This window comes from Myodes glareolus, chromosome 3 (genome assembly GCF_982192425.1).
Source record: "Myodes glareolus chromosome 3, mMyoGla1.1, whole genome shotgun sequence".
In the NCBI taxonomy this organism is placed as follows: Eukaryota; Metazoa; Chordata; class Mammalia; order Rodentia; family Cricetidae; genus Myodes; species Myodes glareolus.
Window position 1 is genome coordinate 60,329,224 of NC_142028.1, and position 122,929 is coordinate 60,452,152.

General features: G+C 48.8%; 1 protein-coding gene and 1 long non-coding RNA gene across 2 annotated transcripts; one reads left to right on the forward strand and one right to left on the reverse strand.

Moving 5' to 3' along the window:
• The first annotated feature begins 2,351 nt into the window (after positions 1–2,351).
• Positions 2,352–93,910, forward strand: Nup210 (nucleoporin 210). Its single transcript, XM_087904496.1, is given in 41 exon segments — positions 2,352–2,549; positions 13,862–13,998; positions 16,569–16,700; positions 20,941–21,037; positions 22,834–22,984; positions 24,634–24,766; positions 33,145–33,303; positions 33,902–33,970; positions 35,467–35,579; positions 36,467–36,607; positions 37,416–37,553; positions 39,429–39,584; positions 40,030–40,228; positions 44,234–44,379; positions 46,636–46,857; positions 48,724–48,897; positions 54,209–54,234; positions 54,236–54,399; positions 54,886–54,992; positions 55,696–55,800; positions 55,896–55,997; positions 64,362–64,490; positions 65,639–65,766; positions 65,880–66,015; positions 67,365–67,427; positions 67,546–67,725; positions 70,309–70,389; positions 71,528–71,659; positions 73,357–73,515; positions 76,213–76,304; positions 78,383–78,557; positions 79,847–80,022; positions 81,737–81,957; positions 83,283–83,419; positions 85,915–86,038; positions 87,140–87,286; positions 88,371–88,621; positions 89,776–89,992; positions 91,056–91,151; positions 91,230–91,313; positions 92,487–93,910. Coding segments are annotated over 41 exon segments (5,664 nt in total). The 5' UTR covers positions 2,352–2,382; the 3' UTR covers positions 92,585–93,910.
• Positions 93,911–95,166: 1,256 nt separating this feature from the next.
• Positions 95,167–109,495, reverse strand: LOC148122667 (uncharacterized). Its single transcript, XR_015737482.1, has 2 exons — positions 109,139–109,495; positions 95,167–98,372 (listed from the first exon to the last, which is right to left on the reverse strand). It is a non-coding gene; the product is annotated as an uncharacterized LOC148122667 (long non-coding RNA).
• Between the last annotated feature and the right edge of the window lie 13,434 nt (positions 109,496–122,929).

The window sequence follows — 122,929 nt, forward strand, 5'->3', positions numbered from 1 at the left end:
AAACAGCTCACACAAAGGTGATCCCAGCACTTGGGATCACATGACTTTAATCCTAGCACTAGTGAGATGGAGACAGGAGCAATATGGCTGGGCAGAGAGAGGAATATAAAGGGTAAGAGACGGGAACTTGGTGTGGAGTTTGAGGATTCACAGAGACAGGATCTTGTCCACTAGGTCTGAATATTTGGTAGAGATGGGGTTCAGGTTGAACTCTGGTATCTGTCTTAGGTTTTTATTATTTGTGCTACACCACGGCAACTCTTATAAGGAAAACATTTAACTGGGGTGACTTATAGTTTCAGAGGTTCAGTCCATTATCATCATGGTGAGGAACACTTGCGCAGTCATGGTGCCGGAATAGTAGCTGAGAGCCATACATCTTGTAGACAACAGGAAGTTGACTGAGACACTTGGTGGTATCCTGAGCATAAAGCCCGCCCCCACAGTGACACACTTCCTCCAACCAGGCCACCATAACCACTTCAACAAAGCCACACCTCCTAATAGTGCTACTTCCTATGAGATTATGGGGGCCAATTACATTCTATCTATCTATCTATCTATCTATCTATCTATCTATCTACCTACCTACCTACCTACCTCTGATGTACCTGTTACTGACTTCTTTAATTAGTTAATTTATTTTCGAGACAGGGTTGCTCTGTAGCTTTGGACCCTGTCCTGGAACTAGCTCTTATAAACCAGGCTTGTCTTGAACTCACTGAGATCTGCCTGCCTCTGCCTCCCTAGTGCTGGGATTAAAGGCATGCGCCACCACTGCCCGGCTGTTACTGACTTCCTGATAACCAGATAGCTGGAGCCAGAATGCCCTGTGACCCTAATGGTCCAAAGACTAAATAAGGCTCCTTTGTGCTCCACCAGGTTCCTTTTTATGTATTTTGTTTACCTGTCTGGCATAGGGTCCAGACACTCTCAAATTTACTAATGTATTCTGTGTAAAAGATACTGGCTGTCCACAGTGGGGACTGGATGATGGATTGGATCTTTTACCATGAATTCCTTTGGACTTCTTTAATTTCAGCCACCTGAAGCTATGTGTGTGATCTCCAGCACTGGAAATTAAAAATAACAAAGCAAAATCAAGAACACCCAGGAGGACTTTGCACAGACACCCTGGGGCCAACTTCTCCACACTTTTGTTTCCTTTAAGATGGAATTTCTCCTCCCATAGCAACTGGTACCCAGCCTGGAAGACACACCCTCTTCCAGGAAGCTTCTCAAGCACACATTTCTGTTCCAGGGTCCTCAGGCCCTGAGGGTGCCCTCCGCATGCTCCTTCTCCCAACCAAAATTTCCATGGGCAAGTAGAGCACAGCCAAAAGCAACTTGGGAAGGAAAGGGTTTATTTGGCTTATCTATCCGAACTACAGTCCATCATAGAGGGAAGCAGAAACAGGCACTCAAGCATGTCATGGAGAAATGCAATTTCAAGGATTTGCTGCTTTTTGCTTGCTCAGCCTGCTTCCTTATATACTTCAGAACCCCCTTTTCAGATGTGGCACCGTCCACAATGAGCTGGGCCCTCCCACACCAATCATTAATCATGAAAATGCCCAACTAACATGTCCACTGGCCTATCTTTTGGGTCATTTTGTCAATTGAGGTGTGTCAATTTGACAATAGTTTGTGTCAAGTTGACAAACAAACAAAACTAACTAGCACAAACCAGGGATGGTAGCCTCTGAAAAACCCAGTGAGACGCTATGGTCCATTCCAGAGGCTTCCTTCTCAGAAGGCTTTCCCCAGCCAGCCTGAAATTCAGCCTCAAGTTCTCGTGGCATCAGCCTGTGGTCACTTTTCCTTCAGGTCCCGCTGCTCTATCGAGTTCCCGATGAACGCAGGCTCACCTTGCCGCTGAATTCAGGGTGCTGTGCCCTAAATGACCTTTGGGGTAACTCCCTTGGAAAGTCCCCAGTGTTGCCCTGGTAATGGATTATTGATCGCTGGGAACCCTGAGACTTTCTGGAGCCCGTTGGTGCTTCAGCGGGTGGCTTCCCGCTGAAGTGTGCCCTGGGATGAGGGCACTCCACGTGGGAACCCACAACGTTCTGGGTCGCAGGTCTTAGTGCGATGTCCTTGTCCACCGCCAGAGGCTCCAGACAAGGCGGTATGAACGAGAACGAGCCGGCTGGAAGGCTGCCCCCGGCAACCAGAGACGCGCGCACGGCGGCGGCCCGGGGGCTGAAAACGTGCGCAGGACTCCGCGCGCTCTAGGGGTGCAGCGCGAGCGTGCGAACTCGGCTTCCCCGAGTGCCCCGCCCCCACCGCGCTTGCCCCGCCCCCCGCGGCCACCTGCTGCCCAGCGCTCGAGCCAGTGGAGGGCGCGGGAGCGCGCGCCGGGGCGCTAGCGAGGCCGGGAGGATGGCGCGGGCCTCGCGGGTGCAGCCGGTGCTCTGGGCGCTGCTGTTGCTACAGGCAATGGGCCCCGCCGTGGCGGCCAAGCTCAACATTCCCAAAGTGCTGCTGCCCTTCACGCGGGCCACGCGCATGAACTTCACTCTGGAAGCTTCTGAGGGCTGCTACCGCTGGTGAGGCGCGCGGGCCCCGGCGGGAGGCGGCAGGTGCGCGGGAGGGGGGCCTGGCCGCAGGTGCGGGCGTGCTCGCTCCAGCCGGTCCCGCGTGACCCCGCGGCGCGCGCGCTCGCCGCCTGCGCATGGCGTCCGGGCCACTCGTGTCTGGGCTGCGCGGGAGGAGGAGGCTCGGATCGCGGGCTGCAGAGGGTAGCGCCGCATGTGGCCTCGGTCACCTGCTGTCAGGGCCCTGAGGAGCTCCAGTATGAGCAGCCAGGGCTCTGGAGTCTATGGGAGACGGGGAGACTCACCCCTGGCGCCTGACTGGTGTGGGAAGCGGGTCTGTGAAGACCTGGGCAAGGCGTGTGTGGGAGACCCACCATACCCGTTGGCCCACTTTGGGAAGATCATAAACCTTGGATGAAAGAACCTGGAGGTATATTTTTCAGCTCTGAAGTGTGAGGCGAGGGTCTGAGGTGCTGGTGGAGTGGGGTCTGCTTGATTTCCTGGCCAGGATCTGACCCACCAGGGTGATGCGATCCAGCCTTTGACTAGGGAAATGAGGAAGGGAGAGCTTCTGGTTGCTGGGTGCAAGCTGAGTAGGGTGTGGGTCACACCCTTGACACACACCCTAACTCACTAGTGATAATTTGGTAGTGCCCCCCCCCCACATCCCTTAGGTTGCACTTAGCTTCCACCCTCCTTTCTGCCTCAAGAATTTGTCTAGGTCATGGTTCTCAACCTGTGGGTCGTGACCCCTTTGGATCACATATTCGATATTCTCCGTATCAGATGTTTACCTTAGGATTCATAACTTAGTAACAGAATTACAGTTGTGACGTAGCAACAAAGTAATTTTATGGTGGGGTCACAGCAACATGAAAGTATTAAAGGATCACAGCATGCGGAACAAACACTGGTCTAGGCTAAGGCTTAACTAGCTTGTGTGTGTGTGTGTGTGTGTGTATTTATGTTCTGTATGATGCCCAGAGCTCAGACCCATATTCTGTTACATGTACTTCTCAAACCTATTTGTTTTAAAAGTCTGCCTCATAAGGGTGGCATTGCACCCCTGTAGTCGCTGCGCTGAGGAGGCTGAGGCAGGAGGACCGCCAGTTTGAGGTCAGTCTGGGTTATGAGACTGTCTTTAAGTTGGCCTCTGAAGTATGAAGAGGCAGAGTCATTCCATTGCATTTTGCAGTGAGTGCTTTACTCCGAGGAAGCGCGCTTTATCCCTCCCTGGGGCCTTGTTTTGAGCAGGAAGATCAGCTACTTGGGAGGGCTACACGCTCTTTCTCTTGCTGACGTTGTCTGCTTGATGGGCAAGAAAGAGGAAGCTGGCTATTTATAATAGCTGGCTCCAAGTGAATCCCCTCACATGTATTTGTGTACTGCTTTCTGTGAAGTTCTGTAGTTATACCTTTGTTTCTAAAATAACAACCTTTTTCTTAATTTTCCCACAAAGTGCTTTCTTGAGAGTTGCTGGTGGATCTTGGCAGATTTTTATTTACTCAGGAAGACTGGGAAAACGCATTCAAAATCTCAGATGTGTCAGAAGTGCGCTGAGTCCCTTCTGGGTTGTTTAGTGTCTGGTTACTTTGATCCAAAGGCGTGGTTGACTGCTCAGACTAAGTGTCTTCTTTGAAGGTGTTTGGTTGCAGTTTCCCCTTTACTTCACAGGAAGATGGTCTGTCAATCAAGCACAATTCAGAAATGTTATTCAGAATACCCGCACTTACTGCTTTAGTTCTGAGGAGGTTCAGGGAATTGGCAAGCAGCTAAGATTCAATACCTGCAGTTACCTCCACTTGAGCAGATGTGGCCTCTTTATCCAAGAGTACTTCAGGTCTTTGAGATGAAAAGCAGAGAAAAGTTAACCCATGCCATGCCCCGGGGGTGTTGCTCAGTTTGGGATTCCCTGCTGAGCTCCAAGTTCTCTGAAGTTGCTGCAAGTTTTAGCCTGTAGCTTCAAGGTTACCTATCCTATTTCCTGATTTGCATCTCTTAACTGGGAGGTCATCTGGTCCTTATTGCTGTCTTTGAGGGACTGAGGGCAGGAAGGATTGCACCTCACCCACACAGAATAGTGACAATGGCTTGGAAGCTGAAGCAGAAGGCCTTCCAGCCCACCGAATGGGACCTGCACAAGCAGCCTTGGCTAATTTACCAGGCCCCTTTGTCTTTCCCATTGAACCTAGTCAGCCTTGCTACACAACAAGTATGATTAAATTAGTTATCTTACAATGAAAGTGATCCGCACTTTATTGGTTCCTTTAAAAGGTATCATTTACAAATGATACCCACAAAGAAAAAAAAACTTTGGAGAATTTAGACGAATTGGTTTATTAAGAAGGTGCTCTGCATGGAAGTGGGAGAGGTAAAGCAGGGGAGTGGAGTGAGGGTGAGGTAAAGTCTGGGCACTCTCTGGAACTGGATTGTACTTAAGGCAAGGGGAGAGGGAGACAAAGTCTGTGCATGTGTGTGCAAATCTCACTAAAATAGGACACCCACACATGATTTTTTTTTAAGTTTATTTATTTTATGTGTGTGTGCCTGGTGCCTGAGGAGGCCACTATAGGGCATTGCGTCCCCCGGAACTGGAGTTATGGATGATTGTAAGTGACAACCTGCCCCATGGGTGCTGGGAACCAAACCCAGGCCCTCTGCAAGTGTAACACGTGTTCTTAATTGCTGAGCTATTTCTCTAGCTCCTATATATATGATTATTGTAAAGACAAAGGATGGTGACTGTCCCCTGATGAACTGGAACACGCGTTAGGGTCTGTCTTATTTGTGACAACCATAAATTGAGTATGTTTTGTTTTTCTCTGAACACTTCTCTCTTAACCTTTGTACTCAAGCCTATTATAAAATATCTGGGGGATGAAGAGGTGGCTCTTCCAGAGGACCTGGATTTGACTTCTAACATTTGTATGGAGGCTCACCACTGTGTGTATCTCCAGTTCAAAGGGATCAAATGCCTTCTTCTGGCTATTGAGGTCACTGTACACACACACTATGTGCATGCATAATACAGGCAAAACACCCATTCCCATAAAATAAATTAGAAAAGATAATTTTTAAAGATTGAAAAATTGTAATAAACCCTGTGCTGGCTAGTTTTTATGTCAACTTGACATAATCTAGAGTCATTTTGGAAGAGAGAACCTCAAGAAAGAAAATAACCCCCCCCCACTGATCTATGGATAAGCCTGTGGTACATTTTCTTAATTGATGTTTGGTGTGGGAGGGTCTGGCTCACTGTCAGTGATGGCACCCATGAGCTGGTGGTCTCAGGTGCTATAAGAAAGCAGGCTGAGCAAGACATGAGAGCAAGCCAGTAAGCAGCAAGCACGCCTCCATGGCTTCTGCATCAGTTTCTGCTGTGAGTTTCTGACCTGACTTCCCCCAGTGATGGAGTGTGACCTTAGAATTGTAAGCTAAAACACACGCTTTCCTCCCCAAGTTATCACAGCAGTAGAAACCCCAACTACGATAAACCCCAACTCCCCTTCATAGACAGGCTGGTTCTGAAATTCTTTCATGTTGGAGCCATGACTCTCTATTTTTGCTAAGTCAGGTCCCTAGGAGTTCAGGGAAAGTCCTCGGGCTGCTGAGAGTGACAGCAGGGAGTTGTGCCTCCTGCCTTCCCCACCCTGCTAGTAGCAAGGATGCTCAGACCAGTCAGAGCTATCTGGGTTAGGCAGTCACTTAACACATAGTGGACAAATAGCAGTGATGTCACTCTACGCTGGACTCTGTGTAAGGAGTGACAGTGAAGAAGTGGGTGATGCCCTGATTTCCTGGAATTCAAGGTTGGACTGTGGGAGCATTTGAACATGGCCTGTGGAAGAAGTGGACGGCAGTCTGAGACATGTATTCTGGGTAATGCTTCCCTGGAGTCCAGCTGGGCCTTGTAGAGGTTCTTACTAGAGAGAACAGCAAGTGCAAGGGCCCGGCCTGGGATTGAGTGGCTTGGAAGGGAAGCATTTGGTGAGGTTAGGGTGATGGGAAAACACATGAACGAAGTGAAAGTAATTCAGCAAGGCGATTTCTTCTTTGCAAAAAGCATATGCAAGAACCCAAATGAAGCTAGTTAGCACATTCACCAAATTAGCTTATCTTATTTCTGACGTAGGTGCTGCCTGTTGTCTCATGTTGTTGGTGGGAACTGACTTTACAGTCTGATTGGCTAACTGGCAAAAGGGGAAGGGAAGCTGTTCAGGAATATGGACCCTTGCTGTCTGAGCACCTTTGATTAAAAAAAAAAAAAAAAACAAAACTGGTTCTCACAAGGGTATCAGAAGGTGAGGTTGGAGAGGTTGGCAGGCCCAGGTCACGTGAGACCTTGTGGGCTTTGGTTAGGGGACAGGAAAGGGTTACCAGGTCAGGCATTGAGCCTGAGTCTCTGGGGCCTTGCTCTTCTGAGAACCATGCATGCATGGCCCCGAGAGCTGCCTGCAGCCGAGGTTCCTGAGGGGCTGCACTCTAAGAGGTGGCCCTGTGTGCTCAACTTAGCAGACCAGTGGGAGTGAGGCTCTGGAAAGTGCCTGTGGACTTGAGCTGACCTGGAGCCCGGGCGGTTTTCTTCCACTTCCCTTGTGGGGTTCCCCTATTTTGCCTGACCCTGAGGTGGCTTCTACTCTGCAGACTCATGAGAGTGATCTTTGCAGATGTGTGGAGAGTGTGTTGGCTGCATTGGCCACCAGTTCCACCTTCTTCCCATCCCTCTTTTTTGCCTCTCTCACCATCCCCCTTATTTTTTTTCCATTATTCTTCTCTGGCCTGACCTCCCTGAGTCTCTGGGTTCTTCTGACCCCTGCCCAGGTCCTGCCCTGTGTTCTAAAAAGGGGAGAGCTCCCTTAAAGGCAGTGGCACCCAGAGAGTTGGGACTTCTTCTGTGCTGGTGGGTCTCATGCAGCCGTGGAGATGACAGTGTCACCCTTTTAAAGCTCACTCTCCCTCATTATTTTTTTAGTACTGGACTAGACCCCAGGACCACACACATTCTAGGGAAACACTGTGCCACCAAACCACACCCCAGCCACTCATACCCACTCTTGATCCTTAGACTTCCGTAAAGTAAAGGCTTTCTTGAGTCAGTATGTTGAGAAGTTTCTTAAGATTTGTTTTCTTATATGTGCATGAGTGTTTACCTGCGTGTATGTATGTGCACCCCCATGCATGTCTGGTGTCCGTGGAAGCCAGAAGAGAGTGATGGATCTCCGGGAACTAAAGCTAAAGGCAGCTGTGAGTCACCAGGTGGGTACTCAGAACTGAACCTGGGTCCTCTGCAAGAGCAGTAAGTGCTCTTAACTGCTGAACTGTCTCTCCGGCCCCTCTTTTGTTTTAAAACAAAAAATATACAACTCACAATTAGCCTCCTAACCATTTGCTCAGCTCAGTGCATGGGGGCACTCTGACCTCCATCCAGAACTCTGTCTTGTAAAACTGAAACTCCTTAGCCGTTAAATACTAGCTCCCCACTTCCTCCTGCACCAGCCCCTGCCAACCGCCCTCCCACTTGCTTTTCTTTCTTTCTTTTAAACACATTAACCAAAAGTTTTATTTCCTAAGTTACTGTCCCCTTCATAGCCTCTTCTTTTTAGCACTCTTAAGTGCTTGCCTGCTTCTGAGCGCTTCTTTGGAAGCACTGGCCCCCAGGAAAAAAACATTTTCTGGAAAGCATAACAGTGACTATTTACCCTGTTGTATAGGGTTTCCCTTTACATTACCTTTTCAATAAAAGAGAATTAATTTAAAAAGAAAAAATTAAAAGGGAATGGGAGACGGCTCAGCAGGTAAGAGGGCTTGGTTTCAATTCTAAGCACCATGGAGGCTCACAGTTCTGGGGGATCTCATGCTCTTTTCTGGCACGCATGGTGTACAGACATGCAAGCAGCCAAGATACTCGTACACATAAAATAAATAACAAAAAGACACAAGTGGTGCTTGAATATTTATGATTGTGCCGAGTCTGGTGATGGGGAAGGTCCCATGATAGGTGTGTCAGGCCTCCATTACTATGAGAAAATGATGAAGATCAGCAACTTAAAGGGGAGAAACTTTGTTTTAGTGCACATTTCAGAGAGATCAGTCTAAATGGTTTGGGCCTGTGGTGAGGCAGGAGATCATGGTGGGAGTGGGTCGTGGACCAAGGTCAGATGCTTTCCTTGTGGTGGTCAGGAAGTAAAAAGGGGGATGAGAGGAAGGCATTAGGGTCCCAATATCTCCTCCATTAATTTGCCTCCAATGTCCTGACTTTCATAGGACTAGGGATGACTTCTTTAGGGTTCTTCTTTCTCTCAGTGACTACGTATCCAGGACAAGACTTTTTGGGGACATTTAAGAGCTAAACCATAGTGGCAGAGAAGGTTCATGAGAAGATGCTGGTGTCCAGGCAGCTGCTCTTGTTGGCTAAAAACTGCAGGAACAGAAAGAGATTCCCAGTGTTATAGTGTTCCTACAGTATGCCCAGCAGGAGCCAGGATGTTCATTTGTCTTCTAACCCTTTAAATATTCCTCATTCAATCCTACAGCTATTTTTTTAAAGCCCCTAAACCTGCTCTGCAGGAGTGATGCCCACTGCTGCTGAGGTGCCTGAGACCTGGAGCCTCCCATCAGTGGGTGGCAGGGCTGTGAAGTTGTCTAGGGCTCCTCAGATAGTGCCTGGCTTGCTAGGCCTCCTTCTTCAACTTTGAAAAAGCATCAGTTAACTTTAAAAAACAAAGTTGAGGGTGCATTTAGGGGTGGGGCCAATCAGGTGGTGACTGATGCCATCTTTGCAGGGTCTGGGAGCCCAACCCTCTTTGTAGGTGGTACCAGGTAGGACAGGAAATTCTCAACTCTGTGTTTGGATGCTGTACCCAGTGCGAAGGAGCAGGACTGTATCATACCTTCCTGACTGAGCTGTGTTGAAACCATTGTTTACTAGGGATATGGTGACATTGTGTGGAGGTTTCCTCATATGTCACCTTGGATTCTAATAGGACTGTTGGGGACACAGCTGTGCATATCACACTTTACTGTTTGACACAGAACAGAATAATTGTGTAACAATGAACATTACCATGGTGGTGTTTACTAGGGTATTTTGTCTGGAGGAATCATTGCCGCAAACCTTGAAGAGCTCAACCTGGAGACTCCACCTCCCCAGCCTTATGATGCTGCATGGAACAGGAAATGCAAACCAAAATGGTTGCAGTGCAACAGAGGGGTGTAATTTTGGTTCCTGAAGGAGTCTCTTAAGCAGGATTTGTTTCAGGTTTCTGTGTTGGGGTTGGGAATGAATGCATGGTCACCAGGATATGCTCCTTGGTCCTTAGGTCTTGGCTGTGATATCCTTTGGCCCTCTCAGGGTATCAAGATGCCCTTGCAGCCCACTGCCCTCCCACATTCCAGTCTGTATGGGCATAAGCCACAGCACCTGTTCCGATTGGACCCACCCTAGGCATGCGTGACAGTCAAAACTCCTCTTTGTGGCCAGGGTGCACAAGGTTTTTGTTGGCCAGGTCCCCATAGTGTGTCTGTTGTTATCCACAGGCCAGAGTGCTCTGGGATCCTCCTGAACTGAGGGAGGAAGAGGTCTCTGTCTCTTCTGACTTCTGTTACAAACCCATAGACAGAAGATTGGCTTGAAATAATGAGAATGTATTTCCCTTAGTGCTGGAAGTCACAGATGGTGCCTAAGTGACTGTTATGAAGCCATTTCCCAGTTGCAAACTGCCAGCTTCTTGTTGTATTCTTGGGTGGAAGGAGGGAACCAGGCAACTCTGAGAGGCCTCTTTAAATGGCACTGAGCCCTCTCTGGAGACTCTGTTCCCACAGCCTAATCACTCCCCAGTTCTGTCATCTTGGGAGCTATGATTTCAGTGTGAGAACTTGAGGGACCCATTGACATCAGTAGGCAGGTCTACACAGAAGAGTTAGGTGCTGTTACAGGAAAGGGTAAATGGAGGTCAAGGGCATCCCCTGCATGAGTGACACTCAGGTGTGACTGTCTTTCTTGCCCCTGTGTACTATTGGCAGCGAGAGGGTACCTTCAGACCTGGTCTTGCAGGGCAGCTCTTGTCATCTGGGGACTTTGGAGAGAACAAGGCAGGAGACTGTGAGGAGGTGGCGTGGCTGCATGACAGTCACTGAGCTCAGTTTCTGCATCTGTGAGCCTGTCACCTGACCAGCTTGCAGGGTGCAACTTTTGGGCCAGTTCTGAACACACTTGGAAAGCCGTGCAGCCCCCAAGACTTTCTGGTCCACTCCACACAGTTACTAAAATTTACTTTGTACTTAAAAACTTGGGTGTAAACAAAGCTCCTCCCTTGAGCCTCCTGTGAACCCATGAGGCAGACCTTAGTGCTTCTTCCTCAGACAGGGAAGCGCAGCAGCAGACAGTCCCTAACTCGGTTCAGGAGTCCCACACAACTGCCCACAGACAGAAACAGTCTAGGAAAAGGAAAATCACAGACCCCAACACAGAACCCCTCACCACAGTGTGAGAGTTAAATCCAGAGAAATGACAGGGATAGCTCAGCATGAGCAAGAGGGTGAATGCCAGGAGCGTGATGGCTTGATGCTGAAACAAAAGTAAACCCAGTATAATGTTAACAGAAAAAGGAAGGAAATCCACGGGGCTGCCTCAGTTGGTAACACTGATTGGCACTGATGACGACCTGCCTTTCTTCCAAGAGCATGAAATCCCTCAGCCACACTTCATCCTACTGGAAGTTAGAGGCTTCCCCTCCCTGGTTCATGCTCACCAAAGCCCTGAGTCCTCCTTCCTAAGACCCCATTTCTCTCTCTATTCTGTTTTTTCTGTTTGCCTCTCTCTGAAGCATGAGCTCCACCAGGGCAGAGACTCATGTCTGTGCTAAACTCTTCTCAGATTTCACAGATAATCCAGCAGATACTCACATGATGTTGTCTTTAATGTCCCTCTGAGGCCTGTGGGCTTCAGGCGTGGAAGTCAGCAGAACCTTGAGAAAGTGGGGCTTAGAGAAAGGAAGTTACCATTAGGAATGTGCCCCTGCAAGGTTACTGAGACTTCAGACAGCCTTTCCTTGTGAGCTTCCTTGGTCTCCACACACCCAAACCAAAAGAACCAACTGACCGTGGACCAGAACTTCTGAAACCTCAGGCCTAAGCAAGCATCACCTGAGATGCTGAATTTTTTGAAAGGTATTTTGTCATTGTTTTGGAAAGCTGACTACTCCACATGGATTCAGTGAATGACTGATTACATTAGAGACTTCAGAAGGACCAGAGGCAGGGGAAGGAGAAGAGGATCTCCAAGGAGGAATTTCCTCTGCCTCAGCCTCAAAGGTGGGCAAGATAAGCTGGTAACAAGGGTATGTGATGTGCCAGGACAGCATTCGCCAAGGGACAGAGATGGGAAAGTTAGGGGAGAGAGAAAGGCTTCTAAGCTGAGGCCAGACTTCAGATGGTTCGGACTTCTGCTAGTCATGTGGCCTGGGGCAGTAACCCCTGCTTGGGCCCAAACCTCCTTCCTGTAGGTCTGAGGATGTCTGCGCATTTGGGGGAGGCCTGAAGGAGGCGGAACACTGGGGCCAAGGTTGAGGGAAACACACTGACCTGCAATTCCTTCTTTCTCTTGTGGCTAAAGGTTTTTTAAACATCATAGTGAGGTAATCTTTACTGTCTGTGTCCTGTTTCCAGCTCCCAGCCAGCTTCTTGTCTCATCCCCTTCCAAGAATCAATGGGCAGATAGCTAGAGTGCAAACCAGAGGACTTGATCATCAGTTCAGAATCAGTAGCCTTCAACATGGTAAAACAACGTAAATTCTAGTACCACACAGGATTTGAAAGAAACAGGTGTTGTCTTAGTATTCTGTTGCTGTTGTGTGTCGCTTAGGTTGCCTCCGAACTTGTTCTGTAACTGAAGACCTTGAATTACAGATGATCTTGAGTTGTTGGGATTACAGACAAGTGCCATCATGACCGACTTCTAGTTGTGACAGACTCTAGCATACCTGTGCTGTGTTGGAGACTGAGCTGGGCAAAACTGAGGAATGACTGTTGGCACTCTGTTCCGTGTCTGTCCTGCCCTGGGACCTTGGTCACTTTGTACAGATTACTGTCAGAGTGCAGCATGCCTGTCTGCTTTCCCGCTCAGGAACATGTGGGCTGCTCTCCCTGCCATCACCCTGCCATCTCTGTGACGTTCATTCCAAGGATTCCCTGGGACCCGCAGTAACAGTGAATACCCACTTAGCATTCCCAGTGCCACATCTGGTAGACTCTGACATTTGTCCTCAGTTTACTGTGACGTGGGGCTGTTGCTGTCCTGTATTAAGAAGCTGGGGCAGTGACACCTGAAGGCTTCCCCACCATGTTGCAGGCTGTCCTGACTTACCTGCTGATGTGCTTGCTCATCTGCCTCTTTCCCCCCATGTGATTATGATGCCAACTCCAAGTGCATAGGGATCTTGCGATTGTTGTCATTATACTTAGTGGTCTCCAGGCCCTGAAGAAGCCATATTGTAACAAAGGATAATATCTGGGTGGGTGCTCTGAGTCCAGCCTGGATCAGCTGAGAAACCAATATTTTTCCTCAAGCGTAAGCACCTTTCCTGCTGATGGGGAATTACGTGAATAACTCACAGGCTGAAAATATTACATGGAAAATTCCAGAAGTAAACCACTCAACTGATAAGTTTTAGATAGCTTTCATAGCCAGGTATGGTGGTACACGCCTTTAATTCCAGCACTTGGGAGGCAGAGGCAAGTGGTTCTCTGTTGAGTTTGAAGCCAGCCTGATCTACAAAGTGAGTTGCAGGACAGCTAGGGCTATACAGAGAAACCCTGTCTTGAAACAACAACAACAACAAAATAACTTTCATTACAGTCTTATTATAACTTGTATTATTATGTTACCACTCTTTCTCTCTTTCTGGGCCTCTAATGTATAAACTAAAAGTCACTATAAGTGTGTGTGTGTGTGTGTGTGTGTGTGTGTGTGTGTGTGTGTATGGAGGGTCGGAGCTGCAGTACTAACTGTGGTTTCACTGGGGTCTTGGGCCTTTCCCCTGAGGCCTCATACCACTCTGTGTATCTCAGTTAGTGACTGTTGGATACCAAGGCTGTGTCCAGGTGCCCAGTGTCTGGTTTGATTTTCCCAGTGGGGGCTATGTGCAATGACTCATGCTCAGGCTGGGAAGGTCTGACAGTAGAAGGTCTTGGCTTGGCTACTTTCATTCTCCGTTTTCCTTTTAGGTTGATATATGAGGTTCCTTGCCTCTACTGCTCTGGCTTCTGTGCCTAGCTGTGTCTTGTAGTATGGCTCCAGAAGGTGATCTTTCCTGTTTTCATTGTAGGTCATCCACACGGCCAGAGGTAGCCAGCATAGAGCCATTGGGTCCCAATGAACAGCAGTGCTCCCAGAAGGCAGTGGTGCAGGCCCGCTTGACCCAGCCAGCCCGCCTGACCAGCATCATCTTCGCAGAGGACATCAGTAAGGGTTTCATGTGCCATGGGAGATCCTTGATGGGGATGTCAAACAGGGAAACACCTCCTTGAGACTTCTACCTGGAGCCTAGGAAATACCGTTCTGGTCCTTCCTCCCTGAATTTGCAGCATTTTACCTTGTGGAGATTGACTTTTAAAACCCATAAATTACTATTTATTATCCCAGGTGCTATTAACTGGTGTCAAATCAAAATGAAGAAAATTGACCTAGTCGGAAACCATGACTTTTCTTTCCCCGTGTTTGATTTATCATCAAGGAGTGCAGCTCTCCTCAGTATCTGTGGTGGATTGGTTCTAGGATCCCCTGGGATGCTGTACTCCTGGGACCAGTGTAAAAGGAGCAGTGGGCCACTTCCTGCCACCCGCCCGGCTAGCTTTACCTGAAATAATTACACGGAAACTGTATTCTTTTAAACACTGCTTGGCCCATTAGTTCTCACCTCTTATTGGCTAACTCTCACATCTTGATCTAATCCATTTCTAATAATCTGTGTTGCACCATGAGGTGGTGACTTACCGGGAAAGGTCCTAACCTGCGTCTGTCTTGGAGAGGAGAGTCATGGTGTCTACCTCACTGCCTTCTTCCTCCCAGCATTCTGTTCTGTCTACTCCACCCACCTATGTTCTGACCTATCAGGTTAAGCAGTTTCTTTATTAATTAACCAATGAAAGCAACAGAAATACAGAAGACTCTCCTACATCAGACCAGTCCCTCTTGTGTTCTGGTGCAGTGCTGGTTTAGAACCGTCTCCTGTGTTCTGAAACCGAGTTCACACTAGGAACCAAGCATTAACCTAACACAGTTAACCTAACCATCCATACAGGAAAACTCTGACTTTCTCATTGTCACCTTGTGAACCCACATTTAAAGCTGTGTGAGGAAAAAATCCTCCAGGAAAATGAAGTTGTGTTCAGGCTGAAACCACGAAGGGAAGTGGCAATCATATTGCCTGACTCTGTACTCTGCCAGTTCACCAAGATCAGGACTCACACTGGTGCTTGCCCCTTATAGTTGTTCCTTTTGTGTGCATGTGGCACAGCACACTTTGACATAGGGGACAACTTTATGGAGTCAGTTCTTTCCTTTTTCCTTCACATGAGTTCTGGGGGTTGAACTCGTCTCTAGGTTTGTGTAGCCATTTCACTGGTCTCCTTGTTTTCCTACATCAGCATTCCATAAGTCTGTCTACTATATTACAAGGTGGATACAGCACAGATTTTTTTTTTAACTTTCTCATAAGACCGATAACAACATTATCTGGAGAACTCTCTAATGTGAGGACAACCGTGTACAAAACTAGTTATTCTGACCATTCTCCAGGCACCAGATAGAAACACTTGCTCATCTGTATTAGCCCATGTATCAAGAACCTTAAAAATTCTTATATTTTACTGCTGAGGCAGGAGGATTCCTTGGGTGTAGTAGTTCAAAGCCAGACTGGACCAAACTCAAAACAAAACTATGAGTTGGCTAGAGGTCAGAGCCATTTGTACCACATCCTGTTTTTCCAGAGGCCACTTCCCAGCACACATGTCAGATGGCCCCCAATCACCTGGAACTCCAGCTCCAGAGGGATCTGAAGCCCCTGGTGCTCATGCACACCACAGGTACATACTCATACACAATTACACACCCTATACATAATTAAAATACAATTTAAAAAACAATAAATTTGATATGCTGTTACCCAACAAATCTGAGAATCCATGCTAGGTAGGAAATAAGCTAAATAGCCCAAGTTGTTCTGTACATAAAACTAGTGTTCCTGGCCGGGCTGTGGTGGTGCACACCTTTAATCTCAGCACTTGGAAGGCAGAGGCAAGCAGATCTCTGTGAGTTCAAGGCCAGCCTGGTCTACAGAGCAAGTTCCAGGACAGCTAGGGCTGTTAAACAGAGAAACCCAGTCTTGAAAAACCAAACTAGTGTTCCTTATGCTGAACTGAGTCTGAACACTAAATGTTTAGCACAATGAAATGTCTATGAGATAGCAGGCTGGGCACAAGCCTTTGATCCCAGCACTTGGGAAGCAGAGAGGGGTGAATCTCTGTGAGTTCAAAGCCAACCTGGTCTACTGACCTACGTAGGGAGTTCCAGGACATCCAGAGCTACAGTAAGACCTTGTTTCAAAAACGAAAACAAAAAGCTTGGGTGGGAGGAGGGGATAGTATTCAACATTTAAAATGTAGGGTTGGAGAGATGACTCCGCAGTTAAGATCATGATTTGTCCTTGCAGAGAACCTAAGTTCAGTTCCCAGCGCCCACTTCCATGTCTCACAACTGCTTGTAATGCCAGCTCCAAGAACCCAATACCCTCTTCTGGCCTCCGTTGTCAACTGCACTTATGTGCCATTTACACAGAACATATCCATACACACAAATCAAATAAAAGTAATGATTCCGTAGTGGGGGCTGAACATGTAGCTCAGTGATCCAGCATTTCCTTAGCACTTCCTTAGTGGTATTGACTTGTTGGTTACTGTAGTCGCCACCATGGAGGTGGCCCTGGAGGTGAGACAGTGTCTGGGCACCATTCTCAGTTCTCTCTGTCCCTGTAGCCACAGGCCAGGTGCTGCGCTGTGACGCCATCGTTGCTCTCATCCATGGCATTCAGATCGTCTCTACTACCCGTGAGCTCTATCTTGAAGACTCTCCACTGGAACTGAAGATCCAGGCTCTGGACTCAGAAGGTGACTGCACCGGCTGCCCTTGGCAGGCTCCTGCCTTGGCCACAGCCTCCGTTACTGTGTCCTCTCATGACTAGCTACTGCTCCAGCCAGGAACGGGGAGCCACTGCCAAGGGAGAAGTAGAGCGGGTAGAAGCTATCTCTTAGGTAGCTTACACCCCGCTCCTCGTGTTCAGAAGCCTGGCCTGTGTGTGTGCAGGTGTTAGCTGACTCTGGGAGCAGGCTTGGTGCCCATGCAGAGATAGGTACCTCTGTCTCAGGAGCTGTCTTCTGGGTGGAAGTGGGAAAGCTATCCACAGAGGTGATGGCTACGCTGGACAGGCAGTAGAAACCCTTTTTTTCCTTCCCAGTTTCCATGCTGTTTTTGATTTCCTAAGCACTCCAGACCTCCAAACACATGTATAGATGAGGGTAGCTGTGGGCTGCTGGCTCAGTGTATCTAGTTGCTTCTCAACTAGCATGGATAGTGACTAGTTCTGGGGTGGGATTCTAGTGTGTGGCCTTGCCTGGTGGTAGCAGACTGTCTGGGTTAGAGGTTGACCTCTTGGAAGGAGAACAAGAAAAGTGTGCCATTCAGCTTGTCATAATTGGACATACTTGGACAAAGTACCTGGGACAAACAAGAACAGGACAGTTTTGATGCATGTTTTAAGTGGTTCCCGTCCATGTGTTTTGGCCCATGGCAGGGCAAGACACTTTAATCATGGGAGATCATGTACTTTATGGCAGCCAGAAAGCAAAGAGAAGGAAGAAAGTGTGGGGTCCTGATAATCCCCTTCAAGCCCGTGCCCCAGGTGACCTAACTTCTCCCCACTTGGCCCCAGTTGTTTAGAACTTCTCCCAGGGCTGGAGAGATGGCTCAGTGGTTAAGAACACTGGCTGCTCTTCCAGAGGTCCTGAGTTCAGTTTCCAGCAACCACATGGTGCCTCTAGAATAGAATCTGATGCCCTTTTCTGGCAAGCAGTGTATATGCAGATAGAGTACCATATACATAAAATAAATACATCTTTAAACATTATTTTAAAAAGAAAAGTTTTATCACCTCTGACTAGTGAAGCTAACAGTGACCATGGCTGATACCTAGCCTTTAGTGCATGGGTCTCTGCCCTCAGAACTTCGGGCAGTGTGGATACTCCCTGTAAATAATAAGCAAGGTATATGCATGTGGAAAAATCTGAGATCTAAAACGTCTTTGGTCTTAAGCTTCTTGAAGTACTTGGAAGAGTCAATGCAAATATCCCTAGATCTGAAAACTAAAGAATCAGAATTGCTTCCAGTCCCAAGCATTTGCAGGTTACTAGGAGATAGTAGAATTGGGGCGGAGACCCTGGGGACAGCTGAGGTGGGTGTGCAGGGTGCAGGTTAAAATTTTCGAGGAAAACTTTCAAGGTGAGTAGTGAGGATTGTGGTTTTACCAGACATGGGTGTATATTGGGGTGAGGGTGGGGTAGATGTGCCTTGTAGCTGAGTCAGAATATGAGCTGTGACCTGACTCCAGGGGTCCTGCTTTGGGTCAGAAGTTGGCCATCTTATTCTGTGATGGGCAGCATAACAAATGGGACCACGCTTTTCTGGGCCTATGCCTCTGTCACATCTTTTCACCTGGGACCTTGTTTCTCCAGAGTAGCCAAAGGTATGCAGCAGTGAGTGGATGGGTCCTGATAAAACTTTATTTTATAAAAGTAGGCAGGGAGCTGGATGGTGGTAGGGCTAGCCTTAATTCCAGTACTAATGAGGCAGGGGCAGATGAATCTTTGTGAGTTCAAGGATAACCAGGGGCTACACCAGAGGAACCGTGTCTCAAAAAGCAAGCAAGCCAGCAAGCAAACAGGGGCCACATTTGTTCCATGGGATTTAGTTTGCTATCCACTGCTGTTTCTACCTTAAGTTATAAGATTATTCCTACAAGATTTTTATGTATTAAATGGCCTTGTTCTAATTTCTTTTAAAGATTCGCTTATTTTATGTTTATGAGTGTTTGCACATGTGTGTGTGCATCACATACCTGAAGTACCCACAGAGTCCAGAGAGGACTTCTGATCACCTGGAACTGGAGGTACAGTTGTGAGCCTCCATGTGGGTACTGGGAACCAAACTCTGTCCTCTGCAAGAACAGTAAGTGCTCTTAACCAAGGAGCCATCTCTTCAAACTGATTTCACATTTTAAAAAAGCAGGTTCTGGTTTAATTCACAAAATTGTACCATCATCACCATATCACTGTTTAATTTTAGAACTTTTAATCAGTGTAGAAAGAAACCCAAAACCTGTAAACACTTAACTGCCAGCTGCCCAGCCCCTGGCACAGTCCTCCCTCCCTTGTCAGGTTTCTGTCTGCATTGCTTGCTCTGGACTTTTCCTGGAAGTGCAGTCACATGGCACAGCCCCACAGTTTTCTAACCTATCTTCTCTCACCCTCACTGGTTCCTTCAATCCATGGTTTAATACCAGGTGACAGAAGTCTGTTCTTTTTACTGTCAAACAGCGTTCCACTTTGTGGACAAACTTGTTTCTCTAGCTATCAGCTGATGGAATTTTGGATTTCCACTTTGCCACTGTGAACTTCTGTATAAACACATGTTTTAGGTTCTCTTGAATAAACCACGATGAGTAGGACTGGAGAGATAGCTCAGTAGTTAGAGTTCCAGCACCCACATAGTGGCTCACAATTATCTGTAACTTCAGTTCCAGAGGATCTGACGCCACTTTCTAGCCTCCTATTGATACAAGACCTGCATTTATACATATAAATAAACCTTTAAGAAGCAGCTGAGTGATATGCTTTCTGATTGACTTTCCTCAACCAGACATGCTTTGACCTTTGTCGTCTGTTTTGGTCTAGATCTCTTCTATGTGTGGGCTTACCGTGGGGGGAAAACCAAAAGAGGTTCCTGTGGTCCCAGCTGTGTCCCAGAAAGGGACTAGGCTATGAGGTGGTGTGCACCTTGTCTCCGGGGTGTGGTAGAAAGGGCTCAGACCCCATGCAATGAAAGCAACTGGGTTGATGGGAGCACCTCTGATGTCCTTGCCATGCATGTTCAAGGTGTGGATTTCAGTATCTGCCTCGTAGTATTAGGGAAACAAGCTTCTTTGGTCCAAGGGTCTCCTTAGCGTTTTAGAACCATAGCTTTTTGTCTGTTCAACACTTCTCTGTACCCTCACCCTTTCTGGATGAGGCTTACTTGTCCAGATGTGGAAAGATGCCCAAGTAACTTTAAGAAGAGGGCCCCCTTCCTCTAGCCCCTGGAAGTAAAGGTAAAGACCATCTTTGTCTGGCCTTTTTGCTAAGTGTGGTTTGATTTGGGCTTTAAAAACAAAGACTTTTTAGTTTAGTCTGTATTTATGTGTATGTGTGTGCTATGTTTACATGCTACACCACCTGCATTCAGGTGCCCACACAGTCTAGAGGGCGTCAGATTCCCTGGAACTGGAGTGACAGGCGGTTATGAGCCACGTGATGTGGATTCTGGGACCCAAACGTGAGTCTCCTGGGAGAGCAGTCAGCACTCTTAACCCCTGAGTCAGCCCTCTAGCCTCTGATTTGGTCTTTGAGATCTTGGGTGGAGATCAGGGTGATCTGACTAAGTAAAGATCCTATTTTATGATTTGGGTCTGAACTGTCTCTCATGGGCTCTTGTTGACTTGGACACAGGTGCAGGAGTGTTCCGAGAATGGTCATGAAGGATCTGACCTTGTCAGTTGATGGCTTCGTGAGCTTTCGACAGGGTGCAAACTCAGGAGATGGTACCAGGCTGAACAGCCATTGAGATCATGCCCTTAGGTTCTGTATCTTGTCTCCATTTCTTTCCTCTGTCCTTAATTCTTGACTCCAGTAAGGTGAGAAGCTTTGCCTTGCTCTCCCTTTGTGGCCCCTGCTGGTGAGATGCATTCCCGTGCTCTTGTACCTTGAAGGGAGGCATTCTTTCTTCAGGAGATGACAAGGAGGAGAATTAATAGCTTAGGTGTCAGTGGCCTCCTAAGGTATCTATACCTACAGAGGGTTCAAGGTTAAGTGGGGAGGGACAGGCCTGAGTTCAAATCTTGGCTAAGCCTTTTATGGTAAGAAGCAAGTACTACCATTCCTTTGAGCCTCAGTTTCCCCTTTCTGAAAAGAGGTCATGGTGTGTACCTTGCAGGGGTGTGGTGCTGAGCACTGTGTCTGCATGTAGTCAAAATTGTCATCTCCCTGTGTCTGGACCCTAGGGAGCAAACTCATGCGTTTCTGCCTCTAAATTCTTTTACAGGGAATACCTTCAGCACCTTGGCAGGGCTGGTCTTTGATTGGACAGTTGTGAAGGATACAGAGGCCAGCGGGTTCTCAGACTCCCACGATGCGCTACGGTAAGAGGCTCTGCGACAAGGCCTGGCTATCTTTGAGTGGCTGCAGAAATTGGAGGTCCTTAGGCTTTCTCCTGTCAGTGAAGAGGCTAGGGTACCTCCCAGGATGCTTGGTGCTTACAGTGACTGATTGGGAAGAGTTTAGTGCTTCCCAAGCATGCAAGCAGCCTCTGTGGTGCATTGTGATCTATTCTATGGGAACTTGTCAGAGAGATTGGGACATCTAGCTGAACAAGGAAGACACAGAACTCTGGAATTGGGGTACAAGGGACTTGTGGGTGACCCTAGAGGGAAGTGCTTCCCTGGTGAGAAAGTTAAAGGGAGGCAAGTTCTGGCTAAAAGGAAAGGCCAGCAACAAAAGCAGTTTTTAGGACAGGCTGGGTCTCCAACATAGAGTACAGACAGACTCATAAAGAGAGGGTGTCAGTGCATCTGGACCCCTCCCCCAGCATCTGTCTGGCCCATGCTATCTCTGATCTTTCTACTTTCCAGCCAGGGAAACTGAGGTTTGGAGAAAGTGGGCCTGTTGGTAAGTGGCTCAGTTGACACTTTTACTCAGACCTCTGTAGATCTCTTTTATCCAGCATGGAAGCTCCTGAGCCTGTGATGAGTCAAATGTATGTTTGACAGAATGAAAAGTTCTTTCTGAGTCAGCAAGATGACTTGGCAGGCAAAGGGTCTTATTACCAAGATAATGTAAGTCCCCAGGTCATGCCACATGGAAGAAGGAGAATTGACCCCTGCAAATTGTCCTCTGACCTTCTTACTTGAGACACACACACACACACGCACGCACGCACGCACGTGCACCCGCGCAGGTTGGGGTGGTAATAAATGTAAAAGAAATTTTTTCTTTTTAAGTTTCTTTCCTAAGACATACTTCTTATATTTAAAGGTTTTGTCTGTTGGCTGGAGTGGTAGTGGAGCGATTCAATTTAAAACCTACAGAAAATGCCAATGTAGAGCAGAAAACTTTTCCCTAAATTACCTGAGGGCCTGTTGCCTGGGAGATGTCTTATCACCTTTGCTCATTTTACTGTGTTTCCAATACCATTAGGATATTTTTTTGAGTATCTACAATACAGTTATCAAGACCAGGAATTGGGGCTGGAGAGATGGCCCAGCAGTTAAAAACATTGGCTGCTCTTGCAGAGGACTCAGGTTTGATTCCCAGCACCCTTGTAGCTCATAGCTGTCTGTAGCTTTGGTTCCAGGGACTCCAACACCTTCTTCTGACCTTCACAAGCATAGTAGGTTGCACTCTGTCACTGAGCTATTGGATGATTAACTGCAGCTTAGCACAGCGCAGGATTGATCCTGGGGAGACAGTAAGCTTGTCCTGCAAGCTGTTCCTTTTTGGCAGAGCAGGGGGCTTGTTGTGAATTGCTGGATGAAAGAAAGACAAGGTAGGGACACATAAGCCAGGAGGGTTCACTCCGTGACCTTTTTGCTGAGCTGATCAGCATTACTGACTCTCTTTAAGTTGGGGCCTTGGGTTTGCCTTTTAATGTGAGTTTTCCTTGTGGACTCAGCTGATTGTCTCAAATTCCAGTGTGCGTCATCACGTATGGGTGTTGATAGAGTGTCCATTCCCAAGACCAGGTGTATTCCACAGACACATTGCTGCTCTGACTCAGGCAGTAGCAAAGATGTGTTTCTAATGTTTTCAGGCAGTATGATTTGTGACATCAGCACCCCTTATTCAGGGGTCTATCAGGAGGAGACCCTGATGATGATGAATGCCACACTGGGTTCTAAGAAATTCTATGCTCAGGTCTCATGATGCATTCTCCTTTCAGAATCCTCACCTTCTTGGAATCTACGTATATCCCGCCTTCCTACATCTCAGAGATGGAGAAGGCAGCCAAGCAGGGCGATACCATCCTAGTGTCTGGGATGAAGACTGGAAGCTCCAGGCTCAAGGCTCGCATTCAGGAGGCTGTCTACAAGGTGGGCCTAAGTTCACTGTGCTGTCCCCACCGTGGGGTAAGGTTGACACTGTACTACAGAACGAACTCGAGGGAGTTATGACTTCTGTGTCTTTCCAGTTGTTTGATGTGTGAGCCATGGCATAGGGAAAGAAGGCCGAAGCTCCAGGAGTCAGTGTCACAAATGTCACAGCATCTGCTCCCCAGTTTTGAAGGAGATACCTCATTTCCAGGAAGTGCTTCCCATCCTGACGCAGGGGCACACCATCTGAGACTGGCTCGGTGGCGATTTGTGGGTGGTTGCTTCTCCCCACCTTTCCCCAGTTAGTAAAAGGCTTTTCCTGCTGGCCTTGCTAGGCAGCACCTGCCCTGTGTCCAGACCTGTGTAGGCCTTTGGGGTGCTGAAGCAAATCTATGGAGATGGAAAATGGCCATAAATCCACCCAGAAAATTCTAGGTCTACTGCCATTTCTGTCAACAAGCATCATTTCTGCCATTAGTTTTCATTAGTTTTCTCCGACAATGAAAGCCACAGCTCCTGGGGAATCTGGCACCCAGGGTCCACTGGACAGGAGACCATCATCCTTCTGCTCAGTCTCTCAGGTTGCTTCCTGAGGTCTAGACTGGACCTGAGGGGTGAGCTGGGGAAGAGACCAGGGAGTAGGAACTGAGTACACACAGTCCTCCCCCTTTCCGGTCATCCTGGACCTCTGAGCATTTGTAGAGTGAGAGCCTGAGCACTGGTAGCCACAGCATCTGTAGACATTGCTATTTTCCCCTCTGGTTCCTTTCTGTGTAGTTACTGTCACTTTAAATCAAGATAGGACTTGGGAAAGGTACAGTGAGTAGTCATATGTTTTTGGCAGTGACAGTTTTGAATGCATCCTGGCACCATACCCATGGGATTCTCTTGGGGTCTAGGCTGTAGGGTTACAAGTGATAGCCTATTTCTTCATGCCTCGGTAAGGACATACTCAGAAGTCAAAAAAATTAAACAGTTCTGGGGTTTTAGCTGTACCTGAGCTGTGTACCTAGTATGGGCCAGTCCTCGTATCAGTCCCCAGCTCTGCATAAAAGTATAACAAATTGGGCTGTAGAGATGGCTTAGTAGTTAATTGTGCTTGCTGATCTTACAAAGAGCTCAAATTCATTTCCCAATAACTAAATCAGGTGGCTCAGATTCTAGATATAGGGTATCCCCTGGCCTCCGTAGGCACACTCTCACACATGTAACATATACACACAGAGACACACATATATACACATAAGAGAATATAAATGTTAAAAAAAATCTAAACAACAACAAAAAACAATTGTGGGTTGAAGAGATGATTCAGCAGTTAAAAGCACTTGCTACTTTTCCAAAGACCTGGGTTTGGTTCCATTACTCACACGGTAGCTCATAACCATCTATAACTCCAGTTCCAGAGGATCCAACACCCTCTTCTGGCCTTAGTGGGAATGAGGGAGACAGTACATGCAGTCTAAACACCACATCCATACTCATTAAAACACAAACACACACACACACACACACACACACACACACACACACACACTATATCACCATCACCCCAAAAAGAAAAATGCCTTAAACCTTTCTTACCCACAATTCCTCTGCTCCCGTTATTCACCCCACCTCACTCTCTTTCTCCTTTTCTCTGTGCTAAGAATGTTCGCCCTGCAGAAGTCAGGCTGCTGATCTTGGAGAATATCCTTCTGAATCCAGCCTATGATGTCTACCTACTGGTGGGGACGTCCATTCGCTACAAGGTTCAGAAGATCAGGCAAGGGAAAATTACAGGTATATTCGTGACTGAGAAGTCATGTTAGATGTTTCCCTCTTTCTTTTAAAAAATATTTTATTTATTTTTTATGTATATGATATCTTGCCTGAATATGGGGGGACCTCTGTGTACACAGTACCTAAGGAAGCCAGAAGAGGGCAGTGGATCCCCTGAAACTGGAGTTAGCCACTATGGTAGTGAGCTACTCCTTGGGTACTGCGAACTGACCCTGGGTTCTCTGTGAAAGAATCTGGTGATTTTAACCACTGAATTCTCTCTTCAGCCACTTCCCTTTTTATTACTGTGATAAAATACACGGCACAGGAAGTTCACCGCCGTAAAGCATTTGTGTGTATAGATCAGCGGCATTGCATTCCCTCATAGCACTGTCACCCCCATCCATCTCCAGAACTTTTTCAAGGTCCTCATTAAACACACCCCAACCCTCTCCTTCACACCCAACACCCACTAACCACTGTCTAATAAAGTTGACTGCTCTGGAGACCTCAGTTACATGCAATCCTGTGTACTCGTTCTGCAATTGGGCTTCTGTTGACTGTGCCCTCAAGATCCATTGCCATCTAGAATGCATCAGACCACATTTTATTCATCTGTCAGTCCTTTGACAGTTGGCATGGCTCCATCTTTTGTTTGTCATGAAGAGTGTTATGAACATGTGTGTGCTTATAGCTGAGTCTCTGCTTTTAATTCTTCTGGCAGCTTCATTTAGAGCAACTCCAGAGCTCTTGGCTCACGTTGGACCAGGTTGTGCCTGTGGCCTGCCTCTGACTGATGAGCAAAGTTGAGCTTTGTCTTGGGCGGACCATTTCTGCTCAAGATGTGAAAAAAACATGATTGACAAGAGTGGAGCTATTCTGGAAATTGTATGGTACTGGGTACTGTATTTTAGAAGGTGAGTGTAGATGAGCTGGTCCTCCTCGGAATCTTGACTGTCTAGTTCATAGATGCAGGAATATGGTGTCAGAACACGGTGCTCAGAGGACCTCAAGGCAAGTGTGCTACATTCAGGGTTGTTCATTTAAGGGCTTCAGCACATGTCTCTCTAGGTGACCACCAGAATGGCAGGTGACATTTAAGAGGCCGGTAGATGCTGGTACCTACAAGAGACTTAAGGCCTATAGTTTCCTATATTAAATTCTAGGTTCCATGGCAGTTCATGGATGGGAACCTGAGAGGTACCATGTCTATTAGCCACCAGCAGTGTCTGGTTAGTCATCCTGGAGTAAGTATTGCTTGGTCCATTTGAAGGACTCTACCTCCTGCTTCTGTACCCAGTTCTCTGAGAACAAAGATGGAGGGAAGCAAGGTTGTGTTTTGTGAGTGTCTGCTGCATGCTGAGCAGGTGGATCAGCCTTCTGCGTGGTGTCCAGTCAGGATAAGGATACTGTACAAGAGGATGTGCAGAGAGCCCAGCCCAAGGGTCCTGACAAAGTTTGATGTCAGCTTTGACTGGGGAAAGAAGTTATGGAAGGGCAAGGATGGTTCTAAGACTGTGGCAAGGTTTTCTGGGACCTTGGTGAAGCAATTTTAAGTGGAGTTCTCTGGTCACCAGTGTGACATCCTAAGAAGGAACATGGCTGGGAGCGTGAAAGGCCAGAAAACACAAGCAGGCTTGTATAAAATTCTGCAAGGATACAGGCCAGGAGTAGCATTGCCTTGAAAGATGAGGACTTGGAAAGGGTAGCATTGTGGTTGTCTTCTGAGCTAAGCCACTGGCATCTTGGGACATTGACGTGTGCTCCTTGCAAAAGATCATCCCAGCTAGGTTCTCCTACAGTTTACATCCTACATAGAGAGGAGGAAAGGCACATGGACTTCTCACCTGACTATCCAGCTGTTCCCTGCCACCTGGCTGCTTTATTTGCATGGGCCTACAGGAAAGTCAACATCTGCTGGATAATGCTTGGGCTGGTTGTGGGAGGAGTACCCACATCCCTGTAAGCAACTTCTCATCTATGCTCTGTAAGGAAGTCCAATAAACTCCTTGGTTCCCCAGAGTGAACTTTGGAGGGATTGTGCCTCGGCTTTTCATTGGGCTCTTTGGAAGAAAGGTGGCTTTTGCTTACATTCCCCCGCAGAAGAAATTTTAGCTACAGGTGGACATTGCCGAAAGTGTTTCACTAGAACTGAGCACCTCTGAAGTTTGGCATAGTTCTGAGAACTCTTCCTTTTAGGACTCAGCAACCCTGGAAATTAAGCTTCTTGAAGACCTCCTGGTGTAGGCAGGGACACAGAAGAAAACCTGAAGGCCACAGAGCTATAGAGTCCAACTGAGTCTTATCTTTTTGCCACTGTCCCTTCAAAAGAAAGTCAGGAAAACATACTAAGGATAGTGTCTGGTCTTTGCATTTCTTCTAGCAATAAGGTGGGGATGGTCTACTACACAGGGTCCATAAGAGATGACACTGCCCAGGTTGGGAGAGGAGGGGGAGCCAACATGGCTGGGAGACACTGGGCTAGTATTTTAAGGAGCTTATAAATCAGCACCCAAGTTCACCCGGCTCTGCTTCCTGACTGTGGATATGTGTGACCAGCCACCTCATACTTCCCCTATTGTGCCTTTCAGTCTGTGAGCCCAAAGCCCTTTTCTTCCTCAAATTTCTATTGTTGGGCCTTTTGGTAAGTAGATAACATAGTGGTTCATGGCACAGAGAATTAGACCTGCCAAAGGTTCAGAAACTTTGGAGATTTGGTGACTCATCTGCCGTAGAAATTGAGGGTCACAGCCCAGGAGAGACATCCCAGAGCCAGAAAGAGGCGAGTCCCCTGCTCTCATCAGTTGGCCACATGCCTATGTGATGGTTGATGACGTTGGCCAGGCTTGGAGAGGCTTCTGGAAGGATGCCCTGGGAAACAGCCTGCCGGCGTTGGTTTACCAAGGGCAGAGCACACAGGTGGAGACTCCGCCATTTTCATCATGTGGTCTTTTTTCCCCATCACTGTCTTTTGAGTGTTTTCAACGTGTTTAGTTGTTGGCATATCTTTTAACTTCCAGAACTGAATTTAACCATTCTGTTTGAAAATTAATATCCAACTTATATTAATTGACATTTTCTTCCATAAATTTATGAAGTCTAGAAATTGGAAATTTCACTGAGACTTTCACATTAAAGAAATCTGTGGCTGGTCATGGTAGTGTCTCTGATCAGGCCCTCAGGAGGATGAAGCAGACAGATCATGAATATAGATGATCCTGGGGTAGAATATGCTATCAAAGGCAACCTGGGCTATGGATCAAGGCCTTGTCTCAAATAGAAAAGTATGAAGATTCGTTGAAAGTGATCAAAGAGGTACCCCTTCCCAGTAACAAATTCTGAATTTACAGCCACTTCTCAAGATGAGTGCTTTGGCTTGAGTATAGATGTTTACAGTTTAGATGACCTGCAGAAACCTTTTAGTTATGTGTATGGATGCTTTGCCTGCGTGTATGTGCTCCATTGTGTTCCTGCAGAGGGCAGAAGAGGACATTGGATCCCTTTGAAATGGCATTATGGATGATTTATGAGCTTTCATATAGGTGCTGGTAATAAATCAAACAAGTGCTCTTAACCATTGAGCCACTTCTCTTGCCCCAGAACCTTCTAATTAAAATATATGTGTGTATGTATATATGTGTATGCATATTTATATTATTAGATATATAATGTGTATGGGTGTTTCTTGCACCACTGTGTATCTGGTGTCTGGAGGCCAGAAGAGGGTGTTAGATAGTTGTGATCTACTATATGTGTGCTGGGAATTGAAACTGGGTCCTTTGGAGTAGTGGTCAGTGCTCTTAATCCCTGAACCATCTCTTCAGCCCCAGCCTGTAAGGACCTTCTAACACAAAACAGGAACACAGGCTTAGCCAGCAGAGCGCCTCTGAGGTACATCTCCAGACCAACTCATTCTTAAAATGCTGCTGCACTCTCCCAACAAGGGCTGTGCTAGTGTATATGTGTATGTGTCACTGGTGGCGGAATGCCTTTTCTGCACTGTGTATTTTTGTATTGCTTCTGTGTGAGCACTTGATGCAGACCCATGTGAGCTATGGCCGTGTGTCTCCCTACATTGTGTCCCATGTTCAACACATTTAGGGGATTTCTGATACCAGAAGAGTTTGAAGTTCTGTTGAAAGTCCTTGACATTCTTTTCTTATGGTTCCATGGCTGCTCCTATCATGTGGCTTATAAGAGAAATTTTGTGCATGTGTGTGTGTGTTGTAGGAGTCTTGCTCTGTTGCTCAGATTGGACTTGATCCTGAGTCCCACTAAACCTAACCAATCTCTTCATTTGATGTGTTGCTCTTAGTGATTACAGCATTCCAAAAATGTCTCTCCTCATCTTCCTCATCTTCCTGGCTGGTCTCTACTGGGCTCCTTCCTTGGGTTCTGGAGTCCTTTGGTGTAGACGGAAGTTTCTGTTCTGCCCAATCCCACAGCCATTCAGTCCCAAGGAAACACACAAAGGCTCATATTAATTATAAACCATTTGACCTTGGTACCTTTTATCAGTGAGGCATTCTCATCTTGCTTCCTCTGCATCTGGCTGGTGACTGCATCTCTGCCTTCCTCTTCCCAGAAGTCTCCTCGTCTGGTCACCCTGCCTATACTTCCTCCCTGGCTATTGGCAAAATTAGTGTTTTATTAAACCGATATGAGTGACAAATCTTTACAGTGTACAAGAGCATTATCCCACAGGATTCTGCTGTACACTATAACCCAAATCCATATGATAGCTTACAAATTCTCTCAAGTTTGTTTGTGGAGCATCCAGGGGACACCAGGCTGCTGCACTTCTACAGCATCGTATCCTGTAAAGGGTCCCCAAATGGTAGCTAGGTCCAGCCACTCCTCAAAGGAAGTCCCCAGCTTTGTCATTGTCCTGGCTAGTGTCTTGTCAACTTGGCAGAAACTACAGTCATCTGGGAAGAGGGACTCTCAATTAAGAAGACATCTTCTTCAGACTGCCCTGTAGGCAAGTCTATAGAGCATTTTCTGGATTAATAGTGGATGTGGGAGGCCCCAGCCTAGTGGAGGCCCAGCCTAGTGGATGGTGCCATTCCTGGGCAGATGTTCCTGGATGGTGTAAGAAAGCAGGCTGAGCGAGCTATGAGAAGAAACTAGAATGCAGCATTTCTCCATGTGCTCAGTTTCGGCTTCCAGGGTCCTGCCCTGACTTTCTTATAACGGACTATACACTATAAGTGTGTGTGTGTGTGTGTGTGTGTGTGTGTGTGTGTGTACACGCAGTGGCTGGAGAGATGGCTCAGAGATTAAGAGCACTGGCTGCTCTCCCAGAGGGCCAGGTTTGATCCCTAGTGCCTGTGTAGTAGCTCACACCCATCTGTAACTCCGTTTCTAGGGGATTTACTCTTTCTTTTGGCCTCCATGGGCACCAGGCATCACACTGGTGCACAGACATACATGTAGACAAAACACCCAGACACATTAAGAATAAAATTAAAGTTATAAGTTGAAATAAAACTTTTCTTCTACTTGCTTTTGATTATGGTGTTTATCACAACAGAAAACAAATTAAAACAGTTTTCTGTAAATGGAGGCAGAGCTTTTCTTTTGTCCTGCTTACCTGGTCCCAGATAAATATATGAAAGCTTATATTAATTATAGAATGTTTGGCCTAGAGCTCAGGCTTTTATTAACTAGCTCTTATAACTTAAATCAATCCGTTTCTATTAATCTACATTTTGCCACGTGACTTTATAGTTTTACCTGTTCTCTAGCATTTTGCCTTCCCAGGGGCTGGCTCATCTCTTCTTTGACTCCACCCTCATTTCTTCCTGTACTTCTGACTTTCCTGCCTAGCCTTATTCTGCCTACCTATAGGCCTATTCAGCTTTATTATTAACCAACAAGAGGATTACATATTGTCAGTGTACGAAAGGATTATACCTCAGAAGTCCTCAAATGACCTTTTCTAGTCCAAAAGACAGGAATGGGGATACAGAAAGCAAGGATGGAACTGAAGCAAGTCCAAGCCCAGCAGGGCCAACACTCAGCCCTGTAGTTCGGTTCCAGCATCCTTTGCATGACGGTGGTATAATTGAGCTCTAGTGGACTTGAGCAGTCCTGCACCTGCTGCCTTCCCATTTATATCCCACATAGCCTGTCTTTAGGGCTGACTCTACTTGTTGCCTGCAACGTTCATGCTCCTAGCATCTTCCAACACTGAGTATCCATGACAACTTGGGCTGCATCCTTACAGCCCCATCCATGCATTATTTTCTTGGGTTTCTATAGCTTTCCACTGAATCTAGGCAGAAGTCTATATGACTCTATAACTCTTACATTCTGCAGGTTTGCTAAACCTGCATCATGGTATGGTACCGTGGTCTGCTACCAGCTCAAGCAGTAACTGGACTGACTTGGCCTCAGCTGTTGTGGCCTTTGAGGGCCTAGGCAGTAGAGGACAGTGAATGAAATCATGGGAAAACATTTTGCTAGGATGCTTCATGGCCATGTAGTAACACACCTGGACGGCTTCTGTGAACATATGTTATTGAGCCCCACCCCTGATGCAGCAGGTTTTCAGACATACCCTCTGCACCTGCATTCCTCATCCACATGAGGTTCCAGGTGATGCTGACAGTCTAGGGATTGTACTCTGAGGACCTATGATTCAGAAGCAAGTCACTGAGCACTTTTTCGAGCACACAAGAGGTACAGAAGGTAGGCAAGTTGCTTCTTTTCCCAAATCCCCTTAGGTTCCTTCACTGGCCATATTCTATTCCAGGTCAAGAAGTGGTACATGGCTACAGCTCTACTGACAGTGAGTGAGTGACTGGTTAGGACACGCCAAGGATGCAGGGGAGAGAATGCTAAAGTGGTTAGACTTGGAGGCAGGGGGTGCTCGTCTGTTCCTGACTAGCTGTAGGACTATGTCCTAGTCGCTATTCTGGTCCTTGATATAACTCACAATCTGGAAATCCAAGAGCACCGGCTTTTGTTCAGCTTTGCCTTTTGTTTGCAGACCCTTGACTGTTTCTCCTCAAGGCAGGTGGATCACGATGGCACCATGTGCCGCATTGGTAAGAGAGGAAGCCAGGCTTGCTCTTCCATAACAGGAGCTAACTAGGGTCCTAGACCTGCCTTCATTCCTTTTAAGGCCATGCCTCTAGTGACCTAGCCACCTTCCCCTAGCTACATGTTTTGTTTTTAATTTCTTTTTTTTTTAAGGTTAAGGTTTTAAAATTAAGTATCTGTGTTTTTGTGAGTGCAGGTACAGGTGCCTATGGTGTTATAGGTATTAGATCCCCTGGAACCAGAGTTATATGCAGTCATGAGTTTCCCAAATGGGTCCTCTGCACTCTTATTCACTGAGTCATCTCTCCAGCCCCCAATCATTGATTTCTCTCCCTTTCTCTCTGGGGGTAGGCTATGTACACATGACGGGTATACCTGCCACTGGTCTGAGAACAACCTCAATGTTGGTCCTAAATGTCCACTTTGGTTAAAACAGGGGTTCTTGTTATTCACTGCTGCTTACACCAGGCTAGCTGACTTGCAAGCTTCTGGGGATTCTTCTGTCTCCCATCTAGCCACAGGAATGCTGGGATTGTAGGCACAAGCTACTGATCTTGCTTTATGTGGGTGCTGAGATTTGAACGCCCATCCTCATCCTTACTGAGCAAGTGCTTTATCAACTGAGCCACATCTCCAGCCCCGGGCCACACCCTTTTAAGTGTTTACCAGGCTGAGGGCCAGTCTTCTAGCATATGAAGTTTGGGTTCTCAACACAGTGGAAGTCATGGCAGACCATGAGCTAGCTTCTGCTCAGCTCTGTCTAAAGTTGGAGTATCAGTAGTCCTTGTTCCTAGGGTTGTTGAGGGATGAGATAAGAGAAATTGGTCAGGAGACATCTAAGCAAGTCCAGGGCGTTTTGACCTTGAAGTCAGCTCTCACTTTCTCTTTCCTGGGAACTGAATTCTTGTCAGCAGTTGTCATTTAGATCAAAAGTGCTTATGTTCTCTGCCCAGATGTTGGTTTTCCCAGAATCTGTGATTTCCTGGGGAATTGTTCTGTGTCCTGGACTATTGTTGGGAAAGGTATTTTTATACAAAATAGATACGGGGATGCACAGAGAGTGGTCAGAACGAGAGTCATTCTTCACGATGGTAAACTGAGCATCTGAAACTCAGTAGGAGACCATCGGCTACAGCTTTTTTGGTAATACCAGTAAGAACCCCACTGGAGCCCGGATATAGAGAAGAGCTTGCTCAGTTCAGGGCATGGTCAGATGCCCACCCCAGTTAGCGCTCTTCAGGCAGCTGTCTTGACGGCAGGTGCCAAGAGTCAGGCCTGGAGAAGTCTGTATTGGTACCCAGCATTTCACATCTTTACCTTCCCGGGTTTTCTTGTCTCTTTTTCACATCCAGAACTCTCAATGCCTTCTGATCAGTATGAGCTGCAGCTTCAGAACAGCATCCCAGATCCTCAAGGAGACCCTAACCGGCCTGTGGCGGTCCTGACACAGGAAACATCAAGGGTCACTGCCATGCAAATGGGACAGAGTAACCTGGTACTGGACCACAGGAATATCCTCTACTCTGGCACTGTGTCCTGGGCCACAGGAATATCCTCTACTCTGGCACTGTGTCCTGCCTACTACTTTGAAGCCAAGTTGTTTTTCTCCTTTAAAGCCAGCCAAGACTAAAAATAGCACTGTTTTCCCCATCTGCCTGAAAATCAGAAAGAACCTAAATAGCAACCCGCTGAGTGGAATTTCTCACCTTTGTGGGTGACTCAGAGAGACTCCCAGAGACGGGAGTCTGTGGCAGAGGCACACATCATTCCAGGCCTCTGGAAGCTTCTCAGGAACCACAGCCCCCACATAGGGGACCTTGCAGGGGCTGTGTGAATACTGGCATATAGCTTGTTGAGAATCCAAGATTGATTGTATGCCATGTGGTCCCGGAGGTTCCTTGCAAAGACCCTGGTTTTTAGGGTAGACAGTACAGCAGGGGTCTTGACTCTCCCACACCTTTGCTCTAATTGGCCTAAACTAGAGGTTCTGAACCCACCTCTCAGTGTACATGGTGTCTGCATGTGCTCAAGCCACGTGAGTCAGGCTGGAACCCAAGCTGCCTTTTTAAATTTTGTCTCTTAAGTTTTGTACCTTAATGAAGAATTCAGGTATCCGCATGCAAGGAGCTTCTAGGCTGCCCAACAGCACCATCTATGTGGTTGAAGCCGGGTACCTAGGTAAGTGTGGCCCCCTGGGGAGACATTGATAGCTTGTGACGTCATCAGTTCAAGAAATCAAAAAGTGCAAACAAGAACTGCAGTTCAGCTTGGCAGTATGTGTCTTAGTTAACATGAACCTGACCACTGTCTGCCAGATTCAGGGGCATCAGTCCTCAGCCCAGCATCATGCAGACCTGACTATTGCTATGTGCCTGACAAAGTTGGCGACCCTGGTGCTCAGCTGAGCTACAGAGCATCCTTAGGTTGGCATAACCGTTGGCAGTGCCTTGGCCAGGAAGAAGAAGGAGGCATTAGAGAGAGGAGGAAACCATCTGTAGCAGTAGAAGACTCTGAGGCCCACTAGGGCCTGAGAGCTTCAGTGATAGCCAGCACCAAGGCCTTTGGGATATATGTGTCATGGGTGTCACCATGGCAACATTTCCTGGGGTCTGAGGCAACTCACCTGTGGAGTACACCGCCAAAGTTCAGTCAGAAGAAGGATGGCCAGATGGGCAGCAAAACCCTTAAGAACCTCTTGTCAGAGAGCTTGTGAGCCTCTTGTGATGCAGAATCCATTTGACAAGTAGCAACCCCAGGGAGGGTGACCATTTGTGTCTCAGCAGCATCCTTTACCTGATTGATCTGTGATGAGACTTAGCTTCACAGCAGAGGCCGTTACAAACAGGTGGCAAGATTGTGGTGGGAATAAACACCAGGGCAGAGGAAAGACTTCTGGAGATTCCGTGTATGACAGGTGCTGTGTCAGACTGAACTTCTGTGGTGGGAAGGGTGAATAGAGTGAGCAGCTTGGCTGGTATTGTGCAGGTGAGAAAGCAAACAGTATCGTGGGAATAGAAGTAGCTAGTATGGCATCCTAGCTCAGTACCCTCAGAGCCCAGACCCAGATACACCTTGTCCAGAGCTCTCAAGTGCTCTAGCCTGGGATACAAAAACCTGTCCTAGCTTCAAGCTAGACCTGCTGTGCCTGAGAGCTTGGACCTTCTGTCACTACAGGTGAGACACAGTATCACCACAGTGTACACATCCTTCAGCCTCAGAGTCTAGACTGCCATGGTCTTGGCCCGACCTGTGTGACCATGGGATAGACTTATATTGGCCAGTGAATAGACTAGCTGAGGATTCAGAGTCTAGATGGGTTGTGGCCTCAGGCTAAATCCACTGGAGCCTCGGACCTTCTTGGAAGTCAGAACCTTGATTGCCACAGCCTCAGAGCTTAAACCTACTGAGGGTCAGGTTCAGGCTGATGAGCCCATTAGTGTTTAGAGTGTGTATATTCAGTGTTGGTCCCAGGGATCAGAAAGATCAACTTTGGTTCTCTAAGTCAGGAGTAATGGTGGCCATCAGGTCCCATACCTCTACATCCCCAGCAGCCATGCCAATTCAACGCTCTGGGGCCTTCTACATGGGTGGGTATATAGTGCTTAGCCTCAGGTTCTTTCTCAGTCCTGCTGCCCTTGTAGCCTGAGGGTTGAACTCCCTACTTCCTGTTCTAGGGTTCACAGTCCACCCTGGTGACAGATGGGTGCTTGAGACTGGGCGTCTGTATGCAATCACCATCGAAGTATTTGATAGGTCCAGCAACAAGGTCTACCCATCTGACATGAGTGCCTACTAGGGTTCTGATGGAGGGATGCTGAGGGATCAAATGTCTAAGGAGCAGTGAATGCCACAGGGTCCCCACATACGCAGATCAGAGCTTCCTGTGGTACTTTTAGGGCTATGGTATCATGGGGTCCCTGTTAGACTATGAGTTGGTATCATCCCCTCGTGCAGGACTGGGGGTAGATAGCTCAGGCAGCAGGGCCTATGTGGATAGTGGTAGTGGTGATAGTTCTGTGTGTTCCTGTTTCTTACATGGGGTCCTGAGGTGACACTTCATTTTGCTTTGGAGATAGTCTGGATATACCTACTGCTTTCCAGAAGCTCTCAAGTATCCAAGGCCACCATGTTTAGCTTCTGGGAATGCATGAAGATGAGTTGGGGAGTGGTGGTCATCCTTCTGTCACCAAGGAGAGCCTCCCAGTGCCCTCACATAGATCACACAGTCTCTAGCTGTGGTGTTTGGGATTTTAGGAGGCCAGTCTCCTTTTTCTTCTGGCAGAGGTCCTTCTGTCCCCTCCTGAACAATGACTAAACAATGGCTATGTTTGAAGCCCCTACTGTCAGGGACTCAGTTCTCTTTTTAAATTCATTGGTTCATTGCAACTCCAGGATCTGGGAGAGTGACAGTAGGCTGTCAGCTCCCTTGAGGATCACACATCCAGCTAGAACTGTGGTGCTGGGTCTTGGGGCCCAATGCTAGGCAGGGAGGGTTGCTGGGAGGACTCAGAACACTGGGGCCTCATTCCTTCCTTCTGCCTGCTTTGTTTAAGAGGTTTGGGGACCACGGAGGCTCTCAGCCTGGCCTGGCTGCTGTTTTGGAGCTCTCCCAGTCTCGTGATGTCACACTCACCTTTCAGAAGCTACCCTTACCCATCCTGCTTGCCTTTCCAGAACATCCGAGTTGAAGCTGTGCTTCCTGCCGAGTTCTTTGAGGTTCTGTCCTCTTCCCAGAATGGGTCTCATCATCACGTCAGGGCGATCCAGAGTGGCCAGACAACCATCAGCGCTACCCTCACCTCTGTGGTTGACCAGGTGAGTTGATGTCCTAGGCCCTGGGCACCCGTAACCCAACTCTGAGGGTAGAAGTGTCAATTGGTACGTACTTTGCAGTGGACAAACCCTGTGCCACTGCTCTGGTTCCTAAGCAGACTTTCCCACTTTGGACTTGAGCTCCAGATGCCCTTGGCTGTCCATAGCTTGATGGGGATCTTCCTGTTGCCATAAGCTTTCTCTTCCTCCACCCTGCACCCATCCTATTAAAGTGGTCTACACCTTCTAAGATCGAATACAGATTTTGTTTGGGGATAGCATGGGCAGTAGGCCCGCTTTCCCCCATTATCCGTTTTGTCCACTTGAGTCCTTCAGCCTTTGTTTTTGTCTTGTACTGAAAAGCCTCATCAACCCTTGGGGGAGCAGTATTTTACCAGTCAGAACTTTGTCAAGGGTATTCCTCTCCCCTGCCTCATACAATCCCTCCAGACTTGAGAAAGGCAGCATGTGGAGAGGTAGGAAGGGTCTGTACCCTAGACAGTGATGCCTCATCACTGCAGCTCTGCGTTTGGGTGAGATGCTCCAGGCCTCAGTTTCTTTATCTGAACTTGGACAGCCACATCCATCCTGTGAGGAATACCTGAGGACTCAAATAAGTAGAATGTACACGAGTGACCACTAAAGATTGACAGCAAGCCTCCCTGCCAAGTCCACTATCTTACACTATATCCTTAGGAACACAGCTACCTTTTATGGACTGGTCCTCAAGGAGGGGCAGGGTCTAGGTGACAGGAAAATAACTAGTGATGATGTGGTTGCCATGGTGACATGCAGCAATCTCATCTTGCAGGATGGAGGGGTCCATGTGCTTCAGGTACCTGTGTGGAACCAGCAGGAAGTGGACATTCATATCCCTATCACACTCTATCCCAGCATCCTGACATTTCCATGGCAACCAAAGACGGGAGCCTATCAGTACACCATAAAGGTGAGTGAGAGACTGCTTTAGGTATTTTCTTTGAGGCGTTTCCTTGGGATGATGACTCTGTTTTCATCTTTTTCTATATTCATTTATTGAGACAAGATCTGAACTATGTAGGTCTCACTAGGTTGGCTTAGAATGAACTGTCTCAGACTGTCTAGTGCTGAGACAGGACTATCTCACATCTGGCTGTCCTTTTGCCTTCAGTTTTATTCTTGAGAGGTAGGAAACAGCTTTAAATGCGACAGGCCTTATGATTTTTTTTTTTTTGATTCCTCAGGTATCCATCGCAGCAATGTAACAAGATAAAACAAAACAAAACAAAAAAACCACAGTAACTGTCCTGGTTGGTTTTGTTAGTTTGCTTGTTGTCAAGTTAAGCTAGAGTCATCTGAGAAGAGGTAACCAGGTTGGCCTCTGTAAGCCTTTGGTGTATTTTCTTGATTGATGATTGAGCTGCTGGACAGGTGGTCCTGAGGTGTATAAGAGAGCAAACTGAGTGGGGCATGGTGATGCACACCTTTAATTCCAACACTCAGGAGGCAAAGGCAGGCACATCTCAGAATTCAAGGCCAGTCTGGTCTATATTGGGAGTTCCAAGACATCCAGGGGCTACACAGAGAGACCCTGACTCAAAATAAATGAACAAACAAACAAAAAACCAAAAAAACAAATAAATACATAGGAAGGAAGGGAAAGAAAGGAAAAAGAAAAGAACAGCAAGATGAGCAAGTCCGTGAGCAGCGTCCTCCGTGGCCTCTGCTTCAGTTCCTGCCTCCAGGTGCCCTGACTTCCCTCAGTGACTGACTGCCTGGAAGTATAAGATGAGTGCTTTTGGTCCTGGTGTTTATCACAGCCACAGAAAGTAAACGAAGACAGAAATTAAAACACAGAAATGGGGTAGAGTCCATTTATATAGTAATATAAATGTAATTTATGTTACGGAAATCTAGTGCAGCTATCACCCTCCCTACCACATGCCCATTGATGCTCCCAGTGCCATGTGGTACTGATTGTCAGGGGTGCTCTCAGCTAGGACTCAAGACCCAGTAGTCAGCTAGGTCCCATCACTCCTGTGGTCCACCCGCAGAAATGATGGCAGCTATCCTGTCTGCTCTGGCCTCTGCACACTAAAGTCTGTCACCTTTCTTTACTTGGGGTTTCAGGTTGATCTCTGACCTAGAAGAAGGCCTGTCATTAACTCCCTGAAGAGGGTTAGGAACAGGCAGAGCTGTGTGCTGGGTGTGCTTGTGAATTCTGCAAGTGGGTCCATGACCAGGGTAGTTTCTACCCAGGTCTGAGCTCTGGGAGGTGACACTGTCATAACTGTGTGTTTGTATGTCTGTTGCCAGATCCTCAGAACAGGAAGACTGGAAATGAGATAGGATGGAGGAAGGGAGGGCCAAAGGGAACATCTGAGGAAATGTTGGCTTGTACCACATTTCTATGGGCAGGCCTTTGGCTGTGTATATAGGTATGATTTTTTTGAATGTGTGAACATGTGTGTACTTGGTATGCTGTGTGTGTGTTTGAGAATGAGCTCATGAGTGTGTGTGCATATGTGCATGTGGTGTTTATTTATGGTATCAACATAAGTGAGTGTGAATGTAGGTATCAGATGTGACTGAGTGTAAGGAGACGTGTGAATGGTGAGTGTGAACAGGTGTGTGAATGTATGGCAGTAGGCATTTGTGAGCAGGTGTGTGTGTGTGTGTGTGTGTGTTTGTGTGTGTGCATGCTCACAGTTCAATCTGAGTATGAATAAATGAGCATGTTTGTGTGATAATGAACAAGAGTGCATACTTGCCCCCACCCTGTATTTTCCCAGGCAGGGAAGGGCAAGGGGCTGATGGATGGATCCCATGTCATTTTCCTCCCTAGGCCCAAGGGGGCAGTGGGAACTTCAGCTGGTCTTCGTCAAGCTACACGGTTGCCACAGTCACTGTCAAGGGCGTCATGACCACGGGCAGTGACCCTGGACTCAGTGTCATCCAGGCTCATGATGTTCAGAACCCTCTCCATTTTGGTGAGATGAAGGTAAGATGATGACGGGACATCAGGTAGAGAGGTTCAAGGTAGAGGCTCCAGTCGCCCCTCAGGCCTCCTTCGGAGCTCTTATTCCTCTGCCTATAGTTGTAGGTGTGTGGGGGATTGATGGACCCATCCCAGCCCTGATCTCAAGCAGTCAGGCCCCATAGAACTGACCGCATGGCTACTCAGAACATGATGGGTGGTTCCCACTAGCTGTGCTCCAGCCACTCAGGTCCCACCTCAGGCTTTGTTGCCAGTCAGGAGAGGGAGACTGGGATAGCCTTCCTTACTGGGAGGAGAGGCCTGGGGAGGAAGGGGCTGGGAGCGAATCCTTGCCACCACCCCCATCCTTTCCAGACATTGGCCCAGCCCTTCACCTTGTCCTCGTAGAAAACACCAGCAGCCCCGCTAGTCTTCCTCCTGATGGGCCTGGGCTCTTCTCTTTCTCTAGGTGTATGTGATTGAGCCCAGCAGCATGGAGTTCGCCCCGTGCCAGGTGGAGGCTCGAGTGGGCCACACCCTGGAGCTGCCCCTGACAATCAGTGGTTTCATGCCTGGAGGGGCCAGTGAGGTGGTTACCTTAAGCGACTGCTCCCACTTTGACCTGGTGGTAGAAGTGGAGAACCAGGGTGTGTTCCAGCCATTGCCAGGTAAGCCAGTAGCAGAGCGGGAGCCAAGATGGTGTGGGTTCTCTATGGGCACCAGAGGGGCCACAACCTAAGAAATGGCTCTTGCCCCTGCTCCTGTCCATTCTGAATCCTGCCTGATGTGTTACCCTTGACAAGCTTGTATGCTCTGTATCTCTTTGATGTCTGAAAGGAGGTTCCTGTCCGTGTTCCTATTTCAGTTCATGAAGTGGAACAGGTGCCCATGCTATGATGTGTACTTGGGGTTTGGATTAGTTCAGTCGTCATGCCTGTGACAGGCCCAGGCCACCCTGGGTACATTCTTCTCAGCCTCTTGTCTTGGGGGTAGTATTGGTGGTGGCTGACAGTGTCAGCCCTGCATCTGTGGGGCAAGCGGTTTACCTGGTTGGCCTCATTGAGGCTGTGTACCTGTAACAGGAGCTGCTGGTGGGCCATGTGTCCAGTGAAGGCACGGGGGCAGTTTGGTTGCTCCAGTAGTCACGCAGGGACGGGACACAGACCTGCAGCTCCAGTTTCTGTGAGCTGTGGCTTTCCAGAGGCATGGATCCAGGCAAGGTGAGGATTAGCTCTGATTTACAGGTTAGGAAATCTGTGGGATACTTGGGTTATGAGTAGAAGCAGGCTATGGGCAGGGTGTTGGCGAGAACCAGGACAGCATTTGGTGAATGAATGTGCCCGTGCCATGCCCCAAAGGTGGGAGCTCTGGCAGGACATAACACATGGTGAGCCTAGAACATCAGGGCCTATTCCATCACAGGGGGCTTGTGCCTACTGAAGGTATTTGAGCAGAAAGGGATGTAAGTCTCAAATGGCACAGATGCTCTCCAGGTGACTATGTGTCCCCTGTAGTTGTGATGACATCTAGAACTGCACAGGGAAAGAGGACATCTCTGAAAAGTGCCCAAGCAAAGTCACAGGCTGGTGGCCTTAGAAAATCTAATGTTTCCACATGTTAGCTATTTTGAATGGAAAAGGTGGCATTATGAGGGAGAGAAACTGCTGGCGGCCAGAGATGGACTGTCCCCTGCACTGCCCTCACGCCCATCCCACAGGGTGTCAGTAGGATGCCACTCAGGCTTCTGGGCCTAGGACACAGGGAGACTCCGGTGCCTGTAATTCAGTAGTTCCAGGGCTGATAAGCCCCTTCACTTAATGGCATTCTGTTCAACTTCTCTGAGTCTCAGTGTCTCCACAGGTCACGGGAAAACAGGTATGAGAGTTACAAGATGTTCCCTCCGGACATCTTGAGGATTTCTCAAGGAGTCTTGATTCAATAGGTAGCAGCCAAAACAAATCCTCTGTGGTCAGAATTTCCCTCAGAAAGTGCTGGACTCTCCCTCAGAGTAGAGGGTGTAGATCTTACCTAGGAAACTTGAACTCTGGGTCAGGGCACAGGGTGCTCATGGAACCGTATGTGTGAGGGCCACCCTAGAGCACACATGACCCGTGGGGCACAAATGGTCCTCAGGATAGGTTCCTCGTGTCTACCCCTACAAGCCAGGGTACATGCCACAGGACTGTCTGAAAAAGGGACTGTATCAGGTTCCCTATTGGGCACAAGCAATATGGAGTGGGGCAAGTATTTGCAGATCATATTTCTGGTAAGAGGTTAAGATCTTTCTATGGAAAGAACTTCTGTGTGTCAACAATAAAACAGATAACTGATTTAATAGCACACAAAGAACTTGAGCATGCATTTCTGTGAATGTTACATGTAGTAATCACTATTGTAGGAAAAGATGCCCACCCTCATCAGTCATCACAGAAATTCAAAGCAAAACCACAAGGACAGGGCTGTAGAGATGGCTCAGTGGTTAAGAGCACATGTTGCTCTTCCAGAGGACCTACGTTTGTTTCCTAGTACCCACATTAGATACCTTATAACTGCCTAACTCCAGTTCCAGGGATCCAGAGTCCTCTATTGGCCTTCATGGGTATTGCATGCATGTATGTGCATTACACATACATAATTAAAAGTAAAATAAATCTCAAAGAAGAAACATAAAGAAAACTTCTCCCATTGAGGCAGCTACTATTACAGCAATAGAAAACATCAAGGTTGTGAGGAAACTGGAATCCGTGCTCTTTGGGAAGATGTTAAAAGGCACCTACTGTGGAAAACATTGGGGTGGATTCTCAGAAGTTTAAGTAGAATTACTGTAAGATCCAGGAAGTTCCATTTCTAGACATAGACCTAAGGTTTTTCAAAGTACAAATGCAAAGACATCTGTATCAACCCAGAGCGGCATTATTCACTCATGCGGGCAGTCAGGTGCCATCAGTAGAGGACTGGGCTCGGGGCAGGTTCCGTCCTAAGAAGGAAGGAAGCTCTGATGTGGCCCAGCCCTGAGAAGCCTTGAGGACCTTTTGCCAAGTGAGTGAAGCCAGTCACAGGACGATAAATGCTTTGTGATTCCACTTAGGTGACAAGAAACAGATAATGGTGGATGCCAGGGTAGAGCAGTTAGTGCTAGACATTTCAGTTTTGCAAGTCAAAGGGTCTAGGTGGCACTGGTGATGGAACCTGCACAATTCTGTGGCAAGTAGCAAGTGGCTATATATAAGAACATTGAGGTGGGATTTTTTTTCTCTTGAGACCAGGTCTCACTATTAATCACTGACCAGCCTAGAAGTCGCTATGTAGAGCAGGCAAACCTTGAACTCATAGAGATCTGCCTGCTGCCTCTACCTCCAGAGTGTGGGGACTAAGGGTCTGCAGCACCATGACTGGTCGTCCCCACCCCCTTTTGTATAAGGTGAGGAGTTCATAGTTGTGTACTTCATCATAATTCAAATTTGTTTTAGTTTGGTTTCTGTGACTGTGGTAAATACCATTGCCAAAAACATCTTGGGGAAGGAAAAGGTTTCTTTGGCTCACAGGTTACAGTCCATTCTTCAGGGAATCCCGAGCAGGAACTGAAGCAGAGGCTGTGGAGGAACACAGCTTGAACTTGCTCAGCCTGCTTTCTTATACAGCCTAGGACCACTTGCCCGGGGATGGTACCACTCACAGTGGCCTGTGCCCTCCCACATCCATAATTAATCGAGAAGATGCCCCCCGGACTTGCTCAGCTTGTCCACAGTCAGCCTGATGGGGGCAGTTCCTTCACTGAATGTCCCTCTTCCCAGAGTTACTCATTTGTGTCATATTGACAAAAACTAACCAGCCTAACATCAATACGATTCTTACAAACTTAATTAAAATTTGATGGAAAGTGATAGCACAGATGAAAAGCAGTTGCCAGCGAGGTAAATTGGGAGAGACACTTAACTGCACACGTGCATGCCTGCCACTGGTCCACCTCCTCTGGACACAGCTAGCAGAAATGCTGGGGTATGCCGTCTAGAGATAGACCCGTATATGTCCACTTTGGTACTGTGTAGCACAACCCAAACTAGAACTGCCTGGAGTGTTCACGGTGGCGTGAGGAAGTCTTGCTGTGCTTCCTCATCCCACAATAGAACGGTGTACAGAAATGTGAGTAAAGGCTATTTGACTGTGAAGACTGAGAACTCTGCAGTGGAAGGCAGACCAGCATCTGCCTGCGATGCTGCTCTACTTTATTTAAGACATAGACACAGCACAGAGAGGCTGTTCTGATGAAAGTTGGGAGGGATTGGAGACCAGAAGAGGCCTCTAGGGGAGGCTAAACTGCTGGTAAGCTCTCTCTTGACATGGATCCTGGACACAGGGTATGTTGAGCATGTAGGGGAAGATGGGAAATCATTGCCAGATGTATGTATACCAGACCTGTATGTAATATACATGGATTGTACTTGAATTTGCTTTTGTTTGTTTGTGCTTTGGGGTGCTGGTAATGAAATCTAGAGCATTTTTTGTGCTAGGTAACTGTGTTACCACTGAGCTAAAGCTCCTACCCTCTAGAAAATTTAAATTATAACCAAATCAAATTGTATATGAAGTCCAGAATGGAAAGGGGCCATGGGCCTGCCGTGCCTTCCCCTTGAAGAACAAGTTCGTGTTTACTTTTGGTTTTCTTTGTGCAGGGAGACTGCCGCCGGGGCCTGAGCACTGCAGTGGGGTGAAGGTGAGAGCTGATGCCCAGGGATCTACTACCCTCCTTGTGAGCTACACACATGGTCACGTACACTTGGCTGTGAAGATCACTCTCGCCGCCTACCTGCCCCTCAAGGTGAGCTGTGCTTGTCCTTTGTCATCTGCCCTGTCCTCCAGTTTTTCTTAAATGTTCTGGAGGTTAGGTGAGGATGGCCTCTCTCCTTAGATCCCGCACTGGTTTTGTTTTGTTTTGTTGCCAACTTGGCAGCTAGCTAGGGTCATGTGGGAAGAAGGAAACTCAAGTGAGAAAAATGCTCCCATCAGAAAGTCAGTGGAGTATTTTCTTGTATATTATTGATGTGGGTAGTCCTGGGTTGTATAAAAAGCAGGGTAAACAAACCAAAAAAAAGTTCTTTCAAGGTCTCTGCTTCAGTTCTTGATTCCAGGTTCTTGCCTTGAGTTCCTATTCTGACTTCTTCATGATGGACTGATTGGGATGAGTAAGCCAAATAAACCCTTTCCTCCCAAGTTGCTTTTGGTCATGGCGTTTACTACAGTAATAGAAAGCAAATCAGAACAGATCCCAACTGCTATCTGTCATTTGTGCCTGTGGGAGGCTGTGAGTTCCTTAGCTCCACAGCCACCCTGTTCCATAAGAACAGTAGGGGGCTTTCTGTCCAAAGCTATGTGAGTTTTTTCTTTGCTTACTGGAGACTTTGAGGACCTCATGGTTTTACTGGCCAATTCACCATTTACTTGAGTGAATGTTGAGAACCTGAAGTGTGTGCTAGGCACTGTTCTTTGCCAAATACAAAACAGACCCAGGAACTGGCCCTGGGTGCCTCTATACACTGATGAGAGAGGTAAAACCATAAAGCAAGTGTGGTGATGCCCACCTGTAAGCCCAGCTCTCAGGTGCCTAAAGCAGGAGGATCGTGAGTTCCAGGCAGCCTGGACCTGGTCTCGGTAATAAGACCCATTTCAAAAAAAGAAAATAAAACAGCCCAAATAAACAGGAAAACAAAAGGAAAGTGGGGAGAGCTCCATGGAGCATGAAGGGCAGCAAGCCGGCCCTGACTCAGCTGGCCAGGAGCCTGTCTGCAGCTGTGCTTCCCGTGAGCGCTATCTTCTGCCCCACACCCTGCCAGGTTCCTCACTGAAGAGCATGCCGGGCAAGCACTCAACCACATCCTCAGACCTTCTTAGTTTTATTTTGGACTGCTTTTGCTATAAAGCCCAGGCTGGACTCAAATTCAAAATCCTCTTTCCCACCTCTACTTCCTAATAGCGGTGATTACAGCCCTATGCCTCCACACTGGCTGGTTTCTGTTTTTTTTTTTTTTTTAAGATTTATTTATTTATTACGTATACAACATTCTGCCTCCATGTATGTCAGCATGCCAGAAGAGGGTGCCAGATCTCTTTACAAGTGATTGTGAGCCACCATGTGGTTGCTGGGAATTGAACTCAGGACCTCTGGCAGTCAGTGCTCTTAACCACTGAGCCATCTCTCCAGCCGGTTTCTGTTTTTTAAAGCACAGTATGGGGTGGGAGTAGAGGGAAGCTGAAGAGAAGGTTCCATGGCTAAAGCAGGAACTGGAGAATTGTCTCAGTGGTTAAAGCTATGGATTCTCTGTTCCTGCAGAAGACCCAGGCTCAATTCCCAGCATCCACATGGTAGCTCACATGTACAGTCCTAGGGTATCAGAGCCCTCCTTGTCCTCTGTAAACACATGTAGTACATAGACATAAATGCAGGTAAAATACTCATAGAATATAATGATAGCAGTGTGGTAGAGGTGAACGTATGTGTTCAGTATTATGCCCTGCATTCAATATTTGGTCATTACTGGGTTAGGACCTATGCAAGGTGCCATCCTGGCTTCCAAGCACCCTCTCTGTGGATATCAGTGTATTTCCGGCTCTTAGCTGTGAGAAAAGATCATTAAGAACATGATTTGTTCTTGAAGTTGTTTCTCTCCCATTTAGTCTGTGTTAGGATAGATCCCAGGTAAGAATTTCTTGGACTTTACCTTTTATTTTGACAAGGTCTCTTTATGTAACCCTTGCTGACTCATGACCAGTCTGGCCTTGAACTCATAGAAACCCACTTGCCTCTTCCTCTGCCTCCTGAATGCTGTATTTAAACTATGTACCATCATGGTAGGCATTCCAGTGTTCTCCCTACTCTAGTGAGGACCCAGTTCTTTCCAAAATTCCTAGTTCATGGCAACCCAGTGCATACTGCCCACATGGAGACTAAATTACAAAGAGGTTACAGGGTTTGCCTGGCATGCCCACCCAAGAAGGGTGAGGACCTGCCTTCTGGATGCTCAGCATTGTCTGGTCACCACCTCCCAAAACAATACTAAGCCTCCCCTTCTTCCTCCAGGCTGTGGATCCCTCTTCTGTTGCTGTGGTATCCCTGGGCTCCTCCAAGGAGATGCTGTTTGAAGGAGGCCCCAGGCCATGGGTACTGGAACCTTCCAAATTCTTTCGGAATGTTACTTCTGAAGACACAGGCAGCATCAGCCTGGCTCTCTTGGGTACTCCAGCCTCCCGAAATTACCAGCAGCACTGGGTCCTTGTGACCTGCCAGGCCTTGGGTGAACAGGTAAGTAAACAGCTGCCCTCAGTCCTATCTTGCCTACAGGAAGCTAGAAAATCTACTCAGTTCTCAGAGAGCCCTGAGAGTGTTGTTTCTGTTGTATCCATTTTACAGACAAGACAGTCCAAAGTGACCTATTGGATTCCACAGCACATACCAGCTTTCTTAAAGCCAGCCTGTAGGTGGCCTCCTCTTTCTCGGGGCTATAAGTAGGAGTAGAGGTTTGAAATCAGGAATCATAAAGCCCCATGTTTTAAGGTTAGGGCACTGTCAAAAGGATTAAGACCCTTGACCTGGGTTCTTTCCAACTTGTTCTTTCTGGATGGGGTGGATGTGGCATTGCCTATGTGTGTGAACTTCTTGTTTTGAGATAGGTTCTCCCTATGCAGCCAAGGCTAGCTTGAATGAAATTCACTCTATAGTTATGTAGCACAGGCTGACCTTGAACTCATCTTGCTTCAACCTTCCAAGTGGTGGAATTATAGGCATAAGTTATTATGCTCAACTATGATGTTGTTAAGGGTTTGTTTTCAGCTTTGTTTTTCGTTCTGAGAACCAAAAAATATTGGAAGGTTAAGCTGAGTGAGCCAAGTGTGCCATATCCTTAGTTACTCTGGGGCCTGCTTGGCTGGGGCAGCACCCTTTTCCAGGCCAGACCAAGGCCTTGTGCTCCTCTGGCTTTTGACAGATGTGTTTCTGGGAGCCCTCAGACAGGAACAGAAGTAGGCAGAACCGTGAACTAAAAAGTGAGAGTCATTCCTGCCTGTCTACAAGTAAAAAGAATATGGATTCAGCTGAAGATGATGCACTTGAACACCCTGACAGGTGTGTAGTACAGAGTCAGCTGAAGATGATGCACTCACACACCAACAAGTGTGTAGTACAGATTCAGCTGAAGATGCACATTCACACCCTGACAGGTGTGTCTGGCTTCCCTAGTCCAAAGCTGGCTGCCATGGTCAAAGGAGTGCATTTTGAGAAAGGCCCCACTAGAGGTGCTAGTAATATAGGACATATTGAGAACAAGACATGCATACTACTAAATAAGTAGTAAGACTAAGGATAGCAGTGAATCATGGCTTAGCTAGGTCGTTGGGCTTCCTGCCTTGACCTGTAGAAGTTGGGCTCTCAGCAAGGCCTGATCTAAGCCTTCCACACTTCCGGATCTCTAGGCACCCTCACTTGTTTCATGGGCAGACAACCTGAAAGTCAGGAGGCCCCTCCCTCCTCCCACCTTATGGTCAGGGAAGATAAGGTGTGCTGGAGCAGACTTTTGTGTCCTCAGCAGTTGTCTGTCTCTGAGGAGGCTGGGGATGCTTCCTCAGGCACAGCTGTTAACTGTGTTGCATGTAAAACCAGGGGCTGAACTTGACTTCAGAGACCCCACTCTAGCAACAAAAAAGGCTTTTCTGTTCATCTGACAGTTACTCCCCATCCTGTCCATGTAGGTAGTGAGTGTGGCCTCTTTTCTCTGACTCGGAGGAGCAAACAGGCATGGAGTGGGATGGTTCTGCCTGTGGCCTCTCCACTGGTGCTGTCCTGCACAGCCTCTTCTCTGACCCGTTCCTCCACAATTAAGGTTCCTTACCCTTCAGTGTGCAGATTCCCATATCTGTGCCTCAATGTTATGGGTTGAAGTCAATGCACTCTTTTTTTGAAATATCTAGGACCTCGTGGATTTGCAGATTCATCTGTGAGGCTTTCCTTGTGTCCTGGGGAACCACAAGGTATCCCTTAACCTGCCTCTTCTCTGAGATGTTTGTAGACCATACTTGGGGCATAGGTATCATTGCACGTTGTATAGAAGTTAAGTCTCCACTCAGAGAGGAAGGGACTGTGCTCAGGTGCCTGCTGTTTCTCCTGCTCCTCTAGGTCATCGCCCTGTCCATGGGGAACCGGCCCAGCCTCTATAACCCCTTCCCTGCCGTGGAACCCACTGTGGTGAAGTCCGTCTGTGCCCCACCTTCCAGGCTCACCCTCATGCCCGTCTATGCCCTTCCGCAGCTGGACCTGTCCTGTCCACTGCTGCAGCAGAACAAGCAGGTGGTGAGTATGGCCCCTCCTGGGGCGGGAGGAAACGTGGGCAAGAGGAATTTGACCCACTTCACCCATGGGCTTGAGAATTCTGATAGCTGGGGCTCCACACAGAGGCACCCGGATCTCAACAGCCAGAGCTGTGCAAGGTGTTTCCATTTGTTCTTTGCATGGGGGAATCCAGAGCCTGCAGAGCTGGGAAACTTCCCAAAGTCCAGCTGCATAGTTTTTCCCCTACTTATAGAGACTTAACTTCTGATTTTCCAGTTTATAGGGGTGGGAAGATGACAAGCACTTGTTATACTTGGAGTTTTGATCTTTTCCTAGTCTAGTAATAAGTAACCCATTTCCCCTTAATGCTGTGCAGAGTAAATCAGTCACAGCACACAGTTGGGTTCACTACCACGCAGAGGGGGGGCTGATGCTCTGTGGAGCCCTGGAGTCCATATATAGCTCATGGAGCACCCCATCCCGTGTTAGAGTGTAGTCTTCGTGTTGGGCCATGTACCCAACTGTTGACTGATGTCAGTTAAGTAGAGTGGCACAATAGGCTGGCTATGAAATGGTTAACTCATGATGGGCTCATTGGGGTGTGGCCTCACCCTAAGTCTGGGAGCTTCTGCAGTGGCCAGATAGGATGCAACCCCTCCCTACCCAACTTTCTGAATCCAGATTTACTGTCGCCCTCTGCTGGGCATATAATGAGCTGTAGAATCCTTTTGTGAAGTGTTCTATGGTTTCAGTTGTTCAGGTGGGGTGTTCTCTTTGTACAGAGTGTGTGTTCAGAGTGGGATTGGGAGCTGTGAGGAGAGGGGGCATCTACAGAATTGTATTGTCATGGGTTAGGACATTCCAAAGTAAAGCGTTGAGAGGGGAAGAAAGTGCATGGGCCTTCAAACAGCAGCTGTGGGGGTAAAACGTACTGGTTGACTTTCCCACAGCTCTGGAACATCATAGCCCAGGGCCCTGAGTGCATTCTGCTCAGGGATTAGGGATAAGCTAACTTCGACCCTCTTTGGAAGAAAGAAGTCCTAGTTTCCTCATCCCTCCAGCACATCCTTGTCTAGCAGGTTCTCCTGGCACCAGACTCTGGAATAAGAGAGTGTTGAGGAGGATGAGGAGCCACTGGGAGACAGGCCACTGTAGAAATGCCACAGAGAGTATAGCTGGGAGGAGCCATTGATGCCAGGGAGGCAGGAGGGTCACAGAGGTGGTTGCAGGGAGAACAGGATAATGAGATGCCAACCTAGTAGAGCAAAAGGAAAGGCCCCAGGGAGGTAAGACAGCAAGAGCAAAGACTCTGAGGTTGGGTCATGGTCTCTAGTATCCCACCTATCCATGTGGTGGCCAGAATAGTTCTGTGTGCTTTAACCATTACCTTTTATCCTCATTTGCCCCAACACCATGGCCATCTTTGAGGTGGGCAGAGTTGAAAATGCAGAACCAACTTTATCCATCTCCAAACATAACAGTTCCTCCTGTGGCCCCTGGGCTCTGTGTTTCCTCCCCGAAGCCATCTCAGAGCAGATACTGCTCACCTCTGGGTGCCCGGCCCTCCTGCACACCTGAATGAACCTAATGATGATGAGGGTGTCCACGGCCTCTCCAGCTGTGGGGCGGGTGCTGTGAGAACTGGGTCCCTGGCAGGTGAAGGACAATTCTGCCTGTGGTCCACACTCCTCTGTTCAAAGCTTCGTTAAGGGAGCTGCACAGCTGTAATGCCTGGGGCTTGAGGACCAGCCTCCATCTTTCCTGTTGGAGTCAAGCAAGGCTGTTTCCCTTGCTGCTCTGGTGTGGATCTGTGATTCTGCCTTCTGGCCCTTGCTCGTCACTGGAGCTAAGAATGAACACACCACAAACCTGCACGTATCTCCTCCACTTGCTTTACCTGGGCCGGAAATGGTGGTTTAGAGTAAGATGTACCGCTTCTATACGCTCTCCTCTGACCCCACAGGGACTCTTGTACCTTGCTCTCTCATCAAGGTGCAGGGTGTTGCAGGCTCAGAATCTGCAGGTGGCTCAGCCCCAGTATCTACTGCAGAGTGAATGATTATCTTTTTCTGAGTGGGGTGCTCAGGAGAAGACTTCTCTGTCTTGACTTGGAGACCATTTGAGAAGAAATCTTGAACTCGTTTCCTGCCTCAAGCCTTTTTAGCTTTTGTTCACTGTGTTATTGCACATTTATGGGGGTACACTGTGATTAATTCCATGCATGCTTGTAATGTGAGCTGTCAAATCAGGATGGGGAGTTCTTCCCCTCAAACATTGATGGTCCCATTGTATTGGGAAGCTTCAGATTGTTCTCTTGTTGTTCTTTATATGTTATTTTGGCATTTAGTTGCCTCTCTGTGCTGCAGAACCCCAGAGCTCACTGCTCTCTGTATTCAATGCCTGCTTCCCATCCTCTTCCTGCTCCTGTTCTCTTCCCAGTCTCCAGTGACTTCTGCTTGCTCTACTGTTTTAGCTATCACACGTATGTGAGAGCCCACATCACCCCCTCCCCCCCCCCCCGCACGCACCTGGTTTGTCTTCAAGTTTTACCTGTAATCACATCTGTTTTGTGCAGTTATCCTTGGTAGAGGGAACAACACTGTGCTAAGTTTGGATCTTCGGGAAACATCTGCCTGTTGCTGGGTTCCCTGCCAGAGGTAAAGAACCAGAGTCAATGCAGAAGTTCTACCATGAACCCAGCACGAGGGAACATCCCTTGATGGTGATAGAGGCCAATAATGGGGTTATATGACTGGATGCGGAGTCCAGAGAGTAGCCATTATAAATTATTCTGTGTTTTCTGTTGAGCCCAGTGAGAAAGCCAAGTCCCTTCAATGGCCTGTGGGACCCTGGGTTCCTAGTCTCTGGCTGCTTTTATCTCTGAGTCTGTGCCTTTTATGGTTGAAGGCCTTGTTATTCCTTGTACCTTCTGTCAGTGTTTGGGGCTTAGCTAGGCTGAGTCCTGGGGCTTGCAGCTTTCTCATCCCTGGCCCCATGCCTCCCTCATTTCTCTATCCAGATTCTCCTTTGTCTTTGACTTCACTTAAAAGTGCACCTGCCTCAGCACACCTGATCCCTCTCCCGCTTCTCCCACTCCCAAGTACCCACAGTGACCTATCACTGTAGAATTTGCTTGCCTACTTTAGTCTCGCCTGTCATCAGAACAGAGCTTGGTTCCTGCCCAGAGCTCAGCAAACACCTTGGGCAAGTGAGCAAACCAAGGAGCGCACTGTCCCTGAATACCTCTAGGAGGCACTCTTGTGCAGACTGAGGGACACTAAGGCCACAGAGCCATGGGGAGTGGGTGCTACCTGGAGATCAAGAGCCTTCAGATTGACAGTGTGTGCTGCTGAGCTGCAGCAGGGCAAAACCAAATCAGATCTAGATATGTTTTCCCCGTCTTTAAGCATTAATGAAGAGCTGAGCATGGTGTTCCTGGTCTGTCTGCAGCTAGATTGGGTGAGCTGCCTCTGGACTGAAAGGTAATGCCGTGACTGCAGAGCTTGACTTAGAATGAACTGTGTGTTGTTGGTGTCAGCAAGAAGTAATGGACCTTGGACACAGAACTGCCATGTGATCCATCAGTCCTAGTGTTCCCGAGCCATGAGCCGGCCATTCAGGCATGGCCCCTGCGATTTATGGTCTCATTAGGGGACCTTGAAGAAGATATATCCCCAAGGTGCATCTGGGTGCAGTATCAATTTAATTTTATAGCTCTCCAAATCCAGAGGCCACCTAGGACGTGTTTGCAGAGTAAATTATTGGCAAGGTGAGCCACCAGAGTGGAGTCAACCAGCAGGAATAACAGACTGCAGGTGTACTTGGTTCTCCAGGCAGGTCAGCCAGTGTTCCTCTCACCAAGCATGGGTGTTACTTGTGTTCCAGGCGAGTAATTAGTCCAGGATTGGGTTAAGCTGGTGTCTAAGGAGAAACCCATATCATAGAAAGTCCTTGGAGAATCCGGCCTGCTGTGCTCTACCCTAAGCCTGGGAGACTGAGCAAGCTCAATCTCTGAGCCACAGCCTTCCAACTTGTGAGGTGGAAAAGTTGGAGTCAGCCTGCAGGCATGCTTGCATAGAGCTGATGTCTTCTGCAGAAAAGCACTGACTTTCTACCAGAGGTTGAATCTGGGAGAAGGGATGACGTGTCTGGGGGCAGGCCTCTGTGGTTCCTGTCCACATTCACAGCTTGTGTCCTGCCTAGTCATTAAAACCTTTGGTGTGCCCAAGTGATGAGCTGAGTTGCTGGCATGAGGGAACACATTTAAAATGCAGAATGTTTGGTCAGGCGTTGTCTAGAACCAGGAGAGCTACAAGAAGTTGGAGAGGGATCCTGAAGGTAGAGGCAGGGAGCTTGGTGGCAACATCGGTCAGGATGGACTTCTCTGTGTCACAGTAACAGCCCCCACCCCCTTAGCTCCACATCTTGAATACATAGTGCAAGTTTAGCTCCTGCCCATGTGCTGCTTGAGCCTTGGCTTGTGCATCACTAGGAGGCATTGTGCTTAGGTCTTAGAGGTTCCTCCAGAATTATCACAAATCACTGTCATATCTCACTCACCAGACTCAATAATAATGTTGCCCTTAGGTGAGAGAGGACAGTTCTTCCTTCTGGACTATGCCTGAATGGATTAGGTCATTGGTAAATAGTAATCTATGCTAAAGGCCACCCCATTTTGCTACGTTAGTGTGAATTACAATGTGAATTTATCTCTCAAATTAACCACACAGGAGGCATATTTGAAAGAAAGTCCCAGGACTGGAGAGATGACTCAATGGTTAAGAGTACTTGCTGCTCTTATACTTGCTAGGTTCAGTTCCTAGCACCCACGTGGTTCACAACCATCCGGAACTCCAGTTCCAAGAAATCTGATGCCCTCTTCTGACCTCTGAGGCATGAGGAGTACATATGTACAAGCAGATAAACTCATACACATAAAATAAATAAATCTAAAAAACTTCTTTTTTAAAAGAAAGTCCCAAAAGATTGGTTTGCTTCCTATCTTGATGGGAGAAACTAAGGTTGGAGGTCTTTGTACCTTCCTGGCAGGAAGAGCTGGAACCAAGAGTTGATCAGGCTTGGGAAGATACTCCTCCTCTTCTTGGCTGCCTCCTTGCTATACACTCTCTGTGCCATTATCCCCCATGGAGAAGCAGGAGCCATTTGGACAAGGCTTTTGGGTACCTTAGTGATATCATTCCTTAGCATTGGATTGCAGTTCACCCCCACCCCTTCATCAGGGCCATCTGAGCCTGTAAGGGAAACAACTGGCTTATGTCATACCCGTGGCAGAGTCTGTGTGGTCACGGCATCTGATCTATGTTTCTTTTAGGTTCCAGTATCCAGTCACCGAAATCCCATTAGACCTGGGTGCCTATGACCAGCAAGGCCGGCGGTTTGATAACTTCAGCTCTCTTAGCATTCAGTGGGAGTCCTCCTGGCCATTGCTGGCGAGCACCGAGCCTGACCAGCCTATGCAGCTGGTATCCCAGGATGATGGGAAAGGCCACAAGAAGCTACATGGTGAGCCAGGTCTTGAGCCAGAGGGCGGTGGAACCCTGGACACACAGGAAGGTCCTGCACTGCTCATGCCTAGAACCTTGGGTGTCTGGGGCTTCCCTTCATTTAGAGCTAAAGCATGGAATGTCGAGAGAGCTCATCTCCCACCCCATCCCTTTCTTGAGTGCTGGGATTGTAGGCCTGCACCAGTACAACCAGCTTCACTGTGTTCCTTTACTTCTGTCTAGGTACATGAGATAGGACCCAGAGCAGAAAGGGCTCCTGTCCCAGGTTCCTTGGCCATGCTGTGACAGTGACAAACTTCCTCAGCAGCCCAGTGTTGAGCCTGTCCTCTCAACTTACCTCAGCAACTCTGTTCTGGGCTGTTAACCCTTACAGGACTAAAAGCCTCAGCCTACTTTTAAACTTGAAACTGAATTGGCAGCAGAATGTGACCCCAAGGGAACCAAGGGGTGGTGACCAGCATTTGTTTCCCCTCTGCACCCTCAGGTTTGCAAGCAGTTTCGGTTCATGAGGCATCAGGAACCACAGCCATCTCTGCCACAGTGACTGGCTACCAGCAGTCCCACCTGAGTGCAGCCAGAGTGAAGCAGCCGGTATGTCCCAGGGGACATGAGTGGGTAGGACCTTGGGCAACACCAGGATGTCTCCTGTTTCTGTGTAGATTCTGTCTGGTGTCAGAGGCCCTGACCTCCCTTGCTAGGGATCAATACCTGCTTGATTCTTCTCTTCCCAGCATCTCTTGCAGGCTTCAGGCAGATATGCCGCTTCAGGGTATGTGTGTGGTAATGAGGGGTACATTTGAGGAATTGGAAGGGTCCCCCAAGAATGGTCCTGTTTGGATGATATCCATTCTCTTAGGCCACCCTGAAAGCTGTTACTGAAATGGTGTGGAGACAGTAGATAGCTGGGGGCCTGCGCCCTAAGGAGCCCAGATGCTGAGACGAGGAAGCGTCCTCTTAGAGAAAGCTGTCTCCATTTGGAAGGAGGTGCAGATGCTCCCTATCCCTACCCCAGATGTCTTCACCTGTTCCAGTCACCTGTTAGCTTCTGAGTGCCTCACTGGGTTCCCACACTGGAGCCTCACACCCCACAGATGCACTTTTAAGACCTTCACATACACTTCTGACCTCTTCAGGGCTCTCTTTACCTCCCAGGCCTCCCCTGGGTACTGACACTGCTTGAAGCTTCTGTTCCTGGAATGAGGCCGCTACCTGGAGCATCTAGCCCTGCTCTTCTCAGAGGTAGCTGATGAGGCCCTTGCCTTCTGGATCTGACAGTGTTGGCCTTATTTTTCAGCACGACCCTATAGCGCCTGTGTCGGCCTCCATCGAGCTTGTTCTCGTAGAGGACGTGAGGGTCAGTCCGGAGAGAGTGACCATCTATAACCATCCTGGTGTCCAGGTACGGCCCTTTGCCCCCACCACCCTATCGAACAAGGCACCCTGCACTCCGTGCTACTCAGCCTGATCTTTTCCCATCCCCACATCTCCCTCCAGGTAGAACTGCACATCACAGAAGGCTCTGGCTACTTCTTCCTCAACACAAGCACCCCAGACATCATCAAGGTGGCCTACCAGGACACTCGGGGCATGGCTCTGGTAAGCTTGTCTAGTCAGGTTGACAGATTATTCCAGAAAGCTGGCACTTAATAACACCCACCATGCAGGGCCTTGTGATTTGAAGTCGCTCGAAGCCCTGTCATTCCCATGCCACCTCTGCACTTTCTTTTCTCTATCTACAATTACTTGCACTGTTAATTACCTAATTCTTTCCTTTCAGTCAATCTTCCGATTCATCTTTTAATTATTCCTTTATTACATAAACGGCTTCATGGTAACCCTAAGAAACTTTCTTTTCAAGCTCCACCGTTAACTCTCTCCTAGCTCTCCATAGTACCCACTTCACCCTCTCCCACTCTTATAGACAAGGACTGATTGGACCTCTGGCATGGAGGAACGGAGCATGCTGCTTTCCTCATGTTCCGAATTGCTTCTCTTCTTGTGGTGTAGCCCGTGGTTATCTTACTTGCACTTTTAGCCCTCGTTTTAGTATACAGGATCTGAGTTTTTTAAACTCCTTTTTTCTTTTCAATGATTTAGTTTTATTTTATGTATATGAGCATTTGCATTCATGCATGTATGTGTACCAAGTACGTGCAGTGCCCTCGGAGGCCACAAGAGGATGCTAGATCACCTGAAACTGAAGTTATAACTGGTTATGAAAGACCATATGGGTATTGGGAATCAAACCCCGACCTTCTGGAAGAGCAGCCAGCTAATGTTCTTAACCGCTGAGCCATCTCTCCAGCCTCTAACCTTCGTTTCTTAATAGAGCCAAAGAGTGAAAACAAAGAACTGTCCTGAATGTCTCACATGTCTGATGGGACTTGTGTAGTCATTAAATGGAAAGTTCCTCCTGGAAGGAAGTCCAAAATGACACCCACCCACACAGTGTCAGCACTTGTCAGCTAGAGTATTGCCACCAGGTAGCTCTGAGCCCAACTCTGCTTCCTCTGGTGAAAGTGTACCTGCCTCATTCCCAAAGAGTCAAGGCTCCCCTAGACTCCATGGAGACCTGAGCTGACATGGTGCTGCAGTGGAGGGGGTGTGGCTTCAACTCAGGAAGTCTGGTTGGCTGTTTCCTGGGCTCTTTATTTTGGCCTTGCCTTGTTTCTGCACCTGAGCCCTTGCAGACCAGTCACAGCCTAGGGGGGCACCAGTGTTCCAGGGAGGGCCGTGACCTAGTCAATAACCTAGGCCTAGCCTCTGTTTTCAGAAACACTGGCACGTTACCCATTACTACTCAGGGGTTGGTGGCATGGCTCCAATCAGGTGCTGGTGTTTGTGGATTTAGCTCTCCACATTTCTGTTTCTCCTCATTTTTGCCTCCACCAAGCTATCTTAGTTTAGAGATCACAAAGTCAATGGCCCTAAGCTAGACAGGTATAAAGTGAAAGGAAGCAATTGAATGTGAGGAATGTGCTTGTAAGTGTTGTACTCAAGCGTTAACTGTGGTGCTGGACATCAGGAGATAATGGGGGAGGTAACCAAAGGTAACCAGAGGGCATAGGCCTCATGGGGTGGGGGAGGGGTGGCAGTGTGTCCTCCTTTGATTTGATTGATTCCTTTGATGCTGGGTGGGCCTAAAGGGTAATTCCCCTACATCTCAACTTCATGTACTGTGCAGAGGTTCTTAGTAGGTTCACAGATGTGAGCAGCCATCACCACCGTCATGCTAAGAGTGTTTGCATGCTTGGAACGGAAAGCCTATACCTGCCTGTCTCCTTTGAGTTCTTTCAAACTCACGCCCTGTCCCAGTTTTTGGTAACTACTAATTTATTTCCTAACCCTATAGATTTTCCCATTCTGCAGAGTTCAAGTAAATGGAATCAGACAGCATGCGGCCCTTTCCTAGCATGTGTTTCCATATTGTAGAATGTTCTAGAAGCTCGTTCCTTTTGATGAACTGAGTATGGCTATGCCACCTTTTGTTTGTTCATTCATCCATTAGTGGATATTTGGAAGCATCTGTCCTCTTTTCCCCCCTTCAAACTTCATATAGCCCAGACTGGCCTGGAACTCAATCTGAAGCTAAGGATGTACTTTAGCAAAGGATAATTGACCTTCAGATGCTCTTACCTCACCACTCCTGGGATTGCAGGTGTACACCACCACACCTGTTTCTGTACGGTGCTGGGAATCCAACCCAGTGCTTCCTGTGTGCCAAGTGGACACTCCACTACCTGAGCTACATTCCCAGCTTACTGTCTGTCTTACTATTGAGAATAATACTGCTGTGAACATTTGTACATAGGAGAATTTTTGAAAGATTTTTTTATATGTGCCAGTGTTTATCTGCATGTATGTAACGCACAACATGTACATGCATGGAGGGCCAGAAGAAGGTGTCAATCCCCTGGAACTTGGGTTACAGATGGTTATGAGCTGCCATGTGGGTTCTAGAGTCTGAAACCAGCTCTTCTGGATGAGTACCCAGTGCTCTTAACTGCTGAACCATCTCTCCAGCCCTGTGTATGTTTTTGTGTGGATAGATATTTCATCTCTGTTTACATGCCCAGGAATGGGAACTCTGCATGTTTTGAGCAACCACTGTTTCCCATGTCCCATCCCACCAACACTGGATGAACGTCATCCTTGTCAACATTTTTAATTATCAGACCTTGATATTCCAGCCACTCCAGTAGGTGCGGGTGACTTCTCCTTGTGAGACAGATTTGTATTCCCTGATGAGTAAAGCCATTCAGTTTCTTTGTGTTTCATTCTTGTATCTTCTTGTACAAATGTCCGTTTAGATTCTTTGCTTGTTATTCTTTATTAAGTTATAGAATATCATATTATATTATAGATATAAGTCATTCATGAGATGTGATGTACACATATTTTTCATTCAAACTTGCCTTTTTACTTTCTTGGTGGCATGCTTTCAAGCTTATATTTTTAATTTTAGTTAAAATAAAAATAATAAATAGAATTTTAAATTTTTTATTAAGTACAATATCTCTTTCAGCTTTTTAAACTTACATTTATGTTTATGTTTATTTTGTTGGGTGTGGGAGGAACATGAATGCCACAGCATGCTTGTGAAGGACAGAGGGCAGCTTGCAGGAATTGGTTCTCTGTTTCCACCATGTAGGCTCTGGGGATTAAACTCAGGTTATGAGCCTTGGCAGTGAGCCATCTTCCTGCTCTTTCTGCATTTCTGTCACCCTGAGAGTCTATGGCAACTGGGGCTCCTGAAGATTTGCCCTGTTGTCGTCTGTGTTTTGTCTAACCTGAGTTAACGGTGGTCCTGTGGTGGGAACCCAGGACCTTCCTGGTGTGTGTGGCTTCACAGCTGTCCCAGCAGCCATTGTTCTCTTTTTTCTGCATTGGATGATTTTGGCATCGATATCAAAAGCCATCAGAGACATGAGCTTAGTTCTGAGGCCCCCTTGCTTCGGCTCTGTATTGACTTGCTTGTCTTTCCTTGTGTTGACTACAAGTGTAGATTACCATTGCTTCATAGCAAGTCTGAACATCCGTAGTGTGAATCTTCTGGCTCTTCCAAGTCTACTTTGACTTATTTTGGGTCCCTTACAATTCCATATAAATACCAGAGTAAACATGTCAATGTATTTGTGAAGTCAGCTAGGGTTATGCCAGGACTTTGGTTGGCCCCTTAACCATATGCACAGCCTCTGTCCATGAGTGTGAGGTGTTACCCTGTTACCTATACCTCCTTTGATGTAGTGTTTCCATTTGGGAGTGTTACATTTTATACTAGTTTTAGTCAATTTATTTCTAAGTATTCTTATTCAGGGTGATAATTATAAATGGAGTTCTTTTATTAAATTTTATTTTTCTAGCATTTTCTTTTTTCAGCGTGTTGGTCTCATATTGTGTAACCTTGCTAACCTCTTGGGGTTTTAAGCAAATCCCCTAGGTTTTTTGTTTTTGTTTTTGTTTTTTTGTGTGTGTGTATGTGTGTGTAATCATGTCATATGTGAATTCAGGTCTTGCCTTTTTGTTCTGGCTGCAGTCTCTAGTGCAGTGTTGAATAGAAGTGATGAAAACATCCACCATTGTCTTACTGTAGATTATGGGGAGAAAGTTTGCATCCTTCCACCACCAAGCATGATGTGGGCATTTTATGGATGCCCCAGATGGGGTACTGTCCCAGGGGCTTCTAGGCTAGACTGAAAGTGTTTTTAAGTGCGTTTGTGAGGAAAAGAACAACTAACATTCCTCACCCCCACCCTCATCCTGCCCTGTCCTGCCCCTGCTCAGGACTTCTCCCTTCACCTGTGAGAGAAGGGTGCAGGGTGCTAGACAATGGCACTGTTCCCTTGACCATGTCATAAACCTCTGCTTCCACCATACAGGCCATCTTGACTGACTTACTTATAATACTGGTGGGATTAGTGGTCAGCAAACACTCTGTCCACCTGCAGGGAACCATCAAATGCAGCTAATTTAGGGGTCATGGAAATCGGTCAGAGTAGCTATGAGAGGGACACATATACATGCTGCTGGAAGATTCCAAGGCACCTAGGATGTTCTTTTTCCCAAGCTCTGATGTGACTGTCTGCATTGTAAGAGGCACTGACTCTGTTCATGGATTGGGATCATTTATTTTTTTGTTCCTCCTTTGCTATCCTCTTATGCTTTAGTCTGTATTTTCTAATCTGTTTTAATTTCCTTTTTAAAAGTTTTTTTTTAATTTTAGTGTATGAGTATTTTGCCTGCATGTATGTGTGTACCACATGTATGCAGTGCCTGTGGAAGCCAGAGTAGTGGGAATAGAACCCCTGTCCTCTGGAAGAGCAGCCAGGGCTCTTAACCACTGAGCCATCTCTCTAGTCTTTTTATTTTTTATTTTTTTATTTTAAGACCCTGGGGTCTCCCTCATTTCCTGGCTGACCTTGAGCTTCTCAGCTCAAGTGTTCCTCCTACCTCAGCCTTCTGAGTAGCTGGAACTGTAGGTGTGATGCTCATACTTTCCCAAGCATTTCCATTGTTTCCTTATAAAAGAGGGACTAATTGCACAGTCTTGTGTGTGAGTGTGTCTTGTCAAAGCTTGACACTAGTAGGAAAAGCTTCAATAGAAATTCATCCACACATCTGGAAACATACCTTATCTAGAGATTAAAAATAGCTTCCCGCTATCAAGAAAAGGGGTATTTGAAATCAGAAGAGGTATGTCTGTTGCCACGGCAACCAACTACAGTTCATCTTAGTCAGGTTGCCTTTCCTAAGTAAGCTGAGGGTGAACTTATGGCCAGAAGAAAGACTTTTCATCCAGGAGTGAGTGCTCTTCAGAGTCAATTTTGAGCTTGGCTCTGTGTGTAGGTAGTGAGTACACCATATCTGGAGGTATTCAACTAGAACCTTTCTTTGAAAGACTCGAGGATTCCAGCACTACAGCTTCCCGTGGAAGACATCTGAGCTCCTTCAGATACTGCCATTTTGGGGTTACCACTGTATGGGAATCAGTGCCCCCATCTTCACAGAGTCACAGTGGGCTGCAGCCATGGCAAGTCTGGCACCCTGGGGAACAGCACCTTGGAGGCACACCTTGAGTGTGGTTTCTGTCTCAGCAGTTTTCTTGGAACACTGACCTTGGGTCTCCGCTTTCTCCTCCAACTGCTTCAAGGGGAAATCGGGTCCTATTTCCTTCTCCCTCTTCCGAACCTGCAGTATCTTTCAGAGTGTTGTTGGGCTGTGACGGGTGCTCCCAGCTTCCTTCAGAGGGCTGTCTCTGAAGGACACATTTGCACATTTCTTTGGCATTTTGCAGCTGCTAGTTAGCAGCATTCTCATTTCTCTTCTTCACAGACAAGAAAGCGCACAGCCGTTCTCACGGAGCTCCTAGACAATGCTTCGTTCTTCCTTATTGATAGGAGTTGAGGCTTCACAATGGCTCCTGTATGTACGTAGTTGACTTCTCAGTGTCTTTGGAAGAGAAGTGAGTGCATGATGCACACAGCAGGCTGTGGTGGAAGTTTTCATGCCCACACAATGAACCCCAGGCTGAGCAAGGCTAATTAGTTTTGCTCACACAGCTCCCAGAACCCTCTGCAAGGGGCCTTTATTTTATTTTTGGCTGGATTGAACAAAAGAGTGTTTACCTGATTTAAACTCAGGATTTCTTCCTTCTCAAACCATTCCTCATATTTCCTGAGTCCTCTGAGCTTAGCCTGTCACTGAGAGCTTGATGTGTCCTGAGCACTTGACACTTCCTTCTGCTGTGTTCATTCGACAGAGCTCTAGCAGAGTATGGTGGTAACAAGGAAGAAGGCTTGCAAGCTCTGTTCTGATGAGCCATAGTAGTGCCTTTACCACTCAGTACTGCAGAGTGTGGCCAGCCATGATGCCCTGGGATGAAGCAGAAGCACACCAGGGATGAGTTGATAGGAGATGAAGGTTGTAGGACTTGAACTCAGGTGTGTGCTGCTTCTGTGAGACTGGTTGTGGATGGTGTGGTGTCTAGCCCCTACTCTCGCTCTTGGGGAACTGGCAGAGCTGACCACTGTATAAAGTTTTATCCAGGCTGAGATTCCTGGATACCTGTGGTTCTCATGTGAACTCTGGTCATCTCGACTGAAGACATAGGTCTCAGTCCTCCTGCACGGTAACTTGACTTACTTCCTGGCATTGATGAGCTCCTCAGAAGAAAGCGAAGCCAGAAGTCTGAAGTGTGAACGGGGGCCCAGAAAGGCGGGGCTGGTGAGCTCATGGGCCATAGAGTTTCTTAATGAGGAGTAATGCATTCATCATCTCCAAACTGATGACAGGACTTTCCCTTGGGCTCAGTACTTGATGACATTCTCAGGTGGCACTGTCGACACTTAGAAATGAGAACTCATTCCAGACACCCCCACTGCCTTTTCTCAGTGTTCTTGAATGTCCATCAAGAAACATGTGGTGACAGACTCTTTGGAAGTATGAGCCACCTATACTGTCTAGTGAGGAGTGGTCCGGGGTCTCCATGTGGCTACTAGCTAGTGGTCAGCTCTCTACTTCCCTCCATGCTGTTTCTTTGTCTCCTAAAAGACCTCACACACTGGACTCAACACTTTGTTACAGAATAAAGCAAGCTGAAGTGAGTCCAGGAGTGGAGCAGGCCAGACTTTCGCTGCTTCCCGACATGCGACCTGGTGCTGTCCTCCCCTTCTGTCATCTGGAAGGTGGTTGAATGTCCATCTTCTGGGAAGCCAAGTGAAAGAGGAATTGATTTCCCCGTTGCCATTTTATGCTTTTATTTAAAATGTGCAAAGTGATTTTTTTTTTTGAAGGACGGAGGGGAAAACAGAAAAAGCCCACCCACGCCTGCTTGCCCATTGGGTCTGTCAGCAGCGGGTACATTGTGTAATTTCCTCGGGTTATAAAGGACTTGCCAGCTCCTGACAGCAGCAGCTCCTGCATGCGCGTCAGACCGGAGGCTCGGGTCCTGTTCTCAGAAGTGCTCATTCCTCCATGCAATTTTGCACGAGTTTTCTTTAGGGGAAATGTAATAGCCATCCACAGCAAAGCCTGATGTCTGGTGGCTTCTCCACCCATAGTCAATGCCAGGCTGGCTAGCGGCAACAGCTCAGATCCCACAGCCATCATTCTGGAATGTAAGTGTGATTCCCACCCTGGGATCTTTGTTAATCTACTTTAAGCCATCGTATTAAATAAGCCAGGCACACCTTATCTGCTTGGATGTGCCCTGGAGCTCAGTTACACCTGCATGAAGCACATGCCTAAAGGACATGTGACAAGTTTGATAAACAGATGTCCCCTGCAAGGAGTTACTGCAGCTGAGCCAGTACTTGGAGCTGTGGTTGCTTAGGGAGCTCTCTAGGGCTGCATGGTTAAGGAAGGATAAAGGGGTGCTATGGGAGCCAGAAGAGTGGGAAATTCAAGCTTATGTTTATTTATTCACCTAAAACCTCTTAGTTGGTCATAACTTCAAGCAAAGCTGGGTTGCAGAGATGGATAGGCCCACAGGAACCCAGGTATGGGTGACCTGGGTGGTGTGTCATCCGGTCTATTGTGTTGTGGATTCAGACAAGAACTCTTTTGGAAGCTGCTGCTGTCTGTCCTTAGTTCTATCAGCTCCTAACTTGCAGCTTCATATGAGACTCCAAGGGGTGTGGTGCTATTATCTTGGTTTGAATCTTGGGTTTGAATCTTCTGCCTCCAGGTTATTGTGTATGTTCTCATCCATCACACTTTGATCAACTTTTATCCCCCTTGTTTTAAAATGCATAAAATTGAAATGAATGCTTCTTTAGATCCCTCTGGCACTGTAACACCCCATCTTCAGTTCATGCCCTGGCTGCTGGGGTGAAAGAGGATTTCCTGTGTCCACTTCTAGCCAGGTAGTTCCTGAGTGCTGCTGGCACTCAGCAATGACTCCACCCCTTGAGCAGAAATGGGCCCTGTGGCCTTATGACCCTGTTCTCCTCTGCTTTGCAGGTGCACCCTCTGCTCCCAGGCTCATCAACTGTCATGGTCCATGACTTATGCCTGGCCTTCCCAGCCCCAGCTAAAGCTGTCATTCATGTCTCAGACATCCAGGAACTCTACGTCCAAGTGGTGGACAAGGTTAGTAGACACTTCTCCACACAGCCACCTCTCTGCTGATGCACGTAAAGCAGGGACAGTATGTCCTAGGAAGTGTTTCCTTATGTCCTTTGCTTTTCCTCCTGGATCATGCCCACTTCTGTACCCTCCAGAGTGGCCGGACTTTCATTGCCATCTCTGACTTCTGTGCTTCTCATGGACAATGCAGGCTGATGTCTCTGCTATATTTCTTTATCGCAGTTGTCATCGGTAAAGCTTGGCAGTAAATCCTGCCTGTTGGATTGACTGAATTAGCCTTGACTTGGGAATGCATGTCCTCTGGCTCACATAGGTTATTCACCAGCCTGGCACATGCCCTGCTGAGCATAGAGTTTTGACCCAGAATGTAGGATGAGGATTCTTGTGAATTTCAGGGACAACTGAATAAAACTCAATACTGCCAAGTGTCCTGTGACGTGAATAAACAACAGACCTAGATTTTCCTTTTGTGTGAGTGGGAAACTGATTCAGGACTAAAGTGGCTGAAACTGGCTTCCAGAGGGCTTGTTGCCCAGTCCCTGCTACCTGTGCTGGTGAAAAGGTTAGTCATTGAAAGAGGGATGGTCAGGCATCTTAGATTTCATAGCTTAAAGCTAAGATTCTATTGCCCTGACTCAAATTCTCTCCTGAGTATTTTGTTATGGAGACAGATTGGCTGTACATCTCAAGCTGACCTGCAACTCACTATCCTCCTGCCTCAGCCTCCTGAGTGCCACCACAGCCAGCTTCCCTCCGGCTTGCTCACCAGACCCCTCTTCAGTAGGCCCTCCAGGCCCTCCTTTCCTACTGTGCCTGCTGATACACTGCATAGATTTGAGCTGTTCAGACACTAAGCTCCCCTGGGCCCCTGTTCTAAGCTGTGTCCTGTCTCTCTAATCTGATTGGTAGCCCACTAGTAGAGCGTGGAGTCCATGCCTCGTGCTATGGCCAAGCCTCCCTAGTCCCCGTATATTATAAACTTATCATTTTTCACTTATTGATTGGCCACGCCCAGACGTTATTCTGGGTGGCTTGTCCCTAGTTCCCAAACTCTGAGCTGGAGGCTGGTGGTGCTGTCTCTGAAAGCCTTGGGTGCTACATGTTGGGGAATGTTCACTGAGAGACCACTCCTGAACCTGTCTGTGCCTTAGGTGGAGATCGGGAAGGCAGTCAAGGCCTACGTCCGCGTGTTGGACTTCTACAAGAAGCCTTTCTTGGCCAAGTACTTCACCTTCATGGACCTGAAGCTGCGAGCTGCCTCCCAGATAATCACACTGGTGTGAGTCTTCATAGGAGTTGGGAAGGGCGTCCTGGAGATGGGACTGATTCCCTTTGTAGCTTCTCAAGCAGCTCTTCCTCGGAGGAGAAATCTAGTGCTTCTTTCTGTCTCAGGACTCTCGACGAAGCTCTGGACAACTACACGGCCACATTCCTTGTGCATGGCGTGGCCATTGGCCAGACCAGCCTGTCTGCAAGTGTGATGGACAAATCTGGGCAGAGAGTCAGCTCCACCCCACAACAAATTGAGGTAGTTCTGCTCCTTTTGCTCTGCACGGGCTCCATCTTGGTTGGGCGTGTCTTTATAGTGACAGGCTAGGATTTCAGCTATAAGGAGAAGCCCTGTTAAAGTCTGTATCGTACCATGTCGTCTGAGCAGAAGCATAGTCACCAGTCCCAGGTATATGGGTGACAAAAATTAGATGCAGAACCAAAGGGAGCTTGAGATATTGACTTCTTTCTGTGGCACAAGAGTTCAGGCAGTTCAGAGAAATCCTGTGCTTTGTCCCATGGCAAAGGATAGGCAGAGATTCTTTCCAAAAAGCAGTGGCCAGGGGAAAGCCATAGGCCGATTTTATCTTGTATAGAACTAACTCTTCCAGTCTGTTCTGAGCCTTAGCCCAGGCCCAGGAGGGCCATGAGCACCTGCCAGAGGAGTCCTGGGACAGGTTGTTCAGGATCAGTTGAGCTCTGAAGCCCCTAAACCCTCTAAGTGTGGTATAGGCTATCCTGCATCTAGTTTTTCATAGGTATCCCACTGTAGGCAGAGGTCAGGGCAGCCAGGGTCAGGCCACCTTGCCCAAGAATCCCCAGATACCCACTAGCAACAGGAATAGCACCATCTTCTGCGGGCCTCGGCCACGCGGGTAGCAGGCTTCATTGATCTGCCGTCAGAAGCAGGTGGAGGCGGTTTGTGCCTCCAGATGGAAGTGTGCCTTCCTCCTACTGGTGGTGAGGAATTTGTTTCTGCCTATAAATAGCACAGCCCAACCAAGACTAATTCTTAGCCCAGAGCAGTCTCCACGCTCTCCTTGGAGCACTTCTTACATGGTTGACAAGTAGGAACTGGTGGGGGCTGTGGGGCCAGGTTGCTGCAGAGACGGGCTGTCCACATCGCCTTTGACTGCTCCTGAGCCTTTTCTTCCGCAGAAAAATGGTGCAAGTGTTGAAGCAGAGCCCTTTTCCAGGACAGTTTGCTTTCAGTAGTGCTAGAGGCAGCTCTCTAAAGACGAGTCAGGGTTCTGGAGACCCCAGTCACAACTTCAGCAGACACCCTCAATTACCATAGGACTTGTCAGGCCTCAAATCACTGGGACCTGCCTCAGGCTTCGTAGGTCTCAGGTAGATTAGACCAGAGGATTCCTGATGGGTCCACAGAATGCCATCAGGAAGTACTAGTGCTGCTAGTGGGGCCACATGTTGAAACCTGCACTGAGAGATCAAAGGTCATTATTTCTGTCATCATAGGGATCCCCAGCACTGCCAGTTACCCTCAGCTAAGGGATGTCCATACCCCATGTGCAGTGCACATCATGTGTAGCCAATGCCAGTATCAGCTTGCAGGTACCAGTTCCTTCTCTCTTCTCCCACCACATCTAGGTCTTCCCTCCATTCAGGCTGATACCCAGGAAGGTGACACTGATCATTGGAGCCATGATGCAGGTAGGAGCCACTGCAGGTCCGCACAGGCCTTCATGGTTGGCATCCTTACGCTCATGGGATGATGAGGGCTCCCCCGCGTGGTAGGTCCTGACAAGACCCACTGTTTCTCACTTCTTAGATCACCTCCGAGGGTGGCCCCCAGCCTCAATCCAACATCCTCTTCTCCATCAACAATGAAAGTGTGGCGGCAGTGAGCAGTGCTGGGCTGGTGCGTGGACTCATGGTTGGCAATGGCTCTGTTCTGGGGGTCGTGCAGGCGTTGGATACTGAGACTGGCAAGGTCATCATCGTCTCGCAGGTATCACATACGCCACTGGCGACTGGTTCTTGGGAGTGGTGGTTTTGCCCCTGGATTTCTGCCAGGTTTGATATCTGCTTCTTGAGGATACCCAGACCTGAGATGGCTCTTCTCCAGACTGAGCCTCCTAGGTTCTTCCCGCTGCTCTCTGGGATAAGATCTCTAGTATCCCCAGCCCTTACAGGTTCTGTGGTATATAATGAGGGTGCTTGTGTTGGGAACACTGACCTTAGTACTTTGGATTCCTCGGTATATGTTTTGCTGTGTTTCCCCTTTGCAGATGAATTGTGTGACAACCCTGCTAGTAGCCCATGGCTGTTGTGGTGATTCTGAGCCTTGACCCAGGACTGCCTGAGGTCAGAGCTCTGGGACCTTTTGTGCACTGTCTGTAGTGGGTCCTGATCATGTGGTGATGGGATGGTAGGGGTCAGTCCTGATGAGCTGCTCTGTGTGTAATCGTGTGTGCCTAGATCCACGGACGGGTGGTGGGAGCATGGCGTATGGCAGCCAGTAATTTCAGACTAGATTTGTAGTTCAGTCGTCTCCTCTTTAACCGTGGGCCCACTGGCTCTTTGGTGGGCTTATTTTCCAGTTGCTTTTTTTTTTGTCCAGCAGTGAAGCTGAAGTAGTCATCTCCCTCTGGAGGTGTTCCCTGACCCACACCAGTGGGGTTGCTGACAACAGGTGAAAGTCAATTTTCAAAGACTGACAGCTTCACGTTCTGGAAGGCAGTGGAGGATCATTTCTACTCCCAAGAGGGCCTTATGATAAAACTAGAAGGGCATCTGGATCTCTCTCTCTCTCCCTCTCTCCAACACACATAGACACACACACCCTCCTTTTCCACACTGGCTCACACAGGCATCTTGGAATGTTCCTGTGGTTGTGCTCACAGGAGGGCTTATGTGTATGCAGTGACAAGTAGTTTATTCAAGCCTCACTCTCCCCATCCCTCTAGGAGGTCCCTTGTGTGCAGCCTGTGCAACCCTCTATACTGGGAGCATCTAAGCACATGCCTGGGGGCCTGGCGAGTGGCCACCCCCCTTGGGCCTGATAGTCCTGGCTCCCTGAGGCTGACTTTGATCTGACATTGAGTTCATTGATTGGCTCCTTTATCTAGCAGTTTCAGTATCTGCCTCCAAGAATCCAAGTTAAACCACAAAGTCTTTTTGAATGGCAGAGGCAGCTGTCCCAATTCTGTGTATCGATTTTGTGGAGATAGCAAGGAGCATATAAAACTATCCCGGCGGTGCCCAGGGTTCACACAGGCATCCCAGAGAGTGAAATGAAAGACCCCAGGATTCCCTGCTCTGTTCCCTCGGTAGAAAGAACTGTGGCTTCAGAAATAGGCTCGTTTTCCCCCTCCCATCATCTGGAAGGCACAGCCCTGGCCATCCCCATGACCTCTCTACTCTTGCCCTGGCCCTCTCCTTCACCTGTGTCCCATCATGGTCCTTGGCAGGGTGAGGAGGTTTTGTTAGAAGCTATTCTGAGAGTCTCAACTTGTAGCTTCCACATCCACACTGGGCATATGATTCTGACAAATGCTGCTGGTTCCATCTGTCCAGTCCTGAACACACCAGCATCCGAGGCCAAGGGGTGGTCCAGAAACAGCTAGAACTGAGAACTGAGAAAGATAAGGGGAAGGCAGGACTTCCTGAGCCCCTCTTAGGAAAACAAGCACTTGCCTAAATAATAGGATGCTAGGTGGATGTCTTAGTTACTTCTTCTATTGCCATAACAAAACACCATGACCAAGGCATCTTTTAAAAGAAGATACTTAATTGGGGGCTTGCTTAGTTTCAGGGTGTGAGTTCATCTCCATCAGGGCAGGGGCGTGGCAGAGTCAGGCAGGTATGGTGCTGGAACAGTGGCTGAGACTCAAATCTTAGCTGCAACCATGAGGCCAAGAATGAAGAATGGGGATAGCATGGGCCTTTGGAATCTCAAAGCACACTCCCAATGACATACTACCTCCAAAAAGACCATAGCTCTTAGTCCTTCCCAAACAGTTCCACCAAATGGGGACCAAGCCCTCAAATTAATGAGTCTCTGGAAGCCATTCTCCTTCAAACCACCACAGCAGAGACAGACTCCACATGGGCAGTGCCTAAAGAACTGAAAAGCTTATTAGCCCAACTCCCCTATTAGTTAGCAACATCTGAAGAAGCCAGTACAGTCAGTGGTCAGATTAGTTGATTTGTAGAGCTAAGGATAAAGAAAGATGTAAGACCTGCTGCCTTCAGACGTGAGCTGGTTCCTCTACTCCCTGTATCCTGGTAAGTTAGAGAGGCAGATAGGCTAAGTGTGGGAGTGTCCGAGGCCCACACAGCCTAGAGAAGAGCAAATCATGGTCCTGGTTTCCTGTCCACTGTTTTGACCTGTAGCAGCTGGATCAGATAGGGTAGGGCTACAGTACTATGTTGGGAAAGAAAAGGCTGATCTTATGGAGTGAGCCATCCTCAAAGCAAGGCCTCCTCAAGCTAATGAGTACACTGATAGTGTTTCATAGCTGGACAGATGCCTTCTTCCCCTAGAGGTTTCTCAGCATCCCATGTAGCCTGAGCCCCAACTCTCTTCTAGGACCATGTGGAGGTAGAAGTGCTGCAGCTCCAGGCAGTGAGGATTCGTGCCCCAATCACGCGAATGAGGACCGGAACCCAGGTGAGGTGGGAACCTGATGGGTCAGGAGGCCTTAGGCTCTGGGCCCAGACTCTTAACAGCTCATTGCTGGCTCACCATGCCTTGTGAGGGCACCACCTTTACCTGTCATCTGTGGAGCATGTTGATCTGTGGAGCTCAGATTACTTGTGTCATGGGTGTCAACACTCATCCCCAAACTCCATGTTGGAAACCTTCCTTACTTGCACTTGTTCCTAAGGCTGCTGCCATTCAGCCGCTAGGCTGGTACCTGGCTTGCACAGTAGATCATGGGTCTGTGGTACTTGCTCTACAGTGTATGCTCCATACACTTGTTCCCTTGGGTGATCATAATAGTACTTGAGGTGGGGTTAGATTGTATCACAGATGAGCAGAAAGGTGGCATTCTGCCCAAGGTCACCCAGTTGAATGTAGTTCTTCTGTATCAGAGGACATGCAAGTTTCCTACGTATAATAGAATAATATTCTCTTCCATCTCCTCTGTGTGCTTTCAGTTGTGCCTGGGTGACTTACAGCATCTAATATGCTGTAAGTGCTTCTGTGTGGCTGTCAGACCTTTTGCATAGGGAATAAAGATGAGGAAAAGTCCATGAGTGTCCCTGATGGGCCCATTCATTTCTGCACTGTTTTGGTACATAACTGAGGAACCTCGGGCTGGAGAGGTCTAGGAATTGTCCAGGCAACATATTTGTTTGTTTGGTTGGTTGGTTGGTTTTTTTCACCATCAGTCACATGACTTTCACCAGCACACTGAACAAGCAGGTTGAAGTATTCACCCCATTATGTCCTTCCCCAAGAACAGAGGCTCCCTGCTGGAGCAGGAAAGAGCCTGAGGGCCTGGGGCAGTTGTGAAGTATTATGAGGTATCCTAGAGCTCCAGGACTTAGTCCAGAAAGGGACTTTACATGCACAGCCCCACTGTGACAGTGACAGGGCAGGGATTTAATCTTGCATATGTGTTATTTGTATGGTGTCAAACTCTCAGATCTTCTGCCTTGCCCTTGTCAGATTAGGAAAGACCAGGGCACAGTTCCCACTGCATAAGGGAAGCAGGGAAACTTTGGGGCCAGCAAGGATGGGATGTGGGAGAAAGGGTACCCAGTGCTGGAACCAGCAGTTACAAAGCCTGGCTTTCCCCCAGATGCCTGTCTACGTCACTGGAATCACCAGCAACCAGAGCCCTTTCTCCTTTGGCATTGCTGTGCCAGGCCTGACCTTCCACTGGTCTGTCACCAAGCGGGATGTCCTGGACCTTCGAGGGCGGCACCATGAGGTAATCACCCAGAAATTCCAACTCCCTGCCTGAGCCATCATCCTTACTAGTTGAGGGTCCCACCACATTGTCTCACAGGAGTCTACCTATTGCTATTTAGGGTACATCTGCCCCTGTTCTGTTTCTATATAAAAATATCAGAGGCCGGACACTCTATGTAGAAAAGGAGGTTATTTAGTTCTCAGGGTGGGGAGTTTCACAGCATGGCACTAGTATTCGCACTGCCTAGTGAGGACTGTGCTGGTCACGTCACAGCATGGCAATTGGCACCGTGGTATGAGATGTGTAAAGGGAAATGGCATGAAACAGGAAGCCAGGGCTTGGAGAGAGAAGTGTTCACCACCCGCCTCGTGTGTGTGTGCGTGTGTGTGTGTGTCTCTACATACATCTCAACACGCTCTCTTAGGAATTAACAGAAATCTGTCAAAGTCTATGATAATCCCTTCTGAGGACAGTGCCCTTTCCAGCAGTTACCTTGCTAGGACCCATTCCTCATGGGCTCCATCACATCACCTCTTGTGCCCAGTTTTTTTTTTTCTTTTTTTGTTGTATTTTTTGTTTGGTTTGGTTTGGTTTTGGTTTTGGGTTTTTTTTGGTTTTGGTTTTTGGTTTTTTTTTTTTTTTTTGAGGTAAGGTTTCTTTGTGTAGCTTTGGAACCTGTCCTGGAACTTGCTCTATAGACCAGGCTGGCCTCGAACTCACAGAGATCTACCTGCCTCTGCCTCCCGAGTGCTGGGATTAAAAGCATGTGCCACCACTACCCAGCTTGTGCCCAAATCTATAATACAAGAACTCTTTGCGGGGGCAAACCATAGCCAAACTGCAACTACAGGTGATTGCTAACAGACAGCAACAAGAGTATCGAGCTGGCAGGAAAGTCACCTGACTTCCAGAAGGTTCTGGGTTAGGGTCTATAGCATTGTACCTGCTTTTTGTCATGGTGCCAGGCAGCCCTGGGTCTTTGCTCTGGTTTATCTCAGAGGGTAAACCCCTGCCATCAACTCTCCTCCAGGATCCCAGCCACCTCTGAGATCTTGGGGCTAGACAGGGCAGACTTTGAATTAAAGCCCATGAACAGGAAAGGACTTGCCTAGGGGCTCGCCCAGCAAGGGGGAAATTGTACATTGCCAGCTCCTATGGCTCCAGGCTCAGGTCACAGCAGCCTTGGTTACAGTGTCTTGAGTGAGGTTGCTTTAGAAGACCCCTTCTGTTCTTTGCCATGGATGGTGGAGCTAGCAGCAGAAGGCCAAGGCCGGGGTAAGGATTTCCTAACTGTTCAGGTTTATGTAACAGAGGATCAGTACTTCTTGGGGTCCTGACCCTGGAGCCAGGGTATTGCCTGGATTGTTTGCATGGGACACCAGCAATGTGATTATTTATATACCCTGTATCAGTGGCTCTCTGAGAAACCCTACATGGCCCAGCATATCTCTGGGTGACTCCTGACATACCTCTGCATACAGAAGGCTTGGGGACATGCTGCTGTAAAGAAAGTGGTTGTTGTGTGAACACAGAATTGTCTAAACACCCCTACATGGGGAATGTGGCCTGTGGTGCTGGAAGACCACCATCTGTTCCATTCTGAGTTTGCCATCTGACCCTGGCAGCAAGAGGGCCAGTATGTCCATCTATCACCCTTCTAGAAACACTGGGGCCTTAGACCTCTTTCATGGAAACATGCTTGATGTCTTTCCCAGGCCTCTATCCGACTCCCACCTCAGTACAACTTTGCCATGAATGTGCACGGCCGGGTGAAAGGTCGGACTGGACTGCGGTTGGTGGTCAAAGCTCTGGACCCCACAGCTGGGCAGCTGCATGGCCTTGGCAAAGAGCTCTCAGATGAGATCCAAATTCAGGTAAGGGGCAGGATGTGGGAGCCACATGAACGGGAGAGGGAGTTCCAGTGGCTGAGTTCTAGGATGGGGGTCTTGTGCCGTCCCAGCCTCGAGGACCACTTAGGCTACTGAAGAACTGGAGACATCCACCAGTGTGGGATCAGGGAGGAAGGGAGATGGAGAGTAGGGTGTGTAGAAGGTACCAGGGGAGGCAGAGATGGAGCTGACTACCGCTCCAAAGAGGAGGGACTTTGCAGCATGAGAGGAGTCGGTGGATAGTCCGTGCAGAGGTCTGGAAGTTGGCAGTGTCTTGAAGTGTTCCAGAAGTGCAGCTTACTCTTAGTTTGAGGTCCGTGAGTGTCTTGGTATTAGGGACTGCGGACAGGGACACGAGCTCACATGTCCGAGCTCTTTTAATCACCTGCATTTAACAATCACCTCTAGGCTTCCTAATAGAGGCAGGCTTGCTCCTCCCTACTTCTGGCATTGACACATCCAGTGCTCACATGGAACATACCAGGCAGACCACTTGTGTTTGAACCAGAGGCCCAAGGGACAAAGGGTCAAGGCCACACCGGGTTGGAAGAGCTGTGTTCTGTGCTGTAAAGAGGGAGGGCCTTTGGCCAACACTGAAATCAGCTCAGTCTGGCCCAGAGATTCCTCTGCCAGAGCCTGTTGCTCCTATCTCTCTTTCCCTCCTACGTCTAGGCCCTGTGAGACAGAGAAGTTGGACTGGAGAAATAGTTAGTGAAGGGCTTGCCATGCAAGTCTGGGGACCTGATCTTGATCCTTAGAACCCATTTTAAAAAGATAGCTAGGTGTGGGCCTAGAGAGATGACTCGGATTAAGAGCACTTGTTGCTCTTACAGAAGACCCACGTTTAAGTCCCAGTACCTACATGGTGGTTTATAGCCATTTATAACTCCAATTACAGGAGATCTGATACCCTCTTCCGGCCTTTGTGGGTACCAGGCACACCTAATACATACACATACATGAAGGCAGACTACTACAACACATTAAAAATAAAGCCTGGTATGGTAGCTGTAGTTGTAATTCTAGCACTGGGGAAGTAAAGCTAGGGGGATCCCTAGGGCTTGCTGGCCAGCCAGCCTCACCTAATCAGCAAGCCCCAGGGCAGTGAGAGTCTCTGTCTTTAAAAAGAAGAAAAGAAAAAGAAAAAAAGTTAATATTGCCTAAGAAGTAATATCTGAAGATGACTTCTGACCTCTGCATGAGCCCCCACACAGACACATACTCATGGGCTCACACACATATACATACACACAAGAGGAGTTTTTCTCTTCAAGTGCATTCTGCTGATGATCTGGGATTCTGTAACCCCTGAACCCTTGTAAACTGCAAAGAAAGACTAAAGTATCCCCTGATTACCAGGAGAAAGAAAAAGTTCACATCCCCTCCTAGAGAAGAAAAGACAACCCCCCGCTTACTCCTCATGCATGCGAGGCTCAGGGACGAAGAAGCAGGTTTTCAAAGACAGAAACGGCTATTCTCTCTCCAACTCTCACCTCTGCCCGCACAAGTGCACATGCCACCTAGAAGCCGACACCTGCAACATACTCACCCAGGGACACACAGACATGTGTCTACGCAAAAGACACAGCAGTTAACAGTCACATGTGTGTCCAGAGGCACACACACCCAGGTCCTCATGCAGACACTGGTACAGACAGACCCTCATGCAGACCCTGGTTAAACAGAATACATGACTTATATGGCAGAGTGTAGTAGTTTTGAGTCTTGAGTGGTTCCATGTCTATTTCCCCTCATGACAGCCACTGGGAGTTGGAGTAAGTCAAACCAGGGAAGTCCAGCCCAAAGATGTGTTTTATTTGTTGCCGGTATGGTTTTAACACACAGGTTGTAATAGGCAAATAAATGAAGCCCAGCCTTCCTGCTATTGGTGCTCTACTCCAGTTTACCACAAGGCCTCACCATCCCCTGTGCCTGTCTGACAGGTGCCGTTTCCCAAGGTGCCTGGTACTGTTGATGTCCTCACAGTTGATGGTATATAATGATGTTCACCTCCATCTAAAATAGGACATGCTTCAAGGAACAGGAGGAAACCTGCTTGTGGATATCACCACTGTGCAGCCCAGATCAATCAGTGATACTACTCCATGCTCAGGACCACCTGCCTGAGCAAAGATGGCCTCTGATTTTGCCTCAGGTGCCCTGAATCTCCCTGAGGCTGTTTTTTCATTCTTCCTTTGGGATGTGCTGCCATTTGCCTCAGGTCCAGCTCCCTGGAGACAATGGTGCCAGAACCCCACATTGTAGATCTGCCTGTAGAAGATGACACAGAGGTCCTGAGAGGGAGCTTGAGCTGTTTTCCCCCTCAGAGAACTACTGCTCTCTCGCTCAAGAGGCCCGTCTGGTCTCGTCAGAAACTGGGAGTTCCGTACACAGTGTCAGAATGTGTGTGCTCTTAAGCCAGGCTGGAAGCAGCCTGAGCAAAAGGACTGAGGTACTAGTCGGCTATATGGAGAAATCTCTCAGAGCATCTATGAGTGATGGCATCAGATTTGGCCTGACATTGTCATCCCTAAAAGCCAGCCCTCTCTTTCACATCCCAGACCTCCTAGAAGGTGCTAGGGGCAACTTTCTGTCTTTCCTCAGTCTTCACTGAGGAAGAGCAGATGCTTAGACTGGATATGAGTCTGCTTGGGGTAGGGAATATGAATCGCTCTTCTCTAGGTATTTGAAAAACTGCGGCTGCTGAACCCTGAAATAGAAGCAGAACAAATACTGATGTCACCCAACTCGCTTATAAAGCTGCAGACGAACAGGTATGTGGCTCGGCTCCTGTTTTCTGTGAGGACAAAAGCCTTACTCTTGTCCCATCCTACACACCGTTTGTCAAAGGTGTCAGGTGTCCTGGGTTATGTGCTCGAACAGGGGCAGCTTCTGCATCCCCCTTCCCTTCCAGTGGACGATTTCTGCTCCTTCGTGGCTCTTCTGGATCCCTCTTCTGTTCCCTGTGACCAAAACTCATTTTTTATGAACACTGCTGAACTCAGTCTTTAAAAGGGACAAAAGCACCAACTTAGAAGTGTTAAATTTTTCAAATGCCCCTGTGTTTTCAAGACTTGCTACTCAAAGTAGAGCCCATGAATTAGCAATAGCAGTGGCACTGGGGAACAGGATAAAATGCAAAGCTTGGGCTCCACCTCAGCCCTACTGAAGGAAAAGCTACACTTTAACAAAGTCCCCAAGCAGTGTGGGCACATGCCAATGCTGGGGATGTGTTGATTTAAAAACTGACTGAAAACATGGCTCCTCCTTGGGTTCACCAAGGAAGCCTTTCCTAACATGACTGAGACTTGAGTGGAACTTGGTGAGTGGGGGACTCTGGGCCATACAACCATATTGCATGAAGCACTCAGAGCTAATTCAGCCAGAAGTAGCTCAGGAGGAGATGCTATGCTAGGCTCTATGATCACAGAGGTGAAAGGCATACAATGCCTTCAGAGAGAGCAGAAGGATGGTGAAACCTTCAAGTGGAGCCCAGAGGACTTCTCTGGAGATTTAGGGGAGGAGTGTCATCGATGGAGATGCCTGACCTGGGACATCATCAAAGGATGAATAAGACTTCTTCAGGTTACAAGGAGGGAGCTGGTAGAAGTTTAGTCAGAGGCTGTAACATTTATTTAAAATCATTAGAGTGGTTCGGTAGTGCTAGCATAGGTGAGGAACTTGCAGTGGTGGCTGAAGGTCTCTCCTTGATTATCATGTTAAAAAGCACACGAAGTGCTGTGAATCCTTCCTTAGCAGTTCTCACAAATAGAGGCTAGCTAGCCCTTGGTCCATACAACTCAACGCCCTCACACTGTCCTCCACTCCAGGCTTCCTCATTTCCTCATTTCTTTCTTTAAAAAAAACAAAAAAAACAAAAAAAAAACCTTCTTTCTATATTCCAATCTCAGTTCCCACTCCCTCCCATCCTCCCATTCCCTCCATCTTCCCCCTGCCACCCCACCCCCATCCACTCCTCAGAGAGGGTAAGACACATTGTTTTGAGGAAGGACCAAGGCCCTCCCTACTATATATAGGCTCAGCAAGGTATCCATTCAAAGATAATGGGTTCCAAAAAGCCAGTACAAGCAGTAGGGATAAATCCTGGTCCCACTGCCAGTGGCCCAGCAGTCTGCTCCAACCATACAACTGTCACCCACATTCAGAAGGTCTAGTTTGGACCTATGCTGGTCCCTTCCCGTCCAGCTGGAGCTCCCATTAGCTCAGGTAAGCTGTTTAATTGGGTGTCCCCATCATGGTCTTGACCTCTTTGCTCATATTCTCACTCCTCCCACTCTTCAGCTGGACTTTGGGAGCTCAGCCCAATGCTTCTCTGCAGGTCTCAACCTCTGTTTCCATCAGTTGCTAGATGAAGGTTCTATGGTGACATTTAAGATTGTCATCAATCGACTACAGGACAAGGCCAGTTCAGGCACCCTCTCCTCTATTGCTTAGGGCCTTAGCTGGGGTTATCCTTGTGGGTTCCTGGGAATTTCTCTAGTGCTAGATTTCTTGCTACAGGCTGACTCATTTCAATAAGAGAAAATGATTTGCCAAAGACATGGTCTTTTTTACAAAGTGTGGTTGATGAAACTGTGGTGTCATGGTTCCCCATCCTGTTGCTTCACCCTGGGATATGTGCCTTTCTCAAAGTTGTGAGTATCCCATGTTAGCTTCTGTGGGTGACTGATAGGCTGCATAGCAGCAGCAGCATGAGGCACTGATGAGCCTTGATACCAAGGTCGGAAGCAGCTGGAGTCACAGGTGTGAAATCTCGAGATAATGATCTGGACTCCTACCTATGCTCTGGCCCCTCCATGCATCGTAAAAACAGATCATCTTGCTTCCCAAGGGATGGTGCAGCCATTCTGAGCTATCGAGTCCTTGATGGACCTGAGAAGGCTTCTATCGTACACATTGATGAGAAGGGGTTCCTGGTGTCAGGCCCAGGGATTGGGGTATCTACCCTCGAAGTGATTGCACAGGAACCTTTTGGCACCAACCAGACTGTCACTGTCGCTGTAAAGGTAGGATCACCTTTCACCCTGTCTAGGTAAAAGAGCAGTAGGTCAGAGGTGATCCCCCTCACACACACACCCCGCCCCCTCCCCCCCCTCCCCCCTGTTTTCCTCTCCCTCTCTCGGGTGTAAAAGTGATTCACCCTGCAGCTGAGGAATTCTGCCCAGGAATATTTCCAAGAACCACTTGCAGGCAGAGGCCCTGGCTAGACTGTGAGCCATTAGAGCCAAATTTCCTGGAGAGTTATTGATTCCATCTAGTTTGTTTCATAGAAGGGGAAACTGAGGCCCTGTGAAGTCCATAGATAGCCCGAAATCACAGAGTTGCAGTCTTGGCAAGCGCACTGTTGTTCTCCCATTGCACCTGACTGCTGGCTTTATTCCCACATTTACTATTGAGCCGCTGCCCAGATCAGTGCAGTACCTGAGCATGCTTAGTTCTTTCTGGCATGAGGTATGCTCATTACCAGACATGCAAATAATTGCATCAACTCTGAGGACATAGTAGCTCACTTTGCAGCAGAGAAATTGACTCTGGGTGACTCCCTCAAGGCAACACAGTAGCTCTGGACTGTGTTCACTATGCCCAAGCACTTCTTCTGACATTCTGTACCTACGAGGGACAGAGACCTACTTCTTGGGCATCTCTGTCTCATTGCCACCACCTTCTGAGTCCTAGAAGACAAGTGCACTCAGTCACCAGATGCTTTGATTCTGACCTGGCCTATAGCTTGTTTTGTTTAGTGGGCCTGGCAGATGCCACTTACCTACTTTTTAAGTGACAGAAAGTACTAGGTTGTTCTTCATATCCTGACCCTACAACAGTTAACCTGCCTAGTGGGCTTTGGACTTTGGCCAGGTAAGGGATTCTTGTCTGGAGTTAGGATAAATGTTTACCTACTTTTTATGGGAACGTGGTTCAGAGATGGCTCTAGAGACCCGCTGTTGGCCTTCATCAGCACCCCTATAGGCAAGTGACACCCCCCTCTCCATCCAGTGGTCATTGTTTCTACCTCAAATGCCCTGAGAGTCAGCTCCTCCCATGATTCTGACCATTTACAGTCACCGCCCAGAGGGTGGGTGTTCTTGCCATATGACCCATGACCTAAGTTTTCAGTCATGGATCCTGGCTCATCTGGGTCTTTTAGAAGTTGTGTAATGAAAACTGTGTCACTAGGTGGGGGCTCTAAGAAGAAAGGTCTTTCTTTTCCACACCCTGAAATTAACCCACCTCTTAAGTGTCTCTGAGACAGGGACCACTCAGGCAGGTATCACTATACCTGCCTGATGTCCTCCAGGTGTCTCCTGTTTCATACCTGAGGATCTCCATGAGCCCAGTCCTGCATACTCAGCATAAGGAGGCACTGGCGGCTCTGCCTTTGGGGATGACCGTGACCTTCACTGTCCACTTCCATGACAACTCTGGAGACATCTTCCACGCTCACAATTCAGTCCTCAATTTTGCCACTAACAGGTAGGGCATTTCCCCATTTCTCACAAGGAGGCTGGTCTTGGTCGTGTCTGAATTTCAGATTAAGTCCAGATAGGTGGTGAAAAAAGGCATTTGCCATGGGACGATGGTTGAAGGGTTGGCATACTGCCCCACACAGGCCAGGCCTGGAAGCAGCAGATCCAATCAAGAGGCAGAGGGAGTGAGGGGAAAGAAAGGCCCAGGATGAACTGTTAGGTGAGGATGGTACCTAATGGGCAGGAAGCAGAGCACCCCTTCTGAGAGCTGAGCTGGGAGTGTTTGTGGAAGGGAAGTGCAAGGAAATGTGAGCAGCTGCAGTCAGTCTGGTCCTGTCCTCAATGGATGGAGAAGAACAAGGTGCATGTCCCACACTGCATGGGCACATGATTAAGAAACCGTTGTCACTGAGTATCTGCCCACAGGCGAGCTGCCATATCTTTCTGGTTCTTCTCCTAGCCCTGTTATAGACACCCAGTGAAATCAAACCATTTACCATGAGCTACATAGCTAGGAAGTGAGGTTTGAATACCATATTTACCCAGCTCCAAGCATGATTTTCTTAGGCTGGCTCTTTCTAATCCTTGCTGCAGCCCCAGTCCTGCTGTGAGGATGGAGAGGGTGACAAGAGGACCCAGGCTTCAATGTGGCCTGCCCAATGTCTGAGTCTACTAGCTAGCAGTGACTCTCAGAGTGTAGTCCCTAGTCTGGCATCAGCGTCCTCTGGGATTGTTAGAGATGTATTTCCACAGGGCTCAGAACTCCATGGTTTTAAAGTTTGATGGTCACTGCCCTGGGGCATTACAGAGGTTCGAGGGGGACACTTTGGCTGAGGGTGGAACTTTTTGAGCTGTCCAGGTGTTGGTTACTATTCCAACTTGGGCTTCCCATGGGTCTGAAAACACTTGTGTTGCTTTTAGCTAAGAATCCTGAAGGAGAAGTATAAGGGGCATGCATGGCAGGAGCCTGAGCAGGAAACCTGTTTGCAAACCTGGCTTTGATCTTTGTGTGTCCTGAGTCTGACCATGTAGCTCATCTCTGTGAGGCTCTTCCACCGCGTCCCATCAACGAAAGAGTGGTCATGAGTGCCTCTGGATGACTATGGGGCTCTGCATGTAGTACCATCTGTCTGTCTGCCCTGGGGGAGGTAGAACCCAGGTCTTGCTGCCCTTGGCCATACCACAGAAGTTACTCTGGCCTTGTGTGGCAGGAGCACCTGCTTGGGGTCAGCATCAGAGGCACTCACTCCTATCTACCTCGATCTCACCTTTGGCGTCCTTCACCATGAGGGTTGAGCAGGTGTGTTAGGAGTGCTGTTCCACTGCCTGCCTTGTTTAATTCCCATAGCAGATGCCATGTACATCCTTGATCCTGCTTCACAGGAGGAGGCAGACAGTGCAGGAGTGTTTGAGCCAGCCACACAGTGAAAGGCGGCCTGTACCTCCTTAACATGTCCTCCGTAGGTCACTTTCTTCCTTGGGCCTCAGCTTCCATTCTAAGTGTGAGGGTGATGATGCTGGCAGATTCTTACTGGGTGTTGTGAGGTGTGTCCCAAGAATGACAAGGAAGGATGCATTAAGTCTGTGCCCCCTTCGGTAGAGTCCCATCTAGGACCTCAGTCAGCCCAGTGTTGCTCAGTAGGGGACAGGGCTGCTTATTTCTCTATACTTCCCCTCTGGCTTCTCACCTGAGTGTCAGCCCTCCTTTCGCTTGTTCCTAGAGATGACTTTGTGCAGATTGGCAAGGGTGCCGCCAACAACACCTGCATCATCCGCACAGTCAGTGTGGGCTTGACCCTGCTCCGTGTGTGGGATGTAGAACACCCGGGCCTCTCCGACTTCGTGCCACTACCCGTCCTACAGGCCATCACCCCAGAGCTGTCTGGAGCTGTGGTGGTGGGTGACATCCTCTGTCTGGCTAGTGTTCTCATTAGCCTGGGAGGTAAGAGGGATGTGACTGGTTCATGCTAGGGTGTGGCACCCCAGGAATTGCTTGGTACCACATCACAGGAGGTGTGCAGGTAGAACCTAAAAGATGCCCAGAGGATGCTGCCTAAAGGACACATTCAACCTGCCATTTGGCAATGCCTGTTCATTTGTGACCAGATAGCAGTGGAGATAGTATTCCAGTGTTTACTGTCTGGTGGTTTTCAGCAAAGTCTGCCAGCCCCTATCCTGGAATAGCATTGCCCAGTAGAATTTTTCACTGTTGTGGATATGTCCTGTATGTATACTGTTACTCAATTGTCCCCACAAGTCATGCTTACTGAGTGGCTAGTGCTGCATACAAACAGCATGGCTCTGGGACGCCTGAGCAGAAAATGAGTCCCCATACCAGTGTAACTCATGCATGGACACTTGCTTTTCTCCTGGCTGGTTTCCTTTCTTTAGTCTTATTAATTCACTTCCAAAGGATATTAAATGGTAGCTGGGTGTGGTGGCTCACACCTGTGATCCCAGTGTGGGTTAGCTTAGCCTGCAGTGAAACCTTGTCTCAAAAAGAAGGAAGGAAGAAGGTAGGAGGGAGGAAGGAAGGAAAAAATGACTGCTGTAGATAGAATGAGGTTGTTGAATTTTTGCTGTTTCTTGGGTACAAAGTGCTGTGTGACACAGTACCTAGGATCTACTTTTCTAAAGATGCATTTAAAATATGTTAGCATACTATTATCAAACTATTACTAAGTCAAATATTTACATAGTAAATTTGACTTATTTTGTCCAGGTATCAATTTTGTGAATATTCAGATAGTTTGGGCTGGTATTATTATTATTATTATTATTATTATTATTATTATTTAGGTTTATTTTATGTATTTGAGTGTTTTGCCTGCTCTGGGTACTGAGACTTGGTCCTCTGCAAGAGCAGTAAGCACTCTTAACCACTGAGCCCTTATTTTTCTTTATCAACACACCAGCAGTGAGGTCTACTCTCTGTTTCTAAAGAGGAACTGGTAATATTGGAGGGTGACAGGGACCCAGAGACATAGCACCCAGCCCATCCCAGGACAGGGAATTGGGAAAGCTTAATGTAAAAAAACAGATTCCAGATGAGAGGATATGGGAGTCAGTGCTCCCTGAGAACAGGTGCAAAGGGAGAGCTGCAGGAGACCAGAACTAAGAAGGTGAGAGGACCACTTCAGAGGTAGCCTATGTGGATTCCTCTATGAAGATGGAGAACCTCACAAGCAGAGGGGCCAGGGGAGGTGGGTTTGGGCTATGGTGTCCAAATGTGAACAAGATGAATGATATCTGGGCTTATTCTCCCAGGTATTTCAGGAACCTGGAGCTTCACAGCCAATAACATCCTCTACATTGACCCCAAGACTGGCGTGGCTGTGGCCCGAGATGCAGGATCTGTGACTGTTTACTATGAGATTGCTGGACATCTGAAGACCTTCAAGGAGGTAGGACTTGAGGGCAGGCAGAGGCAATTGTGGCCAACATTGCTGGAGGCACTAAAAGTCTCAGTGTGTGTCTGTAATTAGGCGTGGAGACACATGTTTGCAGTCCTAGTACTTGGGAGGCTGAGGCAGGAAGATGACCATCCTGGCCATCATTGTACCCCCACCACATCACAGTATTGTGCCCCTTGGTACCAGAATCTGCTCATGATCAGGTCTCTTTACGCAGAGGCATAAGACCTATGCACCTCCTATTTTTATTTTGTTTTGTTTTGTGGTCTTTTGTTTGTGTGTCTGTTTTGAGATATGGTCTTACTGTGTAGCCCAGGCTGGCCTTGAACTGAATCTTCCAAGTGCCTGTGTTCCAGGTGTTTGCCACTTCCCATATGCGTGAAATCACCTCTGATGACTTTAAAATAACTAACTGATGCTACGTCATGTGAGTGATTGTTAGCCTGTTGTTTAGTAAAAGCCTGTCCCTGCTCAGTACAAATGCACTTTTGTTGAATACAACTGAAATCTAAACTGCCAAAGCAGCAGGTACAAAGGCTGGCTGTACCTCTGATTCCCTTTTCTTTAAGAAACAAATAACCAGGCCTCCTGCCAGAGCTGTCTGCAGCTGTCAAGATCTAGGAGAATCAACCACCCACTAAGTGTGAGATGGGAACCAGTCCTCATTCATCCCAAACATCCCTCTCATGTCCAAACCAGCACGAGGAGAGAGATCTGGTCGATTGCTCCTACTCACCCACCAACACCCACACTTGTCTGGCACCCAGTGTGGCCATGCAGCCATAGGGGTGGGCATTTCCCTGAAGGAAGGTCAGGCCATGGGATGGGCATTCCAGTGATTTGGTGTCACCAGCAAAGTTAAACTTCCCTCAGCAAGTCACCTTTGAGTCTTTATGAAAGCAAAGAAAACCTTTCTTTCCAGCCGAGAATGAATCAATGAGCCTAGTCTGGCTGAGTTCCAAACCTGTCTCATTTTTAGAGCCAGCGTGTGCTTTGTCGAATCCGGCAGTTTAACCGAATAGTTTTCATATTTAGTGCTGCTGCGGTTCAGGCCAGTGGCTGCAGATAGAAGCACTCTGGTTAATAAAGCTCTGCTTCCCAAGAGCGGCCTCTAAGAATGGTCAGGAGAGGGGCCAGCAGGCTCCAAGGTATGTAGGGTTTGAGAACAGAGCCTGGGGTGAGCTGGATCATAGGGTACATGTGGGAGGAACTTAAGGTTTGACTTTATGGGCAAATCAGGAAATGCTCAAGAGGCTGGGAAGCTGGGTGCAGTAGTTTAAGAGTGATCTCAGCTGGGCACATGCCTGCAATGTCATTTCCTTGACAGGCTGAAATTGTAGCAGCCTATGGAGTTTTAGGACAGCCTAGACACACAAGTAACACTGTCTGTCTATGTTCAAATCCAAGATCAGCCACTGGACAAGTTCCCCCTGTGTCCAAGGGATGGAGACCACACTGTGATTTAGCATAATGAACTAACATGGGGAGGGGGCAAATCAAATGGCACTTAGTGTCTCACAAGTGTTTGCTCCACCCATGTTCGTTGCTGTTGTTCGTATTGGGAGTGTGCAGGGAGTAGAGTGGTAGCTTACTTCATACTACATAGAACTTTGGCTTTAGATCAGAATGATACAGATCAAGGACATACAGTGGTGGAGTTGCTGCAGGGTGTTCGGACGGTGAACTGGATGGAGGAGAGCTTGGAGTAACTCCCTTGGGTTTATTTATCACCAGTAACCTGGTAGTAATGGTTCTTTACTCCTAGAAGGAACAGAAGTAGGGGAAGGTGCTGGAAGAAGATAGTAAGTGGGTCCTGTGGGTCCTGGAAGGTTTGAGATGGGTGTCTGAGCTGGTGAGTAGGTCAGCTGGGGTGGTTGTCTGGCCCAGGGATGTTACATTGGGAGATACCTGAGTATGGGTGTGAGTGTAACAGGAGTAGGTCAGACAGAGTAGGAGAAAGTGTGAGCAGGACCCAGCATGGCCAGGCGGAAGAGAGAAGAGAGGAGATTTCCAGAAGTGGGAGACAGGGCCAGGGAGGGCAGTGGTGGGTACCTACCTGTGCTGGTCCCTTGGGCAGCAGTGATTCCTGGGAGGAGACAGTACAATGACAGCTGGAAGTGCTGTTAAGGTCAGAGGGGACCAAGGCCTGTATACAGCGGAGCTGTGGGCTGCAACCTAAGGGAGGCCTCCCTCCCTGCTGCCATCCCTTTCCTATGCTGTAAGAAAGGCCCGTAAGAAGAGTTCCTAGTATACTTGCCCCCACCCAGAAAGGTGGCCAGCTTTCTAGCTGCAGAGGGGTGTGGGCCTTCATGCCTTGCAGAGGGAGATAGAGGAATATCCTATGGAAGGAGGTCTGCAGAGGGGATAGCATGTGCCCAAGGGGTATTAGTAGCAGAGGTGATCTGAGCCGCAGCTGAGGTCATGAAAAATACCCAGCACAGGCCAGCATGCATTCAACACTCAGCACAACTGCCTCATTTCCCTAGATAGTGGTCAGCACCCCTCAGAAGATTGTGGCCCGTCGTCTCCACTCTGCTCAGACCAGTATCCAGGAAGCCACGGCCTCCAGAGTGACTGTCAGCGTGGGAGACAAGAGCTCTAACCTGCTTGGTATAGAATGAGTGGGCTCTGGTGTTTGGGCTTACCTTGCCAGGTTTGGAGAGTGGGGAGTAGAATCTGTACCCTTTGGATGGTTTCATCTGTTTGGGTTTTTTATTGTTTCATGGGAATTGAACCCAGGGCCTTAACACACCACAGACAGATGCTAGAACACTGAGCCACAACCCAAACTCTACTTTTCTTACTCAGACTCACCCCTAACCTCAGAGAGAGCCCATTTAGCTCATCCACTCCTTACAGCTTTTAAGAAATTCGAGGCCTCCATGAGCTGAAGTGGTAAAGACGCCTTCCTTCAGAGCTCAGCTCCAAGGCACTGCCTGCGCTGAGTCAGAGCCGTGATTGCAGCCCTAGGGCATGAGGCAGAGCAAGCCGCAGTTCACCCATCGCTGGTGGTGGAAACTAATGGCATCGCAGACTGGTGGCTGGTTTTACTTTATAATTACCTCTCCCAAGTCATACATAGAACATTCCATCTCACTCTTGCCTATGACAGCCCTGGACAGCAAGTGCCAGAAACAAATACATCGATACAGAGTTTTTTAAACCACTTAACAGATGAATTAAGTTCTACCATTCTCATTGTGATTAATGGCGCACACTCACGACTTCGTGGAAATGCAGTTTTCCCCCTTTAGTACAAGTGGGAAAATACTCTGCTGTTGCCAAAATTATGTACAGTGTGTGTTTATGGAGAGCCTCTGCCCTCTCAGTGTTCAGAAGCAATTGGCCAATGGCCACTCTCCTTGCTGACTGCAACGGCAAGTCACACAGCAACAGGTTGCCTGTCACCTCACCCTCTGTGCGGACTTGGCACCCATGCTGGAATTTCCCCCTGAAGTGGCCCTGGCATTCAGAGTAGCCCAGCCTGTTGATCAGGATCCTTAGCTTTAATAAAAGGCATGTTATATTCACCAAGCTTGAGGACTCCTGAGCTCCCCCCTGCATGGGAATAATATGGGACTGGTCCCATTCATGCCTGCTCAACCTCCATAGAACCTGTGTTTCATGTTAAGTTGTTATGGGTGTGGTGGCCATGTGCTTGGTCAAGCCCTTCTCACCTGATCGTTGCCCCCCCCCACTCTGTGCCTTTAGGTGAGTGCTCCCCTGCCCAGCGAGAAGTCATTGAAGCCTTCCACCCAGAGTCCCTCATCAGTTGTCAGCTCCAATTCAAACAAGATGTCTTTGATTTCCCTGCGCGTGATGTCTTCACCGTGGAGCCAGGATTTGATGCTACCCTCGGTAAACTTGCAAAGAATTGAAAATGCAATGAGTCTGCTGGATGTCTAGGGTTGGTCATAAGTGTGCTTCATGATGCCATATGTCTAGACAGGCAGAGGTTGCTGGGAGTCCAGCCTAAGACTGTTACCACACCGTAGTTATAGCCTAAGACTGATACCACACTCTGTTGCTGCTCCAAGAGGGAGTAGCCTTTGGCAGAGCTCAGCATCAAACCCAGGCTGGAATCTTTCTCCATAATCCCACCACTCAGTTTTGGATAGAGACTGGCCCGTCCAGACTTTCCTCTTTAGACTGAGGATGACAGTGCCTTGCCCTGCCCCCACTGCCTACATAGAGCAGGTGAGAGGTAAGAGTCATGGCTGTATTCGAGCATGCTGAAACATAACTGCTTCACAGCTCAGGACACTAGAGTGGTTGGGCTGACGACCAGCACTGTTGGCCGTGAGCCTGCCTGGCCCCACTGCATGGCAGGGGTTGCTGTTGGCCGAGAGAGTGCAAATGTGTCCCAAGAGCACACTCTCTGTCTCACTCAGCACAGAGAAGGCCCTTACTGAGCTCGGGGGTTAACAGTCTTTCAGCAGTCTATAGTTGCTGTCATTGATGGAGTGCAGCTCAGGTGCCTGAGGCCCTGCTTTTTTCACCTGGCTTATCTTCCCTGGGCCAGGTCCTAAGGACAGGACAGAACCCAGACAGCTAATATCCACAAGGCCTCCTGCTACACTTGGAGTCAGCTCTCTCTTGACCCATAGTCCAGGGTTGGAGCATGTGTCTGTTTTCCATTATTTGCCTTCCTTCTGAGCCAGGCTGGCTGGGGCTTGAGCTACAGAGCTGGCCCCATAATGATCCCTGCCCCAAGAGTACTATTCCAATGGAAACCTCTTGAACAGAGGATTCTGAGAGAGTGAGAGGACTGTTGTTCTCTGAGCAGGTGACCAGGCTGGCCCAGCGTCTCTGAAGGGGCATTCCTAGAAGGCCTCCTGGAGGAAGTGATTTCCCAGCTGACTCCCAAGTGTGCCTAGGAGTTTCCCTATCAGAGAGCAGGGAGTCTGTGCACACAGGAGAGGAACACATCTTCTCTCCACAGGCCAGTACCTCTGCTCAGTTACTATGCACAGGCTGACAGATAAGCAATTGAAGCACTTGAACATGAAGAAGACATCACTGGCGGTCACTGCCTCCATCCCCAGCAGCCGTACTGCTCTAGAAAAGGTGGGAGCTGAGGTTCCCTTCAGTCCAGGGCTCTATGCCAACCAGGCAGAAATCCTTTTGAGCAACCACTATACCAGCTCCGAGGTCAAGGTCTTTGGTGCTGTGGAGATTCTGGAGAACTTGGAGGTAAGCAGCTGTGGGGGCTTCCGGTCAGGGAAGCCAGAGGCTGAGATTAGGGTTAGGATTTAGAGTTAGAGCTAGGCTTTAGGCTTAAAACTAGGATTTAAGGTAATGGTTAAGGTTTAGTGTTAGGTCTAGAGTTTGGGGTCCAGGGTTGTTGCGAGGGCTAAGGTTTAAGGTTAGGATTAGGACTAGGGTTAGATTGGGGTTGTAATTAGGACTGTGTTAGATATGTTTGCAGACTGGGGTTGGTGTTAAAGGTTAGATTAAAGAAGATGAGATGTGTTAGAGGTTAGAGTCAGTGATTTGAGTTCGATTTAGACTTTAGAGTTAGTGGTTATGGTCAGAGTTAGATACTGGAGTTAGGTTAGAGCTTAGAGTTAAGAAGTAGGACCTCGGTCTAGGATTCAGAGGTAATAGCTAGGGATAGGGTTATGGTTTGAGGTTGTAATTGGAGGGTAGATGTTGGTGTTAGGGTCAGGTTAGAAGTTGGGGTTAGAGCCAGGTGGTGGTGGTGCACACCTTTAATTCCAGCACTCGGGAGACAGAGGCAGGCGGATCTCTGTAGGCCAGCCTGGTCTACAATCAGCATGGGAACTTATTCCAACAGGGGATAGATACCCTGCTCCATGTGGAAATGGGCCTCTTCTCTCTGTGCCTTGCTGTTCTTGCTGTTGCTTCATCATCATCATCTTCCTCCTCCTTCAGGCTGATGCATGACTGGTCTCAGGCTTCAGTCCAGAATGCCCACAGGAAGAGCTCTGATGTGTAGATGGAGGAGTTTAGGGGCCCTGTTTTCTTCTTCACTCGACTTACCATGGTTAACTACTCACAGGAGATGAGGGAGAAGTGTATAGCTGCTGTGTATATAGCAACTGTATATAAATATGCAGTCTGATAGACTGAGGATGCTGCTTCATGGCAACTTGGTGTTAGGTGCTACTTTGGGTTGGGTGTAGCATTTTTATGCTTAACTAGAATTCAGTAATATTGATCATGTCCTTACCAAACCCCAAATGTGGATCATGCTTCCAGGTATCAGAGCCCACCTGGTCCTGGGAGTGAAGTCTAGCATGTGTGGTTAGAAGGGCATGTCCAGAGATGAGCTGGGCACCTGCAGTCCCACCTGCGGTCCAGCCTCAACACTACCTTCTTCCCAGGTGAAATCCGGGTCCCCAGCCGTGCTAGCCTTCGTGAAAGAGAAGTCTTTTGGACTGCCCAGCTTCATCACATACACTGTTGGTGTCTCGTATCCCACGGCTGGCAGCCAGGGCCCTCTGTCCACCGCCCTGACCTTCTCCAGCCCTGCCACTAACCAGGCCATCACCATTCCAGTCACTGTGGCCTTTGTGATGGATCGTCGTGGGCCTGGTCCCTGTGAGTCATGGCTGAGACATAACTGACCCCGACCTGGGCAGGGAAAAACAGGCCAGAGGCCTTGGGTGTTGGCGGGCACCTGTAGTGCAAACGTTGGAGGAGTCAAACACACAATGTCTCTCAGAGTGGCAGTCTTCTGCTGTCACAGACACCACACATTACCTCCATATCCCCAGTCCTCAGCAAGGTGCTTGCTCAACATCTACCATGACACCATCTCCCCAGCGGTCCCTGAGATCCATTTGGTCTCTCCTGTTCATTTGTGACTCACGTCCCCCTGTGCTGCCTATTATAACACTAGCAGCCTCCTGCCTGTTTCTGGAACACAAGGCCCCCTACCTGAGCCATTGGCATTTTCTGTTTCCTCTGCTTACGATGCCATTTCCCTCAGACAACCCATTAACCAATGTCCTCAACTGCTACAGGCTATCTTTCAGGTATTACTTCTTAATTAGCTCAGATTAGAATCTCACTCCCAGACATGTTTTGACCTATGTAGAAATAATGTTATTCACCACTGGGACTCTTGCCCGACTGTCCCCAAGAAGTCCAGCGTGAGGGTGGCACTTAGCTCAGGGTCCTCTTGATGCCAGGAACTACTCGCTTCTTACCCAGATGAGTACAAGACTTATCCCATAGTCATTGAGGTTTAGACCCTGCACTTTGGCCACCTGAGGGCATGCAGAGGGTAGAGCTCGCTACCCTTTGGGACAGAGTATAGAATAAAGGGGCCAGTATCCAGGGGAGGATCCTGTAGTCTGGTGTCAGGGTGGTCTCCACCTGAGGGTACTTGGGGACAAGTAGACTGTAACACTGACAGATAGGTATCAGGGATCTGGGACCCAGGCTACTCCACAGAGGTAGGTGACTTTGGGGCGATGGCCCAAGGAACAAAATAAGATGCTGCCTCTGCTGGACACCTCGTCCTCATGTCTAAGACAGGCTTGCCCCCTTCATCCCAGGCAGTGCGGCATGGACCACGCACACATCTAAGTAGCAAAGGATCTTAGTGGGACCCAGCTATGGCCCGGCTGTTCTCATGTCTGTCTTTGCCCTGGTACAGATGGAGCCAGCATCCTGTCACACTTCCTGGACTCCTACCAAGTCATGTTCTTCACCTTCTTTGCCCTGCTGGCAGGGACAGCGGTCACCATCATAGGTGAGGCCAACCACATATCCATTTTTACACCCTGCACCCTCTCACCCTGCCTAGTCTCACCAGCCTGTGCTCTTGCAGCTTACCACACAGTGTGTGCACCCCGGGAACTTGCTTCACCCCTGGCTCTCACGCCCCGTGCCAGCCCTCAGCACAGCCCCCACTGTGAGTACTCTGGCCATAGGCACAGCCTGGAGAGCCTTCACAAAAGAGTCACCTCCTGGGGTAAGGGTGGGATCCAGGCCCCGAACCTTGTCTCAGCAGCCTTGTCAGAGCACAAGGGGTGACTAGACCCAGCGACAGATGTGGTGGGGAGGAGGGTGTCGCATGGACTCAGATACCAGTCCTGACTCAGAAGGCTTAAACCCACCCTTTTCAGTAGTTTTTGATTCTGGTGGCCTAAGGTCTTGGTCACCCTGTGCAACTCCTGGGGCGCCTCTCCACGAGTCTTCTGGAGCTGTGCAGTGTCCTATTCATGCAACTGTACCCAAAGCCCTTTGTCTCCTGATTCCCATTTTGTAGTCTGATGCCTGTGTCTGCTCATCTCAATGTTACAGGGTTTTGGACAGGGGGCAATTTTATGGCCAGGAGCCCTGACCTTGGGAGACAAAATTCCCAACATGCTCCAGAATCAGAGCCTCTTGCTGCTGCCTTGGTCTTTAAGACAGGACTCCTGAGTGTCCCAGCATGCTGGTTAGTGGCTGTCCTGACTCTGGCTTGCCACACAGCTGTTCTGCTGCAATCTCTCGCCCTTTCTGACCCTTTCTCCCAGTATTCCTTGGAGTCACTGTGGGGGTCTTCGTACCGTCCCCAAAAGGACCCTCCCCTTGCCTCCAGGTCCTTGTTACTACAGCATTGTGCCCAAGAGTCTGATCCTCCAATTCTCTTGGAGAGGTAACACTACATCCTGAGACCCATCTAGACTCTGAGCTCAGGAAGGCAGGGTCATGCTCCAGGCTGAGTGAATATATGGAGTCTTGGTTCCAAGGATAATTTTTATCCACTTTCAAAAACCCCACGCACCCCTATAAAACTCATCCACAGCCCCCACAGGATTGGCCTACTTGAGCACATAGATTCCTCACTGGAGTCAGACTTCCTCAAGTGGGAATCAGGAAACAGAAGACTGCTGGGTACGGTCTTCTCAACTCAGGTTGAGCAGTATTGTTTCCATGTCTCCCCTACCACTGTCAGTTTCTCTCTACTGTCCGATGGGTCAGCTGTCCCAAGTACAAGCTCCTGGCATGTTGCAAGTACTTAAGTCTTTATTTTGTCTGACTAGTGTGGTGGGAATATTGGCTCTTACTCCTCCAAGCTTACTTCTCCTTTTCTCCCTAGATCTTGCCTCATCGCCTGCCACTTTCAACACATTGCCTCCTGGTCGCAAAGCCAGTCCTCCCTCAGGACTCTGGAGCCCAGCCTATGCCTCTCACTAGCCAGTATTCCGGACTGTTGTTGCTGCACAGCTAAACTGATACCACAATGGAAGGGTCACCGACATGTTCACACTGGGCCCTGGGCCATCCTCACTGCCCTGGCTGTGCTGAGCCACTGCCTGAATCACATAAGCAAGGCTTTTTACTTTGTTTGCTTTTAAATCTCCTTCCCAGTCTTGAGAGCTGGGGCTTCCTTCCCATGTGGCTTGCAGGATTTGGGGTGCTGCTTAGTCCGGCATTTGTCCTGCTCACGGGAGCCCACTCTGTGCACATGACTTTCAGTAACTGGAAGCTGTTTCTACATTGTCTATAGATGATGTCACTGTAGCAATCTCAGGGAAAGGGTATTCTCATTACTCCTTGGGTTTGTATGGTGCTGGGCATGAAACCCATGGTCTCATGCCTGCTAGGCAAGCGCTTATCCGCTGCCACTCTGACACACAAGCAGGCAGACATGTTCATACACGCATGTGGCAGCCCTGTTGTGGGGGGGGGTGTTTTGTTTGTTTAGGTTTTTTGCTTCATGAAAACTTACTCTTCTCCTTGTCCTACTGCTGCTAGGAAATATGGGGGAAAGCAGGTGTGGGTGTCCCTAGGGTGTCCCCTGGACTATGCCCAGAGCCCTGTTCTATCTGAGCCTTCTTAACTGTGAGAATTGCTGAGCTTCAGCAGAGTGGCCCTCACTTCAGACCTCTTTGAGGGCTTCGGTCTCGATTTGTGGCAAGAGAGCTCTGGTCCCTTGCATGTTGGAGCGCCTCTGGTTCTCTCTGGGGACTTGGGAATAGCCAGTGCATCTTCGGCCGTACCCTGCAGCCGCTGGCAGGGTCTTCTGATCTGTGGGTTTGTTCTGAGAAACTGCTGTAAATTGTGCAGCACAGAGACCCAGTGTGACCTGTTCTCCTGTCATGGAAGACACCCGATACAGTGCCTCAGCAGATCTGAGCCATCACCCACCTGCCCTCCTCCCCTTATTTTCTGCCACCAGCACTCCCCTAGCTGGCCCAGGACAGAAGAGGATACCATGGGAAAACATGTCTAAACTCAGGGACTTGGCCACTCTGCTCAGGTCCAGCTGCTGTGGCACTGTCAGAGAGAGCCGGAGACTTGCCTCCACATGGATGGATATGGGCACCACGTCTCCAAGAGTTCAGTTGGCCTTGGAAGGCCATGTGCGATCCCTTGCATCCTTTGAGGCTGGGCCACACGGTGGACTTTTCTGGAGCTGGGGACAGAGGATCTGTGCCCAACCTGCCACTCAGTCTCCCACTGGAGTTGTCATGGAGCCTTCCCTGTGTTTGTTTAATAAAGTTCTGTGTAGTTTCTTAAGGGTCTGGTAGTTCTTGGGGACTCAGATAGTAGACTCTGCCTGAGTGTCTACTATCACTGGTGACCAGTTTCTAATGGTGCCCTTCCTTCCTTTCTGGCTATGGAGCCTCCCTTCCTACCCCAGAGACCAGAGGCAGCAGCAGGACCTTATCTGCAGGACAGCATAGCCCCCTTCCATCCCCATCCTGCCATCCTCTTAGGAATCAGTCCTTCTACCATGTCCTTCCTTCCTTCACCGTCATCTGAAATTTCTGACTTTGGGCCTTAAAATGGCCTTTCTCCATCCTGTCCACCCAGGGCCGTTCCCAAGACCTTGACCGCCTCTGCCTCCTTCTCCTCAAAGGACCAGCTCTCTGCCGCCCTGGCTGCTCTTCTCCCCAGCCCTAGCCAGGTACTAGCCCTGCCATATTCTTCTTCTATGGGAGTGAGTAATGGTGTCGTTCTCATAGCTCCCCAGGACACTACACGAGATTTAGAATGTGGTCAGCATTATCAAATGCTAAGTAGATGCTGTACTTACTGTACATGTGCCTGCCTGGTGCAACACACATGTTGGTGTTGCACTTAGGTAAGACCTCTCTGAAACACAAGATGACGCCCAGATCCAGGCAAACACATCATAACCAGACATGGCAGTGTCCTAAAGAACAGAAAGAAGCTCTCCTGTCTCCTGAGGACCGAAGACACTCTTTTCAGGGCCCAGCAGGCTGTTTGACCATCTCCATGGCTAAGGTCTGAGCCACTCCTGGCCTGTGGCTGAGAACAGTGGAATGATCATATCTTGGGGGCCTCTTGCTCTTCCATTCCAGACGGAATGGAAAGAGTGCAGTGTCTTCCAGTGAGGTTTGTACCTGAGGGTATTGAGTTTCTTCTCTCTGCCACCCAAAGTGCTGGGCACCTGATAAGAGCTGGCCATTAAGCTCCTCCCCAGGGGCCAGCGGCCTTTCAAAGCACATGGGGGGAACACAACCAGATCTTTGTGATAGTAAACCTGACTGGGCATGCTGACAACCCAGAGGGACCCACACAGCTTGACTGGGTTCTCAGCTGAGCAGCTCTCACTGCCTGAAGGCGCCAGAAGATGCTTTTAGCACCAAGAATACAGAATCACGGAAAGGTGTTTTTCTCTAGAATTCTCAAGTTTGAGCATTAACCCTCTCAGTCTTGCTCTTTGTCTGCCTGCTCACCTGTTGGACAGATTTGAGCTCTTAGTTTGCTTCCCATTGCTGTGATAAAGCACCATGACTAAAACCAACTTGAGGAGGAAAAAGTTTATTTCGTTTATAGGTAAGAGTCCATCATGGAGGGATGTCAGGGCAGGAACTTGAGCCAGGATCCTGGAGGAGAGACCATGGAAGACCGATGCTTACTGGGCTTGTTTTCCAGTGCTTTCTCAGCCTGCTTCTTTATTCAGCCTCATACCACATGCTCACATTGCTCCCTCCACCATGGGCTGGTCCCTCCCACATCAGCGATCAAGAAAATGGCCCCATAGTTTTGCCTACAGGCAGTCTGATGGAGGCCTGTTCTCAGGGATTCCTCTTCCCAGATGACTGACTTGTGTGTGTTACATTGTCACAAAACCTAAACAGCACACAGGCTGGCTGGAAACCCTTCATCTTGAGTCTGAAATGTGGGCACAGGTTGAGTTGTAGAATATACCTGGCACCTGGAGATGGCACAGGCGTGTAGGCCAGTCTCACCGTGGTTTCCACTTTACCAGCAAAGCGGCCTTTTGCAGGAAGCTTCAACAAGAAGCAGGTGGCAGACTGTATCCCTCTCTCCATCCTATTAGCCTCCCTGTGTGGCAGCCTCTCCAGAGAATGTTTGAAGGTCTTCCTACCCAAAGAAATTACATGTTGCTCACATGGCTTTCACTAACATACATGGTAGGTGGCATAGCAAGAGGCTGTTTGAAGGTTCTACCATGGACAGGAAGAAAGAATGGGCTTTTGGGTCTTAGGTGTTCCCTCCCCATCACAGATAGTGCCTGGGAAAACAAGGTGGTTGCTCATAGCCCCTGGAATAGGTTTCGTAGTTAGGTCAGGAAGGCCATGTGCCCAGAGGGAAGAAATTTTAATTTATGAAACAGTTCACCCAATATTTTCATAAGAAAATAACATTTCATTATTGCTACATTTATTTATTTGAGGGGGTCAGAGGACAACTTGTATGGCATTGGCTTTGTCCTCTCACTATGTGAGTTCTGGGGATCCAACCCAAGTCACCAAGTCTTAGTGGTGAGTGCCTTTAGCCCCTGAGACATCTTGGCCTGTAGAGAACAAAATTCACAAGAAAATGACTCATGAAAGGATTAAAATTTTTTTCAGTAAAGTTCCACATTAAAATTCCCTTTGGCTTTGATTGTTTTACTGAGACGTGATCTCAGTGTGTAGCCTTGGTTAGCCTAGAACTCATTCTGTAGAGGCTGGTCTCAAACTAACAGAGACACAGAGACCTGAATGCTGGCGATAAAGGTGCCCACCACCACTAAGCAAATTTTTTTTTCTTTTTTGGTTTTTTGAAACAGGGTTTCTCTGTAACTTTGGAACCTGTCCTGGAGCTTGCCCTGTAGACCAGGCTGGCCTCGAACTCACAGAGAGCCGCCTGTCTCTGCCTCCCAAGTGCTGGATTGAAGGTGTGCGCCACCACTGCCCCAAAATTCTTTTACATTAAAAAACAAAACAAAACCCCTACTTGATAGTAGAGCACAAAGAACAGTGATGACCTGATGCCTGCTGTGCACTGCAGGTAGTTAGCTGGTAGCACAGCCTTGGGTTTCTGAGCTTTGTTAGGTTTGGTTTTGTGTTGGTACTTTTTTGGGGTTTTTTTCCCCTAAAAGCAGACAGGAAACTATGACTTAAATCTCATTTAGCATCTGCCTTCTGTCTCATTTTCTCATTAACTAATAAATTTGTTCCAAAATTTCCAAAGCAACATTTATTCTTTTTTTAAAAATTTATTTTATTGTTTTTAATTTTTTATGTGTATGTGTGTTTTGCCTGCACATGTATGCCTGTGGACCACATATGTGCCTAGTGCCTGCAGAGGCCAGACGAGGGCACTGGATTCCCTGGAACTGGAGTTGGCATGGTTATGACCTGCCATGTGAGAGCTGGGAATTGAACTCAGTTCCTCTGGAAAAGCAGCCAGAGCTTTTAATGACTAAGCCAATTGTCCAGCTTCTATTTTTATTATTTTTAACTGTGTGTGGAGTGGGGGTGCATGAGACTGCAGATGCCTGTGGAGGTCAGAGGTCAGAATCCCTGGAGCTGAAGCTACAAGCAGTTGTGAGCCTCCTGACAGGATGTTTAGAACAGGACCCAAGGTCTCTTGAAAAGCAGTGCTCACTCTTTAACTGCTGAGCCATTCTCCAGTCTGCCCCATCTTTTCTTGATTGATACCGGTTTGTGGTCCATCCTAGACCCCGAGCAAGAAAAGGGAAAAAGTGTTCACACTGAACACCAGATGCTAGGAGTCTTTGACAGGGGCACACAGTGAGCCCGTGGTGCTGGCAGACTGGTACTTTGCATGTTGATATTTTCATGAAGCAGTTTGTCTCCAAAAAATGTATTATTTTATGTATTTTTCTGGGTGTTGGGGCTGCCACAGGCATGTAAGGCAGGGGTATAGACACCATGCCTTTCTGCCTGGGGGTTATCCCCAAGGAACTTCATGTATTTTTAACATGAAACCATCGCAGAGTGAGGAAGAAGGGGAGGCAAAGCCCAGCAGTGGCTTGGGGACTGGCTATTACTTTATTAAGTTTATGTTGTATGTAATTAGCAAATAAAAGTCTGTGGAGGATTTCAGCAGTCGCCTCATCAGATGACCATGGTCATTTACTGAAATGAGCATTTTAGTGTGCACTGAAAGCAAATTATAAGACTCAGGAAATTGAAACCTGAAGACCACCAGCTCCCCAGTTTCCCAGCGCAGGAGCTTTGCCGCTGGCGTCCTCAGTGAAGGCCAGGTGAGGCAGAGCCCAGAGCTGTGGGCCAGGCAACAAGGTGCAGGTAGCAGTCAGGTCTCTGCCTGTTATCAGGTAATGTCCTTGTGTGCTCTCCTCCCCAACCTTAGTTTCCCTCCAGCATTAGCTTTCTGTGTGGGTCTTATGGATCTTAAATGTCCCACGAGAGCCATGTGGTAAAAACAGTTGCCAGCCTGTGACAGTCAGTGCTGGGGGAACCTACGAGAGTGGAGTCCAGAGGAAGGAAGCTGGTCTCTGGCAGTGTGCTCTGAATGGACTGCCGGGATCCTGTACTCCCCATTTGCCCTCTCCTTGTGATGAGGTGAGCTGCTTTGATCTACCATGAAAAGCCGGGATCCACAAAAGCAAGGCTTGGGTAGCTCCAGCAGACAGTCAGGGCCATGGACTCCACTCTGCCTGACTTTGCCTTCTTCCGGGTGTTCCATGTTCTAGGACAGCTACAGAGTTCCAGTCATCGCATCCGCATCCTAGCTAGAAAGAACAGCAAATAAGACAACAACGCTTTTAACAAAAAGCTCCTACGAGAAGCCCTTCTAGCAACTTCTGCTTAGAACTCACTGGGCAGCTCTGATCTGCCGCTTCAGCTGCAAGGAAGGCTGAGAAATGTAATAGTTAACCTGGGCATGTGGCAGCTCAGACCAAACCTGAGCCCCAGTCCTGAGATGCAGGAACTGGGCAGGGATGCAGGGAACACAGATGTCAACGTGCGGCACGTACCCTGCAGGACCGGGCACACAGCTGCCTCAACAAATATTGATTGGCTCCGAAGAAGCTATGCACCTCTTGTATGGAAAGGGTGTCGTCATCCCTATTTGTGTGAGAAATAAGACAGCCATGGAGCCACTGTGCTTATCGGCTTCCCTCTCAGAGTAGGGACGGGATCACGGCCACACAGCAGATCAGGGCCAAGATGAGAACCTGGGTATTCAGAGGTACATTGCAGAGGAAACCTGGTTGGGGCCCAAAGGTGTCTCTGGCAGGGTCACTGTTTCCTGAGACACTGAAATCTCACCACTGACCATGGACTTAGCCATGAGTCACAGCGCTGCTGGAAGGCCGGGTAGATGAAGAAAATAATTAATAGCTTTCGACCAAATTCAGGGCGAAACTGGCAAACAATGAACTTGAGGCAGGAGGGGGTTTGTTTCCCACTAGCAGTCCGTCTCTGTGGGTCACGGCATTGTCGGTGCGGCTTTCCCAGTGGACCATGAAGACCTTCACATGCCCAAAGATGTAATCCCTTAATAAGTGCCCAAGAAGCCCCGTGCTGGCGCCCTGACAAGTTGCCACCCGAATCCCAAGAAGTGTTTCAGCCCCCAGAGAGGAATCAAAGTCCCCGTTATTAAAATGGGTTATTTATGGCTTACGGCAAGTCCTCCAGACCCCTGACAGCTCCAGAATGAGCTCAGAAATGAACGCTTTGATATTATCACGGTCAATCCATCTCCCAGGTTCCTTACCCCTTGTTCATGGTTTCTGTGTTTTTATTCCCCTGAAAGGCATGCAGGGAAGAGGAATTTCATTCAGAGCACAAAGGAAGAATGGGGATTGCACTAGATCCCTCCTCAAGCTGCCCTCTCAAGGTGGCCAGGGGACAGCTGGACAGCTCCGGGAGACCACCTCCTTTAAAAGAGGCTTGACAGGACAGGACACTATCCACCACCCGGCAGCTTGCCCCGACTGAGTCCCCACCTAGAGCCCTTGGTCTCAGTGTCCACCACTGCAGAGGACTGTAATCAAGAACACAGTGTCTGGCCCCCTTCTTTTAGTGGTCAGATTCCTGTGTACTTCTTCCTGGTCCACTTATGACAGGTGACCAGGGGCCCTAGGAACCTCTGAACTTGATGTCAGACTGGGTGTAGAGAACCCCAGGAGGGGAATTTCAGGGTTGGGAGATAGACTGAGGCACTCGGTTACATTGAAGCCTTGCAAACCCTCTGCCCTTAGGCTGCCCCTCCAGGCTGTGAAGAGATTTGAGCCAATCACAAGGTGACCCTGGGCCTCGATTTCCCCACAGGATTGTTTGGATGCAAAGGGTTGCAACTTGAAGAAGGGAGGTGTGAAGGCACTGGCACTTCCCCAGGAGCCTGCGTCTTTTGCTAGTGTTGCCTCCAAGTCGCCCCAGACTTGCACGCATGAAAAGCAAGATGGCCACCAGGTGTAGCACTCTCAGGAGGGCATTCATTGGTCTGTCTTAGTCATGTGATTGTCCCAAGTACCCAGTCACTAGGCCCAGCCAAGGCAGGCTCTTCTCTAACTGACAATGTTGGTCCCATGTGCCCTGGAGCATGGAATGACAATTCTCTCGTCTTCCCCTCACCGAAGCAGTGATCTTCCCTCAGAAGACAAAGTGGGAGGCAATGGTGGGCTGTGTGATCCCAGCATCAGGAGGCTGAGGCAGGGGGATTGGACTTCTGGGCCTGACTGAGTTGCAAAGTTAAGACCCTGCCTCAGAAAAACAAAAGGGAGGGAGGATGAGGAGAAGGAAGGGATGGAAGAAAGGGGAGAGGAAAGAGAGAGAGGAGGGAGGAAGAGGGAGGGGGAGATAAAGTGAAGAGAAGGAAGGAAGGAGGGGGAGGGAGGCAAAGTAGGTGTTGGTCAAATCCACTAGAGGCCCAGGACTTTCAACATGCTAGCACATACACGCACCTGACACCTGAAGCCAGGGGCATTCACCTACTTTGAGGGATTAGGGAGGACCAGCCCTACTCACCTGTTGCCTTTCTATCCACTTATAAGAACATGCTGTGCACTGTCTCTGGCCTCCATCCAGGCCGTGTTACCACCATTGCCAGCTGGATGGTGAACCATATGACTTCATGCTCGCGAGGCTTGAAATTGAAGTCTATGCCAACAACAACCTGAATTTGGGGACTTCCCTGCCCTTTCCTTTCCTACAGTCACCAAAGTCACCCTGTCTTACACCCCACTCCTATCTTGACCAGGAGTATGTCCACCTTGCTTTTCATCTCCCTGGGTGGATGCTTATTGTCCGTGCAAGTTCCGACCTGGTGGGTCCTTCTTGCAATAGCAATAGTGCCTGCTTCTGCAACAGTTCCCAACCTTCTACTAAACATCTGGATACATGCATGCATGTGTGCACAGATGGGTGGGGTATGGATGCCTGGCATGCGTGGACAGGTGGATAGAGGTATGAATGCATGGGTGGGCAGGTGGGTATGTTACAAGTAAATGGGTGGTTGGGAGATTATATGAATGGATGGGTGGATTCACCAGTAGATACACGCATAGGTCGATAGGTGGGTGAATGAATGGATGGGTAGGTAGGAGTGATGGGTGGAGAGATAGAAGATGAATCCATTAGTGGGTACATGGTCATATTGATGGAAAATGTGTCTTCCAAAGTAGCCCATTTCTCTCCTAGAGACCAGGATTGGGGAAAAGCCCCACTCAGCCAGAGCTACTCTCTCCTCCAGTCAGACCATGTGCAGAAAGGATCCCAGCCCACAAGCTTGCCTGCCTCTCCCAGTCACAACCATATTGCAGCAGCCCTACAAATGCTTGTGTCTGGGCCTCTGAAGCCAAGTAGCCCAATTCTTCCCAATGATCCTTCCTCCTAGTGCTCCTCCCTCCCAGCGCTCCCCCCTCCCAGCACTCCTCCCTCCCAGGGCTCCTCCCTCCCAGCGCTCCTCCCTCCCAGCGCTCCTCCCTCCAGTGCTTCTCCCTCCCAGTGCTCCTCCCTCCTAATGCTCCTCCCTCCCAATACTCCTCCCTCCCAATGCTCCTCATTAAGCGGTATCTCTTGCTCAACTGCGCCCTCTAAAAACAACCTCAGACTGCACCTGTCTTGTCTCTAGGGTGTAACTGCAGCATTTAGGGGAATCTAGAGATTCAAGGGTGGAAGTCGTGATCCCCTCCCTCCCAGTGGGATCTGTGGCTTAGGTGATAAAACCTGAGGGTATTTTCTCCTCTGGGCTACTGAACACTCTTCCCCCGCTCGCCACTTGCGGTGTCAAAGCCAACTTTATTTCCATTTCTTTCTCTTCATAGGTCTCCTGCCAGCGTGACAAGGCCATTCCATGGCTTCAGATCATGCCCATCTTAGCCAAGCTGTCTTCTCCAAGCCTTGAGAACAGAAGAGATTCCTCTTCCTTGGGACGGGGAGAGCTCAGTGACTCAGCCACAGTTCCTCACCAGCCTCTACTCCTCTCCTCATCCTGGGCTCCAGTCCCCCACCGACCAGAAGTTTCCAGAGACTCAGCCCTATGGCCCAAGCTTCCATCCCAGTGAACCATTGACAGATGGAGAGAACCAAGTGTGTGCCTTATGGGTGAGAGTGAGATCTCTGGAGATGGGCTTGCCCCAGGCTGTCTCAGAACACAAAGAGAAGACTAATTACAGCCATCACACACCGGAGTTCCTAGTCAGAGCACAGCAGATTCCACATAAGGACTTTCCACGCTAACCCGTGAGTTCCACAGCCTCTCAGGAGAGCTTAGTTTGCCTAGATGTAAATGGGAAAGGAAAAGTTCTCCTTCCTAGTCATGCAATCATCATGAAGACAAAATGAAGTTACCAATGGGCTCAGAGGACAGGACCCCAGTCTCTGCTGTGCACCGGACCCACACCTCCATCCTTTACCACACACACTCTTTAAAGTTTTTCCCATTGTACAGCTGGGGAAACTGAGGCTCAGAGAGGGATGTGGGTCTGCTGTTCTCCTGATCCAAACTGCTGTGTGCTCTGTTAAGAGTGTCACAGTGTCCACCCTTGGGTCCCTTCTGAGCTGCTTCCAAGTCCACAGTCAGCCCAAATTTCTTTTCCAGGACCCAGCCCTGGCTGCAAATAGCCATAGTGGAGGGAACCTTCCTGCTCGCTCTGCAAGAGAGACCACAGCTGACTATCGGCCACTGCCCACCCTGATCTTTTTCCTCACTCCGATTCCCAATGGTATCATGCTGTGATGACCACTGGCAGGGTAAGGAAGAGCTGGGGGCAGGACGGGGACACTAAAGCTGGGTTGCCTGGAAGACCTGGAAAGTCCAGGTGTGAAGAACCAAGCTGCATGGCTTGGAGAGAAGGGAAAAGAAGCCGGATTTGAGTGGAGGCTCCATCCTCCACCAGAAGGGCTCAGGGCAGTAGGTAAGGACAGTGGGTCTGCTGACTTCCCATGGGCTCCTAGCTGAGCAGGAGCTGACCTGTGGGTCGATGTGCTGGGATGTGGGGCAGGAAGGCAAGGGGACTTCGGTTGCTGCCAAGAGGTATTGATTTCAGGCAGTAGGCACTATGCTGGGGCCCAGCCAAGAGATGAGGTCATGAAGGACAGGACGGTGACTCCGGGGATGGTGGTGTCCCAGCCGATGACATGATTGCCAGCCATGAGGAGTCTGCCTGGAAGACAGAGCCCCTCTCCTTCCTTCTCCTTGGCAGCCTCCTCTCCATACCCCAGCATGTCAGGGAGGAGGCCCCTTGGGCCTGTCTTCAGGATGTGTGAACCTGGGTGAGTGAGCACCTCTTTGGGTTTCTAGGGGTATCCCACAGCTCTAAGAATGCCTCCAGTATTGACTTTGAACTGTTCCCACCGTGACTATCGACAGCTCCCAACTACCACATATAGCTGCCTCAGTTTCCCCACCTTGTACTTAGATAGGAGGCAGCCTTTTTCCCAGCTCCACCTAGACTGTCTCCGTGTGAGTAGGCAGTGCATGTTAGAACCTGGCTGTGCCACAGAGGGGCTGTGTGTGAGGTACATTGTCTTTCTGCTCTGTGTCTAGCTTCACCCCGGGATGGGAACTCCTCTACACGGGGCCTGACAGTTAGCAGAACCCGAGAGACAGGACAGGGTGACTGAGTACACTGGGATGTCATCCTGTCGTATGTCCTGTAGGTTCCAATTTGTCCTTCTGGATCCAAGCTTTACGGCTCCATTTCCTGAGCCTCAGTTTCCACCGGGGATCCTATTGCTGGGAACCTGAAGGGATGCTGCTCAGGGTGAAGCTTGGCATGGGGCCTGGCATACAAGGGCACTGTTCCCTTGGTTGTTGTCAACATCCCGGCAGATCCCACACCTGCCCCTTGCTCTGTTCAACCCAAGGCACCGTGGCCCCCATTCTCAAGAGTATGGGTACTATATCAACAGAGAAGAGTATCAGGGAACCAACTCCAGAGTCACATGACCAGAGCACCCACCAGCGCCAGACCTCCTCCCAGCTACAAAACCACAAAGCCACTAGTATCCTTAACTCTGTCTCTACCTCTGCTCAGGGATAGAAGCGGGGCATCTGCATTGCAGGGTGTGGTGTCTACACTCCAAGGCTTGGCATTTACACTCCAGTGTTTGAGTCTACGCTCCAGCACTGAGAACCTACATTATGGGGGTTGTGTCTACACTATACAGCTGGTGTCTACACTGTCTTTCTGGATGCCTGTACTGCAGAACTATACTACAATCTAAGCCAATGTGGGGAAGGGGTTGGTAGTCTTCGAGGCAAGAACAGAATCAGCTGGGAGAAGAGGAGGCCTGAGTAGGAGCTGTGGCTGCAGGGAAGCCACTGGGCCTCAGGAGAGAGATGCGTGGCTTGGAGGTCCATGGTGTTACTTCCACGGTCTTAGACCAAGACCAGGATTCCCTAAGGCTGGACTGCTCTCCTCTAGGCTCTGGGCACCTGCTACTGTGACTTCTATATCCTGAGAGTGAGCTCCCTCTCTATTTTGGGGGTACCAAAGTTTGGGGGAGGGTTTCAGAGGCTCCCTTGCTCCCCAAAGGAAAGAAGGAGCCAATTGCTGAAACCTGGCTATGGCCATGCACAGTATTCCAGGCTCCTCACCCTCACCTGCTTTATTTCCTCACCAGGCTCCTGTGGGGTCAACCTAGCTTACAGATAAGGACCCTGAGGCCTGGAAAAGCCAGAAGAGGGGCAACTGCCCAGCCTGGCTCGTCCCCCACCCCACCCCTGCCTCTCGGCCCTCCCAGCACTGTCCCGGTTGGGACAAGACTCCGACTTGCAGGAGAGATTAGGACAAAGGAGAAAGAACGCTGTCCTGGCCCCGCGCATGCCCTGAGTATTTAAATTCTTTTTCATAATTATCTCAGATAGTAATTACTGCAGAAGCAGATGCGCTTATCGCAGACAAGAAGCCACCTGCCTTCCCATTTTTGTCAAAAGTGGAAACTGACATTATTTTTGCGATTTGCTTCGATGGCTGTTTTCACTGTAAATACCACCTTCACCACAAGAAAAATAACCCTGGAGACGTAGGGGGTGTCCAAGGCTCGGGGCTATTACACTGATCCAGCTGTGGGCATTGCTCAAGGGCTGGAGGAGAGAGAGGAACATGCTTCCACAAAAAGTACAGCTGAGGTTCACTCCCAGGGGAAAGGTTGAGCACCCCTCCCTCATCACACCTCCCCTCCCCCTGCCCCAGGGCTGCTACCCTCTGGAATCCACCCCCACACCCACCACAAGCATCAGTGTCCTGGACCTTGAAAGAACTGGCTTCCATGAGAAGTTCTCATAGCTCTCAGGAGGATGCCCCTTCAAGTGTCTGGTACTCCGAGCTCCCTCTTCTCTCACAGCCTGACAGAGGAGCCTTCAGTATCGAAAAGGGACAGCCTGAGAACCCTCCGCCAAGGGAGAGTCCTGCAACTGGGCAGGATGGTCTACTTACAGGAATCAGATGGGACTCCCAGGCCTGGAGCTGCCACCCTCTCTGGCCCCCAGTGTCCCCCTCTGTCAAATGGGTAGTCCTGGAGGATCTGGACCACCTGTCCTAATGAGAACCCGATGAATAAATCATTCCTCCTGGCAAGCTTTCGGCATGAACATCTGAACATGGGTCACTTTCTACTCTCAGCCCCAAGTCACAAATGACGTCACTATTGTAACTGTCAAGAGCTACAACCCATATGCTGGGTACCTAGCGGGCACTGTGCATTGGTATCCTTGATCTTGCCCCCAAATCCCACACTATTGGTCCATTAATTTGAGGACAAGACTCAGGCCAAAAGAGTTGTCCACAGTCACAAAGCAAATCTGCGAAAGCACACTGTTACTAAGCACTCAATAGTCTGTTCCCTAAGATGAAGGTCTGATTGCTCCCATTTCCCAGGTGGAGGCACTGAGGTTCAGAGAGATGCCCCTCAGGTAGAAGGAAGTAGAAGCACAGCATTGAGGACAGAGGGTGCCCTGCGGTGTTCAGCCTGGCTTTTGGAAGAGTCCCACTGGGCTGCCACCTGTACCTTCTCACAGCTGTGTCTTCTGCTGCCCCCGTGTGATCAGAAAGGGTTGACCCGGCTTCCAACTGTGAAAGCTGGGGAGCACAGCCCTGCCCTGGAGTCCTCCTCAGTTACTATTGACTCCCCATAGGCAAGCCACTTCCCATCCTTTGTCCTAGCACATCTGTCTAGGACAGTCTTCCCTGACCTTTTATTTCTTTCTAATAGGGTCTCCCAGCGCTACCCACTGTTCATCTTCATAGTTGTCACCATTTGAGACCATGATGTGGATGTATCCGTTTTCCATTTTTCCATGTACAGAAATGAACCTGGTGTAGCTACCACACAGTCGACTCCGACTGGGCTCTCTTTCTCCTCCACGCCTCTGGACTGCAAACCTGAGCTGAATCAGTTGCAGGCCCTCTTTCATAGTGTGTCAGGCAACGGGCCACAAGCCCCACATCCCGCGGCTGCATCCCGCGGCTGCAGTCCTTACTCTGAAGGCACAGTTCGCTAGTACACGCTTGCTGTGGGATGCTACCCACCACACCTGCACTCAGGTAGGCAGCGTACAAAGGGGCATGGGCTGTATGGAGCAGGGGCACAACCAGGTACACCAAGGATGGCTGTCTTTTCTGGGACAAAGAGAATGGCCTAGCACTGAATTTGCCTCCCAAATCAACCTTGAGAAGCTTTTTATCGGTCTTGTCTTCCCACAAGGAGAAAAGTTTGATCCAGATGTCTTTTGGGCCTCGTAAGCACCTGCCAGGACACGGTGCCACCTGCTCAGCGACCTGCTTTTCTGCACACCAAATTGCCAGTCAACTGTGCTGTGATGATCGGGAACATATATCTGGGAGTGCTCTAGGTTTCCCCGTTGCAACGCTGTGCGACCTCTACTCGCAGCAATCTTGTCTCACAAGGCAGGAAACCAGGTGCAAACTTGCTAAGGTCTCACAGCTGGGAAAGAACAGAACCGAGAGATCGGAACCCTTGCTGGGCGGGGTAGTGGGCTGCAGGGTCCGCATCCTGCAATGTACTGAATCCCAGGGCGTACCAGTCTTGTGTTCTGGGGCCGAGATCTGCTGTCAGCAAAGCATGTGACCTCCGAGTGGAAAGTTATAGGGCCTGCGCTTCAGCTCTCTGCGAACCAGCGTCGAGCACCTCAGCACTTGTGCGTTCTGCGGCCGCGCTCACTGAAGGGATAGCGACACTCGCAGCGCCCCCTGGCGGCGTCCCGCACCTTCGGCCGCGATGGCCTTGGAGACCGTGGCCACGCGAGAGACCAGCACCCGCCAGCTGAGTCTGGCCACCTGCTGTTGGAGGTCGAGCTTATTTCCGAGAGTCCTTGCGTGCCTTCCCAGTGGCTCCTGGCCAGGCTGCAGGTTAAAGCCCGGGGTCAGCAGAAATACTGCGGCCCCTCTCAGACCGCCCTGCGCAGCTGTCCCATACTGGGTTGTGGGGCCCGAGGATGTCCACCTGTAGCCACGCTGAAGACTGCGACGCGCACCCGCCGGGCCCACATCCTGCCCCCGTGGGCGCTAGCGAGCAGCGGCGCCCAGCCTGCTTATCACCACAGAGGATCGCAGGAAAAGCCAGGGCCAGGGGAATGGAAAAAGGAGGAGTCCCGGCCCTAAAGCCACGTGAGTTGGGAGTTTGCCCCTAGGTCGAGTGCCCTGGGGCCTGATCTTCCGGCTACACTGCCTGTCCTCCAGAGCTTCACGAGTTAGTGACGCAAAAAGCACTTTGGGGAGGAACTGGAGGAAAAGTACAGCCAGAATGACGCCCGCCCCCCTCTTCAGTCACTGGTCCCTACATAGCCAGACCTCAGGCTGGGGAGGAGAGAGCCAAAGGCAGGCCCCCGGTCTAACAAAGAGCTGGATGCTCTCTAAGCTCGAGCCAAGACTGTTTCCATGGCAACCCTCTTCTAGGATAAAGCAAAGGCTCCTTCCCTCAACATGATGCTAATGGCTGCGAGAAGGGGAGCCCAGCATTAGAACACGGATGGGGAAACTGAGTCTTGAGGAGAGATAGGAACGCCCTGAAAATACCCCCCCTTGTCCCAGACACCCAGGTTTCCCCACCATAAGTCAGTCCATCACGCCACACCGGTTTCCTAGAGCCCCCATTATTTCACACGGAGGACAGGAATAATGTTCGTAAACAAACAGGCTCTAAGAAAGCCACATTTCTCTAGGAAGACAGAGTGCAAGGTGCTGGGGGAGTCATCATGGAAAGACCTGGTGGTCCGTGAGGGCCTACTTGAGCAAAGACATGGGGAAGCAGGGAGGGAGGGGGCCTGGTGAACATCGGGAAGCTGCATTTGGGGCAGAGGAAGTGGTCCCTGGCCAGGACAGCAAGTTTAGCCTGCCCATCAGGGGGTGTGAAGGCAAGGGGAGAGTGAGTTAGAGAGGTGGGAATCGTAGGACACCAAGGTGGGCCAAGGCTGCTTAGCAAGGGCTTTGTCTACAGAAGCAAGACTCCTGCAGACACTGGAGGCAGGGCAAGAGAGGCAGGGCAGTGGTTAGGCCAGAGTACTCAGGGCCAAATACAAGGATGACCCACACAGTTGGATGGACAGGAATAGAGAAGCTTGGAGTAGGGTAGGGGCCAGATTCTGGAGTGTTCTTAGGGTTTCATTCTGCAGGACTCACCAATGGTTTGAAAATATTGGAAAATGTTGGAAAAGAGGGAGGGGAGGGAGGTCAAGTCTAGAATGTTCTGGAGTTCAATAGATAGAATATGGGAGAGTGAGAGGGGAACCATATTTCTAGCACAAACAATAGAGTGGCCGTTGGGGTAACTCTACTCTCTCCTGCTGAAGTTTGAACTACCTGCCCACCCCTCTCATGGCCATGCAGTCCACCCCTCCACTTTGCTCTGGCCCCGACCTAACATTTTGACAAATGCGGCTGTCTATATAGCTGGGAAAGACATGCCTTTATTAGAACCTCCTTTATGCCATGCCTGGTGCCAGCTATGGGGGCTCAGTTTACAGCCAGCATAGCCCCAGCCATCTCTCTCCCTTTCTCTTCCATTCAGAACCCCACATTACTCCTACCTGTTGAGAGGCTTCAACTGTAGCATACATGGCTGGAGCCACAAGTAGGATACTGTTCAAGGAACAGGCCAGCAAAGGCCACGTGGGCTGGAGAGGGCTCCCCAAGAGGGCAGGTTGTGAGTAGGCCAGGAGGGCATGGCTAGTGAGACCGTACCATTCAGTCTCAGTACACTTTGTCTTCTCAGGGCTGGTGGGTTTCCCCCAGGAGTTCTTGGCCCCCATCGATGACAAGATGACCCTTGTTCTCTTTGGGCTTGACCTTTGGAGGCAGGTTGATGCCAAAAATCCTCAACCCCAGCTACTATCCCTCGGGCTTTGCCAGCCTCCTGCAGGGATGGCTCAGCTGGCCACGGGGCGTTGTCCTGATGACTTAGCCTATGAGTGGGAGCTTCAGGCATAAACCCTGACCCTGATGGCAGAGCCCTAGAGCCAGCATGGAAGCCCCACGGTCCCTTCCTGTTCCCACCCTTCCTGTGCCTCACGGGGTCCTGGGGTAGAGAGGGCAGCCTCAGAAGCCTTGACCTCAGCCAAGCAGAACTGGCCTTGAGCTTCTGATCTAATAAAATGGACAGGAATGAGGATAAGGCTGTCTCTGACTGATCCACCAGGGCACAGAGAGCCTTAGAGGCAAGCCCAGTTTCTGGGGCCAGTGCCAACTAACAGCAACTTCAGGGGTAGAGAGGGGACACCTAGGCAACCCCTATCCAACTGCTCCACCAACCCGTCTTTTCCTCCAGTAGTGGCTCACCCTGGACATTTTGGTGAACTCTGAAGAGTGGAAAAGAGCCACCGTCCTCCCAGCCAGAGCACACCTGTGGGGCTGGAGTTACACTCAGCATTTATCTGCACACTTTCTGCCTGGTGCTGGACTGGGCAGTGGGGACTCAGAGGGGAGCTACTTGCAGGAATCGTGAAGGCCATGGGAAACACCAACTCTGTAAAAGGGCAAAGGGGGATTGAAGGTGTGGCAGACGGGCAAAGGGAGACCACAGGTGTGGCGGATGGGGTCAGGAGGACTAGCCCCATCATAGCCTCTTATCAGCCCTAGAGAGGGTCCCTGTGTAATCCTGAGTAGAATATGGAACCTCTCTGGGCCTTGGTTTCTGTGTCTATAAAATAGAGACAGGCATAGAAAGGAAGCTGGTTCTGGTGAGGCATAGGCCACACATGTTCCTCCCAGAGCAGTCAACTGGTAGACCAGTCCTGCATCACTTCCTACCCCTGAGAGCGGCTGAGCAAGGCCCCAGGAGTCACAAAGGCCAAACATCACAGAGCTGTGGGTCGGGTGCCACCCACAAGGCTCCCCACAGACACCCAGGTCCTCCAGGCACACAGCGTAGGACAGGCCTCATTTACAGCCACTGCCCCAGCACAGCTATTAGGACTGTCTGCTGTCACGTGGGTGGCCAGATCGACTCAGCAAATGTGACCTATGGTCAGCATCCCACACTGGCCACACCCAAGAGTCACCTTCCCAGAGGGCCTCTTCCCCGGCATGTACACCCCTGTGTGCATGTGGGCTGGCAACTGGGCATACCTAGCATTTCTTAAATGCCAATTACACAGAAATTACAGTTATCAGAGCACCAAGAGGCCCGTGGTGGGGCTCTAGTGGGCGTCTTAACCCATACAATGCTCTCCAGCGGCAAGTCTCAAGCCAATGTAATTTCTGTGTACATTGAGAGAAAATGGGGTATGGGAGCTCTGAGGTGCCTGGCAGCCACAGCCAAAGTGGCGGGGATGCCTTGCCTGTGGCAGGAGTGACAAGAAAGGTGGCATGTCCATTGGAATTTGGGAACAGGTGAGGGGCGTCATGTGGATTCGGCACACCCTTGTTTATGTACCCCCTGGCCACCTCTCAGCTTACCCAATCTGCACCTACCCAGCTGTTAGCAATCCCTCCCTTGACCGCTAGATGTCATCAACAACTCCCCCACGGCCTGGAGAGGGCACTACCATAGAGATGTCAGGTTCCACGCTGGGTGAGCGAGACTGTTGAAGCACTGGGGCAGCACGCAGAGCCTTGCTGCTACCGGTCAGCCATTGGGGTCCTTGTATACCCAGATATGGGTGTGAGAGCACAGGAAAACCCTCCAGTGGGTGGTCCCAGCCCTTGAGTGTCCAAGGCTCCGGGGACTGGACCGGCAGATGGCAGAGCCAGAGGCCACAGCTAAAGGAAGCCCTGGGAGCCAGGACTCAGTTGCTCCCAGATTTAGAAGCCAAGAACTCAGAGCTGTGGGTGCTCATGTTGGAGGCTCATTACCCTGGGCTTTAGCCCACAGTGGGCCTGGCATTGGGCGGCTGATTAGCGGCAGCAAGCAGCTGCATACTAGTGTCACGGCTCCTGGACGGGTCTCAGGTACCGGGCCCCTCCGCTCCTGCAGTAACTGATGTTACAGCTTTCAAGCTTCGGGTTGCCCTAGATAACCTTAGTAGCGGCAAATGTTAGGGTGTCTGAGACCCTTAGCCCTGGAGTCTTAGCGGCACCTGGACTCTCCCAGCGATGGAAACCACAGCTTCTGCCTCTGCCTGGGATCTCTGCCTCCTCACTCGGTCGGTTTCCACTCTAGCTCATCCCTAGTTGTTTGGCCCCAGCCACTCTTTGAATTCCTCAGAAACCTGCGTGATCATAACTATTAGGGGAGTAACACAGACTCCCTTTGGTGAATTCCTCACCAAAGATCAAAGTGGGTCAATAATAATCCCCATTCTCCTGGGACACACTCCAAGATCCCCAGTAGGTGCCTAAAATGACAGATGGCCCCAAGTCCCATGGGTCTTGTGGTTTTCTTTTATATTGTATACATACCTATGATCATTCATTTCATCAGTGAGGCCCGGTGAGACACGGCAGAAATAGCACAAGGCAGCAACAACACAACAAGCAGACGCTGTGGTGCGCTGTAACCAAGGCGATCTAACTTCTCTCTCCCCCTCCTCCCTGCCCCACTTCCCCTCACTCAGAGAAAACACTTCCCCCTGTGAGGGAGCACTCACTTCTCTTCACCTGAGGGGAGCACTTCTGGCTCCTATCCCCTTGAGGAGAGCATGTCCAGATCCTCTTCCCATGAGGGAATATACCGGTCACCTTTCTGCTGTTGTGGCAAAAGTACCATGACCAAGGCAACTTCTAGAAGAAAGGCTTATGGTTTCAGAGGGATGAGGGTCCATTGTGGCGGGAAAATATGGCCACACTCAACAGGTATGGAGACAGGAGTGGGAAGCTGAGTGATCCCTTTTTCAACAAGAAGCACAGAGCAGAGCGAGCGGACTCGGGACGCAGGAGAGGCTGCATCCTCTCAGAGCTCTCCCTCAGTGCCGCGCTTCTTCCAGCAAACCTCCCCCAGACAGAGTCACCACCTGGGGACCAAGACTTTAAATTGGCCTCTGGGGGCATTTCCCATCAAACCACCACAGCCCCAGATGGGAAGCACTCACCGCTTCTCTTCAGCACACCTGGGTTGCCAGCATCACTACTCTGGCGTCATTCTAGGCAAAACAAGGGCCATTTTCCTGGGCACTGTGGCCATACCTGTAACCCTAACGCTTGGGAAGTGGACACAGAAAGATCAAGGCAGTTCCAGCTACCCAGTGAGTTCAAGGTCAGCCTGAGTCACAGGAGACCTTTTCTCAAAACAAGGAATTAAAAATTAAAGAGCAAAACAAAACAGAGTCATGAGAATGCCAGTACTGGGATAAGACAGTAGAAGCCACAATCAAGATGACAGTGACAGACAGCCGGAACGGCAGGGCAACTCACCCTGAAGATAACAGAGTGTGAAGGCAAGACAGTGTGTCATTCAGTTTGGGAGAGGTCAAAGCCAGAGAATTTTGGATTAATTATTTTAAATTTTTGTTATTTTTAAAATTAATTTTTATTTTATGCATGAGTGTTTTGCCTACAATTACGTTTGTATACCACATGTATGCCAGGTGTCACCAGAGGCCAGAAAATCCCCGGGAACCAGAGTTGTGAGCCACTGTGTGGGTGTTGGAAACTGAGCCATCTTCACTTGAGGGGAGCGCTTACCGATTCGCTTCACCTGAAGGGCCTCTGCACGTACAGCAAGTGCTCTTACCCACTGAGCCGTCTCAAGAGTCCCCACACTTATTAGTCCCGTGTGTGCATACGTGTGTGTGTGTGTGTGTGTGTGTGTGTGTGTGTGTGTGTGGATGTGTGCCACCTGTGGAGGTCAGAGGTTAACCTGGTAAAGTCAGCTCTCTCCTTCCACCTTCTGGGATCAAACTCAGGTCACTTGGCAAGTGCCTTTACCCACTGAGCGATCTCACCAATTCCTGGATTTGTTTCTGGAACTTCCTCTTTGATGTTTTTTGGGTGGCTAACTGAAAGTGAAGGCATAAACTCACGAGGGGGCTGTGGCAGCTGGGTCTCACTGGCAGCTCCCTGGTGACAGAAACAGGACACACTTTCACGTGCATATCAGCCATCTGCGTGCATGCGTGTGCTCGCTGAGAGTCCGCTCATCATCTGCCTGTGTTGGGATTGTGTCATTTTCTACTGGCACGTGTTAGAAGTCCCTTGTATGTGTGACAGTTGTCCATCATCAGCTTTGTGTTTGCGATTGTTTTCTGACAGCCTGTGGCTTGTCGTTTACCTGGCTTTGGGCATCCTCACAACGTGTGAATCCTTATATGACCCTTGGTAAGCCCACGCCAAACTCTGCCTAGGCTGTGGTGGGTGAGGCGAGACTCGAGCCCCCAGCACAGGGCTTGAAACACGGGGCTGCTTCTCTGGGTGGAGTGTGTTGCCCACAGACCAGGAAAGTCCAGACCTTCACAGGGGTTGTTTGCCAGGAAGACTCTTGCATGTTGGGATCCATTAGTCCTAGGTGGGGCAGGGAAGTTGACTCTAGGGTGACTATGGGCCCAGACACATGGTTTAAGGAAGGACAGCTAGTTCTGTTGCATTGCCGGGCATCCCACTTAATCTCCAACTGTCCACATAGACCTCTGGCTTCAGCTCACACTAAAACTTTTCCAAAGCCACTTCAGGCAGCAGTGTGAGGCCTCAAAGCCTCCCATGGCACTGAAAACACCTTAGCCATTACTTGTCGACTAGGTTGAGATGCAGCCACAAGGGGGCACCCTTGCTCGATTGTGCGACAGAACACTGTACAACTCCGGCCCCAGAGCTTCTCTCTTGTGAACCCCACTCGTAGCCCCCAGAGAAAACTGCCCTGTCACAGAAGAATAGCTCTGTATATACACAAAGAGATTTGTGGTGGCTCTGGGCCATCCTGCAGAAACCATGTGATCTCAAGAGATCATCAAATTAGAAACTTTCAAGAGAACAGCTTGACTTAAGAAACTCAGGAGAAAAAGGAAGCCCGGAGCGTTCAGAAAAGTTCAAGGCCTAAAGCCATATGTACATTTTCTCACTATTTATATGATGCTCCAAACTTCTCTAAATGTCATGCCAAGAAGACAGCGGCCATCTGCTGCCTCTGCTGCAGGACGAACTCTGGTTAATAGTGTATCAGAGAGGCTTAGTTAAACACCCCAGGTATTCAAGTGCCATGAACCCCCCCTCCCCTCTGCCCACCCAGACCATCAGCAAGTTAACTGTGTGTCCCCTTAGCATTTGAGAAGCACATTAAAGCATCTGTGTACCACTGTTATTGGAACAACCCTATGCAAGGACAGCGTGGAGCTTTGCCACCTGCAGACAGCATGCCCTCCTGCACGTGTGTCCTCTGTAGAGGAATTCTCACACAGGCACCAGGCTCTGTGGCTGAGTCTGCTGATGGCATCTGAGACAGCCCAGGTAGCTTCAAGAGGGCCAAGGGGGAGAGGGCGCCCCTCAGAGGACTTGCAGCCAATAGCATTGGCATGGATATACATTCATAGCAAGCTTAAAAGGCTGAGTGCCCAACTATTCAAAAGCCAAATATCCATTGGGGCCAGAGAGATGTCTCGACAGTTAAGAACACTGACTGCTCTTCCAGGGGACCCAGGTTTAATCCCCAGCACCCACTGGTTGCTCACAATTAACTGTAACTCCAGTCCTAGGGGATCTGACAGCCTCTCTGGCCTCTCTAGACACAAGGCATGCCCACAATGCACAGATATACAAGCAGACAAAACACCCATGCACATGAAATTGAAAATTTAATTAACTGAAAAACTACAAACCATACTTTCAGGCTGTGTGCTTTCTCCTGTCTACGCCTAGATCAATCAAGACCTCCCAGCTTAAGGTCTCAGTCCCCCTAAGCACCCCTTCCATGATGCCACTTACAAGTCTCTGGTTGCTTTAATTGAGCTTCTGATCAAATGGCTGTTACCCAACTATAAATATGCAACAACAAAGGATGATGGGGGAATCGTGAACTGAGTTAGAAATGACCCCAAAGAGTCATGTATTTAAAAGCTTGCTCTCATTTGGTGGCACTGCTTGGGGAGGTTATGGAATCTTTAGAGGTGGAGCCTTCGCAGGGGGTGGGAGGAGGAGTACGTCACTGGTATGTCACTGGGGGCAGGGCTTTAAGGTTTTATAACCTGGTCCTGCTTCCGGTCCTCCCTCTCTACCTCCTGACAACCAGGCTGTCCACACTCCTGGTGCCCTACCTTCCCTACCATGACAGTCGGTCTCCTTAGACACTGGAAGCCAAAGTTTTTTTCTCTTCAAAGTTGTTTTTGGTCTTGGCAATTTATCACAGCAACAGAAAGGAATTGATAGAGTGAAGAAAAAGAGAAAGAACTCGATGGCGAGTAACTTGACCGGCAGACTTCAGCCATGCAGCCACGGCGAGTGGCCACGTGACAGCCTGTGTCCATGGCCTTCCTACCTAGGACCCCACAGCTCCAGCCTAATTATTAGGATGACTTCTGACAAACCCAACAGGAGGTGTCGTCTGATTTATTTCCAGTCCTCAAAGCTGCTGAGATCCAGCCAAGATCCTGCAGGGTCAGTATTGTACCCTGGGAGGGGTCTGTGATGCTTTGTAACAGGCATGTGGTCTTCATCAGTGTTCCTTGGCATAAGAGATCTGAGCTAACCTTGAACTCACTCTAGTTGAAGATGTCTTTAATCCTGATCCTTCTGCCTTCATCTTCCAAGTACTGAGATTATCGTGTGTAATGACTGATCACCACTCCCAATGGAGTTAGGGATCAATTCAATTCAACTCTCGAGGAGTTGACTTCATGGAATAGAAGGAAACAGGAAGTAGTGAAAATGAAACTCAAAAATCCTCTAACAGGAGTTGGGCCGGTATAGGCTAATTCCCTAACCTCAGAGAGAGAACAGCTCCTGCCTTTGGAGCCTCAGCCACCCCCTCCCCCAAAATGTCTGTTGCCACACAGCGAAGTTCACCATCAGAGTGGGTAAACCTAGAGGTGAGATGGAGAAAGGGAAAGGGTCACAATCCAATGGGGGACATTTCTAAATCCACGCAGAGGGGATGAATTGGTGTGGTACCCTCTGAGGTTCCCAGTGGAGCTCCAGCTGCTCTCCTACCCAGAAGGGCCTCAGACAGCTGCACCTTACTCCCAGTGTAGAGGACAGTCAAGTCAGGGACGGGAGAGAAGCAACAGACAATCTTCCTCATAAGTGGAGTCCTTGAAAGCTGACCTCACAGAGAAGCTGAGAGTAAGACCCCGGAGGGCAGAGGAAGAACAGTCAAAGAGGGGTGCACTGTGATTGAGGGGAGGGGTTCTGGTATATCATGGCATAGCACACAGGAGGACAGGGGGCAGGATAACTAATATGGTGCACTGAATGCCTCATAGTAGCCTGAAGAATCAGACTGCAGTCAGCTTGGAAGAACAATGAAAATCTAAGGTTGTAGATACCGTAGCACCCCTGTGTTTATCACTCCCGGAGGCAGTTTACGTAAGATGTCTTCAAAGTCTCAGCACTGGTCCCCAGTTGGTGGCACTGTTTGGGTAGGTTTAGGAGGTGTGGTCTTGCTGGAGGAAGTGTGTCACAGAAGGCAGGCTTTGGGAGTTGAAGGCATAAGTGCTGCTTTCTGGCTTGCTTTCTCTTAGGGTTTGCAGTTCAAAGTGAGAGCCCGCAGTCTGCTGCTCAGGCCGCCATACCTGCTGCTCACTGTCACACTTCCCGCCGTAATGGACTGCTATCTCTCAGGGACTGCAATCCCAAAGACACCTTTCTTTTCTAAGTCGCCTTGCTCATGCTGTTATAACAATAACAAAAAAGTTAATAACAAAAAATACTGATGGATGCAGCTGAGACATTGCCCAAAAGAGTCCAGGGACCCTAACGCAGATCCAGGGGAAGTAACCATGAGCTGGCAGGATGCCCCAGGCTTCGAGAGAACAGGGGCAGGTGCTGCCAGCTAGGGAGTGACCTATATCCAGGGTGTCACTGATGTGCTTGTCAATGGAGCTCCATCCAGTCCTTTGCCTTGCAGATGGCTGTCACAGCAGAGCTGCTAGTTCTGGGACCCTGAAGGCCAAAGAAATGAGAAAGGAGATGGGCAGGCCAGTAGCAAAGCAGCAACTTCTGCTACACCCTGGGGAAAGGGGGCAGTGAGAAGGGAGAACAGAGAAAAAGTCACTGAGTGATGACCCTCCCTCCGCAAGAGCTGTGACAGTAGGATTTGCTTGGCTTATCTTCATTTTGTTTCGTTAAGATTTTTTTCTTATGTGTATGAGTGTTTTATGAAGCACAATTAATAAAAACCCTGAGAAATTGGGGCTCAACCTGAAGATTCAAAAAGCAATGCATCCAGTCACTGGCTTTTACCTTCACCTCAATCTGAAATGGTGATCCTGCCTCCAAGAATCTCAGAATGAAATTGTCTGAGAGCTATTTCCTTCCGGTTTATAATCTTCTCGAGGGCTGGGATTAAAGGCATGCATGCCTGGTTTCTGTGGCAACTAGTGTAGCTACTGGGATTAAGGTGTGTGTTACCACTGCTTGGCCTGTAAGGCTGACCAGTGGGGCTGTTTAACTCTCATCTTCAGGAAAGCTTTATTAAAAATGAAATGCCACTATACAGCCTTACCTGCATGTGCCCATGTGCACCACGTGTGTGTCTGGTGCCCACAGGGACAAGAGGGCATCAGATCCCCGGAATTAGAGTTGCAGGTAATTGAGCTGCCATGTGGGTCTCTTAACCACTAGGCCGTCTCCCCAGGTCCCATGTTTACTGCTTTCCTTTAAAAAATGTATTGAGAAAGTGAGTGTGTGCGCTCACATACGTGTGCGTGTGTGTGTGTGTGTGTGTGTGTGTGTGTGTGTGCCAGAGCACGACTGCAGAGGTCAGAGGACAGCTTGTGGGAGTCAGTTCTCTCCTTCTACCATGTGAGCCCTGGGAACCCAACTCAGGTCCATCGGGTCCCTTTACCCACTGAGCCATTTGCTGGCCCTCATGCCCAATTTTTGTTTTTAAAGTTTCAGCCACAGCTTAAAACCAGGAGAATTTACACCAAAATGTAATTTTTTTAAAAAAACATCTTTAAAAAGAATGCCAGCCACTGGGGTCTATGTGCCACCATTCCAGCGGGCCACTTCCCCAGGTTCTACCCACCACTCACAGTATTTTCTACACCCAGCCAGAGCTGGTGCCCCAAGCACATGTGTGCACGGACACCCACACTGCTGTTACTACATGTGAAGCACTCAGCTATGCTCTCCCCACCATTTAGTTTTCCTGTTTGGTACTGGGGAGTGAACCAACCAAATGCTCTATCACTAAACTACATCCTCAGCCCTCCACCCAATCTTTTTAAACTCTTTGAGACAGGGTTACCACTATCAATCCTCCTGCCTCAGTGTCCCAAGTAGCTGGGATTATAGATCTGCTTGACCCAGCTCAGTTTCCATCCCATAATACCGACTGCCACTCGCCACATGTAACTGTTCTAGACTGTGCACAGAAAGAAACCCCGTCTCAGGGAACACACAGTCGAGTTGGCACGCCCACTCTGACCCTCACTGTAGACCTTAGGCACCGCCCCTCTGCTCTCAGGGTCCTGGTTTCCCACATTTTCATAGGTGCCTGATGGAGGAGGGTCAGCTGTCTATGTGTTACTTTCATTGACTAATAAAGAAACTGCTTGGCCTGATAGGACAGAAAATTAGGTAGGTGGAGTAAACAGAACAGAATGCTGGGAGAAAGAAGCAGAGTCAGTCGCCATGACTCTCTTCTCCGAGATGGTCGCAGGTTAGAATCCTCCCGGTAAGCCACCACCTCGTGGTGCTACACAGATCATTAGAAATGGGTTAATCAAGATGTGAGAGTTAGCCAATAAGAGGCTGAAACTAATGGGCCAAGCAGTGTTTAAAAGAATACAGTTTCCGTGTAATTATTTCAGGGGTAAGCTAGTGGTGCTCTAACGTGGCAACTAACTCCACGTAAAACCTAAGAGGGCTTTAAAAGAAATTCTAGACACAAATATAGAATTTAACCCAGTTTTTTGCTGTTTGCTAGGACATGCCATAGAGAGATTTCCTGTTTCAGCCATAGCGGCAGAAAAAAAAGCTGCGTCATTTTAAAACGCGGCTTCCTGGGCTGTGCTGCCGGTGCAAACTCTGGCTTTAAAGCATTTCAATGGCTTTTATGGGACTGGATGCTTGTGTGCCCGCTCGGGATTGGGAAGAAAGTACTCTGAGACCATGCCAATGGCTCAGCTCTCCCTGCCTGCACCGGGGCAGACTGCAAGCTCAGGCTTAGGCAGGCAGGAGAGCATGGCAGATTCCCGCCGCCATACAGACAGATGTTTCCAGGCTGCATAGTGCTCTGCGGGTCAGATTTGGATGTAACTTGGATGAAAAGAGTTTCTGTGCTGCACGCTCAGTCTCAGAGTTAAACTGCTGAGTGTGGCTCCTACCTAGCGGCCCCAGAGCTAGCAGAAAATGGTACATCCACCATTTTGAAATTGGAAAGAGGTGGAGTCAACATCCAGAGCAGCCCGCTGCTCTGCAACTGATTCAGAGTCACAAGTGGCTCCGCCATGTTGGACTGGGCGGGGCAAGCAGGCAGTATCTGTTTTTGACCTAGGAATGTCACAGCTTAGATTATTAAGTGCTTAGTGATTTTAAAATGCAAAACAAAAATGCTCCTGGATAGTAAAAAATTACAGATTCACAATAGAACAGATTCAGACATACAAGACCTATAAATGGGTCACAATGTTGGATGACTGTACATAGGCTTGGGAGAGAGAAGAAAAAGAATATAGAGAATAAAGTTAATGCCTTAAAAAAAAGGGTAAAGTCTTTAAAGAGGCAGATTACAGATAGTTATAGATTAAAAGAAATAAAGGAAAATAAGCTACGTAAAAATGGAAAATTCACAGAGAGTCTGGATTATGTACATTGTGTTTTCTTTAAAATTTTTGACTGTGAAGGAGCTAAGTACAGAGAGACATTTCATTATATGGGCTGCCAAGCTAAACCAAAATGGATATCATAAGGGTATAATGACTTCAAAATTTGGATCTAAGGATATGATATTTTGAAAAAGAGATTCTTTTGTTTTCACAGAGGATGAGACCCTGTGGATTGCTTCTATCCCAATATGGTATGATAGACCACGCCCTCCTGAAAGGTTGCTGTGAACACCCTCAAAAAATTACTTCACTTAACTGTCAAGTGAGATGAACCTGACACACAGGTTATCATGAAAGACCCGATTAACAGCGCCCCCATACAGCAGGAAGAAGTTTGGAGAGAAATAATTATGTCAATATTCCCAAACATTGTTTATAAATGTTCTTTTACATTTAAAGGGGGATATGATATAGATATGAATAATTTGCATTGGTATGGATTTTAAGGTTAATTTTGTTATATGTATATGTATTTCTGCTCTTGATTAAGGCATTGTGATTGTGTAGTTCATTTTAAAAATGTAATGTATAATTAGGAAATATAGGTTGTTAATGGATAATCATCGACAATAGTCAAGTTTGTAGTCATGTTTGTTAGATTTTCTAGATATATAGAGATATATTTCAGTTAGATAGGCATTCTTCATATCTTTCAAAGACTACAGAATATGGCATTTTAAATGTTTTAATAACTTAGGGCTTTTCATGACAATGAGACATGTCTGCTCCTGGCAGCACCAATCTACTTCAAGAGGAAGATAGGCATCAAAGAGGCTCCTTATGGAGTTTGATAGCCATTTGGGCAAGAAACTGCATGGACTGGACACAAAGAACCCGCAGGGAGAAGACTTCTGAACTTACCTAAAGGTGAGATGGTCTCTCGGGGTTCCTGCTTCATGGAAATGTCTACTGAAACTATGGGCCTGAAGGCTGAAGATGGATGCCCCAATGGTACAAAACAATTCTGGGTGACTGTCCAGGCAGCAAGATGTCTCTGTCATTTCTAGAGTTTGGAAGTTGCTTATTTCTTGTTTACTTAGGTAGTATTATATCCTTCTGGAGTCTTTGATGGAGTTGAAGAATGGATAGTTATAGTTTTCCTTAGTTATGATAAAAGATAAAATAGATATAGATATTGTAACTATAATTCTTGCTTTATAACTGTTCTGTTATATGTAATTTTACTATGTTAAAGTTAAAGCCTTTCTTTTTTGTTTAAACAGAAAAAGGGAAAATGATGGAGGAGGGTTATCTGTCTATGTGTTATTTTCATTGGCTAATAAAGAAACTGCTTGGCTTGATAGGACAGAAAATTAGGTAGGTGGAATAAACAGAGCAGAGTGCTGGGAAGAAGGGAAATGAGAGAGACACCATGGAGCCAACCACCAGGTCAGACATGCTGAATCTTTCCCAGTAAGCCACACCTCGTGGTGCTACACAGATTATTAGAAATGGGTTAATCAAGATGTGAGAGTTAGCCAGTAACTAACTCTCTAGAGATAATGGGCCAGGCAGTGTTTAAATGAATACAATTTGTGTTTTGTTATTTCCGGCGCTAATCTAGCCGTGCGGGAGCCATGCGGGATGAAAAGCAGGCCTGCCCGCAGCTCCTCTCTACAGGAATGTGTGTTGGGTATAAGAGAACACTGCCTGAGCATGACTGTTTTTGTTAGTGCCAATGGGTGTGCATGTCTGTATATAGGAAAGAATGGGGGATACTTCCATGGTTAAGTGTATTTGCTATTCTTCCAGAAGACTCAAATTTCATTTCTAACATCCACATCAGGTAATTCACAAACTTCTGTAACCCCAGATCTGACACCTCTGGCCTCTGAGTTACATGCATGGACACAGGAACACAATAATTAATAGTAATAATAACTCTTAGAAGGAAGGAGTGTGTATATGGATGCATGTGACTATGGATGTGTGTTCCTGTGTTTTCTTGTGTGCATATGCCTATGTGCGTGTCAGGGACTGGAGTGTATTGGCAAGTTGTGTTTACAAGACATTGCCCTGATGCCCTGATCTTCGGGTCTCAGGAGGGCCTTTCCTTCCTCCCTGACCACCTGCCCTGATGCCCTGATCCCTGGGTCTCAGAAGGACCTCTCCTTCCTCGCTGCATCCTCTCTTCACCTCCCTGACTCACCTCATTGTCCTAGATATGTTCTCAGAATAAGGTCAGACCCAGGGGAATAGCAAGGAGGGTGCTCGAGGGCTCGCTGATGTGTTTCCCGGTGGAGAAGACCCTAAAACCAGAACTTTCTGGATTTCTTGAATGCTCCCTTGGATAAAAGTCAGGGCTGGAGCTGGGTGGTGGTGGTGCAGGCCTTTAATTCCAGCACTTGGGAGGCAGAGGCAGGCGGATCTGTGAGTTCAAGGCCAGCCTGATCTACAAGAGCTAGTTCCAGGACAGTCTCCAAAGCTACAGAGAAACCCTGTCTCAAAAAATAAAAAAAAAAGTCAGGC